This window comes from Rattus rattus, chromosome 5 (assembly GCF_011064425.1).
Source record: "Rattus rattus isolate New Zealand chromosome 5, Rrattus_CSIRO_v1, whole genome shotgun sequence".
Classification (NCBI taxonomy): Eukaryota; Metazoa; Chordata; class Mammalia; order Rodentia; family Muridae; genus Rattus; species Rattus rattus.
The window spans coordinates 126,635,458-126,779,636 of NC_046158.1; the positions used below are offsets into that span (position 1 = coordinate 126,635,458).

Below are 144,179 nucleotides of genomic sequence, written 5' to 3' on the forward strand. Positions count from 1 at the left end.
GTGTGGTCTCTGTTTCTTTGTTAAAGTTTGAGTGTTGCAAAAAAGTCCTTAATGGAGAATGATATGATGTTCTTGATCTGTTTTGATTTTTAAAAGTGTTCTTTGGTTTTATTCTTGTTCTTTGGATAAAGTATCTAAATCTTTTAGAAAATAGAAATACATTTCTTTGGGTAGCAATTTATGGGCTAGAGAGATAGATTAGAGGTTAAGAGCATGGGCTGCTCCTGCAGAGAACCTGGGTTTGAATCCCAGTACTTACATGGCAGCTTGCGACCAGTCTGTAACTCCAGTTCCAGGAGATCCAGTGCCTGTGGGCATGAGACATTCATGTGGTACTCAGTCATACATTCAGGTACACAAGAAAGTTTAAAATGTGATTGTGTATTTTCAATGTTAGCAATAAGTGACTGCTTATAGGTTATACCAGAACATAAGGGAGGAGATATGAGGAGAGACAATGCAGAAATAAATCTCTGTCTCCTAGTAAGACATCAGAACTCTTAGTTGAAAGAGAATAAGACAAACAAGGATAAAGAAAAAAGTTATGCACACAATCTTTGCCCACTCCCTAGACCACTTTATGCCTTATTAACATTTAAAATAACTACCACTTTAACTCATCATTTAATATATTAATAAGAACTTTGAAATACAAAATATATTCAATATTTAATCTTAGAATATAATTTTAGAATTATTGCACAATTAAAGCAAATATGGGAAGCAGTATTAAAATTGGCACAGACAAGTATCATGTATTTGCTCAATGAATGATTATCCTCTCTTTTTAAAATGTAATTTTATAATATACTTACCAGAATCAATATTTGGGTTTCTGATGTTTAATTATCTTTAAGTTGATAATGCTGAAAATGGTGTTAAATGAATCTGTTACCTTTTTGTTCAGCTCCTTCAATTTCCTTTAGATATTCAGTATAAATTGATTTAGTTTGGGATTCAGTAGACAGTCTATAGTCACAGATGCATTAATTAAACATAAAATTACTTTACGTGGTTTAGGTTATGGGAAGCTGGTTGGAAGCAGCGATACTACAAGAACAAATTTGATGTAGATGCAGCTGATGAGAAATTCCGACGTAAGGTTGTTCAGTCTTATGTTGAAGGATTATGCTGGGTTCTTCGATATTATTACCAGGTATCAAAAGAAGTTTTCCTCCTAAGTTCTTAGGTAACCATTTTAGAAAACCAGTAATTTCTGTAATAGTACCTGATATTATTGAATATCCTTTGATAAACCTACACTTATAATTTTAAACTTTCTACTAAAAATTATTACTATGAATAATATTCGTAAAGAATTGGAACTTCCTTAGGAATTAGTCTGTCAATAAAACTTGGTTCTGTTGTGTTAAAGGACTTTAAGGATCACAGTGTTTGAGTTAGTCTTTAAGATTATTAAAGTTTAACTGGGTTTTGGTTTATATGTTTGCTTGTTTAAAGAGTTTAAAAATAATTGGGCGTTAGACAGTTACTAAGTAACCATAGAAAGGATGTGGTATGTTGTGTACCAATAAAAATTTGAAAGGGATTTGATTGTAACAATTTGCTTATAATACTATGATTTTTACATAAGATGAATATTAATTAAACTGGTCTGTATCTGACTTGAACCTTTTGTTTATCGAGATGCCAGGTTAGTGACAGATTATTAGGTAGACACATGGAAGATTGTCACACTAATGCACAGCATCTGGCTTCATCTTAAAGAGAATAAACTTCAGTTTGGTGTCACCTGGGGATGGTGAATTAGGTCAGTGTGTCCAGTGTACCAAGTAGTGATGGAGAGATCTTGATTTAGAGCACACTAAAAAGGCTTCTCTTTTTCCATGAATTTTACTTGCTTTTGGTTAATATTTAGTGTATTTATAGTCAAGAGAAAGTTGCCACATGGAAGTATAATAGTAATTTTTGGTTGTTTAATTCTCAACTACGTTGACATTCCCAAATACTACCTGCTCAGTAAGTATCAGGTGAAAACTGTGTTTGGTTTTATTTGATGACAGAAGCTCTGATATTGGAAAGAAATGCCATCAAATGTATTTTAAGGATAAATATCTTAATGAATTTATATATGTAAATATAAAGTTTGATATTAACTACTTATTCAAGAAAGTTTACAATGTTTTTGTAAATAAAAGAACTACTGATATGAAGCAATCAGTTAAACTATTTCGAACCCAGAAAAATTAATGAGTGGAGTATATGCCAGAAATCATATTTTACAAATAAGATATTATCGACTGATAGTCATAGTCTAATTTTTTTGTTTTTGCTGTGTTCATCATTAAGAGTATTTTGCTTTTAATTTCCTTTATGATTTTAGGGCTGTGCTTCCTGGAAGTGGTATTACCCATTCCATTATGCACCGTTTGCCTCAGACTTTGAAGGTATTGCAGACATGCCTTCTGAATTTGAAAAGGGCACAAAACCGGTAAGCTTCAAGTTGATGAAAAAGTAGGAATTTGAATTTGATAATAATGGAAAGCCTTTAACGTTTCCCTCTCTTGCAGTTTAAACCACTGGAACAGCTAATGGGGGTTTTTCCAGCTGCAAGTGGTAACTTTTTACCTCCAACATGGCGGAAGCTCATGAGTGACCCTGTAAGTCTTAGTGTTTTCAAATGTGTTAGTAACATTAGTCAGAGTTGACTTTGCATGTCATAGTTTTAAAAAGCTGAAATACAGAAAATATATTCTATATATTTTTCACTACATAATGTGGTATTCTGTACTTTCTTTGCCTCTGCATATCCTACCCAGTCAATAAAACTGATTTGTTTTCAGTCTACATCTTACTAGTTTGAGATAGCCCTGAAACTACTCCCCCTGTTCAAGGTTGGCCTTGAACTCACAGATCCACCTCTGACTCCCCAGTACTAGAATTATAGTTGTTGTGCGTTATCACACCCTGAATAATGATTATTTGTTTTCAGCCCTATAACAACTTCAGACATTCTATCCGACATAACTAAAATTAATTCTAAGCTTATTCCTTTGTGCTGATTAAATAATTGAGACTCAGCCAGGAAGTAGGAATTGTCAAGTAATTAAACCCTTCACTGACTGCATATGGTCCATTAATTATCAGACCTAAAACTCCTTTTCTTATTTAAAGTTATTTCATGTTTCTGTGACAAGATGTGTAACTTTTGTTTTCTGATTCTCTTTACTTTCTCCCTGAAACAGGATTCTAGTATAATCGACTTCTATCCTGAAGACTTTGCTATTGATTTGAATGGGAAGAAGTATGCATGGCAAGGTAAGATTTAGATATTGTTCCTTATTTTGTTTTGTTTGGCTTGTTTTGGGCGGGGGGAGGTTGGAGGGTTTTTCTGTGTATCCCTGGATATTCTAGAACTTGTTCTTTGGACCAGGCTGGCTTCAAACTCAGAGATCTGCCTACTTCTGTCTTCTGAGTTCTGGAACTAAATGTGTGCACCACCATCACCTGGTTTGTTTACAGTTTTTAATAAAGCTGATTAATCATGACTTCCAGGATAAGAATTCTAGAAGTCATACTTTCATAATTATCTGTGAAATGTAGATCTAAATATTCAATCCATGATTGTCAGTGATCAGTATTAATTCTAATAGTAAAAGGTTAATAGTGACTTATTGAAATAGGTTAAAATTGGAGGTTTAGTGTGCTTTGTGACTTTTTTTCTTCAATCAGTAGCCCATTGCCACCTTTCAAAACTGGTAAGAAAAGAAACACAATCATGCCTATTTGGTTATGGAAACTTGTAAAAAAAATATAGTAGAAACTTACCTTTTCTATTGTGCCTATTTTTTATATTCCTTGTGTGAATAGACTATGTAGAAAAGGCAATTTTAAAATTTGAACTAAATTTAAGATATTAGGCATTACTCAACAAAAGTTGATCATTGAATATAAGACAATAAAAAATCTTGCTCACCAAATTCTCCTCTGACACTTTCTTAGGCTGTACCCTTTTTAGGATACTGAGCTCAGAATTGCGAGGCAGTGGGGCATATCATCAGTTTACAGATTGCAGGGCTAAGAAGTAGCTCAGTGATGGATCATTTACCTGGCATGTACAAGTGCCTTTGATTCCCCAGAAAGCAACATTCACCCACCCACCCCTACCCCAACCCCCACCCCCACATCCCCTCAAAAACAACAAAGACATACTGTAATTGGGGGTAAGCTTTTGGTTTAAATAATAGTGATAATTTCTTATTACTTTAATATAATGATATTGAAAATTGCATCCAACATATGGGCTATTTAAAATGTGCTTTGGTCACATGTAAATGGATTAGACTCTCTAAAGGTTTTTGAAGGAACTTTGTAGAGGATGGTTTAATTAAAGAGAAGCAGTGTAGGAAAATGGAGGGGTAATTAAAAGGGGATTAATAAGTAAATATATTTGTGCTTATTAAGTACATAATTCAATGCTTGCTTAGGTTTACTAAGTAAACAAATATTTAAATATATAAACGTACAGTTTGCTTGCCAACTTATAGTTATTTGTATCAATGACAATAACTTCTCAATATAGTAATTTTAGAGAGAAGATAAAATAATGTCCAATGGTTTGAGTTTCCCCATATCTTTGCCAATATTTTTCTCCTGTGGTTTTTGTTGTTGTTTTTGTTTTTTTTGAGCTACCCTAACCATTATGAAATGGTGACTCACAATAGCTTTAATTTACATTTCCCCAATGATAATGATAGTGAGCATGTTTTCATTTGTCTTTGGGGCATTTATATTTAATATCTATTCAAATACTTTGGGTCGTGTTGGGCTTTGTTGTTGCTTTAAAGTTTATAGCCTTTAAACATTTGATAATGATTTTTTATATATTTTCTCAATTCTGTGGGTTATCTTTTCCCTTGGTTATGGTGTCCATTAATGTCAGAGCAGTTAAATTTTGGTGGTCTGCTTTGTCTCTTTTGCTTGCCTTTGTGTATCCAGGAAATCATTTGCCAAGTCTAGTATTGTGAACTTTTGCCTATTTTCTAAACTTTTTATAGTTTTACTTTTTATATTTTAGTTTTCAGTCTTATTTTGACTTAATATTTGTATATGCTATAAGAATCTAGTCTCATTCATTTGTGGATATCTTATGTTTCTATGAACCAGCTGTTAAAAAGACTTTTTCCTCTTGAGAAGTCTTGGTACTCTTTGTTGAAAATCATGTGGTTATTTTTGAGGCTAGTCTTTCTGTATGGTTTTATCCCAGTACTGTACTGTCAGGATTTGTTATGGTAAATATTATTTTGGTGGTTTAGAACATATAGTTCCCAAATAAAAGACACAATGACCTTAGATTTATAAAAAGCTCTAGAGCTGGGCAGGTATCAATCCTTTGTGCCATTTTGTCTACTTCACTGTCAAAATCCTTGACATCCCCCTTCTTCTGCCCAGCCCAGGCTGTAGACATCTTCATTACCCAGTCAGGGATGACTTGAGGAACAAGAGCTGGTATATGTGAGGATCTTGTTCTTGAGGATCTCCTTGTTGGGGGGCAACCAGATCTTGGGGTACAGAATTTAGCATTTGAACACAAGCAGCATCAGACTAGTCCCCCACAGGAATTTTTCTAGGGTATTTTGAGTCTGTATTAATTACTTAGCACTGTGACAAAATCCTTAACAAAAGCAGCCTAAGAAAGGAAAGGAATATTGTGACTCATGCCTTCAGGGATTGAGCCCAGCCCAGGGGAGGGAGGTCGTGGGAAACCAGGGGAAACCAGCTATTTGATGACTGTCACTGAAGTTAGAAAGCAGAAGATGAATGCCAGCTCCTCTTCTTGTAATGGGGACTTCTGCCAGCAAAAGAGAGCTTCTCACATTCAGGGGGATTCTTCCCTTCTCAGTGGAAACACCTTTACACTTACACTCAAAGGGGTGTCTCCCAGGAGGCCCCAAAGCCAGTCAAGTTGATGGTGAAGATTAACTATCACAGGGTCTCTTGGAAAGTTTATGTTTTAGAATGGCTTGAATGCCAGTTTCTTACTGTTTTTCTATATTTTATATGTCAAATTACATTAACATTTTCAGTTACACTCTATCCATAGCACAAAAATGTTGTCAAATTTAGTACTATTAAGAAATACAGTTTAAAACACAACTTTAAAATCTTACTAGAAGCAATGTTAATATATTACTTGGTAAAGCTTTTACCTGGGTTGATTATACCTTAAAATAATAGGAAGAGAAATATGGTCACTTGTTTAAAAAAATTTTTTTTTTGAGTGTGGGTACTTTTATAACATTATATATAATTATATATAATAATTTAATAACAAAATAATAAAAAATCACAATAGTGATTTTATACAGTTTGTTATATATGTAATAGTTTTGATTTCTTTCTGTTTTATATATGAACAAACAACTTATGTAATTTGGTCAAAGTTTCATGATGGCAAAACGAAGATCAGAACCTAGGGAGTCTGATTCTAGAAGAGCTCTCTTGAAGTGGCTGTTTTTTGACAATAACCACTGTTTGAGCTGGTTTGGGATGAATGAGAGGATTAGATGAGGTAGTGCGTGGACCACAGTGGTCAAGGATGAATTATCTGCTCTTTCATGGTTACTACCAGCACACTACTGTTAATGGTTCCTTTCTGCTCCAGGCAACAAAGGTGATTTGTTCTTTACTGTCAGTGGCACTGCAAGCTGTTTCCTGATTAGATTCATCTTCTGAAATGAATATTGTAGCAAAGTTTTGTTAAAGGAAAGTCTTTCAGAACTCTCTTTAAATCCTAAGTCAAATGGGTATACAATAAAAGATAAAGATTTGGGTATTTGTTGGTATATTTTTCCCAAGTGTGTGACTGAATAAAATTTGAACAAACTCATTTATTTCCTTGTGTTTGCCAATAATTGAATTAGCCTTGCCTAGATAACAGATGATGATTATTTTGAGATCATTTCTTTTAGGCATTGCAAAATTTATACCAGAACTTAGATTCTTACATGGCAGTAAAATCAAATGCTTCCTTACTAAGAAAATAATAGTAACTAAGTTAGTAATGTCTGCTTTGGAAACCTTTTCATTACTTAAATTTTCAAATACAGTAGTTTGGAGTGGTGCTTGTTTTAGAATTGTTTAGTTCTATTTCACATTTGTTGTTGTTACTTATCTTTAAGTTTTATTTACCCAGAGTACTATTTTATTCTGCATTCCAGCAGAACAAAGATATGGTTCAGTACTTTTTTTTGTATTCTAATAGACACTGTATTACGATAAGCTTCCCTTAGCTTAGGTAGCTGTAGGTTCAAGTGAAATAATGCCTTTAATTCAGCACACTTAGGGAGGCCATTTCCAGCCCCCACATGAACAGTCTATTCTGTTCCTAACTAGTGGTAAGTTATTTAGGCAAAGCTCTAAACAATGTTTGCATTCAAATTAACCAGATTAATTATAAACAGAGCGTTATAGAAGCTTGGAAATTAAAGTGACTTTTCATGTAGTCCAGAATATAGAACTCCTGGGTATGTTAGGTAAATGAAATCATTTTTACAAAGAATCATGAAGGACCAAAGGACAAACTCAGGCTCAAGGAAGATGAGCTAATACTTGGCCTCAGGACATTAGTAAGGTTATCACCTTACTAATTGTAATTAGCATTGTAAGTATGAAAATATGGGGGCATTTTTGTCATTACCATCACAAATGTAAATATTTACATCTGAGTTTTGCTACATGACAGTTCAGTTCCAAATGTCTTTGTGTCAACAGAGATGCTTTACTAGAGTGTTTTATTTGAACCAACGAACTGAAATCAGGTGATTCTAATGGTCAGATGGTTCGTTGTTTTCTCCAGGTGTTGCTCTGTTGCCATTTGTGGATGAGCGAAGGCTGCGAGCGGCCCTAGAAGAGGTGTACCCAGACCTCACTCCAGAAGAGAGTAAGAGTCACACTGCCTACTTAGTCAATGTGAAGTCTATCCAACACAGACTTCATTTCTGTATAAAATTAGCCTTTTTTTCATTTGGAAAGTTTCTCATATAGAGGGCATAAATTATTGATTTGCTTTTTTGTAATAGACATTAACTTTGATTCTTAATTTGTTATCTGTAAATTAAGTACTAAATAATTGTCATTTTTTTATTCAAAAGTATTTACTAAATGTATTAAAGACTAAGTCCAATTGGGCTTTGCTGGCACAATCCTGTTATTTCAGCACTGAGGGCACTAAGGCAAGAGGATTGCTGAAAGTTCAAATTCAGCTTGGGCTACAGAATGAGACCCTAAAAAAATGTTACAGTTCAAGAATATCTCTTGAGGTATTCTAAGCAAGTGGACCTAGTAACAAGCCGATATCGTGTCTAACAATATACATTTTAAGCCAAAACTAGTGGAAACATGTGAAGGTGTAAATTTCTCTTTAATTTACCGATTAAAGAGAATATTAATATTCTGAACGCTCAACACAAGTGTATCCAGTTTGACCGAATGAGTACTGCTAGTCATAATGTCACAGATTAGCCCTAGCAACCCTGACAAAAAATATCTGAATTAAATGACATCCTAGGTCAAATGGATGAGCAGATAATTCCTAGGACATTATCCCATCCAGACTATAGGATATACTAATTTCTTAGAGACCAGAGAACTATCTCTAAAATAGATGATGTATTAGGAGTCTTAACAAATAAAGGGAGATAGAAATAATTCCTTGTATTTTGTTCAATCTTGCAGGAATAAGACTATAAATCAATAGTAAACCCTAGAGCATCCATAAACTTGTGGAGATTAAACTAGACACTAGAGAACAATGACTTGTCCTTGAAGAAACTTTAAGAAGGAAATAAACATTCCTAGGTTAATTAAAAAAAGAATCCCCTTTGACTTTTTGGTTCTTAATGACATACACACACAAATGACATACTACGGCCTCTTAAGAAGGCAGTCCTCATTCTCTCCATCTGCTCTCTTCCTATTAGCATTCAAAAGACTGACTCTTCTTGAAAGAGTTGCGTAAAACAAGCATTTACTCCTAGAGGGCTGACTTAAGTTGTTATTCTGCATAAAATAGCATTTTATAATTATGGCAGAGTATTTAGAGCATGGAAATTGTGAAGCTGAATTCAGTTTTGAAAACTTTATGTATCATTATAACAAGTTTAAGAAACTGTTGTTTCATCTTTGTGACTTTGTATTTCCTTAGAGAATGTTTATGTCTTAAGCAAGAAGCCAACTACTGTATAACTAAGAAAGTCTTGTCCTTTTTCATGTGATGCATCCAAGTATGTATCAGCAGTGACCTTTCTTAGGGTTTCTCATTGTCAAAACTCATTTCAAATAGGATTTCTTCCATAGAGCCACACATCATACATTTAAGTTTGTTACTTATAAAGTGTTTTTCATCAGTATTGTGCTGAATTAATTTTAGTATATAGATGCTTTCTTTTGTTATAGTTTTATAAAGATGGGTCTTATTAGATGTAATTGCTTGACTGTGGTCTTATACTTTTTATTTAGACAGGAGAAATAGTCTTGGAAGTGATGTTTTGTTTGTGGGAAAAGTTCATCCACTACACGACTTCATTTTAGAGCTGTATCAGACAGGTTCTACAGAGGTACAGTATTAAAGTTTGTTTAATAATAATTAGGGATATACAAGTTATAGTGTGTGTGTGTGTGTGTGTGTTATAATTTACTCTTAACTTTTTTAAATATAAAATTGTGCAACACTCAGTATATTTATGGTATTGTACAACTAGCAATACTGTCCATTTGTAGAACTTTTGCTTTTACCCACACAGAATTCTACCCATTAGTACTAAAACAGCATCTCCTCATTCTACGATCCCACAGAGCCAAGTATTTATCTTTCTCTATGAGTTTGCTTATTTTTGGTACCTCATGTACAGGACCCCATTGGTATGAATTCTCATTGTATGCTGCATTTCACTTGGCATGTTAAAGTTTATCCATGTTGTAGACATGACCAAAATGTCATTTCTTTATATGACTGATCTTCAATAAGAAGCAAATGCCACCCTTTTTTAAATCAGTTTACCTGCTGATGTATCTTCAGTTGTTCGCTCCTTCACCTGAGTTTGGCTCCTCTCAATATCAGTCCTCCTAACTTACGAGAAGGTTCACAAACCTCTTCTGTATCCTTGTGGTCCATTCGTTCAGTTATATTATAGGAATGCATTTTTTTCACAGCCAGTAGATGTGCCACCTGAGTTGTGTCACGGGATTCAAGGGAAGTTTTCTTTGGATGAAGAAGCCATACTTCCAGACCAGTAAGTACCCACTTGAGTATGAGTGAGACAACTAAAACAGTGCCAGGTTAGCTTTCTCTTTGGTCTGCTGTCTTATTTCTAGAAATAGTGTGAACGTTGTACGCACAACAAACTGCTGAACTTACAATAAGGAGATGGTTTCCAAGGCCAGCATCTAGCAGCTTTGAAGCCTTCTGTGCGTCTTTCTGAGTTTCTGAAACTAAGATACCTACACAGTCAGAGCTTAGTCATTGCTACTCCTATTCCAACGTCATTTGCTTTTTCCATTCTTTCTTGAATACACAGTGTTTTCAGAGGCAAGATGTGGGATAAGAAGCAGAAGAGACTACTGAAATACATAAGCTAGATTTTTAGATTTTAAAAATGTAACAGTGATACTTTTATTTCTTTTAGTTTGGTTCTGTAAAATAAAGTTGTTTTACATTGAAATATTATTTGTGCTAATTTAGTACTTTAAAATATTTTAATAGACAGTTATAGCTATCATAAAAGTACTTCAGAATCTTTCATAATTTTCTTCCTCTTTGTTGTATATGTGTGTGTTTGTACAAGTGTGTACATACAGTCATTTGAATAGAAACTAGACAGCTATATTGGATGCTTTCCTCATTTACTCTCTATCTTTTTATTTTCATTTTCTTTTTTGAAATATATTGTCTCTTTCTGATCCTGGAACTGTCATATTGGCAACACTTGCTGGCCAGCAAGTACCTGAGATCCTTCTGTTTCTACCTTCTCAGTCCTAGTATTACGAGGACAGATTATTGCCCTTTTCAGTTTTTACATGGTGCTAGGGATTAGAGCTCAGGTCTTCAAATTGTATAGCAGTTTACTGGCTGAATCATCTCCCCAGCTCTACTGCATAATTTTCAAGAATGTAAAAGGGTTCTGAGACATGAATTTTTAGACAGCTACTCAGGGCACATATATTTCAAAGTGGCTACAATGTATCATATATGATAGTATCATAGTGAGTGGTAGGTGATGAGAGATACTGATACTGAGATATCATCATAACTCTTTGTTAATCTCTTTATTGACTTCTTGTGGTTTACAGTTGTGTTTCTCTGTTTACTAATGAGATTCGCCTTTTCTAAATTCTTATTTTTTATTTTTTGTTCTTTTTACTCATGTGAATTCTTATCTGTGTGAGTGCACATAGTTGTGCAGGCCTGAAGAAGGTATCAGAATATTGTAACCTGGAATTATAGGAGGTTGTGAGCCTCTGAACATGGATGCTGACAGCTAAACTTGGGCCCTTCAGAAGATCAGTGTTTCCTCTTAACTGCTGAGCCCTTTCTCCAGCTTCCATTCAACTTTTTTTTATTATTATTGGCTAATCTCTTTCTGCCCCCCTTTGATTAATGAGGGGAAGTCTTTGGCTGTTCTGTTTTACGGATTCTAATATAAACCCTTTTCCCATAATTGCTTTCTCTTATATTAAACTGAATCATTTTATAAAGGCATATTGTTTTCATTAGTACATTTTAATGATTTAGTTTTTTCAAAAGCCCGAAAAACAGTATGCCTTACTTGCCCACAGAGTTTCAGTGTGCACACAGGTGATTTTTCTCTTGTTTCTCTTTAGAACAGTATGTTCCCCTGTGCCCATGTTACGGGACTTGACACAGAACACTGCAATCAGGTAAGTTTTCTAGAATTCAGAGCATTCATCCAGGGCACAGCTTAGAATTTACAAGTGAATTTTACAGATCTTTAATTTACAAGGAAATGGCAGTGTTAATTCACAGTTCTTTGAGATTGAGAGTCCTTGTGTTGCAGACCTCAGAACAGAGCCTCTTGACTTTAAATTATGTATATTGTTAAGGTTACTGATTTAACAAGCACGCTTATCTGTTTTCTGGTTTCCCCTGACAACCTCTGATTCTTTCAGGATTAGAAAAGTGGGAGGTAGAAGTGGGGTCTGTGAGTAGCATGTCATACAGAAGCAGACAAGCCTTTATGCCCCAGTGACTCACACTGCTTCACTCTTTATAATTATTACTATAATTGTGGTCCTGCAGAATTAAAAATTAAAAATATTATGTACTATATTTTACTTAAGAATAGCTGGGAAATTTATCCCTCACTTTAGCATCTTCCATTGAGTAAAAAAATAACATAATTTAACTACTATAAATAAAAGTCAGCCCTCTGCTTTTTGTTGTGGTATAGTTGTAAATCTTGTTGCCAGAATTTATGCTGTTATCATTTAGGCAAGACTAAAACAAATACATTTAAGGATTTGTTAAATACATGATAATTCTTAATCTTTTTCCCTGACCCATTGTTAAAATTGCTCATACTTTCAGGAAATGCTTTAGATTTTAATTAAAATTTCTCATTGCACAATGTAACCAATTTAATTGCTGGCCTAAATGGATTTAATTAGTAGCTAATGCCATTCTAAAAGGTCGTGTGTGTGTGTGTGTGTGTGTGTGTGTGTGTGTGTGTGTGTGTGCGCATACATTTTTTCTCTTCCTCTTTATTCACTTAGCTCTCACTCTCTGTCTTTATGTTCTTTTGTTAAGGGTGAAGTACAGACTTTAAAGCCATCTCATAAGCCCGTCACAAACAATCTGGCCCTGCCACATTAATTGTGGACACTTGCATTAACCTGGGGATCTCTGCCTGTCATTGGTGCTTTAGACCAGTTAATTACACTAGTTTTCTTTTTGAGTTGTCACATTTTTGTTTGTACTAGTTGGGTTTCCTGAATTTTTCAAAGACCTCACTACCTAGCCCTCTAGAAACAGTTAATTCTACTCAAGCTTCTAATTAGGAAAGAGAACTTTTCCCAGAGGAGAGTGACAGATGAGTGGATGAGTCCTGGAGTATTTTGGGGTGATAGATGCTGCTCTGCTGGCTCATTGTTTCTGAACCTGAAGGGCATTATACTGTTTGATGTGAATGAGCTCACAGTGTTGATTGAGTTTCCAAAACAAATCCAAGATCTAGGTGCATATTCTGCTATATGTTGAAAGTTTAACTTCAAACATGGAACTTTTGAGTTAATTTTCTAAAGATTTTTAGGAAACTTGAGCTAAAAATAGTACCTTCCAGTCAGTGTCTCTCCTTTCATGCTTGAGTAATTCAGATTGACTTTGGATTGGTTCCTGTCATATCTGGTCTTATCTTTAGTATTGAGAAAGTGTGTTATTACACCAATTACTAGGGTACTTCAAGTTCATCTCTACAGGAAGGGTTTGTTTTTTTAATTGGATCGTATGTAAATAGGACTTTAAATGTAACGACTACCACAGTTTTTATAAGGCTCACAGCTGGCAGATAGGTAACTAAGAATCAGAAGCCTGAAGGAAGTGGAATACACACACTCAACAGCAGATTTGGTGGTGGCAAACACTGGGGAGGGTTTAGCTGACACTGCCTACAGTCCTTTGTGGGACACTGAACTAGATAACCTCTTCTGAGAGAATGTCACAGTTCTGCAAACTCTTTAAGTGCTTTAAAATGTCAAGTATATGAATCATAAAACCTTCCCTGCAAGAACAGTTTGCAATGACAACATAATCAGAGCGTATAGGGAAAGGTAGAATAAAAATGAAGCTTGTTGTTTGGAGTTTTCTCTCTTTGAAAAGCATGCTACCATTCTTAAACAGTAATGTTGAAATAGCATTTGTCAGAAAAATTTCTTTTTGTTTTAAAATTTGTTATTAGACATGCAGGTACATGGTGAGTGGGGGGAGAGAGAGAGAGAGAGAGAGATTGCACAAGCACACGTGTCTTTCAGAAGACAGCTATGTGGAGTTGGGTCTTTTTATCCACCTTTATGTGGGTTACAGAGATTAAATTCAGTTTGCCAGGTTTATGCAGTAAGTGCCTTTTACCTTCTGTACCATTTTGACAGCTCCTCAGAATAATTCTTAAAATGAAGTAAGTCAGAAGAGATGTCATGCATCTACAGTATCTGGCATGCAAATAAAAGTGTTAGTTTCCTTATTTTCAAAGATATTTAGGATTTATACTTTATTCACATTTGTAACATATTTGTATCACATTTGTGAGGCAGTTAAAGTGAGAGAAATATAACTGGCAAGGAAGGGGTGTGTTATACTCTCAGCTGGTAGGAGGAGACCAATGTTGAATCAGCATGGTAACATCTATGTTAGGTAAAAGCAGATGAAAATATTCCCAGGTGCATAGAGTTGCATGGAATAGTGTAAATCTGAACGTGGTTTTCTGACTCAGCAGCCTATTGAGTCTGTAGGCTGGCCTGGTTTAGGCACTTTTGTTTAAGGCTTTGTGGCAAGGGCCCTGTCATAGATCTATACCTATACCTATACCCCTCCTTCCTCCCTCCCTCCCTCCCTCCTCTCCTGCCATAGGCCGTTTGTATACTGACTTTCCTTGTCTCTGGCCTTAGTGAGGGTCCGGGTGCTCCTCTACTTTTTTTAGTGTTGCTGCTTCCTCCCCCAGATAAACTGCACAGCTGGTTTCTGTTTCTGGTTGTGGAGATTGTAGATGGTCATCTGTATGTTTCCCTTCAGTGCTCTACCTGAACAATTAAAAAATAATAAACCTGAAAGAAGCGAAGGACCGTGAAATGTTTGGACCTGTATAAAGGATTACCTTAGCCAGAGATATCAGCAGGCAAAGGTGCTTGCCATCCGACCTGATAGACTGAGTTCAGTCTGTGAGGCCCACACAGAAGTAGAGAACAGATAACTCCTACAAGATGTCTCTGTCCTTCAGACGTGTGTTCATAGCATGTGTGTGCTGCTGCATAAATAAATTAATTAATTCAATAGATGAAATGTTTTTTAAAAGACTCTTGATCTGTAATAGATTTTTTTTCCTCTTAGGATCTTGCCTATTAGGTTTTTTACTTTAGGAAATAAGTTTGTGCTGTGGCTAATGTTACCACATTGGAAACTACATTTAAACATCAACAACAACAACAGCAGCAGCAGCAAAAAATATGAAAGACCTTAATACAGTTTTAGGAATTATTTAAAATTGTAAAAGTCTTTAACTTTAGGAGAAAGACTTTCTTTATCATGGTCTCAGATACTCAAAGAAAAGAATGATTTAGTTTTTAAGATTATATTTGCCTCCTGAATTTGGATGTTAAAATTTACTTTTAGGTACCTTTTCTTTCTCTAAGTGATTTGTACTATCTTAAGTATAAACATTATTGTGTGGGTGTGGTTCTCAGGGATGCTTGAGAAATTACTTTCTTTATTGGCTTGAAATTTTTTTCCCTTCAGAGCATGAGTATGAAATATAGACATTTTAAACATTTAAAGGAATGGTACCTAAAGTAAATTGCATGTTTTTGGTGAATAAGTGAATCTGTTCTCCCAAATGTTAGTTTGAGTTCTTAACTAAATCTCATTGTTACCTCAGTAAGGGCCTGCTGGTGCATACTTTTATCCCCAGCATTTAGGAGGCAGAGGCAGGCAGGTCTCTTGAGTTTGAGACTAGCCTTGTCTACAGAGCTAGAGGAAATGATTTTTTGCACCCCAGGACTATTTTCTCTTCCCAGGAGCTTGTTCTTTTGCTGGTGTTCTCCTTTTTTCTAGTTTCAGATCATTCCACATGTAACTTGCTCATTTGAATTTGAACATTATGCTGATTTCATCTCCATATTCCATGTGCTTCCTGACTATTTCCCTAGTATCTCAAATGCACAGTGAAGGCTCTGGCCTAAACTGTCTGGGCTTTTTCCACATGACAGTAAAGACTTGAGAGTTCAGACATTAGTTGTATGTAGCTGTAGAGCAGTGTTAGCCTGCTGTTCCTCGGGAGAACTCAGTAAGTACTCACATTATTTTTGTAGAGTTTAAAGTTCTCCATCTCTATTGAGGAGGACTACTTCAGTTAAATTAAGTTTTTCTTTGGTCTTAGGGTGAAGACTGTATTTTTGTTCCCTTTAAAAAATACCTTAATTGAAACATTTGACTTGTGTTTACTTGTGAGTCTACTGCAGGTGATAGTTCTTGTTTTTGGGCTGTGCACATCACAATTTAAAAAATTATCTGTAAATGCAGTATACCACCGTATGCACCACATTTCTTTGCCATTATTTGTACAAGGACATCTTAGTGACTGTATCTTTATTGAGAATATTTGCTACAGTACATGTAGAGATGCCGCAGTCTTTTTGTTTCCTTTAGTTATATACCTGACAGTGGGATTTCCTTATAGGCATTGTATCTTTTAGGGCGTTTTGTTTTGTTTTTATTTTAGAATTGTAAAACTTTTTTCCATAATGGAGCTATAACGTACATTTCCACAGAAAGTATGTGAGAGTTCCTTTTCCATCCTGAGTACTCAGGAGGCTCAGGCAGAAGAAGAACAAAAGTTTATGGCCAGTTGGGCTGTGTATGTAGTGACTAGCAATTAAAATACTAGAAAATGGAAAATACTTCAGGATTTGAGTAGGCAAAGATTATTATTTAAAAATGAGATTGTAAATTCACAGACCACAAAAGTAGTGCAGCAGCGGTAAAGCCAGCCTACAGGATGGATTTCCTGCTACAGTTTTCAAAAATTAACTAATTCCTAAAATCTCCTTTCTATACCCTCATCAACATTTGTTACTTTTATCTTCTTAATAGTTAAACTGTTAAACTGGAGAAGAATGACAACTTCTGGTTGATTTGACTTCCTTGCTGACTTATGACTCTTTTTTCCTTATATAATTGCTGGCCATTTGTGTTGTCTTTTGAGAAATGTCTGATAGCATTTCATCACTCATTACATATTCTGGGTATTACAGCTTCTATCTGGTCAATAGTCTGCAAGTACTTCCATTCTGTAAATAATCTCTGCCTACTCTAAATCCTGAAGTATTTTTCCTGTATTAGTACTTTCATAATCACCAGTCTTATATTTGTATCTTTTGAGTTAATTAAGGTGAAACATGGTGTTTAACTTTTATTTTTCTACACACACGCACGCACACGCACACGCACACGCACACGCACACTTCCCCAACATTATTTGTTGAACAGTGTATGTTCTTGATGCCTTTGTCAAACTCAGTTGGCTGTGAAGACACACATTAATTTCTAGAGTTTTTGTCATGGTCTGCTGGTTTCTGTCTATATTTTGAAGTCAAGATCTGTGGTATGTCAGCTTTGTTTTTGCCCAGGAAGCTTTATTTGCTGTGGGTCCTGTGTTGATTATATGATTATTCATAATACTATGAAGAATAGTATTTGTAGTTTCATGGTTATTGCTTTCTATCTTTAAACTGCCTTTGGTAAGATGAACATTGTAAAAATATTAATGGCTCAATTTCTTGAACTTGGGATATATTTCTAGCTTTTTGTATATGATGAATTTTTTGTCACTGTCATTTTGATAGCAGATATATTTTCCTTTCTTAGTTTAATTTATTCCTTGGGGTTTTTTTTCACCTTTAAAATGTTGAATATTGGGGATGATATTGCCCCTAAAAATGTGTGTGTGCTTGAATGTTTGTGCAAGTATCTGAGGATCTTAGAAGGGGGTGTTGGATCCTCTGGAACTAGAGTTACAAGGGGTTGTGAACTGCCTGGTACAGGTACAGGTGCAGGTCCTCTGCAAAAAGTAGCAAGTGCCTTTAACTTATGAGCCATTTTTTAGGCCTATGAGACTGCTTTTTTAAAATTTGTTTTTTAGCAAGAGTTTGTTACTAATGGGGAGAGGGGGAGGAATCCCCCTTCTCCCTCCCCCACCCTTGTGTGTGTATGTGTGCTCGCACATGTGCCATGGGGTGTGTGTGTTGATTTTTGTATCCTTATTATTACTAAATTTATCAATTTGATTGGGTTTTTGGTAGTCTTCAGGTGATTCTCTCTATAGAAGAGCATATAATCTGACAACAATAAATTTATGTTTTTTTTTCACTTTGGATGTCCTTCATCTCTTTGTCTTACTTTATTACCATGACAAAATTATGTTAGGTAGGAGTGGCAATCATTGTATTTTTCCATCTATCAGACCAAACACTCAACCTTTTCTCTTTAAAGCTTAAATTTGGTTGTGCCTTTTCATATGTAGCCTCTGTTATGTTGACGTATTTTCCTGCTATGCCTAACATACAGGGTTTTTTTTCTTTATCATGAAAGGATGTTGGGTTTTATTGGATGTTTTTATTAAGAGTATCAAACTGTTTTGCCTTTCATTTTGTTAATGTGATACTGCATTAGTTACTTTCTCATTGCTGTGATGGAGTCCCTGAAACAAGAGGACAGATTATTTGAGCTTACAGTTGTAAATAGTTTAGGCCGTAGCCGTTTGTTCACAAACATGGGCAAAGTGTTAGGATAGTGGAAGTGTGTGGCTGAGGAGAGTTGTTTTACCTCATGACCAAACAGGAAACAGAGTGTTGTAGGAAGTAGGCATAAATACTTACTCAAAGGACCTGCTCCCCAGTGCCCTGCTTCTTCCAGGTAGGCCACCTCCTGGTTTCTCCAACCTCCACAAATGGTGTTACCATCTAGTGATCAGCATCAGATCATGAGTATATGAAGGACGTTACATACTCAAATCATACCAAAGACACTGCCTTTATTGACTTGTGAGGATGCTCTTGCATCTCTGGGATAAACCCTACCAGATCACCATGTTTGATATTTTTGATGTGCTGTCAGATTTGGCTTGACAGTATTTTGTTGACAATTTTTACATATGTGTTTATCAGAAATATTAGTTTGTTTGTTAATTTTGTGTTGTTAGGCCTTTATGTAATTTACTGTCTAAGTAATGCTAGCCTCATAGAATAAATTTTGACACAGTCTCTTTTCCCAGTCTTTTGAAATGGTTTGAGTAAGATTTGTTTTAATTTCAGATGTTTTGTAGATTGCTGCGATTTTTCTGCCATTCCATAGTTAGTCTTATTTATTGTACCTTAAGTTGCAGCCCCTTGTGTGTTTTCCTTGGTCCCCTGATAAAAGAATTCCCTTGTTCCCCTTCCCCTTTCTGATTCATTTATATCTTTGTATATAGAAGAGAAGTGCACACACAGTTTTAACTTGTCATTTCTTCTATGTCTTTTATTGCATATCTACTCTCCTGATTTATAAAACAACTGTGAAACATTCTTTATTTCTCGCTTTAGAAGGGGAGATAGATAGGCTTGGTGCCTAAGCAGTCTGTTCAGACTGCCACCCTGATGTGTGTGTGATTGGCAACCTAGCAGATTCGAAACCTACTTGAGAGTATATATAGCAGATATATTATATACTATATACTATAGCAGATTCCCTACCTGGTGACAACAAATACATAATTTCTGTGCTCAGTACAATATTCTGAATTTTATTGCTATTCCTATTTTGCCCTCCTACCGCCTTGCCCAGTAAGACACACCAGGGATAAAGATTGTGGTTGTAAGTGAGAATGGCTAAGATAAAAAACTCAGGTGACAGCGAATGCTGGCGAGGATGTGGAGAAAGAGGAACACTCCTCCACTGTTGGTGGGATTGCAGACTGGTACAACCATTCTGGAAATCAGTCTGGAGGTTCCTCAGAAAATTGGACATTGAACTAAGATGCCCCAACATATAACAAAGACACATGCTCCACTATGTTCATAGCAGCCTTATTTATAATAGCCAGAAGCTGGAAAGAACCCAGATGCCCTTCAACAGAGGAATGGATACAGAAAATGTGGTACATCTACACAATGGAATATTACTCAGCTATCAAAAACAATGACTTTATGAAATTCATAGGCAAATGGTTGGAACTGGAAAATATCATCCTGACTGAGGTAACCCAATCACAGAAAAACACACATGGTATGCACTCATTGATAAGTGGCTATTAGCTCAAATGCTTGAATTACCCTAGATGCCTAGAACAAATGAAACTCAAGACGGATGATCAAAATGTGAATGCTTCACCTTCTTTAAAAGGGGAACAAGAATACCCTTGGCAGGGAATAGAGAGGCAAAGATTAAAACAGACACAGAAGGAACACCCATTCAGAGCCTGCCCCACATGTGGCCCATACATATACAGCCACCCAATTAGACAAGATGGATGAAGCAAAGAAGTGCAGGCCGACAGGAGCCGGATGTAGATCTCTCCTGAGAGACACAGCCAGAATACAGCAAATACAGAGGCGAATGCCAGCAGCAAACCACTGAACTGAGAACGGGACCCCCGTTGAAGGATTCAGAGAAAGAACTGGAAGAGCTTGAAGGGGCTTTAGACCCCATATGAACAACAATGCCAACCAACCAGAGCTTCCAGGGACCAAGCCACTACCCAAAGACTATACATGAACTGACCCTGGACTCTAATTGCATAGGTAGCAATGAACAGCCTAGTAAGAGCACCAGTGGAAGGGGAAGCCCTTGGTCCTGCTAAGACTGAACCCCCAGTGAATGTGATTGTTGGGGGCAGGGCGGTAATGGGGGGAGGATGGGGAGAGGAACACTCATAAAGAAGGGGAGGGGTTAGGGGGATGTTGGCCCGGAAACTGGGAAAGGGAATAACATTCGAAATGTAAATAAGAAATACTCAAGTTAATTTAAAAAAAAAAAAGATGGTGGTTGTAAGTAAACAGTGAGGCAGAAGATGAACCAGCTGACTAAATGAAGGATTGTTCAGTAGTTCCTTGTGCTTGCAGTAACTTTTATTTTAAGAGTAATTTGTGTATTTAAAGTACACAATTGAAATCTCACCGTGATAATTTTTTTTCTGTAACACATGGACCCTAGTTGTAAAAATGGTGATACTGAACAGGAAAGAAAGAAATTATCTGACTCAAAGTGAATTCAGTAGTTCAGTAAAATTCAGTAAAACTAAGTAATTCAGTAAAAAAATAAAATTATTGACTATAACAACTGTAATCACGAGAGTAATTTGGAAAAATATTAAAAAGATAGGATTGACAAGAAGATAGCAATTACACAGAAAATCACAAATAATAAATTGAAACATATATTTGGTCTGTTGTGTATATATTTTATCCATGTCATATTTTACTAATTTTTTTCACCTGTCTTTCAAGGATGAACCTCGTTTCTTTAACAAGTTGTAAATCACACATTTAGATTATAAATTAGAACATGCTGAATAAGGATGTCATAGGCATTCTTGAGTATAAACCTGACTTCTAACTAAACTTCTCGAGTGGCCATTGCTGAGTCAGAAGGCAGACTTGGACATATATACCTAACAGTTGGGGGCTAGGTATATACACCTGCCACCACCAGAAAGGGAATTTAATTGAACCATTCAGTATAGTTTTAAGTGTTAACCAAGACTTTATTAGATCAGGGTGTGGTTCCAACAGCGATGCTGAGTGGGCTCTTAATGTTTGTTTTCCCTCATAACTTCCTGTCTTAGTTAAGGTTTCTCTTGCTATGATGAAATACCATGATTAAAGCAACTTGGGGAGAAAGGGTTTATTTAGTTTAAACTTCCATGTCACTGTTCATCATCAAAGGAAGGCAGGACAGGGATTCAAAAAGAGCAGAAACCAGGGAGCAGGAGCTGATGGAGAGGCCAGCTCAGTGGTGGCACCACCCTTGGTAGGCTGCGTTTCCCCCCATTAATCACTAATTAAGAAAATGCCCCATAGGCTTGCCTACAGCCTGATCTTATGGAGGCGTTTTGTTAATTAAGGTTTTCTTCTCAGATGACTGTAGCTTGTGTCAAGTTGCCATAAAACTATCTAGCACAGTTGCTGAAATGTTTGTGTACACATTTTATATTCTGTTACAAATTTTCTCAGCTTTTCCAGTATTAGACTGGAAATTCTTAAGAATTGGGATAATGTCTTATTATTTTTCTGTGATCATTTACAGTTATCTAGAACCTGGCTCTTTCTATAGAGAAAGTTACCTGAAGACAATGCAATAGAGATCAGAGGTAGTTTGGTAAGGAAGATATTTAACCATTTGACAAAATCATTGTCTAAGATAACAATTTGGACAGTTTTCAATTTTAGTTATTCTGTCTAGACATCTTTGTTTAGTGTCTTTGTTTCCTTGAAAATTAAAACTGATGACACCATCAAATCATTAAATTTTTCATTGTTCTCTTTCAGTATTAATTTTAAAGATCCACAGTTTGCGGAAGATTATGTTTTTAAGGCTATAATGCTTCCAGGAGCAAGGTAACAACAGTAAACTACTTACCTAAGATGTGTGCTTTGTGGCAGTGTTCATCCCTGTATCCTAACTAGTGTTATTTTTAAATGGCCAGAAAGCCAGCAGCAGTTCTGAAACCTGGAGACTGGGAAAAATCCAGCAATGGGCGGCAATGGAAACCCCAGCTTGGCTTTAACCGGGACCGGCGGCCTGTTCACCTGGACCAGGCAGCCTTTAGAACTTTAGGGTGAGTTGTGTGGTTCCTGTTTGTATATTGTGGGAGCTTTGTTGTTGTTTTCCTGAGTTATTCCATAAACAAGTCAGTATTTCTGCTACAGATATTTATGAGACTACACAACACAACCACTTTGCATCTATATTAGTGGTTTTGATAATCATCTTTTCCTCCTTCTGCCTTATCTATTTGTCATTTGTCTGTCTGTGTCTATCTCTCTGTCTCTATTGAGACAGTACCTCTCTGTAGCCCTGGCTGGCCTGGAACTCATTACGTAGATCAAATTGACTTTAAACACCCAGAGACCCGCTTGCCTCTGCCTTCAGAGTGCTGATTAACTTTTCTTCATTTTAGATGTTCGCTTCTCTATTTATGTATTACATTGTATGTTGCATGAAGAGTATTCTCTCAACAGGTTTTTTTTTCTAGGTTTCTAACAGACAAAGAAATGAAATATTGTCTTTATTGTCAAGGTTTGGATTTGTCATGTACTGTTACAAGAGTGTCTTTATGAAGCGTTAACCAATACATTAATAAATAATAAATGATAATGAAATAAACAATAAAAACAAAGACACCAGCGTCTTAAATTTTTGATTGCCTGAGCACGAAAGGAGGTATATCATTGTTGTTTGCATTGGCATTTTTCTGCCAGCAAAGTTAATGTTTATTTGATCATCTGTATTTTCTATATAAATTTGTGGTTTTTATCTTTTACCCTTATTAGCTGTTGAATTGTCATTTTCCTAGCTATAGAAGCAACTGTGTTTAGAGGACTTTGAAACAATGGAAGTTCAGGCGGGGATAAAAAGAAGAATGGTCTGGGGTGGGTGTGGTAGCACATGCCTATAATACCTGGAAAGCTCAGGCAAGATCACCAGTTGGAAGTCAACTCTGGCTACAAAGTGAGACCTTGTTGAGCAACTTGATGGAGGAAATGTTAATAACTCATAATTCAGGAATTGAATTGATAACTCATAGGTATTTTGATGTGAATGAGACATCTAAAAAAGTGAAGAGGTAATTCAGGCAGAAAGTCTCTGGCAGCATGTCATTTATATATTAAATAATAAAAGGTTGTGGCTTAAATGTTAATAGTAAAATTCAGTCTCATTTTTCCTAAGTTTCTTCCTATATTTATAAAAGTTACTGTTACTGTACCACTTACATGTCAGTTTCCTAATATGTAAATTGGATAATAATTGCACCTACCTCAGGAAGAGGTGGTGGCTTCAATACTGTGTCAGCTGATACGTTACCATCTGGAAACTTCTCAATTCTTGATGATAAAAGAAACTCGTAACTTCTTTTACATAGTCTTAGTCTTTTAGAAAGCAACATTGAAGTCTTCTAAGTAGAGTTCCAAGTTTCAAAGATAATATTTGATCTAAATTCTTTTTACTTGGAACTTACTTGAGAAAATAGCTTAAAGTAGTATAGCTTTATACCAAATGTCTTGTTCATCAAAATATGTAACACTAGCTCTAAATGAGAAAAGAGGCTTAGTGAACTATGAGACATTAACAGTGAGATAGTCTAAGGATTCCATGCTATTGAGTAAAGAAAGCCACAGGGCAGTACTTGGGATGGTGAACTAAAGTAGCAGAATAGTGAATAGTGATTAGCAGTGACAGCAACTTAACAGATCCTTGAGAAAAAGAGCCAACCATATTTAAAAAGAAGATTTGTTGCCTTTTCATAGTAATTAGATGCTTAGAGGATTATGAACATCTTATGCAGTAGATGAACATTTGGTATCACCATTACTATTGTGTATAGTTTGGAACTTTAGTTTAATTACCAACCTTATTTTTATATTAATCAGGTCTAACAAAGAGGAAACTGCCAGTGTTTGATTTGTCAGCTTAACATATTATAATCTCTGGATATAGCTCTCTATTTTTTTCTTATGTAAGGCTCTCTTTTACAGCCATGTTATACCAAGAGGCTCGGGGACTGGTGTTTACAGCAACACTGCACCCCCACCTGCCAATTACCAGGGGAACGTATACAGGCCACTGCTGAGAGGTCAAACTCAGATCCCAAAACTAATGTCAAGTAAGTTTTTACTGATTGGTTATTGTATATTCTAAATTACCTGTGACAGCAAAGGCTGCTTTCTGACTCTCAGTGCCAAGAACGATCGTTGCTTTGAATGCAGCGATGGGGTTAGACATTGCTAGAAGACTCGTAAGAGAACACTAAAAGTTCTTTTCAGTACTTTGTCTTGTTTGTATTTAGCTAACTGACTAAGGGGAACTGAACTTTCTTCCTTTTCTTTATTTATAAACCTATTTCTGAGTTAACCTATACAGGCAGAGGTATATGTAGTTGATTTATGTTTATCCATTGATAATTAAAGTATTTAAATAGTTAAATAGGTCTATTAGATATGAAATAGTGGTCATTTAGATGCTGAAAGACAAAAGTATTCCTATCTTGGTCCAAATTGTATGATAGTTTTACCTAACATAAGGCCAGGCGTTAATTTAAGCAGTATTAATCTCTCATCTGAGACAACCTTGGCCTTTCTTTCACTCCTCAAAACTTGAGTTATAAATAGTTGATAATGTTAACCATAAAAAGTGTAATATATTTTGATTGCCATAGTAATGATAGAATATAGTTGAGTGTTAATACATACTAAGTTTACTATTGATTTTAATTTTATTCCTACTTAATGTTACTTTTGAGATCCATGGCTGTTCTGTTCATCAGAAAGATACAGATCATATGCCATGTTCTTTAAACTGTCTTCATAAAGCCTTACTTTTCCATTCCTGCTTTTCAGTTAGTACCCAACCAGACAAAGGCAGCATGGGGGAGAAAAACATTTGGCAAGAGATTAGCATTTGTTAAATATGAGGGGCATTGACACTTAAAAATATGTTTTTAATGTTTGTAATATTTTATAAATTAAATTTCAAAAGAAGGGTGGGAGCTGGGGATATGGCTCAACAGTAGATCCCTTATCTTGCTTGCCAGGGCTCTGTGTTTGATCTCTGCTACTACCTGGAATAGAGTGTTGCTTTAGTGCAGAAAACTCCCGGAAATCTTTATATCTCTCTCCCTTCTTCCTTTCACCTCTCCGCCCTCCCTCCTTTCCTACTCAATTGTTGTTACTATTGTTTGTTTATTTTTGAGGTAAGATTTTGTTAGCTCGTATGTAGCCCTGGTTGGCCTCAGAGTTACAGAAATTCTTGTGTTTTTGCTTTCTGATGCTGGGACAATGGGCTTAATCTAACACACCAGACTTAAGTTGCTCTTTCTTGATCCAAAAAAATATCTCAGTACGATATACCATAGAGCCAGGCATTACTTTTAGGGATGTTGAGTAGTTATTAAAGTGCTAGGTAAGGTGGGAAATTGTTAGGAAGTGTCTGCTCTGTGCCTATCATGGTTTTAATGTCAGTTGATTTGTAGATCATTTTCTAACTTGAAGCACAGATTTTTTTGGATATAGTACATGAGAAGAAATGGGTTCTGAAGGTCTCATTTTTCTCAGGGCTTACTTGTTACCAGGTATGCTGTCTTGATTGTATGACTTTGATGGTTTGCATGACTTTCTGATATTGATAACAATGTCATGACTCACTCAGAGGACCTGGTTCAATTCCCACCATCTCTGCGGTAGCTCACAGCCATTACTAACTCCAGTTTTGGGAATCTACCATTTTCTTCTGGACTTTGACAGCATAGCATACACATTGTAGGCAGACTTGTGAAAGTAAAACACCCATGACAGATAAATAAAAATAAATCTTTGTGGGGCTGGGGATTTAGCTCAGCGGTAGAGCGCTTACCTAGGAAGCGCAAGGCCCTGGGTTCGGTCCCCAGCTCCGAAAAAAAAAGAACCAAAAAAAAATAAAAATAAAAAATAAATCTTTGCAAACACACACACACACACACACACACACACACACACACCTGTGCGCGCGCACAAAAGCATAGTTGTGAAAATAGAAAAGACTGTTTAGTGACTAACAAAAACTGTTCTGGGTTTACTAACACACATCTTATTGTAGCAGCATTGGTGGGACAAAGGTAGGAGGAGGATTCCACAAATTTGAGGCCAGACTGGGCCACAGAGGGAGACCTTGTCTCAACAAAACCAAAAACCACAAAATAACAAACTGTAAAACACCCTTCTTTGGGAAAGTGCAAGCCCTAGGTTAGTGATACTTGGCTTAATAGGAACCCATCACTGGTAGAACATCACTCATTATAAATTTGAAATTTTGGTCAGAAACTTATTTTAGTAAAATTGAAAACTAAACCACTTAATTTTTCAAAAGCATTTTTCGTGTCATAATTATTTTCTTTAATATGGCATAAAATACACTGAAGATGAACCATTTGGTCAAACTGCCTCTATCAGCTGTTTGCCATTGATGTCTCCTTTGTTGCCCTTTAGTTTACCTTTAATATGACAGTTTGGGTCACATTATAATTCTTTATTTTTTGATAACTTTTTGGAGTCAAGTGTAGCCCTGAGTACTCAATATGAATAAAGCATCAGTTTTGGCATTCCAGAGAAGGTGGCACATGACTTCTCTTCATTTTGATCAGTAAACTTGTCACTTAGTTACATTTGAAAAGTGATTTGTGATTACTGCAATCAGTAAACATGAAATCTTTTCTGTGATTGCCACGCTGATTAAGTAAATTGTCACTTGAGAAGCTGTTGGCAAGGCTGGTTTATGTGGCCTTAGAGCTCCAGAAAAGGGATGCCTTTTTGAAGACCAAAGGAAAAAATTAGCTCCCCCCTTCTTGTTCTTGTACCTTCTGAAGTGCAATTCATTGTCTCATAGGTTTTTTTTTCTCCCACTCAAAAAGATCTTCTGTTAGAGTCATACAAATGAATGGTAATAAGTTTGTTTTACTGTCTACTTCATTACTTATAAGCCAAGAAATATTTCTACTTTATGAATACTTAAGGGCTATGTGTATTACTTATAGCTACATGAAAAATTTTGTCTAAAGGTAGCTTTGAAAAAAATTTGTGGCTTTTCTTGGATTAAAAGCAAAGTATGTTTAATAATATATGACAAAAATTTTTAAATTTTGTATTATTAGCCCAAGTTTTAGCAGAACACCATATATTTGCTAATGCTAAGATTATATGAAAATGGGTTGTTCTGAACGTGAGAATTAAATATGGAAGCACTTGATGTGCCTGGAAATGGTGACATGGAATGAATGTTTGTCTTCATTTTCTACCACTTAAAGGGAGTCTGTTAGGAAGTGTTCACCGTTGACGCTTCTGTATTACTGTATTACTTCCTGAAAGCAATCTTAATTTAATGTACAGCATCTTTGAATTATGTGTGAATAGATGGTGGTGATGGCATTACCCTCCAATTGTACACTTTCTAAGAGAAAATAAACATTTTCCCCTTCATTTTCAAAAAACATTAGGGTAAATGGCTCTAGAAAGTTTATTTTAATGTGCATGTGTCTTTTATTGTCTTTAGTTGATCTGGAATAAATCGGGGTTTTTGTGTGAAAGCTTTTCTGAGTACCATAGAAGATATGCATTCTGTGGTTATTAGGATCCACCATGGAACTAGACTTGGCATTAAGTCTTAATGATAAACGGGCGTGTTTCCGGGGTGAAGCGCAGAGGCATGCAGAGCAGAGCTGAAGAGTGTCTGGTCAGAGTCATTCTGTTAGTTTGGTTTTGTTTACTTTTGTCGGTATATTACCTAATTTTGTACATGTAGAGACATAAAAAAATACAAATTTTTAAACATTTTAGCTGATTGTTACTAATTTTTGTGTACCATCTGAATAGGTTATTGGTCTTCAAGTGTAACAAAGTAATCAAAAAATATAAATGCATATTTTTATTTTCAGAGGACTATTTTTTCATAGATTGCAGGTCATTGAAAATTTAAGTATGTTTAATAAATGTCTTAAGTTTTCTATCTAAGGAAGCCTCACAAAGGAAATAATGGTCATTCTTTTTTTTTTTTCTTTTTTTCGGAGCTGGGGACTGAACCCAGGGCCTTGCGCTTGCTAGGCAAGCGCTATACCACTGAGCTAAATCCCCAACCCTAGTAATTGTCATTCTTATACGAAATTCTAGGCTTTACCAGTTTAAGATTTCCTTTGGGGTTAAGGTTTAGTTGACTTGGTAAAGTGTTTGTCTAGCACAAAGCCCTGGGTTCCATCTCCTAGCACCATAATTACCAGGCATGGTACTGGTGCTCACCTCTAATACCCAACCCTTAAATAGCAGAGGCAAGAGGATCAGAAGTTCAAGGTCATCTTAGCTACTTAGAGTTTGAAACTAGCCTGAGATACATGAGACCCTATCTTGAAAAATAAGATAAATACTGATTTTTCTGACAATTTATATTCTGTAGTACTGGGTCATTCTAGTCCCAGAATAGGCAACTTTCTTCTCCCGTTTCTATGAACTTTGTAATCAGCTTCCAGAATTCCCACTAAGGTTTTGAACCCTATTTTCGGACCATTTGAAAGATTTTTCCACCTTGTAACTCAGCTTTACTGCTAATAATTATATTTTTAAGCAGTGAAACAGGATATTATTCAGCTAGAGAGACTACTTGGTTTTCTGAAGAAGAACTTCCTCTCCTTTTTGAAAGAGAAGTCCTTAGTTGGGTGCCTGAAACTGCAGGTTGGTACCAGTCTTTGGATAGTATGCCCACATCTAGAGAACAACCTCAAGCTGTCTTTTACAGTCCTGTGGAGATAGGCAGAAAGCTTAGAACAGAGGAGAGCAGCTATGTCATGCTGTAGTCGTCAGTTGTCACGTACTTTACTTGGCCCATTTGTGCTTTGTGGAAAATTTAAAAGCATTAATTCTTTTGGGTTTTTTGTAAAATCAGATTGTACATTTTTTGGTTCTTAACTAGGGCTAAGTTTTTGTTATTTCATTCTTTTAGAAAGCTATTCTGGAAATCATGGTTTTGGTTTGTGTTTCCATTTAAATGCATGCCTAAATACATTATGGTGAGCTGTGATGTCCTTCTTCTTGGCAGTCTGGAGATGGCCACTGTCCTCACATAGTGACTATACAACTTCTAGATCTGTTTTAATTAGGTCACAGCAGACCATGATAAAGGCAGATAATAACTGCAAGGCCGAAGCCAGGACCAGTGGTTAGTTGATACTGCCCCTTTGAGTGCTTTAAATGTGAATGCTATGCCTGACCAGGAGCTGATGGACCTTTCCTTCCTTGTAATGCTCAGCTTATGGAGAAGAGCAGCAGCCATTTGGTTTTATCTAAGTAGATAAAGTTGCCAGTTCTGCTTTGCTATAATGGGTGAGGGTGTCAATGGTGAGGAAACTACAGAAAAATAGGTGGTTCTTTCATTAGCTTTTCTTGGTGGTGTGTGTTGGAGAGATTGTGTGCTGCCTATTTGATGGTGTTGCATTAAATAGAACTCATAGTTCTATTCGAATTAATACTAATTCTAAGTAGTTCAGTGTACAGTCTTGAAAAAAAGCTAAGATCCTTTTTTAAAAAATAACATTTAAAGTACACGTGTAAAAAGTCTATGTATATGATACATAGCCACACACTACAAGTGAGAGAAGTGTAAGTATAGCTAAGGTTGTTACTGAAACTGTCTTGTTAGCAACAAAAATTTGATCAATGAAAGTCAGTGCTAGTTCTGTTGGTCTTTTTTCATTAGCTTGCTTACTTGGTTTACATGTTATCTCATTCTTATTTCAGGAACTTTGAATTATAACCCATGTGAGTTATAGAGATTACTTTTGCAAGCGTTTTATGAACTCCTCCCATTTATTTTCCAGATATGAGGCCCCAAGATAACTGGCGAGGTCCTCCTCCTCTTTTCCAGCAGCAGAGATTTGACAGGTAATGCTAACGCTCTCATGCTTTAAAGGCTTCCTGTATTGATGTCTGGGTTATGCTGACTGCTTATAAACCAAAACCTACCTGGTTTGAAATAATGCTTTTTCCCACCCCAAATATTTTTTCTTGTCCTTATTTTTAGGAAATATGTAATTAATACTTTGAATTAAATGTTCTCGTTTACATAGTTTACTGTGTTTCTTGGTTTTCTTGGACTTTATTTTATTTGCAAATTGAGGTACTCTTAAAAAAAAACGCAACACAGCTTAAAATTGTATTAGGTTTTTGTCAAGCTAAACAAATTTCTTTTTAGCAGGGTTGTGCAGTTTAATGAGGCATAACTAATGGTGTTCTACTTTTCTCATGTCTGCCAGCAGCACAGCATTAGTACAGGCCGGCTATTGATTCTTACTACAGACCTCTTCAAGTCCTAATCAGCTTCTTTGGTACAACTTTTTCAGGGCTGACAGGCCTATTGTAGGGCAGTGTCACTGTAGGTCAGTAGTTATTAGTTGCCACTGAAAACAGTTTCTTTAACTACTTAAGATTGAACTGAATTAAATGCAGAAGGGACTCAGAAGAGGATTATGGGATCTGCAGTCTAATAAGTACCATGGACTAGGAAGAATGTGACATGGTTTAATAACAAGGGATGTTTGACATGTGTTCTGTCATTCATAAGTTCTGTGTTCCTAAGTCACATGGACCTGCATGAGAAGTCAGATGGGCATGTTATGAATAATTATTATCATCTGTAGACTCATTTATTTAAAAGTGTAATGTATCATTCCAGGCTGGTTTTGATAGCATCAATACATGTAAAACCAAATGGAGCTTCATGAAAGTAAAACTCCCCTTTTCACCTTTCCAGTTACAATGTTTTTACTTTCCTCCACTCAATGAATGGAGTGCAGTAACAAATTGTACTAGAAACAGTGTTCTTTTTGCACAAACATTCAGTAGCCCGAGCCTTTCCAAAATTGCCTTCTGTTATTTTCTTCAATATTACTACAAAGATTTGTATAACTCAGCTGTTTATTGATGATGTCAGCTACCTCATGTAAATCATATTTTAAATTCAATACAACTGGTAAATGTATGTTGTACATTCTCAAAGCATACTGCACATACTATTTAATTATCAAAGTAGCCAGGCTGACCTTGAACGTCCAGTTCTCCTGCCTTAGTCTCTCAAGTCTGAGAGTAGGGATTACATGTATACAACACCACAACCAGCATAACCCTGTTTTAAAACAAATTAAGGAAGAAATTCTTGTGAATTATCATATTTGGTTTCTTTATATCATTGCTCCCTTCTTCAGTATGTTAATGACAATATCTAATGTGTTTCTTCAGCTTAAGAACTATCCACACTGTGTTGACATCTTCTCAGATGTGCTGTCCACACAGTTCAGTAGCTTATCCGAGGTCACTCTTTACCAAGAAATTTTTTAGTAGAACAGCACTCATCAGATTCTTTACTCTGAATTTAGTTAAAGCCACAGCACATCAAAGGAATGAAGGGTCAGCTCCACTTCTGAGGCTCTTTCTGCAATTGCAACAGCTTTCCTTCTCTGTGCACGGGTAAAGTTTGTCTACCGTCCATATCCTCTTCCTGGCCCTGCTGTCTGTCATGTTCTCGTTCTCATTCTACCCTCACCTCACCAAGAACTTTGTGAGCCCAGAAGTGAGGAAAGTTTTGTTTGGGTGTTATGGGGTGGGGGTGGTGTTTTAGGTACTCTTCATGCCTCAGTTTCCCAAGTATTAGTGAACTAAACCATTTTATTCTAAGCTTCTTTAGCTACTTAAGTGGTTACAATTTATTACTCATTTCCATAGCACTTGTCATTCTGTATATCCTGATCTTACAAGGCAGAGAGTAGGAACCATTTTTACTTTACCAAAAGATTATAGATAATAGATGGTGGTAGTCTTATGAGAGCCAGGTGTTTTTGTAATCCCTAGTTTAGAGCATTTCCAGTGTACTATTTTTGGGTGTTGATGAGAATCCTATTAGAACATGACTTTTGAGTGTATCTTGTCTCCTACTACTATAGTATGTTGTCTTGAGTTATTTCTTCCTTTGCGATAGTACTTTAAATTGTATGTGCCTTTGACCTAAATATACAGTGAATGGATTGGTAATGAAAGGCTCAGTGGATAAAAGTGTCCAGTCTGACAACCTGATTTGTGTCCCCAGGACTCAGTGCTGGAAGGAGAACACTAATTCCTGCAAGTTGTCTTCTCACCTCGTACACACAGGCAAACGTGAACACCCAAAACCAAATGAATGTGATGTTATATATCTCAGAAACAAACAAGCCACCTTTCCTCTCCCCCAAAACAAAATAATTATATTGCAGTTAATGGTGTTGACTCTGTGCAGGACTAGCTAGCGTTTGAGTACAAGGCAACCATTCACTTTAGTTTCCTTACTTGTGATTATTCAGCTCAGTTGTGGGGGGGGGGAATCTTTAAATGGCATGACTAACTACCATGCAAATTTAAACTACCCAAATTGGGTTTAAATTACCGACTACTCTTTAGAACAGTAATTTGGAAGCCTAAGAATATTGTCACTCAGTACCAAGTAGTGCCTCAGTTTGTAACCATTTATTTTATTTATTTATTTATTTATTTATTTATTTATTTATATTATCCATCCATCCATCCTTTTGTGTTTGTTTGTTTTTGAGACAGAGTTTCTTAGTGTATCCCTGGCTAGACTGGAACTCTGTAGAACAAGCTGGTCTTGGATTTATACAGATCTGCCTGCCTCTCCCTCCTAAGTGCGGAGATTAAGGGGCTACATCACCACCACCTGGATTTTTAGTTTGCTTTTTTGAGACAGTTCCTACTATGCAGTCGTGGCTAGCCTAGAACTTGCTAAGTAGACTTGATCGGCCTTAAATCCACAGAGATCCAATTACCTCTGCCTCCAAAGTCCTGGGGTCAAAGGTGTGTGCCATCACACGTAATCCTAACTATTAAAGTTAGGCTTGGCCAACTTTAGGGTTTCCATCTCACATTTTACAAATGTTTTTCTCAAAGTTTCAGTTTGTTTATATTTGCAAATAAAAATGATTACTTCATAGTAAATACAGGTATTCTTGCCAGCAAACAGGAAATGGTAGTACATACATCTGCTAAATTGTTTTTTCTCTTTAAATTTTATTTTCATTATAGAAATTATCTTTGAACAAAAATATTAGTGATTATTTTGAATAAAAAGAAAATTGTATGTTTTACACTGGCTTTGCCTTCTAACATTTTTAGAATATAAAAATGCTTTTAAGTTATATTTATAATTTATATTATGCCAAGATAATTACATGAAATTTACTAAGGCTAAAAAGAAAAATTAATCACAGTACAGTGCCTGAGTTGCAGTTTTGGTCTGTAGGCTTTGCATGTATATCCCACATTGATGATCCTTGATCATAACCCATGTACCAGCTCCCTTACCTATGCAGAGGTCAGGGGTTGGGGATTTGGCTCAGTGGTAGAGCGCTTACCTAGGAAGCGCAAGGTCCTGGGTTCGGTCCCCAGCCCTGGGGGCGGGGGGGGGAACCCTATGCAGAGGTCAGAAGAGACCATCCTTATGTGTGTATAGGGCTGTTCTTCTGAATCAGATAGGACATTCTTGCCAGAATTCATTTACTGATAATAACCTAAAGATAATTATAAGTCCTAACCATAGGCACCTCACTCTGACTTTGAATTGGTTTTGAATCACATTCAGTGTTATTTGAGCTCTGGTTTTACTCCCTTTCTATAAAGAGTAGCTTTGGTCTTCCTTGAATCTGCAGATAACTGTTGTCTTTGATTTGTTATACAAAAATAATTACTTTGCTTTTTTTTTTTTTTTTTTTTCTTTAAGAAGGCTTGGCTTGTTGTAAATGAAGGGAGAGTAGAGAGGATAGATTCAGATTTGAATAGCTAACTAAGAAGAATTAGTCCAACTTCAGGCTTTTATCCCTAAATTTTCTCTCCCACAAAGAAGTGAAATTCATATGCTGATACCATTATAGTGAAAGCTGGCTAGTCAGAACCTTGGCGAATATAAGAGATTTTACTGAGTTCTTCTTGGTATCATCTTTGGCCCCAAAATTTCTAATGTTAAAAGTATACAGGAACATTTTTTTTCTGTTTATTTTTTTGTGACTGTTAATAGAAGTTAAAAATTTCTGAGAAAGTTCCATTTTAAATGATGATTAATTATTGCCTTTAGAAATATCTTTGCTACATTGTTTATGTGACAGGTTTTAATTAAGTTATGATTTAATGCCTTCTACCTGTTGTTGTGTATCTAAAAGTTAAAATAGGCACTTGAAGACAATTAAAACATGTCTTTCAACTAGTAATCTGGGACAGCAAACTGGGTTATAATAGCTGTTCAATCTGTGTTCCCATGTAAACTGTACACCAAATGCCAGTCAGCCCATGCCAATTAGTGCTCATGTTGCTAGGTCACCATGGTCAATTGAAAACTGCATCAATAGAACTTGAAAAGGTTTCTTCACGATCAGACCTTCTGACATATTGAGCAGAATAATGGATGGGAAAAAACTGCCAAGTTTCCTACCCTGGATTCAAAATACTCAGCAGTAAGAATTCACTTGCAACCTGCAATTAACTAGAAAGAATAGAATCTAAGAACGAGTCCAGACATTTTTTAAAATAAAGCCTCTTTCTCCTACTTGTACATGTTTACTCTTTTGGGCAGCATCATAAATGTAATCAGCTTGCTGATTGTGGATCCAAATACAAAGAAACTTCACATTTAAAACCATACAAAATATTTTGTAAATGTTAATCAGCTGACTTTAAGCATCACCCTTTAAAAAATAATTCATTTATCGCATGCGTGCACACTAATGTGGTGGTGGTGGGGTATTACCTCATATATATGGAAGTTCCAATTGGGTCCTGGGGATTGAACTTGGTCATCAGACTTGTAAGGCAGGCACTTGGACCCTCTGAGCCATCCGCTAGCTGTAAACATCACTCTTAATAAATTATGGTGTTTTATGAACTGCAGTACACTTCACTGGATACCAGAGACACAAAGGCTACCATACTGCATATTCTGTATAACACATCTAATTTAGAGGAGATAACCTGTCCATTTTAGGCTTATGCTGTAAAGCAGGCTTTGCTTCTGATATAAATGTCTTTTTACAGAAGTGTTGGAGCTGAACCTCTACTGCCATGGAACCGAATGCTCCAAACCCAAAATGCAGCCTTTCAGCCAAATCAGTACCAGATGCTGGCTGGGCCCGGAGGATATCCACCCAGACGTGACGACCATCGAGGAGGGCGACAGGTAATAAACACAGTGTGGGCTACAGAGGAGAAGCAGCATACTGCTCAGTTATGTTTGCCTCTTGGTAATTAATATTTTGTTACCAATATTTCTGGAGGAATTGTTAATAGAGCAGCTTAGGTGAACTTTTGTCATCTTTAAAAATACACTCATGCCAAGTATCTCACGTAAACAGTTTGTATGTGGGCAACCGTTAAGAATCCCAGCCTAGAGGCCTCTTTTATCTTAGCTGGCAATGGTGAGTAATAGGAGTCACGGTCACCAACACACTTCGTTTTAGCTCGGAGGATATTGTATTCTAATATAAACTACGTCTGTCATTACCAAGTGAAGACTGCCTGGAAGCTGAAAGTAAAATAAATAAGTAAAATCAAATCAAATCAAACAAACACAAAAGTACCTGTTCACCGGCTGTCTTTATTCATCCTAGAATTCTCTTAACTGATCGTCATTGAGTCTCTCCCTGTGGAAGCAAAGTTCTCCTTGAAGATTTTCCACACATTTTTCTATTAAATGGAAAGTACCATGTGATGCAAATGAGTGTTATTAGAATTCAGAGATAAACTGAAATGATGCAGCTTTGTTTTCTCAGTTCCATCCAGTCTTAGCCATAGGTAAAGCTGAGACCTATTTAATATAATTTCCTCTCGCAGTTTGTCACCCTGAATAGAATTTGTACTTTAATCCAGTGCTTGGTAGAGAGCAGGATTTGAAGTACTGCAGCCCCGGGGTGTAGCGTTCTGGAGTTAGGTGCCTGCAGTGACATGAGGAGTTTTAAGTTGTTCACCTGGTGTTGCCTATAGCCTTTGTAGTACTTGGTGTATTGGTTTTCTAATTTGTTTATTACTTTGTGTCCCTCCCCCTATCTAAAATCTCTGACATCGAAGGAAAACGATTTTGATACCTCAAAAGTGTATTTTGTACGTCCATTTTAACAAAATTTTCTCAAAGGGTGTTAACTATAAGGTTATAACCTTATAGTTAACACCCTTTGAGAAAATTTTGTTATAATTCATTAAAATCATTTCATAGAATTTAATTTTTTTTCTACCCAACATCTCTGAAAAGTCATATTAGGAAATTACTGCTGTCTGTGCTTTAGATGGCACTAGGCAATTGAGACAACAGCATTTTAAAAATGAAGACATGAGAAACCGTGGAGGATGCTGTGTGTAGTCACTTACATCATTTTGCAGTCAGGACCTGACTATGGGACCTCATAGTTTGGAGGCAGAGCTGGGAACACTGAATCCCAGTTCATCTTGCCTCTGGAAGTAGCCAAGGAGATTTTCCTTTTGGGGGGACTCTGCTGTTGAAGGAGCTAAAATTCTTTGCTGAGAAGATACATAAACAGGTTGGAAGATTCTTTTGTTTTTGGAAATACACTCATTCCTTTTAGTCTTGTTTCCACTTAGTTTTTGTTAAATTGCAACTATTGAAGTTAGAGTTTATTGTTAAAGAGAATCATGCCTTCATTTTTTTTGTACTTGTCTAAACAAGTCCTTAGCGCACATCCCAGCGTCCAGTATCTGTCATGCCATATAGTGTGAGTTGTATAGTGATAAAATGGAAGCTGGTGTTCTAAATAGGAATTTCCTCTTCCCTTTAGAACCAAAACCTGTACCACACTCATCCAGCAAATGCTTTTACCACTAAGCTATATTCCCAAACCTTTAGAAGAGTACCTGTGAATTATTTTTGTATGGAAATGTTTTTGCAAACATTTTATTAATGTTTTATTACTGTTCTGTTTTTCATTGAACAAAAAAATATATTCCTAAAAATAATTGGCCATTAGGCCTTAATAAGTCTCTTTCTTTGGTTAAATAAAGAGACTTTGCCACCAAGGGCTCAGAATGGTGAAAAAGGTTAAAGCACTGTCTTTACAGCATGAATAATACCTGTGCAGGCTCAGACCAGACAGAATGCAGCATGGAGAGGGGAGATAGGCACAAAGTCCCTCCCTTAGTTAAGGAACTATTGGCAACTCGTAATCACAGGGAAAGAGAGGGAAAGTTTTGATGGCTTTTCTCATTTGTTAATTTAAGGGTGTAGTTCCTGGTAGGATGTAGATCCTGGTAGGTTGACTACTCACCAAAAAAAGGTCACATAGCCAAAAGCATTTGGGCAACACGAATGCTTGTACTTAATGGATTTAAAAAAAAAAAAAGACAAAGTTGGGTGGTTTGAGAAGAGTAGGAGAAGGGAGTGAATATAACCAAAATACATTGTTTGAAAATCTCAAAGAACTAATAAAAATACAGGGGCCAGAGAGATGGCTCAGTGATTAAGAGCACTGACTGCTTTTCCAGAGGTCCTGAGTTCAATTCCCATCAACTACGTGGTGGCTCACAACCATCTGTAATGGAATTGATTCCTCTTCTGGTGTGTCTGAAGACATTACAGTGTACTTATATAAATAAAAGAAATAAACTCTTTAAAACAATATATAAAATAAGCCCCACTGTCCATACTTACAAGACGCATTTCATTGTTGGGGTTGGTGTTCAGTAATTCAACCTTTGTGTGCGTCTTTATCTTTAGCTTTGTAGCAAGCTATGTTATAGCTGTAGACTTAGAACACATACTTTTGAAGACTTGTCATGTGATGTACCTTAAGAAAAAATCTGCTTCTTCCTGATGTGCTCTTCCACAGAGATGTAAATTCCTTTATTAGGTATATTAATCCAGAAGATAAACTCTTTCTTTTTTTATTTTCAGGGATATCCCAGAGAAGGAAGGAAATACCCTTTGCCACCGCCCTCGGGAAGATACAGTTGGAATTAGGCTTTTGTAAAGCTTCCCACATTCCTTTCACCATTTTACACTTTCATGCTATTTGTGGAAAGGTTTCTTTCTCAAGTAGTAGTTTTTAATAAAACTACAGTACTTTGTGTATTTCTTTTAACTGTGTGTATATTTTTACTGATCTGATCTCACTGTTTTATGTTGCTTTCTAGAGATGTGTATTGCATAATACAGTGGGTCTGAATTTATTATTGCTTGTAAACACATTTGATGAAATTAGGAGTCCTGGGTTTTCATTATGGTTAAAACTCAAAACAGCTCTATGCTGATTTTAATGCACATTAATAATTAGGTATGGACATTTGAACTGCACATTCTGCAGACTAGAGCATATATTGTTCAACATTTCTTTGAAAACATTTCATTAAAGTACTTGTCTTACAGAAATTTGTGGACTTTAGTAAAAAAAATAAAAATAAAGCTAAACTTTAAAAATGTTGTGGTCTGGTGTCTGATTATCTCAGCTGAAGTGTTGACTTATGGTGCCTATACAGATTTATTTACAGTGCCAACTTAGACAGAAAGCAATTCCTACAATTAGAGGTCAAGAGCCAGTCAGTGTCAAGGCATGTTTTAAGAGGATATGGTTAGCACTTTAAGAGAAGCATTTATTACATTAGCATATTACTAATACATCTGTGAATATTTACATTATTACAAATTTCATGCTTGTGTTTTAGTTTTAAGGACTTCTAAATCTCTTATTTAGGGATCATTTTTTAAAAAATTCAAGTTGAAGCTTTTTTAGCTGAAGAATCTATACTCAGCATATTTTAAGTGATAAATTACAGCAGAATTCAGTCTAGATCTTGTTCCCTTTCATTTGAGTACACTAAGTCCTAAATGCATGTTTAGAATTCACACACAGCTATTTTTGTTTAATTACCAAAACAAACTTAGACCAGACACCTTTCTGAGAAGACTGAGGCTTTGTCTCAGTTTTTCTAGACTAATATTGTAAGATTTCTTTTTGACTTTCCCACTTAGGACATTTGTTCTTTGGAACACAGCTAAAGCACACTTGTTAATTTTTTATTATGTGGGAAAGAAATTCACCTTTGAAAACAGGCATTTGGAAGTTGTGGAATTCATTGCTGATGCTGGCGAAAGCAGCAGGATCATTTTATTGTTGGAACAGAGTTTCCATTAGGACTGTCAACCTTTGTATGATATCTTCACTCCACGTTATAGTAATGAATCCTACTATTAACGTCTGGCTTTCCAAACATTAATGCTGCCTTCTAAATAAAGTCCTGTATCTTCCAAGGGAGCATGTGTCTTACTTTATATAGTTTTCATGGATTCTCCAAACCCACACTAATGCTTTTTATTTCCCCAATTCCCTGGTTTTGATTTTTTAATTTTGGTTTTGGCTGAAGAAGTCTAAGTAAAAGGCATAATGGAACTAGCTGACAATAGGTTCCCTCTTGTGAAACAGGTGGGTGTGTCCAGGGAACATTTGCCCAGTTTCTGAACCCATAGATCCTCTGCCCATCTCTTACTGTTAGAAGAGAAAAATGCTGTTACTTCAGTAAAGTGCTGTTTAAAGCTTTGGACGATATTTACAGATGTAAATGTTCCCTCAGGTTTTAGTCTTGCAGACAACAGGCTAGTTTTGCTACTTGTATTCCATTATGTTACCTTTGGGGCATCTTTTTTTGGGGGTTGTCACTAAATTGTTTTAAGTCAGTACCTGGGGGCATGCTAAGAGGACCTAGTAAGGAAAAAGCAACCTCCTTAGCTCTGGAGCCCCAAAGGGGTGATGTGAAAGTCAAAACCTTGTGCAAATGGGTATTAGACTGCCATTAAGCTTTTCAAGGGCAAATAGGATATAATAACATGTAGGTTAATTTTCTTGCAAAACCTGGGATATTCATAACACAGCTGGGTGTTGGGTAGGAATCCTCCCACTTTTAGAGGGAGGTCAGATGCTCAGGGATTTGGCTAAGATGAAGGTTTGGGATGCACAAGGATTTTGCAGCTCACGCTGAGCTGCCTGGGAACAGAGGGCTGGCAGGGTTATTGAGGGTGTGAGCTGCTCCTCATAGTCAAGATTGTGCTGTATCCTGATTTCACCTCCCTGTCGAATATGGAAGCTGAGGCAATTGGCCCAACATCTCCCCTAAGCCAAGGATTCCAGCCTACCCAGGAACAAATGTGGAGTAAGGTGTGTGGAATCTCAGACCTTCAGTCTTGGGGACATTGTACCATCATTTCACCACTCACTGGATACAGTACCACAGTCTGCATATTTACAGTTCTCCAGGCAAGTGCACATGCTGAACCTGTAGAATATCAGAAACATGTCCTGCCTCACCCTCACTCCAGATTTCTGTTTAAAATTCGAAGTCTTGACTAACCAAATTCATCTGTGCCTAGAAATCTAATCTGTAATTAAAGGCCACAGAGTGGCTTTGTAACTGTACCTTGATTCTCAGACTTCTGCCCATTCTGAATGGATCAGAAAACCAAGGTGCTGTATTCCTGGTGACTGACTGCATCCTCTATTTCTAACACAAAGTAACAAGTGGCCCATTGAAATATGCTTCCTCCATTCACCATTAATTCCAACAGATGTTTTGTGGCTGTTTTTCTATACCCTACTTTCCGAATTGGAGTAAAAAGATAACATGCCTTAATTTGTATGTATGAAATGGCACTACAATAATGTGCAAAATTGTGCACATTAAGCTTATGCAGCTTAACTGTTAATTTTTTTATTAGAAGTTGCCTAACAATTACTGAGGTTATAAAGATTTAAAAAAAATGTTTCACTCCATTTCAGATAAATTCTTTAAAGCAAAACTGAACAAAACTAAAACCTGTATGTCAGAAACTTTCATTAAATCACCATTAAATTTAGAAAACGTAACCTGGAGATCACAAAGAACTCTCCATACTCAACTGGATAGAGGAGCGCGAGGTGACTTGTGCAAATGGTTCCCCGGTCTGGGTGTCTCTGAAATTTCCCCAGACTGATACTCACCAGTTCTCACTAGCAGTAAAATGACTTCTTATGTTTTACAATTGTATCAGTTCTCTGTCTTACCAGGACTGAGGATGGTAATCACAGTGTTTCAAAAAAAAAAAGAAAGAAACAAACTAAATTTAATTTACATACAGAGGTCCAATGATACGGTGGCATTAAATGGCAGGACAATATTATCTGTGCTTTGTATGTGAACTGGAATTTATATCACTGCCACATAATGTATTACTTTCTCATATGCACAAATTCATATCTAAAAATTAAATCTATATGCTTTTTAATATAATTATGGTCCAAAATTTACTTTTAGAGCCATTACTGTTCAGTGCAGTTAACAAAGCAAGCCTATGGAAGAAGTTTGTACTTAGCTGAATTGAGTCTCTGATTTGCTTTAAATTGAAAGTAAACAGCTACTAGCAGAATGGAGTTTGAACACAGCTGTGTTAACTACTTGTTCTGACCTTTAGATTGTAGTTCTAAGCAAAGCCTTAAATAGGACAACTGGGTTACACTCTTACCCTTGCGTATATAAACCATCCTTGTGGTGTCCTTCAAATTTGCACACTCTCATACTTTAATTTACATCCTAATGAAGATTACACGCAGTACCTGCAATCCCTGCCGTTACTCCCTGCAACTTTCAGTCTGCATTTTGGTTTCTACGCCTCCACTAGAAAAGATGTTAGACCCCAAAATGTACTGCAAAATGTCACATCTGCAGAGTTAGCATTTCTGAAACCCGGTTTTGCTATGGCCTCTGTTAAACTTTGAGAGGGCTTTGTTCCACCCAGCCCCAGCTCCAGTTCTCCCTCTTGGTTGTGGAGACACTTATCCTCCTCTTCAGTTAATGAGTTTCACCTAGTCTAGCCGTTTGTATTTTTATAAAGGATCTGTGAAGGACCAACTGCAAACGAAGGAAAAGGCTTTTGCTTTGCATTAATCAGAAAGTGGAATTCTATAGTAAAAAACATTTCTTTTAATGTTTCAGGAATCGAACCTTTTCCTAACGTCAGGATGTGCTCAGTAAGTCTCTGGGTGTAGAATGTTAAGCCCTCTGCAGCAATTACCTCAAGCTTGGGGTTTTTTACTACTTAAATACTGAATGGAAAAAGATATGGCTACAGTAAATATACTTTCAGAAAATGGTAAATGGCAAAAGATTGTTTGCTTCTGGTGACATTATTTCCAGTAGAATTCATTTAATTTAAAGGATTCTTTGTCTGGAAATAAGCTGTGGCGTTTGTGTGTGTGTGTGTGTGTGTGTGTGTGTGTGTAGAACTGTTAAAGGTTTATTTTCCTTAAGGTCTGGATGCTCACAGACCTAAAGAAAGCTATTGTTGTTTTTGTTAGTGTTGGTCTGTTAAAAAAATTATTAAAAATGGTGTGAATTTTTAAATCATTTGCTAGAGGGAGTATAATCAAACAGATGAAAACAAAGCGCTTTAAACTACAGCACATCAGTAATAGTTTTCCCAGCAAAATTAACACTGATTTCTGGAGTCAATCTAGTAGTAATGCAAAAACTCAAACTGAGAGATTTTTCTGTATGTTTATCGCACCACTTTAAGTCTAATTTGTCTACTGAGATTATATTAAATAACTTTAAAATTAAATCTCATTCTCCAAAAATGCACAATGATGGTTTGATGAAAGATAATCTCTTTGCTCCATGCCCCCTCCCTTTTCTTGCCTTGAAAGGAACTGGAGTTATTTTTTTTTTCAAGAGAATTTACATAAAATAAATTTTGGAGAAAGGGCAAGTTTGACTTCTATGTACCTTCCTATGCAGTCACTTTGAACTTTCCAGAAAAATGTTTAAACCATGAGAAGAAATTGAGTGTTTCACACTCAAACTTGTTCTTCTAAAAACTCAAATGTAGAAGAGGTTTGGTATCTCTGGTGACCACCTGTTTTGATTATTTGAAAGCATGTTTTGCCCATATTATTTCCTTAACTTTCATTGATTCTCTAAGTTCACACTATTCGGTCGGCTTTATTTCCTCCAATATGATTACCTTAATAATGAGTAAAGGAGCTGTGTTGCCACACTGCCAAGAGGGAAAAGAAAAAAAAAAAAATCCCTACAACACTTAAAAAGAAGTGACCTCTTGACTTTTAGAAAAAGTACTTAAGGCCCTTTTAAAGTTATATTTAAATATCCATTTGAAATACTGAAAATATAAATTGGCATATTAAAGAGTAAATACATTTATTTATGTGATAAAACACCGATAAAATTGCTGCAACTTCCACTGAGCAATATGGTGCAAACGTGCAATTATCTTACTTTTCCTGTGTATTTTGATTACAAGTCAGTAAATCGCCTTATTCTTTTTGACATGCTTTGAAACAGATTGGTGGTAATATTGTTAATTTTGTTTGTTTGTTCTAATACTTTTGTCAAGGAGTTCAAATTCAGGTAAAAATACTTTAAAGAGAATAAATGCCATGGTTTTAGAAGGAAAGGGTATGTTTATCAGCTGATTTGGAAAGGCTAGATTCTATATAAAATGTATTTTATAACCCTTTTTAAAAATGATGCGCTGCATCTTGGGGTGGATGGGGGTTGTGATCTTCTGGGACAATATACAATTACTTGGTTGCCTAATAATTAACAAAAATATTTTAAAATCAGCATTTAAATGTAAAAACGGTAACGATCCATATAATTAGTATTTCAATTCTTTTTATTCCATTTCTCTATTTCACCCAAATGGCAGTTATTCCTCAGCAATCATGTTGCTGTGTATATGATCCACTTTGGGCTACAATTCAATTTACTTTCAATCAAGCATTAACGAAATTGCACTTAGGGGAGGGGCTTTGCAAATTAATCTCCCAAAATAAATTCCACTTCAAGGATTCATCGTGAAAGCTGGTTGATTTATAGAGATACAAACACCAACAAAGTTTCCAACTTCTAAAACTCTGAGAGCTTTGGTTCGGAACGTGGTGAATGTGGATTCCCGTCAGTTCTTCGCATAACTTAGGAACTTCTGAAAGAAGGGAAATCACCACCTCAAAGTGTGGTGTCACATTATTCGGTCTGGAGCTGTCGCCTCTCCCACCGCCTCTCCCACCCCCAGTAAAGAGGTTCAGAGCAGACTGACCCTCTTCGCGACTCATTCGTTCTTATCTCCATGCACTAAAGGGCCAGCTTCTGTACATTTCCCCATCCGTTCTTGCAGTTTCTTGGCGGATCCTGCGAGTCGCAGGCAGACCCCCGGGGGCTCATCACCACGTTCTGCCATAGAGCAGGTTGGCGCCGAGCACGCCTCCGCCATAGTCCCCGGTGGCCGTGTCCAGGGCCGCTAAGCCGCCCCCCGGACCGTGCAGAGCGGGCGGGCTGGGCGAAAGCTCCTCGAGCTCTGACGCGGGCGTCGGGGCCTGCGGCTGCTGGCCGCCCTGGCCAGGCGTCGGGGTGCCCGCGCCGTTCTGGCACGGCTTGCCGTCCTTCACCAGCACCGGAACGGCCACGCGGCGCGGCGACGGCGGCGGCGGAGGCGGTGGAGGACCCAGGCCGCCCTCCTGTTGCAGCTGCTGTGCCGCCTTGTCCTTGGCCTGTCTCTTCATCTTGTAGCGATGGTTCTGGAACCAGATCTTGACCTGCGTGGGCGTCAGATGGATCATGCTGGCCAGGTGCTCGCGCTCGGGCGCCGACAGGTACTTCTGCTGCTTGAAGCGCCGCTCCAGCTCGTAGACCTGAGCTTGCGAGAAGAGCACTCGGCGCTTCCTTCGCGGCGCGGCCGCGTGCAGCGGTGCCAGAGACTTGGCGGCGTCCGCGATGCCGGTCAGCGAACCCATGCCGGCCACGTTCACACCCGCCGACGGCCCCATGAACCTGGAGACTGGGGAGGGGGCCCAAAAAGGACGGCCGGTGAGCCCCGAGCCTGCGAGAACCGCTCCCGCCGTCGCCCCGCTCGCTTTAAGTGACGGCACGGGGGCCCCGACTGCATCGCGGGACCCCTCGAGCGCCGCGGCCCGCGCCCCACTCTCTCCGCGTGCCCAGGGGCCCGGCAACCCCCGCGCGCCCCAGGGGGCTCCCAAGAAACCCCGCGCGTCCCAGGCCGCCCTGCGCGTCCCAAACCTTGACCCAGAACCCCTCACGAGCCCTAGGCCGCGTCCCAGGACACCCCGCGCGTCGGCCCTCGGGCGCCGCTGACTAGAACGCCAGCATCCTCGCGCCCCGGCTGTGGCGGGAAAAGCCCGCGCCGCCAGCCTGCCCTCAGTCCCGCGCTTCTGGCCCCGCTCACTTGACGAGTAGCGCGGGTCCGTGTTGGCGCCGTACCAGCCGGTGGCCGCGGCCGCCGCGCCGCCCCGCATGCCGTCCGTGTAGGCGGGCAGCTCACCCATGTTGCCCAGGCCGCCGTTGCAGTAGCTGCCCATGGCGCTGTGCGGGAACTGCGAGACGCCGGGAGGCATGTGGTAGGTGGCGGCCGCCGCCGCTGCCGCCGCCGCTGCCGCTGCCGCCGCCGCGGTAGGCGGCGGCCCCCAGGGGCGCCCCCAGGCCAGGCGGCGCACCGTCCATGACGCCGCCGAACTTCTTGTAGGTCTCCTCGATGGGGCTCAGGATGTCGGACACAGAGAAGGGCGTCGTGTGCTTGGGGCTCAACGACATGGCTCGGCGGACAGCCAGGTAGGGGGGCCCGGGGCGGGCGCGGGCGGGACGCGGCGGCCGCTGGTCGCCGCCACTTCGGCCCGGCGGCAGCGCCAGTGGAGAGCTGTCCGCGGCGCGGCGAGCCCCCGAGCTGCGGGATCTTGGGTTTATTTTAGTCCAGCGCCAGGTTTACGACAGACTCGGGGGGCGGAGCAACATCCCCAACGAGCAAACAATGGTCATTGACATCTTTTTCTCTCACCCCCCTTCCCCATAACGGAGGCAAAAAAGGTAAAGGGCCAGTTGGGTGTTTCTTGAAAATATCACCTCCCCTTTCTATCTCCATCCTTCGCTCTCCTATCCAGGTTACCTTAGCTCTGGAAAAATAAAAACTCTGAGGCCACTGAAAGACCCACGCTTGTTTCATGCATACTGGGAGTTTTCCTAAAGTGACTTTGTAGCAAAGTTCAGTACAACGTGGAGGGTGGGGGTGGGGGAGAACAAACAGCTGTTAAGTTTGGGAGGGGGCTGATTTGCAGGGCTCACCTCCTTTCTAGCTACCAGCCCCTCACTGGCTCCATCAGCTAAAGTGTTAAAAAAAAAAAAAAAAAGGCTCTTGGGTCCCACCATAAGAGCAGATAAAGAGGAGAGGTACAATGACAGTCCTCTGCCATTGTAGGGCTCTCTAATTTATGCATCGTTAGATCCTTTAAAGCATCATTTTGTAGGCAACCTAACGGACACTTCCAAATTAGCTCAAAGTATCCAAATCTAAAGAAGAGGGACAACACACACAGATACTGGCTTACAGAGATGCTGGCTTGTAAGTATGCTGTTTCTACTCTCAGGCTAGAAACTGAACAAGACAAAGTGTATTTGCTAAAAACGTTTCATATTTAATTTGCACCTTCATTACCGCTATCTTTTCTTTGTCCCAATTCCCAGAATCTGACTTACAGTTTATTCTTCTGTCACTACTCTACTATGAGAGAGGGAGGGAAAGAGAAAGAGACAGAAGGAGGGTAGGGGAAGGGAGAGAGGGGGAGGGAGGAAGGGAGGGAGGAGGAGGGAGAGGGAGAGAGGGAGAGAGGAGAGAGAGAGAGAGAGAGAGAGAGAGAGAGAGAGAGAGAGAGAGAGAAAGTTCAAGTATGTTTACTTGTAATGGATCTTTTTGGTGGTGTTGGGAAAATAACCTGTTTAAGGGGTATCAACATTGATGTGGATGCAGAAAGCAGGTTAAAACAACAGCTCATCTTGAAAAAAAAAATGCAAAACCCATAAGCTAATTTTTTTAAAAAGTGTTGTCTCTTGGTATACAAATGTTCCTGCATAACAAAGAACTTAAACTTTATGAACTTACAGAAAGTGCCGAGCAAGACAAAAGACAAAGAAGTGTGCAGGCACCAGTAAAACTGGAAAACATGGGGTTGAGAGGGAAACAAGGACACGTTTTAAAAGTTTTCCTGGAAACTGGAAATGTTTCTTCTGCAAAATTTTATTGTGTCTAGAAACCAAAGAGTAACTACCAAAGTTTAACCTGGCAGCACGTGCCTTGAAGATCTGAGCAGTTCAGCATTATCTTTTTCTAGGTTTCCTGTGGTTTGAATGTTCTTGGTGGTTTTGTCTTATTATTTTAATCAACAACTGTGTTCATTTCAGTGTACTTTTGCAAAGAATCTGCCTTTTGTAGGGAGAAAAAGACCTATGATCACTCGTGGAAAGAAAAGGACAACCAGAGTAGTGGTTAATATTTTAAAACACTGTGAGACAAAATGCCAGCTTCTAGCAGTTGTTTACAGACATCAGTTACTGCCTTAACAAGGTTAGTATTGCTACAGTCTGACATAATGCTACTTTTACAGGTCTTTCCTGAACTTGAGACACTTGAGCTAGGTCACTTATGCTGGAACTGCCTACTTATATTTCTTGAACTAATGATATACAAAGAAGCCTTTACGGGGGAGGGCACTCAAATGCTGGGATCCTTTTACAGTGTGGGTTTTAAACTTTGTTTTGCTTTAAATTGTATTCTTTACTACTTACTAGCTTAAAAACAACAGAAAGTAATCTTAAACTTTAAACAAAGATAAGTATAGTTTTCATAATATCTGTGAATATGAAAGTCTCTTGCAAGCCATTTTATGTTTCAAGTTTGGACACATTTAAAAATGAAACAATTATCATAAACTTCATGTTGATGAGCTATCTGAGCCAGAAAAAATAGTTATAGTTCTTTCAGATGATTTTGTTTTCAAGTTACACATTTTATCTTGTGACATTTTATTTGTAAAACTTCAGTGTGACAATTTTATAAGTGTTTATACTATATTTTATTCAGTTTATCAGTGCACTCAGATCTGGAGGTTTCCTACTATAAAGTGAAAATATAAAACAAAACAGAATTTCTGCCAAAATTCACTTTCTGACTGCTTAGGAACATCATAGGCCAAGGAGAATTCCTTTCCTGGACATGAAATGTTCTGAAAGGAAAAAAAAAATCTTAAAATCTTCCACATTTTCTTTTATCAGTTATTTGCATCTTACCCTAGAAATTTGACACCTTTAAAATGTAGTTGTTATTTGGATGTGTGTAGATGAATTTGATAATAGACTCTGGAGAATGTATACATGTACATCTAATGATAAAATAGTATGATACTCTGTTGAAGATTTCCATCAAACTCATTTCATCCAATTATTCTCTGCCCAAATTGTGAATGGAAGTTTCTAGTTAGTGATTGTTAAACACCGTTGACTATGTGTTGTGAAAATGTATTTCTCAGGAATGCTTTCTTGTTATTCCCTTCCCTCCTCTTAGCACTTAGCAGAAAGAAAGGAAAGAAAGAAACTCTTAAAGAGAATACAGTAGTGAAAAGAGATGGTTCTCCCTCTCCTACTCTAGTTTCCTTTCCCATTTCCTCTCCTCACAACACTTGACATTGTATTCTGCTAGGATTGGCTCCTGGTCTTGAAGTACAATGCTACTTTACATACAGGGGACAGCATGGATTTGGTTTTTTCGTGCCTTGACTGTTTTCCATAGTTCATATTTTTGTAGTTTCACACATCACACAACACTGGAAACTTACTAAAACAGCTTATAGCAGAAAAAGAAAATTTTCCTAGACAAAAAGATTCAGTAGGCTCATCCCCCTCCTTTTTTTTAAAACAAAAATTGACATTTATTGAAAATCTCTGATATATTAGTTAACTTTAGAAACAAAAATCCTGGCAAGAAGCTAAACTAAACTAAAATACTAAAATCAGAAGAAAGAGCCTTCCTTGTAATTGGGATTTACTGTTGTCATGCAGCTCAGCCAGAGGGGCCTGGGAAAAAGGGAGAAACCTTGTGACAGACCCCCCTTTGAATTAGAGTTCTAGCTAGAACCAAGAGGGAGACTTTGTCTTTCTATAGTGGCACATAGATTGCCACTAGCTCCTGAATTTCTGCATCAGGGTGACTGTTCTTGAAAATATTACTCTTCTGAATAATTAAGAATATAAGTGCTGTTTAGAAATGAGACCTTTGCTGTACTTAGAAATTGTTTGAAATAGTTGTAAACTTATTGATTGGTAAAATTCTCATGTTGGAGAAGTAGCTGTAATATAACAATTGTGACCTTTTTTTAATTGGAAAGAAAGAATCATGTCAATAGCACTAGTTTTGTGCAGCAAAATTTGAATGTATAAACAAAATGCTAAGGAGACAAAATGAAGTTTATTCTTAAATTTTTGATAATTTTATCAATTTCTGGAATTTAGTTCCCATTTTTGTTTATAGTTTTCCTAGATGCTTTTAGTTTTAATTGGTTGTTTAAATTATTTCACATTTCTTTGGCTAATTTTACTCATATATTTATGACTCTCTCTGTTACACAGTGCTACTTTCATATTTTCTTTATAAAAATACAGTCTTTGTGATTTAACTACCTACAAAAAGACTCTTGACTGAATCTGAAAAATATTCAGATATTTTTAGATGAAAATTTTTATGCTTTCTCTTCAGTGGTAAGTCTAATCAATGGTTTTATTTTAAGTTAGTACAATTATTAATAGTACATTTTTTGAACATCATGAGAACAAATGGGAAATATCAGCAATGTTATCATTGGCTAAATCATAATGATTTTTTAATATGATTACCCCAGAGCAAAAACAAAGAAACAAAGCAAAACAAGTAATATAAAACAACCCACACCAAACAATGTACTTCTGATATTATAGGAAAGCTGTAATCTTAGTTTTTAAATTGTAGCAGAAAATAACAGTGTATGTATGTATGTATGTATGTATGTTTATATAAAACAAGAAGAATACATCTACTACATTATAATTCCCTTACCTTAGGTATATACTCTTAAATTATCTAATTTATACTTTTCTTTAGTTTTAAAAATAGTGTTTTAGTGTATGCTATAGGAAAACTAACAATATAGGAATATAATTTTTGTTTCTAAACAACAAGTTATGTGTATATCTTGCTGCCACAGAACGTTCAAAACTTTATTTCTATTTGTTTTTCACATATTTTAGAATGTCATTAAATTCCTGTTATAAAAGGAATACTTTGAATTTTAAGAAAAAATAATTTCTATTATTTTATGCAGGGAGAAAGTTCTAATTTCTGTCTCTATACATTCTTAATAGGTACTACTACACATAGTCTTTAAAATATATACCTTTATAACTTCATACACAATCAATTTCCCCAGTCCAAGTTAGTCCATAATTTTCATGTAAGTTATATTAATGTTGCATCACCTTAGCTTTACAAGTTAGCTTTTAATATCTGAGCTGGGTAGTTGGTTTATTTGTTGCCAGCACTTACTTGAAGGTGAACTCCAATTTATGACATTTGGTGAGTTGATTATTAGATTGTTGCATTGTTATTAAAGCTGTACTATGTTCATTTTAGAAGAAATAACTAAAGCAATCTTATAACCAGAGAATAATTTCTTCACTTTTTTCTTTTTTGTCTATATTGTTAATATCAAGGTGTTATTTAATAACTGTTTATGCATATCAGTCTGAATATTTGATTGATAATTGTACTTACAAGGAAGTGTCTACCTCATAAAACATTTGGGTAAATTTCAAGCAATTTAATTATTAGCTTAATAATATGCATTAAAAAGCCTGATACAAAAGAGTTAATTACTCTATTCATTGTGAGTACCATCAGGAAAATTTTATTGATAAAGCTGCCTTATAAGATCTCAAAAATAGAATCAAGTTGGATGTAGTAACACATTGGTAATCATAAATCTCTTGAGGCATAAGAATTGTGGGTTCAAGGCTAGCCTGTGTGTCATAGTCAATGTGAAGCCAACTTGGGCTACAGGAGGAGATCTGCCAATAAATAAGCAAACAGATAGCTGTGGAGTTTTTAATGCTGTTTCGGTTCTGGAGTGCTGAGGATCAATCCCAAAGCTAAATGCTTCGAACAACCCTCAGTTAATAAAACCACAAACTGTTTGTCAGATGTACTTGAAAATTATTTCCCTAAAGTACCTAGCTGTGAAGTAAAGTAAGAATGGGATCTGACCCTTTGACAAAAGTTTTAAAAAATGAAATACTAATTATGAAATTTGAATATAGGGAGTAATATAACAACTATATGGGAAGGGTTTGTTTGTTTTCGTTTTAGAAAAATAGAAGAATTTTACAAGACACAAAAGTGTCACAAAGCACAGGGCATTGTAATTCAGTCTAAATTACAACTCCAGAGAAATAAGATTCGCTTGAGAAATTTTGAACTAGTTTAAGTGAAAAGCAATTTGTTGTTGGTATGTTGATAAGAATGTATAATATCTGATGAAGACAAAAGTGGCAAATTATTATTTCCATAATAAAAAGCCTAAAACTGCAGTATCAGTTTAAGAGCAACACTAATTCATTAATAAAAAATGGTGAGCCTCAATAAGTGAAGTCAAATTATGTAGTAAAGATGAAACTTTTAAAAATCTAATTGATACTTTTATATAGTTAACTTTTAGACAATATAAACAATGTTGAATACAAGGGATATATAGATCTGAAGTTGTGTCCTTATATAAACAATCCGTTTATGTATTAGCTATAATAATATTTATATGTTATATATTATAAATACATTTCTTTAGGATAATCAGTGATAATGCATATGTGATTGAGCTGCCGTTGGCAGACTGCCTTGACATAGCTTTTACTAATGATTTTCAGAGATTAAAAGGGTAGTGGAAATGGTGGTTTAGAAATTGCTTTCTAAAGACATTGAAGGATGGAAGAGAAACCTGGGGCTTCCCATACCCTCTGAAATCATCTTTGCATAAAACCAGGTTTAGCGGAGACAAGTGTCATTTTAAGTGCCTGTCATGAAAAAAGTGGCATAAAGAGATTATTTGAGCATGGTTCTTTAATGACAAATCATGGTATATGCTTTATACTCCTACCAAAAAGAAATAATGTTGTGCATATTCAATGTAGTCTCTGTGACTGAATTTATTCTCATAGATAATAAATGAACACGAGTAAGCATTCATGAAAAGTCAAACTTTTCATGACTAAGGAAGTCTGTTTATGAAGGTAGGGATGGTGGTGCACACCTTTAATGTCAGCAGTAAAGGGACTGAAAAAGGAAGCTGATGGGTTTGAAGTCAGCCTATGCTTCACAGTGAAAACTAATCTTAAAAAAAAAAAAGGAAAGGAAAGTTAACAACAAACTACTTATCTTTACTTATTTAGGTTACATCATTTGTATGTGTTCAAGCCAGCTGTGTTTGTCACATAGATATTTTGACACCCAGGAGGAAATGTATCAGAAAAAAATGCAGTTTATTTGTTCTCTGATTCTGAAAAATATATGGCAGGTTATCAAGATCCCACAAATAAGAACTTTATTGAAAGAATAGGAAGAAAAAAATTTAACTATACAGACACAAAGTCTTCTAAATTTATCAGCTTCTCAGAACTTGGAATGTGGCAGTAGGTCACCTAGAGTTATTAATGTCTTATAACATACTCAATGCTGTCATGAGTTTTATGTGTTTGTCTAAGTTAACTGATACACAGAACTTAAACGTGTAATTGACATTGGTATACAATTAAGTAAATATTCTGAATAGGAGAGGAAAGAAGTACTCAGAAAATTGTACATCAGTTTCTTCTGAGTCTGCAATGGTGATGGGTCAAGATGCTGTCTTTGAGTATCAATTGTAGAGACTATTTTTATATTGCCTGATGACTTTGATGGTACTTACACAAAATTTACAAAGTTAATACTCATGTGGATATTTGTATCCAGATTGATACAAATGGATATCCAGATGGATGTGTGTGCTGCCTCATGTCCACCTCTCCTTTGGGATAGCCAGACCACTTGCACACAGAGCTGGCCTGGAGGGAGGGAAGTTAACTGGGCACAAGTGGATGCAGTGCAGGATCTTGGTCAGCAATGAATGCATGGGTAATGAACACATCCAGGAACAGCTTCAGAAAACTGGTTGGATTACTAGGAGTAGGAGAGAAGGGGGGGCATTTATGCCCCTGGGGAGGTGGCCAGAGTATCTGGGGCAAGGTTTGTGTGGCTATGTACCATTGGCTGGGGCAGGGGGGTTGGAAGATCCTTATCTACATACTCAGGTACTGTAGGATCTGAGGATGGAGTTGAGAGTCTGGGGACCTTATAAGGTCAAATGAATGAAGCCTGATAACTGTTATTAGAACTTACAATAAATTCTTACCAGGGTTGATGGTGGGGGAGCTGGCCTTATGGCTTCAGGTTTGAAGTCAGGGGCAGGTTAGCCAACTCTTGCTGTCCTCAAGATTAGGGTACCCAGGGCCAAAGCTCCTTCAACCATTCCTCTGTAACCCTGGGTCATTACAGTCCCACAGATAAGTATATGTGTATATACATATGTTTATATTATGAGCATAATATAAAGTTTCAACTGCTTGTAAGTGGTTACTGGATGAAAGATGTTTTTTTCTACAGATTCTTCAGGATTAAAATAATTTCTTTAGAAAATTTGAAAGTATAATTTCCCATGTTATAGTGAATTACAAATTTATAGACCATTGTTATTGACCATTGACGTCAATTTGGTATTATTAAGATTATAAGTAATGAAGAGAGGCTTGTTGTAAAGTAATATAAAAGTATATATAATTCTCAAGTAGGTGGGTTGTACTTAACCCAATGTATCTGAAGTATTATTTCCATCTATTAACTTAATTTTTAAAGTTTTATTTTTTTTTTAAAGATTTATTCATTTATTATATATAAGTACATTGTAGCTGTCTTCAGATACACCAGAAGAGGGCATCAGATCTCTTTACAGATGGTTGTGAGCCACCATGTGGTTGCTGGGAATTGAACTCAGGACCTCTGGAAGAGTAATCAGGTGCTCTTAACTGCTGAGCCATCTCTCCAGCCCAAAGATTTATTTGTTTTATGTAAGTTCATGGTCGTTGTCTTCAGACACACCAGAAAAGGGTGTCAGATCCCATTACAGATGGTTGTGAGCCACCATGTGGTTGCTGGGAATTGAACTCAGGACCTCTGGAAGAGCAGTCACTGCTCTTAACCACTGAGCCATCTCTCCAGCCCCCGTTTTGTTTATTTTTATGTTTGTGTTTTACAAGCATGTAAGTGCAATATGTGTGTGTAGTGCCTGGGGAGGCTAGAAGAGGGTGTTGGGTCTCCTGGAACTAGAGTTACAGGCAATTGTGGGCAGCCATGTGAGTGGTTGGAACTGAACCCTGATCCTCTGGAAGAGCAGCCGTTGTTCCTAACTAAGTCATCTCTAAAGTTGGTGTATATGAAAAGGTTAAGGTTTTCTTTTCTATGTGCTAGACCTTTGCAATTTTATGATTACTCCTGGCTTGGAGTAGCCATACTTCAAGGGCTCAGTGGCCATGTATCATTCATGATTATTGTATTGAAAGGCAGTGCTCCTATAGTGTTCTATTCAAATTTCCTATACATCTAAATGTATGTATGTTCATTGTCATTACAAATATGTGTTTTCACAGAAATTCACATTGATCTGAAATTTGTGCACCAGATTTGGCTTAGCTTTTCTTTATACCCCAGGAATTAAATGGGTTTCTCTCCCTCTCCCTCCCCTTCCCCCACCCCCTCCCTTCCCCCTCCCTCTCTCTCCCTTCTCTCCCCCCTTCCTCTCTCTCTCTCTCTCTCTCTCTCTCTCTCTCTCTCTCTCTCTCTCTCTCTCTCTCGATTGCTAAGTAGTCTTGGCTGGTCTGGTGTTCACTAGCTCAGACTAGCTTCAAACACATGGCAACCCTCCTGCTCAGCTTCCTCAGTGCTGGGATTACCATGTTCAGCTATTAAGTCAAATAAATAATATTAGTTCATCTGATGTGAAAACCCCATAAAAACTCAGATTTAAGTACCCATAAATAAAGGTTTATTGAACACATTTATACTCATTTGTCTGTGGCTGTGTTCATAACATAACAACAAAGCAGCTATGACAATGAGTATTGTTCCATAGCCCTAAATTTTTTTACAGATACTATTGACTAACCCTTGCTAGTGAAGTGGAAAATCACCTTTGCTATACACAATCCCGAATGTGTCTTAAGAACTAATCATTATTAAGGTTTTATGTGCAATTTTATGATTTTTAGATATTTTTATATTTATGTATAGAGATGTGGTATATAGTATGCTCCATATGTGTGTGTATAAATATATAAATATGTATGTGCAAACATGTTCATATTCTGTAGTTTTATGTATCTAGAACACATTTACATTTTTATGTAATGGTATTATTACATGTGCTCTGATTTCCTTTACTCAACTATATTTTTTATCAATTGGCATGTCAGTAGTTATATGTATGCTCCATACACACACACACACACACACACACACACACACACACACACACGTTTGTTACAGTGTAGGTATTCATCTTCTTTTTTATTTTTTTTTAATTTTTTGAGATAGAATGTCTTTGTGTGTAGCCCTGGCTGTCCTAGAACTTGCTCTGTAGAACAGAGTGGTCTTACAGAAATCCCCCTGCCTCTTGTCTCCCAAGTGCTGGGATTAAAGGCATGCCCCACCATGCCCAGCTTCCATCTTCTTTCTAATGATCACATTCTGTTCTACAATATGAGTTTACATAAGTTGTTTAACCAGTTTCCAGTGAGTGTATATTCATTCTTTTTCTTGTTTGTTCGTTTATTTATTCTATCATTCCTTCCTTCCTCCCTTCCTTCCTGAGTTATCTTTCTTTCCCTTTTTTTTTCTTTTTTTCTTTTTTTTTGGAGCTGGGGACCGAACCCAGGGCCTTGCGCTTGCTAGGCAAGTGCTCTACCACTGAGCTAAATCCCCAACCCCTTTCTTTCCCTTTTTATTTTCTGTTATAAACAGTGCTATAGGTAACATACATATAGGTTCTTGTGGCTCATAAGTTTTTGCAAGGTCAATTTCTAGAAGTAAAATTTAATCAAAGTATGAGGTTTTACATTTGGTAGAGGTTGCTAAATTACCTTTAAAAAACTACCAGTCTACATGGAAGTATGCATAAACTTTCTCCCCATGTCCTTGCCAACACTAGCTAATTCCTAAATTTAAAAATTACATTTATTTTGTGTTAATGTTTGTATGTATGTGCATATATGTGCCATAATGTGTGCTCATATGCATGTACATGTGCATGTATGTGAGAGCATTTTGGACATTTGTGTGTGTGTTAGATAGATGGGGGGGAGGGAGGGAGGGAGGAGGGGAGGGGAGGGGACAATTTGTAGCAAATAGTTCTATTTTCTATCATGTAGGTCTTTGGAATTGATTATGCTTGGGGGACAAGTGACTGAGCCACTGAGTCATCTCTCAAGCCTTAACCCGTTTAATCCTAATTCAGTATTAGATAATTATTTTAGTATCGCCAGTACTTTTCTGTTGTTTTAAAATACTGTCCCTTATTTGAAAAGAACAAAAAAATTAACCAAAGAATATACAAAGTATAAAGATAGCGTTCCCTGAAATAATGTCCAGAAGTATCACTATATAAAAGCTTAGACTGTTGTTTTCATTTTTTTTATTATTCTAAGAACAATATTATACAGTAAAATGTAATTATATTTTAGAATTACATGGACTTTGGTTAAATCCTATTCCACCAAACTGTAAATTTTGGTGACAAATGTTACTTAAGCCTTCTGCATTTCACCATTCTTAACTGTAAAAATGTGCCAGGTAAAATGGGTTAAATTGTCTGTCATAAAAGTCCCCCCAAGATGTCCACTTTATTCTTTCTTTTACTTGTTTATAAGAACAACAAAAAGATTATTTCCAAGAATACTGTTTAATTGCAGATGTTTGGGGACCTATATGTAAATGGAGATGGCTTAGTAACGATGTCCAATATGTTTACAAATCTATATATATAGAAAGATTAATTTCCTCAAGGGCTGCTGTCATTTTATTATGATCTCATGACATTTCTCCTTCAGTTATATCATCCTCTTGTGACATACTACTCTATAGCCAAGATGTGGAATAATATCCTACTTGTTGGGAAAATATATCTTCAGGCATAAAAGAAATACCTTCCTCTTTAGTCTCCTTACTCTATTTGTCTGTCTGTCTATGGTTTTTAGAAGAAAGAGAACTATATAATCCTGGAATTAATCAAATTTTATTAAGTAGATGGTTTTCAATGGAAAATTATATGCCAAGGAAGAATATAACATTGAGAATTATATCCTAGGAAACCATAGATGAGGACTTTATGAACTGTATAGGTTGAGGAAATAGAAGATGGAAATCATAGTCCCAACAGAAGAATATTTTAGGAGCATTTATAGAAGTTATTTATGTATGTATATATGATATGTATATACATATTTGAATATTTTTTTTTCAAAAAGGTTGAATTTATTATGTAACCAAAGGTCACTTTGAATTTACAATCCTGTCTCAGCCTTTTGAGAGCTGGGAGTATAGGCATATCACTGTATCTGGTAGTTTAAAATCAGTGTTTACTTAGTGCCTACTGCTATGATTTATATGTAAGTTTGTGTTCCAAAGCTTCGTATGCTGAAAACTTAGTTCCTCTTAAGAGAGTGACTGGGGATGCATTTCAGTGGAGGAGTGCTTCTCTAGCATCCATAAGGCCCTAATTTCAATTTCCAGAACCCCCCCAAAAAAAAAAAAAAAAAAAAGGGAAGGGAAGGAGGGAGGCCTAGTACTAAACAGGACATTTATGGACTATTTAGGGTATTGCCTTTGAATGGGGTTAATACAGTTTTCGTGGGACCTCACTTATCACTTCTTGTAAGACTGCATTGTATTAAAGCAAGGATACTCTTACTATTGACTTTTCTACATGTGTCAATTTTCCTTCTACGTTGTGACACTTCATCAGAGGTCAAACAGATGGGAACACTTGATCTTAGACTTTCATCCTCTACAATTATTAGTTAAATAAACCTACTTTCTTAATAAATACACAGCTTTGGATACCTTAGTATAGCAGCAAATACTAGACATGTGCCGAGCCCTACAATATGTACAGTGTTTAGAGAAAGACATTGTTTCATTCAAATGGAGTATAAGCTACAAATTAAGAATCAATGGAAGATAGAATTGGAAAGTTAGATAGGGTCCAGATGATAAAGAACTTTGCTAAATACTAAGTATTGGGACTTTATCCACAAAGAACAAGACTAGATTTATGTTTTGGGAAATCATACTGCCATCAGTATAGATGAAGAATTCAGGAATATTAATGCTTGAAGCAGAGCATTCAGTTGAAAGTTGTTATAAAAACTTACATAAAGAAATGTTAAGTTCAGAAATTTAGGCTGAACAAGCCCAAGTGCTATGAGCAGAGCTTAATGGGTGATTCTTGTGGGAGTTCAGAAAGTCAGAATGCAGATAAGAATGTGAACAGTAAAGATTATGAGATAACAAATAGCAACAGACTGGAATGGTTTTCCTAGGTTTAACTACACATACACTTAAACTTAAAGGTCACTGCAACCATGGTCCAAGGGGGACCATCTACTGCATCATTCATGTGATGCTGCTTTTGCAGGCAGGTAGAAATCAAATTACAGAATCACGGATACATATGCATTTTAAGGAAGCCTTAAAAAGCAGATGGTATGTCAGATTCTCTTGCAAGGAGCCCATGAGAGATCAATGTGTGAAGCTCTTAGGTTAAAGTCTAAGCTGTAATGGAGATGCTAGGATGTTGGACAGAGTAGGAATGTAGAATGTCTGCCAAGAAAAACTATAGGCTACAAGTGAACGCAGCTTAAGAGAAGCCATATAGGCCCACAGATAGTAAAGCCATAGGGATGGGACTGCCCATGCTTGGTAGTGCTCGCATCAGGTCACCACATATTCTAGTTGTGTGACACGGTTATGGGTTTTAATCTTTTTCTTATTGTATTTGGTCTTGCTCTGGTCCCATTCCTCCTTTCTGTGTCCCCATTCCTTTCCATCCCACACTTGTCTTTTCAAACTTGGTTTTTCCAGCCCTGACTGTCCTGGAATTTTCTTTGTAGACCAGGCTGGCTTCAAACTCAGAGATTCACCTGCTTCAGCCTTCTGAGTGCTGGGATTGTGCACTGCCATCACCACAGACAATCTCATTCTTCTCTTAAGAATAGGAATATTAGGTCTGGAGGGATTACTCAGCAGTTAAGAGCATTGATTGCCTTTTCAGAGAACCCGAGTTTGGTTCCCAGTACCCATATGGTGGTTCACAATAGTCTGTAACTCCAGTCCCAGGGATTCTGATACCCTCTTCTGGCATCAGTCTAGGATAGTGCATGCATGTGTACAGACAGACATGCAACCAAAACACCCATACACATAAAATGAGTAATTTAAAAATTTTCTACTAAGAAAAGGGAATATTTGTATCACTTTATACTAGAAATATGGAGCACTTTTATTTTACAAGGATTCACAGGCAAGAGAATGCCTTGAACTTTAGTATAGACTTTGTACTTGGGCTTTTAAATAACTTCGAATGGAACTACAGAGACTTTTCACACTGGGCTAGTGAAATTTGTGTAGAAATATAACTTAGCCTTTTGAAGAGACAGTGCTGGGAAATTATGGTTTAAAGTAATGTATTTGTGTGTGAAGTTGGCAAGGGACAGACTTGTGGTAGTTAATGTTCATGGTCAGTTTGACCACATTTAGAATTAGGAGATTGGTGAGGTGTGTCTTTATTTCTAGGGAGGATTCATTTAAAGAGGATGATAGAACTTGAATGTGGCCACAGCCCTATGTACGATAGGAATTTTGACAGAATGAATGAAGAAGAAAGAGAAAGCCAACTAAGCATTGACATTCCTCTTTCTCTGCTTCCTCTTCATGACTGAACTTCTCTGGTATGGCTTCTCCACTATAAGCAAATGAATGCTATGAAACCATGAGCAGAATAAATCCTGCTTCTCTTTAGTTTTTCTACATCAGGCATTTTTTTTGTCACAACAATGAGAAAAGTAAAGGTGTCATCTTACTTGCTTCTTTGGGGGATTTTTGCTTCAAACTTATACTGGCTCCTACCTGCTCAGACTAACTCCAAATGACATAAGGGAGGCAAAGCTGGTGTCTCTTCTACAACAAACTAAGAGTGTCTTCTTATATCTTGAAATAAATAAAATGGAAGTATTCCTATCACAGAACATTGAAAACCTACAAGTTAGGACATTTTTGTTTGTTTGCTTGTTGTTTGGAGAGCCAGTTAACCAGTATACCAGCAGCTTAATTCCTGACTGGCTTGACTACCAGGAATTCATTTTCTAGCCAATCAGATCCATGGGGGAATGGTCCCCTATAGCTGGTTATTCTCTACTCTCAGCTTTTCACAGTGTTCAGCTCATATCATGGTAAAAGTGCTTGAGTAGCATTAGCATAATATCCCCTACTTCCGTGCTGTTCACCACATAGATGCTAAAAGTCTACATATTCCTTTGAACCCTGAAGACCTGAGTGCTTTCCAAAATAATGTTACATTCTGTCAGTCTAGGGTTTTAGTATACCCTGAGGTATAATTTTATCTGTCATTGTCTTTGTTCAAATAGCATGAACCTGGTTTAGTTTTCTAAAGGAAACATTCCACTCAGTTAAACTTAGAGTAAGCATTGTTCTTCAAAGATGTGCAGTTGAGGTAAAGCGAAGGAAATTTGTACAAAGGGAATTTATGAAATATCTTGCCAGGATGAGTTTGATGAGGAGATGGAATAATCAAATGATCAAATGTTAATGTGAAAATTGGATTTTTTTTTGGTACAACTCCATCTGACTTATTGATACACTGAGTATAAGTATGCTTTAGGGACAAAGTTACCAGATAAAATACTGCTTCAGTAACATTTAGTTTGTGTTTGTTTGTTTGTTTCTATACCTACATTAAAAAGCAGCCATGGAAGTAGAGAAGGTTGTGAAAGATACACAAGAGATGGAATATATGAATCTTAAAATCCATGAATCATCATATGAACATCTTTATTCTTTAAATTTTAGATAGAAACAAATTCAAACTCATGTAGAAATTCATGCCACTATTTTGTGTTTAAACCTCTGTAGTATTCACAACCTGGTTTTGTTTTAGGAACTTACGTGAAAAGAGGAATTAATTTGGATGCTACTCTGGCAATAGTCTCATAGACAAGAAAAGGTTAAACATACAACTGAGTGTCAGGGACAAATGGAATTAGAAATTCACATCCCACTAGGACATCATTACTTATTTTCTCTCCACGTATTGGTGTCATTTCTTCCTTAACTGATCACTATCCTCTGTGTTGCAAGAAACAAGGCTAGCAACTCTGTATAGGATGCTGTAGTCTAATCCTATAAAAGACTGTTTGATTGAACTTGGTACAAGTGCTAACCTGCTGTGGCAGGTTAAAGACTTGTTTAATATTAGGTTAAAGATATTTATGTGTTTGAGATGGGAGGAGTAGAGAACAGCTAACAAAAGTAAGGTGGTGAAAAGCTAGAAAAATTGAACATGATTGCCACACCTCTGTTTTACAATAGATTTCATCCAGAACCCTTTTCTTAGACTTTTCTGTTATCATTGTTGCTACTGTCTTTGCAATATCCTTGGGTTTTCTTACTGTTTCCCCTCTACTTTATGCTTATTCTATGATCCCAATATTGACTCCCTTTACTTTTCTTGTCTTTCACAAATAATAAAATATGGTGTTCTGATCAATAATAAATCTCAAACTTGTTTTTTTCATGCTAGTAAAAAAATAAATAAATACAGCAACAAGAACAGAAAACTACCACTCTGCTACACCATCAGCTCCTAGATCTCATAGTTTTGTTTTTTTGTTTTGTTTTGTTTTGTTTTTTTTGATATATCTCAGGCTGCCTGCTTCCACCAGGCTTTTTTCTCTCCATTTTCTCCAAATATCCATTAAGAAGAGTGTATTTATTTATATTACTTTTCAGAATTTCCTACACATTAGAACCAACTTGTATCTAGCCATCTCATACATGAAGGGCGGTGAAGAGACAACCTTTTACTTGATTTCTACTCAGAAAATCCATTGCTTTTAGGACCCCGACTAAAACTGTAGGTAACTTTCCCAATGATTCTATTTCTAGAAGTTCTGAGAACAGTCTGTGGTCTTCTCTTTATCCTAAGAACTCTCTGCTACCTACCTTTGTGCTATCCTCCTCCCAGCAGGCATCAAGACCCAGCTCAGATTCTCTCCTCTGGTGACGCTCCTCCCTTTGATCTTTTCTGATGTCATACTTCATTTTAGATTTTGGGTTTTTTTTTTGAGTGATGTGAAAATGACTGCAATGATATTAAATTTATCATTTGCATTCATCATTTTTATTATCTACTTGTTAAAGTGCATTATGTGGAAACAGCTGTATTCTGATAGAATACTAGGTAGAAATATAAAACAGGGCAAATAACTTGGCTTCATTTGGTCTGTACATGTATAGAATGAAGAGTGGATTTGCTTTTGGAAAACATTACAGGTTAAATTCATAAGAGTACAAAATGCCAATAAGGCAAAAATAAATCACAAGCAAGGCTAAAGGACATATAGCAGCAGAGGTGAACTAAGTTCTCAATTCATGTTTAAGGTAAGCCGGGTAAGTCAGGCCCTTGGGAAACACAAGGTGTGTTCTGGACTATTATACAGGCAGGGCAGGCCAGTCCAGGTGTTGGTCCCCATTAGGTCCTACCTTGGATCATAAAGGTTGATAGAGATATCGAACAATTTTGTAAATAGTTCATGAAAAGACAAGAGACATCAAAGAAAGCATTCCTCTACCTACAAACATCTTTGTGAAGCCTGATAGGACAATTGAACTCAGGATTAAACCCACTGTTCCCTACTTTTTAAAGACAGCTGCTGGAATTTAGAGGGGTGCTTGGCAAACAAAGAAAGAGGTAGTAGGTCTGGTGCCATTGAAATACTTATATATGATTGCTTATGTCAAAGCTACGTAAGGATGATGCTTTTGCCATGCAGTATGTTATCTATTCTTTTTTTTTTGTGGAAGAAAAACTTTAATTGCTGTTGTATAAAACACATGTATGAAATAAAAATTGGTTTTGAATAACATTAGTAGAGAATATACTCTAGGGAGGTAACGGATGTAAAAACTCTGGCAGCAATTTAATAGAACAGTCACAGCTGGTCAGCTGAGGCCACATCTAATGGGGACGAAAGCCTTGTCTGTGAGGGTTTTGGACAATGCCTGCAGAAATATTACACTGTGCATAAACCAAATTTAATTGTTTTTGCAAGTGTCATAAGGATTCATACAGTCAGAGTTCTTTTCTACATGTACTTCAGTTCCACAGCAAGAGTGGCATAGAACACCTAAACACAGACGAGAGCATTCGTGCAAGATATCTAATTCCTTGACATAATAATGCATACACTTCAAAATGATTACACTATCATTACACCTGAGGCTTTCTGTAACTACAAGGTGGTGGTTATGGTTAGCATGGCCCCCAGGATCAACATCTAGAAAGCAGCCACTACCTCCTGTGTGTCTTCTCTTTTTTGTGGCTTTTTTTTTCCTTCTTCATTTTTTTCTAATCAACTATGCTGTTGTTGCTGTTTCTTAGCAAAACTGGTAAAAACAAAATTGTAATCGTTGGATATAGCACTCTGGCAATCAAGATGTTTAAAACTGCTAATCTTCTGGGGTGAAGAAAACATTGTGCGACATTTAGAACTCTGATTAACAAACAAGGTGATCACAAAATTTCCTGGCTTGAAGATTTCCATAACTTTCCTGATCAGGTCATGATAGGAGGTCTGACTTAGGTTTGTTTCAAAGCTAACGTAAGAAAATTCCGGTTCTGGAGTGATGTGAATAGTCCAATATGTTCTATCCGATTTCATTCCATTCATTGAGTAGCCACAGGGATTGAACAGTGTGGCATCAACAACAGAACCTGGTATCAGGTCATGAATTCTACTCTCATGAGTGACATCCTTTGCAGTAACACCATCTTTCATGTAGAACTGGTCCATAACTGCTGGGTCAAACTCACTCTTCAGAATTTCTAGGGTTTGATCTGGTTGATTGATTACTCGACTCTCTGGGAGATCCAAAGCATACAAGTACCAACAGTCAGAATTTATATGTTTCATGCAATATGCTGCTCCATTTGGGGAAATTGCATTAAGAAACTCACTCTGTTTCTTCCTGGAAATTCCGGTGTGGGTACCCTTGGTGAGAAGGCTTCATGAAATTCTTACAAGAATAAAAGAAGCTTTAAATTGAGTCAAACCCACTGTAGTCCCTAACAAGCTTCAACAGGGAAACCAGTGCTTTCAGTAAGATGGTGGTACCACATGTCTTCAAAATAAAACATCTCTTGGAGACAAACACGCTACTCTCACTAAGTACATAAGCTTTCTGCTTGTCAGTCTTTGTCACAGTTATGGTTGTCATATTATTATTCAAAAGGGCATCCCACTCAGATCTTGGGGTGGTATGAAGATCCCTAGATCCCTGGTTTGTGTCGAACTGCTGTCTGGAAAACCTGACCTTCAAATGTTTCTCGGTCCCTTCAAAAAAAAAATGTGCAACTTCCATCACTGTGAGACTAATGAACAGCCAACAACCACAGAAAATCAACTAAATTAAATCTCTTCTACTGCCGCTCCTGCTGCAACTGCAGATTGTTCCAGATGTGTTACTAAAGTTGTTGTTGTTGTTGTTGTTGTTGTTGTTGTTGTTGTTGTTGTTGTTCTTCTTCTTCTTCTTCTTCTTCTTCTTCTTCTTCTTCTTCTTCTTCTCCTCTTCTCCTCCTTCTCCTCCTCTCTCCTCCTCCTTCCTTCTTTTTCTTCTTCTTTGCTATAATTTTATATTAACTTTTTTTAAAAAAAGGGCTAATACAATTTTCCCAGCTATTTTTGTGAATGAAAGTTGAACCTGAGTTTGTTGGAAATAGAGGCAGAAACAGTTAAGTCTCTTGTAGTCTGCTGCTTTCCTGTTAGAGGGAGTCGAGCAAGTGCTAGCTAATGTTGCTGGCCATACTGTGTAAACCATGTTATCTAGTCTATCATTGGCTTTGTTCATTCCCATTTGTGGGTGAAGGACCTCAATGTAGAAGAGTTGACAGCTTACCAGAAGGAACAAGAAAGTGTTTCTGGCTCCTCAGAAAGACAGATTTGATAGCTCAGACAAAAGCTGCTAAGATGTGACTATAGCCTTCCATACTCTGGATTTTGAAGAAAATGCCAAAAAGAGGGCTGATTGGCCAAGCTGTGCCACACTCAAAAAATATTTATGATGGAGGGAAATGTATACTACAAAAATAATATTGCTATTTGTAGTGGCAATGCCTTCAAGCAAACCACAAAGAATAATTTACAAAAGATATAGGAAAACTCACCACCTGAATAAAAGAGTTTATTCCTCCATAGTATGAAAGACTTGCAAAAAAAATATCCATGAGAAGACATTCTTTGCTCCCAAGAAAATCTACATTATACATAGAGCTAAAGAATATAAAACAACACAGGCAGGTTGTTGACAAGACTGTGAAATAATATAGCATTTTTGTCTGGAAGTTTTATATGCACATCTCCCATCTTCTTTTACCTATCAAATTCATTTCTGGGAAAGTATCTTGCTCTGTATTTTTATCAATAGAACAATGCTATGAAATCACTGAAAAGAACAAGAGAAGGCTACATTCATCTACTTCCATACCTAGTAAACACCACGGTGATAATATTGAGTAACAAACAAAAAAGTTTAGGCGATGGTGAGATTGTTTAGCTGTCAAGAGCATTGGTTGTCTTCCAGAGACATTTAATTTAATTCCCAGGATACATGTGGTGACTTATGTACATATAAAATGCCTGAGCTTTATTTTTTCATTTAATTGATATGTCTATAAATCTTACAAATTTTATGTTGGTGTGGTTAAGACCTAACACTGTTATCAGTACTTCTCTATTTAATCAGTGACATGCAAAAAAGATGCAAATAAGGGCTGATGAAATGGCTCAGCAGGTAAAGCACTTGCTCCCAAGCCTAACGGATGACCTGAGTTCAGGTGCCAGGACCCATAGGGTAGAAGGAGAGAAGAGAGCTCTGCAAGTAGTTTCCTAATTCCCACACATGCTCTGTGGTTTGTGATAATGCCACCCCACGAATAACAGATAATAAATGTAAAAAAGTTAAAGTGAAAAGCAACTCTATATATTCTCTCTATATCTTTTACAAGTGCCTTAAGCAACTATATTCATTGACATTTATATATCAGAGGCAAAAATAAGAGGTTACAATTGAATTAACACCTTCAATACTTATATCCTAAAACTAATTATGTTGCCAGAATAATGAAATGAAAATGTTAACATGCTTAAACTGTCATCTGAAAGTTTTTCTGATATCACAATGAAATGTATGCTATCCTTGCCACAGTTTGTCACAGTTCCCTAATTACATTCCAGTTTCTAGAAATATCTGTTTCAATATTAGAAATATTTAAGGATAAAACATTACTCAGAGAGTAGAGATGCATCTCTGACTTTCTGATAAATGACTCTTTGTTTTTGTCTGCATATTATCTAAATGAATTTGAGTTGCAAGAATGTGCCTCAAACTAGGGGGCTCCAACTTCTTCCTTGCCCACACCTGAGGTAATTTTTCTTTGCAGTGTTTGACAAGACCTGTATCATGACAGCTGTTTGGCTTCCAAACTAAACCCTCCTCCATGCTATACTTAGATATAGATTTTTGTCTCTGTTGTTGTTGGTACTGCAGAGAGTTAGAGATAGAGGACCCATTACTAAACACTGGGGTTTCCTTTATACTACCAAAGGTTCTCAATCACTCTGGATACCACCATGACTGAGGAATGAAAATAAATGGGAGGTGACTTGATACACGTTTTCTGTCCCCAGTAATTCTTATTTTTAAACTACTATGGGTTGCAATAGAAGCTACCATTTCTGTGGCCTTTGAAACTTTTATCTGGCTTGACCAAAAGAACAGTCACTTGCCAACTTTACCTGCCTCTTACTCTGTTCTATGTATGTGATTGAGCATCTGTTTCCAAAAAAGTTTGATCTAGTCTTACAGATAGAAACATTCACTATATGTGCTGAAGGTTGTATCAGGCTGCCTTTACTAATATACGGTGTAATTTCTACTTGCCAGATGCTTGGATCCCTTTCTTCTGATTGATAGCTTTAAGATTTGTTTTTCTCAGCAACTCATTTTCTTGATGTCATTTCCCTCAACCTCTGACAAAGTCAATTGCCTTCTTTACTATACACTGTACCAGAGCAGAGCACAAGCTATTACTCCAGGCTTGAGGGCTGGTTAACAAGTATTCCATGGAACTGTGTAATACTCCTGTACTCTGCCCCCATCCCAAGATCACAACTTACCCTTTCATTTCTCTTGAAGACATTGCAACAAGGAATAATAAGCAGGGTGGTACCAAATAAAATGTGTCTAATTATTTTGATTCAGACACTCACTTTCATTGTGTTGATAATTTATAGGGAAGTCCTGTGCTTGGAAACCCCTTTATCCTTAATATCCCAATTCTTGGGGGGGGAAAGCCATCTAAAGAGGCTGACCTCACCTGCAAGCTCTATCTCTTGCTTTCTGTGTCTCAGTTGCACATGCGGAACCTGTTTAAATGATTCCACAACATTTAAGTATGCCTTTTCTTAGCCTCTTCCCTAAAAGTACAGTTTTTAGTCTTCTACATCATCTTATATTCTCTCTCTCCCTTTCCCTCTCCTCATATAGCCCAGGATAGCCTTGAATTCTTGATCCTCCTGCATCAGCATCCCAGGTACTGAGATTATAGGTATTCACTAACACCCCCCACTTCTCTCCTTCCCTTCCCTTCCCTTTTCTTCCCTTCCCTTTCCCTTTCCTCACTCCCTTCCCTCCTCTTCTTTTCTCCTTTGCCCCCAGATAATACACAGACTGTAGGCTCCTCTGTCTATGTACTTGATGGTATTTTCCATGTTCTCTGTTACATGAAGTTCCTGTATAGTTATAGCATTGTTCAGTTTATTATACCCTTATCGAATGATGTTAATCAAATTTTCAAATATTGTGAACAACAATTACATTGATGTCACTGTATTACATCTTTGTACACCTGAACAATGATTTCCCTAATATGGGGAGCACCTATATTAGGTGTCTCACAACTTCCTGTAACTCCAGTTTCAAGGGGGATCTGGCCTTTGGCTCTGTAAGCACATGCACATTCCCTCTTCACACACATATGCATAATTAAAAATAATAAAAATAAATTCTTTTTAAAAAGTTCTTTATAAAACACACATTAACACTTTGTCCTATGTATATATTGCAGTTTCTTCAATTTGTCATTAAATTTTGATTGTATTGTCTCTTATGAAATGGAACTTAAAGTTTTTATATAGTTATTTTGTAGCTTCTGTCTTCTCATACTTTTCTCAGATATAAAGATATTGAAATGTATTTATTCTTGATGCTTTAAAAAATCTAAGCACAGAGGATCTGTCTTGTTATGAAAATGCTGAATAGTGGAATGGAGAAAGGTAGTATAATATAAAGTCACTCTAAACAGAGCTAATGATACCAAATAGTGATTTTCAACCTGTGGGTTATGACCGCCTTGGGGTTGAGCAGTCCTTTCACAGGAGTCAACCTATCAGATATTTACATTATGATTCATAACAGTAGCAAAATTGCAATTATGAAGTAGCAACAAAAATAACGTTATGGTTAAAGGTGACCACAACATGAGGAACTGTATTAAAGGGTCACAACATCAAGAATATTGAGAATCTTTGACATACAATCTTATGAACACCACATAAATAAGGTAGGACCAGGAGTCCAGTTTGATTGTGTTGTTCCTTACAGTCATTTCCACAGTTATTCCAAATGTGCCATAAGCAAATTAGACATAGATTCTCTTGTCATTAAATTGATTATTTTGGGTGGCAGGTGTGTGTGTCTATAGCTGTCACCAAATCTATACCAGCATTGTAATTTGTAAGGACACTAACCAACAGTCTGTATTTTCCTGAATAAAAAAAATATCCAGAGGAAAGAATCCCTATTCAGCAATATATTATGAACTACTCTGTTACTGCAGGGAAACAGAATGGACACCTTCTCAAAATTGGTTTCAGATGTTGATACTAGGCACTTGACACACACCAAGAAGGCATGAGAAACTTTATCACATACATAAGTAGTTCTGGAGAAAGCAGAGCAGGCATTCCAAACAAATCTGAAATGGATCAAGAAAAGCAAGAAAGTAGTACCTAGGCTTTCCCCCTCGCTTTGCCAGATGTGAAGACAACTCATAGAACAGGGAAAACTCAAATGCAGATACAAGTAAAAAACTATCAGTCTCCATTTTTTGAGCAGTCTCATTTACATTTCCATAGGTTCCTCTAAATGATGACAGATGGTAAAGGATTCACTCATTCATAGGAGAATTAATACTCAAATATACTTACATAGTTTCTAGTAGCCAGAAATAACCAACTAACTGCCTTAGGAAAACTTGTGTGAGTAGCTCCCAAGATCATGATGTGGATATTCCTTACACTCAGCCTGAGATAGCTGGATAACTCAGACATTTATGTTGAGACGGATCATAAATGATTCTCCCCATATGGGTATACAGTGACCTTATACTCTACAAATGGTAATGCCTCAGTCTTCTGAGTTTCTCCATTATGTGGTGATTTAGTTACTAATGTTCTATAAAGCAGATGTCAGCAGTACATTTATTTCTATAATAGTGAGTATAAACTGGAGCTATTTTCCTTTGTGAAAATTCTATTTGCTGGTATATGATTTTCTCATTTCCTCCTGAAATCACTCCATCATTGTCAGTAATTTCATTCTATTTCTTTAGGCAGCAGTCATTGCCCTTAACTGCTTGCTTTTCAGATCTTCAGTCTTTCTTGGTAACCACTTTCAACAGTACAAACTGACATAATAGAGAATTATTTTTATAGGTATATCTGCTTTTGTGGAGTGTAAATGGCCATTTGATTTCAGTGGGTTTTTTGGCTTGGATACAAATTGTGTGTGTGTGTGTGTGTGTGTGTGTCTGCACACATGTGTATGTGCACACAAATGCATGAGAGAGGGAGAAAGAGGGGGAGAGAGAATGAATGAATGAATGAATGAATGAATATATTCAGTTTTGAGATATTTGGTCACTTAATGCTATGCAATTAATTTTTGCATTCTGTAAGAGGTTGTCATAACCAGGCTCTTGAGTCATAATTTTTGTAGTTATTTATTTTTAAAGGTTAGTTGTCTGTCTTTTTATTTTACACTGTATCTTTTAAACAGAAGTTTGCTTTCTTTTTCAAAGCATTAATCAAGCACATTTCATAATAAAACTTTGTCCTTGGTCCTGCCAAGACTGGACCCTCAGTGTAGGGGAATGTCAGGTTGGGGAGGTGGGAAGGAGTGGGTGGATGGGTGGAAGAACACCCTCCTAGAAGAAGGGAGAGGGGGTATGAGATAGGGGTTTATGGATGGGAAACGTGGAAAGGGGATAATAATAATAATAATAATAATAATAATAATAATAATAATAATTTTAAATGTAAATTTAAAATATAAAAAAGCCCCTAGAACTCAAAGTAAAATTCAAAGAGATTATAGATTTTCTTATTGTGTCATATAGAATCAAATCAGCAAACTCTAATTTCAGCAAGTTCTACATATGGAAAAACATGTACCATGACATATCCAGTGTCATGATTGTAGCATATCAAAATTGCTGTCAATACATCAACACAGTGACCATTCAAAGAGAAATGTGTCTTACCGCTTGTGAAAATAAGCATAATTCAGTGATGAGACCATGCTACAAAAGTGTAAAGCTGATCTTAACAGTCATAGTTCCCAAGAAATGATCTCTAAAATCTTAAATTTTAATCACTTTTTTGAGTAGTAGACAGTATATCAGTTTTATAAAATAGTAAACTTTAATACATTATGATCCTCCAACGTTGCTAGTTAATGTTCTAAGTTCTTAATACATAAAATACTTTTTATCTTGTTTACCACTAGAATGTGTCTGTCTTCCTTTAATAGATTTGAATAAATTATGAAGACTTGTTCTAGGTTGCTCTTTACTAGTTATTTTCAAGTGACTGGGAGTTTAGCATGGGATTATATGGTACTCTAATGAATTTGGAAAGACTGGATTATATTTTATTTGATTACCCTTATTTTAGACTCTAATTTTTGCTGATAATTGTCTCTTATAATTATTATGTTTAGAACAATACTGGAAATAATACGCTTTTAATGTACTAACACATTTTCTATACTCTAGTATTTGGTAAAAAATACTGTAAAGGTTGCCTAGATGCTGGCTAGGAAAGTAAGTTCAATTTTAAATTTAAAAGCATTTAAACATTTTTTATTTATTTACTTTATGTGTATAGATGCTTTGTATGCATGTCTGTGCACGATGTGCTTGCCTGCTGTTCATGAAGGCCAGAATCAGGCATTGGATTTGTTGGGACTAGATTACAGAAGATTGTGAGCTTCCGTGTGAGTGCTGTAACTTGACTTAGTCTTCTGGAAGAGCAGCCAGTGTTCTTAACCATTGAGCCACCCCTCCAGCCCAAAAGGCACAATATATTTTTAAACCAACTTTTAACTTTGTAGTATTTAGATTCTAGTGCTTCTGACTTGAATTGGAAGAAGCTTATCAGAGTAATCTAGGGGATAGATGCCAAGTACACCTCTCTTCCATATATTCCCATTCTGATACAGTGGTCCTCATGAAATTCTAGATTCTCCTATTTTTGCAAAGAACAGTACTGTCCTTGCCCTGGACATGGTAATGACTGTTACCCACTTTTAACTTAGAGCTGAGTCAATCTCTAGAAATTGTTTTCGGTAGAGATTAAGCTTTTCTGGGGTGCATTATGCACCTCAGAGACTGATAAAGAAATACAAAGGCTTTCTAGCCTTCCTTCAGTGGGGATTTTGTTTTGAAGGATCCTTTCCAGCTTCAGAGCTCCCTGCAGTATGTGTGGTGTTTAATGTAACTGCAAGCATAGTTTAGGTTCCTTTTGTACCAATCCAGTTCTCACCATCCCTCACAATCCTAAGAGTACGTCCAGTAAATCCAGTTCTCACCATCCCTCACAGTCCTAAGAGTACGTCCAGTAAATCCAGTTCTCACCATCCCTCACAGTCCTAAGAGTACGTCCAGTAAATCCAGTTCTCACCATCCCTCACAGTCCTAAGAGTACGTCCAGTAAATCTCTGGCAGGCAGTTGCTTTTCAGAGTCTCTTTCCAAGGAACCTGACCCATAAGTTACCTTTTGTTTATTTGATCTACCAGTGGCAATCATTGAAAGATTCCTTTCCTTATGTCTGCTCTGCTTCCTACAAGTACTGCTCATATACAAATTTGGTAGTTTTTGTTCTTTTTGTTGTTGTTATTTAGGTTTTACTCATAACCATAAACAACTCTGCAATCCAGTTAGACTTAGAAGGGAATGAGTATACTGTTCTTAGTTACAAAATAAATGGTCTGGTTGTTGTGATGAACACAAGTCAAAAATATTAAGAACTGCCTGGTGATCTGGCCAGCTTTGTCTATTCCTGGAATTAAAATGTTTCATGTCTTCTATAAGAATGCTGCCATCTTTTCCCTTCCCAATTATCCTATTATGCATTCGCATTGCGCAGATGACAAACATCAATTGTGGTTGAACCAATTTAAAGTTATCCCTGTCTAGCTTATGAATGATTGAATGAGACTCAGACTAGGGTTAATTTATTTGGATTTGACAATTATCGGGGGATAACTCCTAGTCTACTTTTTAACTGTTTGTCTGGATATATCCCCAGTGGTGTACCCCAAATTCTTGCTGTTTCTCCTGGCTATATATTCATGGCTCACTTCCTCTTATCATGGCTTCCAACTCTCTCCTCTGCAACCTCCAACCAGGTCACTTAAAAAAAACCTACCTCTAATCCATCCAGTAATTGGCTGTAGCCATTTTTATATAGTCAATAGTTTTAAACTTAGGAGCAAGGTTACATAGCATAATATGGTGTATTGGTTGAATAAAGATGCCTGCAGCCTGTAGCTGGGCAGAAGAGAGGTAGGTGAGGCTTCGGTTCTCAGGCTTAGGGTCTGAGGCAGAGACCTCGAGGAAGATAGGGGAGAAGAAGACACTATAGAGTAGATGGATTGTGAGAACATGGCTACGAGGTCTGTCCACTTGGAGCAGGAGTGGCCCAGGTAGAACACGACAAGTTGTATCTCAGGGTTAGTGAAAAGGAAGTCGAGAAAATAGCATAGAAGGTTGATATCTGCCCAGCTCTAGTGCTTTTAAGACTTATTTATAAATGTAAAGGTTGTGTGTCTTTTTGGGAACTAGATGATCTAAGGTGGGGTAGAAACCCCCAAATAGTATTTACCACAACATTCAACATTTGCGTTTGTTTCACCATTTGCTGTGAACAAAATGTTGGTATACTCTGATTGAAGTTTTCATCATAAATGGACTTGCTGTTACAGTATGTAAAGTCACAACCCTAGCACATGAATCCTAGAATTCTATGAAAGGAAAAATCCTTCTAACCAACTCTCCTTTCTTTGATGTTTAGAGAACAAAACTTTTCTATTGTCTTTGTAAATTGATCTGCAAACAGCTCAAAGAAGATACAGAAACTCAAATGCAAGTTATGGATATATAATTTTTTGTATATTTTAATGTAATGCTACTTAGAAAGTACAACTTAATGAAACTAATTCATTTTGAAACTTTCATTCTTTTATCTGCTTTAATGTCTTTGCCCAATTAATGTTTGCCCTAAATTCTTAGCTGTTTGATATTAATTTTGTAACCTGATTTTGTGTTCTTTGGATTGCCTGATTAATACTCACCTGACCTTTTGGTCTTTTTGATGAGACATTGTTCTTACTGAGTCAAGGGACTTGTCTGTTAAAATATTTTAATTATTATTATAATTGGTATGACTTACATTGCTTTTGTCATCTTGTTTTGGTTTTCTTTTCTCCCCTATTTTTTCTTTTCATAAATGATCCTTGGCATTTTTCTGCACTTTCAGTGATTAAAAAGATATATTCCTGTCTTAAAATCTACCAGTGATTACTTTTGTACTTTTCAGACATAATATTTAGCCATATTTCCATAATCTTTAGAAACAAGAGAAAAGCAATATGTTGAAATATCTTCTATTAGTCAAGAGATTTGGTGCAATTGTATTTTTCTCTCATCTCATCACTGTTATAATTGTAATCAAGTTTTATATACAAATAATAACACACTTTTATAGTTCATTTTATAACATTTATAAAGTTAGTATAATCTTACTTGCACTTACAATTTCTTTTATTTAAGTGAAATATTTTGCTGGGTATGATGTTACACAACCATAATACCCACCCTTAGGAGGTTGAGACATGAAAATTAAGAGTTCAAGGCAAGTTTCAGCTATATAATAAGAGACTAGTCTAGGCTACAGGACATCCTGCCTCCAAAAACCAATTAATATTTTTCCAAAATATTTTTATTGTTAAGAACTGTAGAATAGGGACTTGGAGAGATGGCTCAGTGGTTAAGATCACTGACCCCAGAGGTCCTAATTTCAATTCCCAGCAGCCACGTGGTGCCTCACAACCATCTGTAATGGAATCTAAATCTAATTTTGGTTTTTATAACCAAACACTTTCAATTCTGTCTCCTTTTTTAAAATGCAAACTACCAGTTTACCTCTCTATCTTCTGTCTCTTCCCTTCCTTAGTAAAAGATTAATTTACTTTCCTTTTGATGCGAAAACAACATTCAACTGTGAGGTCATGTGTCTAAGCAAAAATGTCAATGATAAACCATGTGAGGGAAAAAGGAAAAGTATACCAAATAATTATGTAAAACTCTGATTTGAAGTGCCTGGTTGATAGATTAAATTTCATTTTCTTGAGCGTGGTTACTGTTGTTTTACCTCTGTGCTACAAAGCTGGCTTCAAACAGATTCAAAGTGGGCTGGGCATAGACTTGGTAATCCTGGCACTTTGGAGGAGAGGTAAGGAAAAGGAGGGGAGAGATGGAAGGAGAAAGAGAAGGCAGAGTGCACTGCCAGTTCCAACAGCATCACTGCCACCAGCAGAGCCCTTCCTAATCTGGAATGATTGTATACAATTGAAAGGAGTTCAGAGCCACTCAGCATACACATTTAATTTCAGCAAACATTATATTGATATTTTAATTGGAATTGTATTAGAATCTATAGATCAATTTACAGAAAACTGTCATCCTAACAATATTGAACTGTACAGCCTATGAACATTTTTTTGAGACAGATTTGGTCTTGAACTCAAACTCACTATGGTGCTGAGGATGACCTAGAACTTCGGATTTTCTTCCTGTTCACTTCTTAGAGTACTGAATTAGTTATGTTTTACGAACATTATTTTGTTAATTTTTAAAATTTTTCTGTCAGTAATGTTTTAGGGTACATATTTATCTCTAAATATTTATAAGGTTTTTGTCATTGTAAATAATATACTTTAATTTCAATTGTTGTTAGTATATAAAATATATCTGACTTGTATATATTTGTCTTATATAGGTTTCATAAATTTTTAGGAATTTTTGCAGCTATGTTCTACTTCTTTGTTTTTGTTTTCTTGAGACAGTTTCACATTGCAGCCCTGTAGATCAGACTGGCCTTTACCTTATAGAGATTTGCCTAACCCTGCCTCCTGAGTGCTGTGATTAAATTTGTATGCCATCATGCCTGGATTCCATTTACATGTTTTTGAGTTCTGGAGTTTGCCCTTCCTATTTCTGGGACTTCTGGAGTATATATTTTCATATCTTTTTCCTAAAAATGTAAATTTTGGTGCTATTATTAGACATATATGTAATTAATAACTCATAATATGTAATAATCCAATTGGTGTACCTATAATGAAGATGTGTGTCAGGGGTTTTACTATATATCCTTATTTTTAACTTTTCTTAAACCTGTTTTTCACATACCAGTATATCCTGGAGATTACTGTGTGGAGATAATATACATTTCCTATTTTTTTGAATAGGTAAATGATGCTTTATTTTGTGAATGTTGTAACATATTCACCCAGTCCCCTTCTGATTGAAGTTTGGGTCTTTCAAGTCTTTTACTATTACAAAGCATATTGAAGTGAGTAATATGTATAATTTCATGTGTTTTCCCAGGATGTGTTTGAGTATTAGGATGGAATTATTGGGTAAAGAACTGCCTTTGTACTTTTACAACATATCTCTGTTCTTTTTTAGGTAAGGTTGTGTCATTTTGTATTTTTGCCACTACTGTTTTTGTTAATTTCTGCTAATCTAATAAATAGTATTTCAGTATTCTCTTAATTTATATTTCCCTTATTGCGACTAAGGTTCAACATCCTTTTATGTGGCAACAACCTTTTCACATGGCTAAGACTTTCCTATTCCCTGTTCTTCTCTTTCCTTACTGCCACACAAGAGAATGAACCCAGGGACAGCATCTTGCTAAGCACATTCTCTGAGTCGTATCTCCAGCTGTGCTGGATAGCTTTGTCAACTTGACACAAACTAAAGTTACTTGGGAAAAAGAAATCTCAGTCAAGAAAATGCCCCCATCTGATTGCCTGTAGGCAATTATAGGAGGGTGCAACCTACTGTAGGTGCTATAAGAAAGTAGGCTGAGCAAGCCAAGTGAAGCAAGCCAGTAAGCAGGTTTTCTCTGTGACCGCTGCTTCACTTCCTGTCTACAGGTTCCTGTATCTGGGTTCCTGCCTTGAGTTCCTGCCTTGGCTTACCCTGATGATGGCTTACCCTGATGATGGACTGTGACTTGTAAGGAAAACCCTTTCCTCTTCAAGTTGCTTTTAGCTATGGTGTTTTATCACAGTAATAGAAAACAAAGTAGGATGCAGTTTGAATTTCCTGTTCAAAGTTTGGTCCATTTTTTTTTTCAGTTAGGATATTGATTGTTTCCTTCTGTTTCGACTCTATTCCTATATAAGAATGCCAACCCTGTATGCCTTGCTATAAATAACAAAAGTATTTTCCTAGTTTATCATTTTAAGTGAGTACAGCAAAACTGCCGAACTAGACCATTATGTACATAGGAAGAAAAGTTTATTGGCAAATAAATTGTCCAAACTCCACCAGAGTAAAAAGCAGCAACTTGGCAGGAAAAGCTTTGTTAACTATGTCCTGGGAGGTATCCTGGAGGCCAAAGCAACCTGAGAGTTAGTTAGGGGACTTTGCAGGAAGAGATGAGGCTGAGGGTTAAGGTTTTCTGAGAAACATTGGAGGTTTGGTTTCTATTAGCAAAAACAGCTATGGTGGGATCTGAGCATCCATCTTTAAACATACCACCAGACTGCCATTTTGGAGTCTGTTTTCTGAGCTATTTTTCCTTAATCCTTTCTATATTTGTGTTTGTGTCTTTTTGTGTGTATGGTGTACATGTGTGTTCTAATGATTTGCATATGTGTTTATGTGTAGGCCAGAGACAACATAGGCTATCACTTCTCAGGAGCTATCTGCTAGGTCTTTTTAAGACAGATTCTCTCACTGGGGTCTGGGACTTGCCAATTAGGCTAGACTTGATGGAGAGTGAGCCTAGGTCCTTCTGTCTTTGCTTCTCTGTCTGCACTGGAATTGCAAGAAGCACCGTCATGGCCCAATTGTTATGTAACTACTGGGGATTGAATTCAGATTGGATTTATTATACTCGTGCAACAAGCACGTTATCAGCAGAACTATACCATAAGTCTCTTTCTAGGTTTTAAAGTCATAGTCTTATTTCTTTAGATTATAAAGACATTCACTTTGGTTTCCCACCACTGCTCCCTCCTGGTATTCCTTCATTTTTTTTATGCTGAAAAAATTTTTTGAGGTGGAGTGTAGTCTATAGTTCTAGCTGGCATTGAACTCACTGTGTATCCCAGAGTGGTCTTGAATTCATAGCAATCTTCCTTCCTCAGTCTCCCAAGTGCTGAGATTACAGTCATGTACCACTGCTGCCACCTTATAGTGAAATCATTGATCCATTTAAAATTCTTATGGTGTAAGGAATAGATAAAATCTAGCCTTTTCTATATAATCACCCAGTTGTCCTAATACCTACCACCTCTTTTCTTCTTAGATAGCAAAGATGCTTAGCTCCAGTTACTTTTATTTAGTGTGTGCTGATGTGAAGGTTGTATGGTGTATATATGTATGGTTTGTGTGTGTGTGTCTGTGTGTGTGTGTGTGTGTGTGTGTGTATGGATGGGAAGCCAGAGGACATCTTTCTCTATTATTCTGCCTACTGCCTTGAGACAAGGTCTCTCTCTCACTGAGCCAGAAGCTCACTGTTTTGACTAGGCTGGCTGGCCAGTGAATTCTCCAGACTAAGCTGTCTTAGTTCATCAATGCTGGAGTTACAGGCACCCACATGCATGCCTGACTTTTTATATGGGTTCTGGGAATTCAAACTCAGGTTAGTTCTCATGATTGCACAGCAAGCTCTTTTACACACTGAGACATCTCCTCAGCTTAAATGCGTACATTTGTCACTACCAGATTTCAATTTTCAGGTGGTTTTGTATTTTATGCTTTTCTTTATGTATTTTTAAAGATGAGTATGTAGATAGTAGATATTTCTGGAATATCATTTGTTCTTTCAGTTCATGCTTACAGTGTGTCATGTTCAAATCAGAATAAATAAGTAAATAATCTCAAAGTGTTACATTTGTGGTAAAACCAAAAATTACTCTTCTATGTTTAAAAATATATGCAAATGCATTACTGTTACAGTCACTCTACTATGTGAAAGAAAAAAGAACTTATTTTTCTTAAATATAGGTTAATGTTCTTTGGCTAGTCCTAAGAAGAAGTTTTGATGAGTAGCAGTCATTTGTGTGTCCTTAAGTATCTTCTTAAAGATGACTTATTATTAGGAGAAATTAGATATACCTTGATTAGGTGATCATAATTGACAATACTAAATAGAGACAGATGCCAATGAGAAAACATTGTGTGCTTTCAAATAAAATACTGAGGGAGAGATAACATTACATGTACATTATTCTACCTGAGAATTAGCTTGAATCCAAGAAAACAACAGATATTTGGAAGATGAAAAGTCTATCTAAAAGCAGGATTTACTTTTTGAAAGACCTAAACCAAAATGTTCCTGCTTAAAGGCCTTATTTTAGAGTAAGAAACATACCTCCACATTAATGCTTATACGAGTAAGCTTGAACTAGCCATCAGTGGGCCTTTGTTTGTAATTGGATATCGTTCTTTTAAGCATTGAAGAAGACATTTTACTTTGGAAATGACCTGTACCATTATTTGGAAGATTCACCATTAAAACAAATAAAAGCAAAGCACAGATGCATGCCGAACATAAAAAGTAGGATGCTTATATGAGCTCCAGGAAGTGAAAATTAAGTAAAGATGAATTCAAAAGGATATAGTTTCTGTTTTTCTGAATTTGAATTCTAAAAACAGAACAAATACTGACACATACTATGAAGTTTGAATACAACATGGTTTGAGTTTCTTCCTAATCACTGTTTTCTGTTTGCTGTGCTTTTATATTCAGAAAACTGAAAATGGTAGTTGCTTATACACACAATCAGACGCATAATAATACCCAGGAAAATTATCCTTATCTTTGTTTTATAATGAATTCCAGGAACAATCAGGTCAATGGAGAATCTTAGGTGCTGCTGAGAACTACCAATTTTGTGACAATCATTGAAATTGTGCTGCATTACAGCCTCTTTGAGGACGTACAAACAAACCAGGATGTAAATAACCCTCTTCCATTTTCTCGTTTCAGCTCTTTTCCCCCATGTTAATCAAACCCAATGCTATTGAAGACAATAGAGTATAGAAAACTATATCTGATTTTTCCGGGGGTTTATTATTTTGCAATTATCTGGCAAAATAAAGACTGATGTTTAGTTAGTTCCCATATGTAAGACATTGTCTTTCTGCATTATTTACAATATATGAAAACCTACTTAGCAAACATAGAAAAATATAATACATTCAGCAATCAAAATTGTAACAATGAATGGCTCTAGATAAGATGAGCTAGTGTTGTGAAATGGGTTTTCATGGGAGACTGTTTCAGCATTGTGAGTGATGATGTATAAAGCTCCCTTCATAGGGATGATGAAATGTGAAAATACAGTGGACTCAAAAGGCTGCTGCCAACTGCCTAGATGACCTTGAACAAGTTTGATAACCTCTCTTGAGTGTCATTGTTTTGGTCTGTAAGTTAGAATTTCCAGAGATGCTCTGTGATGTGTCACTAGTAGGGTCATACTGGTGCAGAATAATTTACCTGATAGGAGCTGAAGAATGATGACAATATTGTTAGTAAAGAAAATGAGGTTCCATTTGGGGGGATGTAATCTCTTAAACAAAAAGGATTTTTAAAAGACTAAGAAGGAAGTTTGAGGACAATTTTTATTATATTTTGAAAGAAAAGCAACAATATAGACAAACTAAAAATCCCAGCAGTCCCTAGAAAGGGTCATTGAGGAAAAAGTCATGTCTTTTAAGTTAGCCATGGAGATCAGTGAAGCAGTGAGGAAGCCTACAGTGATAGGAAAATGTGCTTAGAAGCTGCAAATGTAAGGTCAGAGGATATTTGATCTCAGGCTTTTATGTCCCAGGAAGTCATTAGATCTAGAAATAGAGAACATTCCAGATCTAGAACAGAAGTGGGCTGTTTCAGTGTATGGCCTTGTATATTTCCCTGCCTTTCCCGTTGAGTTTTCCTCAACCTCTCTCTGCTTTGTTCATTGGATTTCCATATATTAATCTTGATGTAATTTTTTCCAGTCTCCACTATCCTGTCACAGGAGAAAAATGTAAGTCTTTGAAGAGAATTGGATTGCTACATCTACCTATCCTTGTAAGTCATAAGTGTAATCCCACCTCTTTCAAAAGAGCACATTTCAGGGAATAGGTAAGCCTGGGTTGGCACATGCTTATACTCCTAGCTCTTAGAAGGATGGAACTGGAGGATTAGACCTGGACTAAGTTTCAGATCAGCCTGGCCTATATAACAAGACCCTGTTTCATAACAACAGAAGCAGTGGGGAAAATGAGAGATGGCAAGAGGGAGAAAGAATAAAACAGAAAGGAGAAAAACTATGGATGAGGGCAAGAAAAAGGACAATAAATACCAGTGTAGTACAATAATGCCTGATAGAACAGAGCAGATGTAAAAAGTGAAGCTAGAGAAAGGAGTGAGCTATGATTGGTTTATCAACAGAAGCACTTCAAAATGAAATTGGCTAGAATATTTAAGAGCAATTGGCATAGTTGTAATAGGAAGAAATAAAAGTCATCTGAAAAATTTGTTGACTGCTTACCATGTGTTTGGGAGTTGCTAGAAATGGAAAGAATTGGATCATAGGTAACCCTACCTCCTAGGAGTAAAAATATGGAAGGTGAGACAGGTCCATATTCCATGCCAATCTTAGTCTGCTGAGAGCATGAAAATAAAGGTTCAAATTGAGTCATGGTGGTGGCCCACAGAATTAAATCTAGTTCAATCAAATATAGCATGAAAGAAGTAGAAAGAAAGATTTATGATGGAACTGTTATTTAAAGTGGGCCTGGAGACAAGTAGGATTGTTAGATGGAGGGCTAAGGGAAGAGCAGAGAGAAAAGCAAGCATGTGAAGAGAGAAGCAAGAAAATGAGGCCATGTGATGTACTCAGTGAGAAACCAAGTAAAACAGATATGAAGAAAGATGGGGAAGTGTGTTGGGGGGCAGAAATTGCATTACCCCTGGATCAGCAAGGGATTTGAGGCACTCTGATATATATGCTAAGGACTTCGAATACAGTCTAGAAAGAAGCTGAATGATTGGCATTAATACCAGCTACTCTGGCAGGCCTCCAGTGAACTAGAATGAGCCCTGTTAGAGAGATCATGAATGAGTGAAGAGTACCAACTCTTCCAGTGAAGAGGTTTTGGATCAACACTGTGACATTAGCCTCTGTCTCAAGAGTTCGGCCCGAATCCCTGACATATGGAGTGCTGACTCTAGTTCTTCCAGCTATAGGACACAGTTCATTCACATGAGTCTCTCCAGTGTCTGACTCCATTTATTTATTTGGGTTAACTATATTTTATAATGTACTTTGTTGAATTCTTAATAATTGAAATAATTCTTCCTTAAATATTTATTTCAATAGTCTTAAAATTCATATATATTTGTTTGGTCAATTTATTTCCATATGTTCAACCTATAATAGGTATATAAAATCTTTTAATTAATTTTATATCTATTCAAATACAAATTATATCTTCTGGCATGAATGAAAAAAGATTTTACAATAAAGGAAGAGATTTTTAAAATCTTAAAGGTGGTCAGTATGTTTAAAAAGTGGAAATAGGATGGGCTGTTGGGCTAGGATGTGGCATATATACATGTAAAACTGTCTAGGGTTGGGCTTTGTGAGATTTCCCCCACCCATATTAACCAAAAACGGTTGGTGTTGTCTTTTCTCACATCTTTTTTTAAGTACATATGTTTATGAGCCTTTACTGAGATTTCTAGGAGACACAATTTCATAGCAGACTTTCTGTTCCTCTAGCTCTTAGAATCTTTCTTCCCCCTCTTTGATGCTCTCTAGAGGCTTAGGTGTAGGACTTGTGTTGTAGATGTATCAGTTGTGGCTGGGCATTGCAGGATCACTTGTTATTGCATACTGATTGGTTGTGGTTTTCTGTAATGGTCTCTGTTACAAAGAAAAATATCTTTGATGAGGGATAAGAGCTACACTTACTTATCCTTAAAGATTTTGATTTAGGAGCCACGGGGTGGGGGGGGGAGAGAGAGAGAGAGGGAGAGAGAGAGAGAGAGAGAGAGAGAGAGGGAGAGAGAGAGAGACTCAGAGAGAGAGACTTACTTATCCTTAAAGATTTTGATTTAGGAGCCACAGGGGAGAGAGAGAGGCGGGGGAGGGAGAGGGATGAGAATATATGAGAATATGGCATTTGTCTTTCTTGGTCTGGGAGTCTGGATTACCTTACTCAGTATAATTTTTTCTAGTTCTATCCATTCACCTGCATATTTCATTATCTCATTTTGCTTTACAGCTGAATAATATTTCATAGTATGTATGGACCATATTTCCATTATCCATTCATCAGCTGAAGGACATTTAGCCTGTTTCCATTACCTGGCTGCTGTGGATAGAGTGCCAATGAACGAGACTGAGCAAGTATCTGTGGGGTAGGACACTAGTCCTTTCTGAATACATGATATTCTATTTCATCTAAAAAGTGTTGCAGGGTAAAATGGAAGACTGCGAGTATTCTTCAAGTTATGATAAAATGAAAGACTGAGACTATTCTTCTAAGTATGATAGCAGAACAATGTCATTTCCTGGTCTTAATATAACATATTTTATTATTTAAAACATCTGCTTAAGAAAAGCAGCCAACTATCCAAAGAAGTGCTGTTAACTGGGGTGGGGTAGAGGAGGTTACTACAAGCTGGGTTATTTAAGGTTCAGGGAAGGAAAAAGAGCTGCTCATAGATAGAATTTTGCCCAGGTGAAATTCTGAAAAGTAATCATAGATATTAAAAATGGTATCGATTGATATGGCAAATGTTGAAAGAAGAGTTGGAATTTTAATCTGATGGAGAGCTGCCTATCGAGTTTTCACAAAAATCCTTATGTGGCCTAGGCTCTTTAAGAGTGTTCAAAGGAATTACTTAGTCTGCTGAATGAAAAATATATAATTGAGTTCCTACCTGCCAAGCCATGTAATACCCAGCTCTCCAGAGTTTAGGTTAGATGACTTGATTCTCAGCTCTTTCCAAAGGCAGAGATATGATCAAGTCCTTATGAGCATCCTTCAGAACGTATTTGTTGTGGGGATGTAGGAGAATTGATACAGAGGTTGATCACAGAGTGTCTGAAGTGAAACTTAAGCAAGCATTGAAAAACTTCGGCTAAGGTACAATCCACAGACCACATGAAGCTCAAAAAGAAGGACGACCAAAGTGTGGATGCTTCAGTCCTTCTTAGAAGGGGGAACAAAAATATTCATTGGAGTAGATACAGAGACAAAGTTTGGAGCACTGATGGAAAGGCCATTCAGAGACTGTTCCACCTGGGGATCCAGCCCATATACATACAACCACCAAACCAAGACAATATTGTTTATGCCAAGAAGTGCATGCTGACAGGAGGCTGATATAGCTGTCTCCTGAGAGTCTCTGCCAAATACAGACAAATACAAATATGACAAATACAGAGGTGGACTCTCACAGCCAACCATTGAACCGAGAACAGGGTCCCCATTGGAGAAGTTAGAGAAAGGATTGAAGGAGCTTAAGGGGTTTGCAACCCCCATAAGAACAGCAGTACCAACCAACCAGAGCTCCCAGGGACTAAACCACCACCCAAAGGCTGCTCATGGACAGAGCCATGACTCCATCTGCATATATAGCAGAGGATGGCCTTATTGGGCACACCAATGGGTAGAGAAGCCCTTGATCCTGCCAAGGCTCCACCCCCACACCCCCAGTGTAGAGGATTGTCAGGGTGGGGAGGCAGGAAGGGCTGGATGGATTGGTGGGGGAACACCTTCATAGAAGTGGTGGCTTTGTATTACAGAGACTTTATTGCAATTTTTATAAACACATGAATAAAGAACAAAAATAGGTGATTGTGTAAAATAAAAATAGATTTACCTATGAAGGAAAATTTCAATTAAATAGAATAAAGAACTAGATGGAGTAGAGCACTTGTCTCACATATCTGAGACTTTGGGTTCAACCTCTAGTACTTTAGAAATAAGATACATTCTATTTATGAAATTAGCAAGCACTGAAAATTAATAATATACTGGTCATGATGGCTCACTTCTGTAATCCCAGCTAGGCTATGTAAGACCTTATCTCAAAAAAAAAGTAAGAATGGAAGGAGAGGAGGGAGAATGAGAATTTGCTGCTGCTGCTGAGACTAGAGCTTTATCTTGACTAGTGGTATTATAAATTGATCTAGCCAACCTTAAAAGGATATAGCAGTGTGTACCAGGAGCAGGAAACGAGAGCCTTTGACTTGGTGATTTGCCTTCTAGTAGTATACACTGAGAAAAATAAGAAAAGTATGCAGATTGGGTCCAATCAGTATTACAATAGTTGTATCAGCACTATCATTATTTAGCTAATGGAAAGGTAATTTTTGTGTTTCACCAAATACCAGATATGAAAAACTGAAACCAATAGCTAACAAAGTTTACAACTTTTCACATAGTATCAGTTGATGTCTTTCTCTGTGTTCCATTTTATACCTTTTAAAAATTCTATTAAGTCAATTAAGAGCATGCTTTAAATCTAAATCTATGCTAAAATAATTCTTCTACTTAAGAAAAAAGCTTGTAATAAATAGATTAGCTTTATTAAACCACAGGTTTAAAATATATTTAATGCAATATTGTGAGAGTAATTCAGTAAAGTACTTGCTTTGCAAGCATGAAGATCTACCTGACTTCAATCACCAGAACCCATGTAAAAAGTCAAAGTGGAGGCAGGTGGATTCCTGGGACTTTTTGGGCCTAGTGTAGTAGGTGAATTCTAGGCCAGTGAGATATCCTGTCCAAAAAAAGTGGACAGCATTTAAGAAACAACCCCAAGGTAGTGCTCTGACATCCATGTGTGTACACACACACACACACACACACACACACACACACACACCACATGAATAGCTAATGAAATAACTAATGAAATTTAAGAGTATATGGGATCTTACTGTGATCCATTTCTACAAAATGTTACATTTTGGGATTGGGTTCTGTTTAAAGATGAAGACAAGAATGAAAGAAGAGTAAATATCTCAGTTCCTTTCTCCTATTGCTCTGTCATCTCTGGCTGGAAACTAGAGGGTACAGGAGCCTAGGTCATACAGCCTAGAGGGACAAACCTCCTAAGGTGTAAAGCCAAACAGGGTGGAGAAGAGTGGAAGATAGACCTAGGGGAGGAGCATTGTGATGGTTTGTATATGCTTGGTCCAGGAAGCAGCACTATTAGTAGATGTGGCCTTGTTGGAATAGGTGTGTCACTGTGGGCATGGGCCTAAGACCTTTGTCTGAGCTGCCTGGAAGCCAGTCTTCTCCTAGTGGCCTTGAAATGAAGATGTAGAACTCTTAGCTCTTCCTGCACCATGCCTATCTAGATGCTGCCATCCTTCCTGCCTTGATGATAATGGACTGAATCTCTGAACCTGTAAGCCAGCCTCAATTAAATTTGTCCTTTATAAGAGTTGCCTTGGTCATGGTGTCTGTTCACAGCAGTAAAACCCTAACTAAGACAAGCACACAGAAACTGTTAGGAAGTTGAAGGACAATGATACTTATTTCTTGTGGGCAAGGATGGTTACTGTTTCTTTCTGCTCTACTGCACAGGCTCAAACTATGCTTCTGCTCATTCATGGTAGAAAAACAACTTGTAAGGGGCCTCTAAACTCTAGGTTTTTCTCTTTTTAATCTAGAAGGGTAATAAAACACCAAACAGAACTTAGGTGATTATGGTTAAGAATGAAAAAGAAATACAAATATTTGCCACCAAAGATCTTTCCCCCAATCTATGAGAAGAAATAATTGATCTGGAGTATTTCAGGCTCTGAAGTCTAGCCAAGAATCTTACCTAATATTAGTTCACATCAGGCTCTTTCTCTGCACCCTTGAATCTCCAGTTCTGCCTCTTTTCATAATGCTGAAACCATTCCACTTCTCTTTCTTTCCCATTTCTCCACCACATACTTGTTTACATTGTAGTGGCTCCCACTGCAGGTGGGCCATGTGGTGAGCTGGCCTCTGGGTGTTCTCTGCCCACCTGTTTTACTCACAGTATTTTAAGGTTTACTTTATGTGTATGAATGTTATGCTATGCATGTATGTACTCTGTGAGCAAGCCTGGCACTCATGGACATCAGAAAAAGGGATTGGATCCCTTGGAACTGTAGTTACAGATGGTTGTGAGGCACTACATTGTAGGTGGGAAGCAAACCTGGGCCCTCTGGAATAGTATTGAGTGCTCTTAACTTCTAAGGAATCTTTCCAGCCCCCAATTTTTTAAAATTTTGTTTAAAATTATCTTCATCTAGGTATGTAGTTCATTTTTTTAAAGATTTATTTATTTATTTATTTTATATATGACTACACTATAGCTGTCTTGAACTCAGGTTAAGAGCATTTGGTGCTCTTGACCACTGAGCCATCTCTCCAACCCGGTATGTAGTTCATTTTAATAGCTCAATAGGATTCTAGACTATATATGTACCACGTCTTATTATGAATTCATCCAAGTAATAGTATATAGATTTAGATGGCTATATTTGTGTATTTAGAAATGTGTGTGTGTGTGTGTGTGTGTGTGTGTGTGTGTGTGTGTGTGTGCGCGCGCGCACGTGTGTATGTAACAACAATCAACTAAAGGACAGCCCATAAATATGGAAAAGAGCAAGGCAGGGTATACAGCAGGCTTTGGAAGGAGGAAAGGAAGGGAGAAATGATGTAATTATAATCTGAAAATATAAAATAATTTGTGAATAAAAGAAAATACAAGCTCCTAAAGTATGAAAAATGTATAAAGTCAGAAACTTTTGGTCCCAAATATTTCAGGTAAGGAATATTTATCCTGTAATTATTATTGTTTTAAATATTCATTGGGCTGGAGAGATGGCTCAGCCGTTAAAGGCTAGGCTCACAACCAAAAATATAAATATTCATATTTTGTTTATGTGTTTGTGTATGTCTGTCAGTACACGTGGATGCCCAAAGACACAAGAGGTTGTCAGATCCCCTGGAACCTGAGTTATAGGCAGTTGTGAGTCACCTGACATGGGTCAGCACAAAACTTGGGAACAAAACTTGGGTCCTCTTCAAGAGCTTCCAGCATTTCTAACTGCTAGGCCATCTCTCCAGTCCATAAAACATCATGTTTGAAGTTTGTAAAAATGATTAATCCCAAAAGAATGAAAAGCAAATGGAATTGATTGAAAGAAGTTTTGGGGGAAAACTTCCAAAGAATGGTCATATCTGTGGCCAGGCTGTATCTCCAGTCTAGGCAGAACTACCTGGGTTCAGAGCCGATGGCACTCAAGCAGATCTCCCATGACTTTTTAAAAAATTTTTTATTATATATTTCTTTACTTACATTTCAAATGTTATTCTCCTTCCCAGTTTCCTGTCCATAAGCCCACATTCCTTCCCCTCCCCCTCCCCCATACAGGTATTCCCCATATACATCCCCTCTTATTGCCCTCCCCCATATTCTCCTGAACTGGGGGATCCAACCTTTGCAGGACCAAGGGCTTCCCCTTCCATTGGTGCCCCAACAAGGTTATTCTCTGCTACATATGCAGTTGGAGCCCTGGGTCAGTCCATGTATGAGCTTTAGGTAGTGGTTTAGTTCCTGGAAGCTCTGGTTGGTTGGCATTGTTGTTTTTCTGGGGTTGCAAGCTCCTTCAACTCTTTCAATACTTCCTCTAATTAACCCCAAGAGGATCCTATTCTCAGTTCGGTGGTTTGCTGCTAGCATTGACCTCTGTATTGGACATGCTCTGGATGTGTCTCTCAGGAGAGATCTCTTTCCAGTCCCTTTCCACATGCATTTTTTAGCTTCATCAATCTTATCTAGTTTTGGTGTCTGTATATATATGGGCCACATGTGTGTCAGGCTCTGAATGGCCATTCTTTCAGTCGCTGCTCTAAACTTTGCTTCCATATCCCCTCCTATGAATATTTTCCCCCTTTTAAGAATGCATCCGCATTTTGGTCATCCTTCTTCTTGAGCTTCCTGTGGTCTGTAGATTGCATCTTGGGTAATTTGAGCTTTTTAACTAATATCCACTTATCAATGAGTACATACCAAGTGTGTTTTTCTGTGATTGGGTTACCTCACTCAGGATGATATTTTCTAGTTCATTCCATTTGCCTATGAATTTCATGGTCATTGTTTTTGATAGCTGAGTAGTACTCCATTGTGTAGATGTACCACATTTTTTGAATCCATTCCTCTGTCAAAGAACATCTGGGTTCTTTCCAGCTTCTGGTTATTATAAATAAGGCTGCTATGAATGTAGTGGAGCATGTGTCATTTCCTTAATTTCTTTCTCAGCCTGTTTATCCTTTGAGTAGAGGAAGGCTACTGATTTCTTTGAGTTAATTTTATACCCTGACATTTTGCTGAAGTTGTTTATCAGGTTAAATAGTTCTCTGGTGGAACTTTTGGGGTCGCTTAAATACACTATCATATCATCTGCAAATAGTGATATTTCTTCCCTTCCAATTTGTATCCCTTTGACCTCCTTTCGCATTCTGATTGCTCTGGCTAGAACTTTGAGAACTATATTGAATAAGTAGGGAGAGAGTGGGCAGTCTTGTCTAGTCCCTGATTTTAGTGGGATTGCTTCAAGTTCCTCTCCATTTAGTTTGATGTTAGCTACTGGTTTTCTGTATATTGCTTTTACTATGTTTAGGTATGGGCCTTGAATTCCTATTCTTTCCAGGACTTTTATCATGAAGGGGTGTTGAATTTTGTCAAATGCTTTCTCAGCATCTAATGAAATGACCACATGGTTCTTATCTTTGAGTTTGTTTATATAGTGGATTACATGGATGGATTTTCGTATATTAAATCATGCCTGCATCCCTGGGATGAAGCCTACTTGATCATGATGGATAATCGTTTTGATGTGTTCTTGGATTTGGTTTGCAAGAATTTTATTGAGTATTTTTGCGTCAATATTCATAAGGGAAATTGGTCTGAAGTTCTCTCTCTTTGTTGGGTTTTGTGTGGTTTTGGTATAAGAGTAATTGTGGCTTCATAGAAGGAATTCGGTAGTGCTCCATCTGTTTCAATTTTGTGGAATAGTTTGGACAGTATTGGTATGAGGTCTTCTATGAATGTCTGATAGAATTCTGCACTGAACCCATCTGGACCTGGGCTCTTTTTGGTTGGGAGACTTTGAATAACTGCTTCAATTTCTTTAGGAGTTATGGGGTTGTTTAGATGATTTATTTGTTCCTGATTTAACTTTGGTACCTGGTATCTGTCTAGAAAATTGTCCATTTCCTGCAGATTTTCAAGTTTTGTTGAATACAGGCTTTTGTAGTAGGATCTGATGATTTTTTTTTAATTTCTTCAGATTCTGTAGTTATGTCTCCCTTTTCATTTCTGATTTTCTTAATTTGGATACTCTCTCCATGACCTCTGGTTAGTCTGGTTAAGGGTTTGTCTATCTTGTTGATTTTCTCAAAGAACCAGCTCCTGCTTTTGTTGATTCTTTGTATAGTCTTTTTCATTTCTACTTGGTTGATTTCAACTCTTGAGTTTGATTATTTCCTGCCTTCTACTCCTCTTGGGTTTATTTATTTCTTTTTGTTCTGGAGCTTTAAGGTGTGCTGTCAAGCTGCTGACATATGCTCTCTCCTGTTTCTTTTTGCAGGCACTCAGAGCTATGAGTTTTCCTCTTAGTACCGCTTTCATTGTGGCCCATAAGTTTGGGAACATTGTATCTTCATTTTCATTAAATTCTAAGAAGTCTTTAATTTCTTTTTTTATTTCTTCCTTGACCAAGTTGTCATTGAGTAGAGCATTGTTCAACTTCTATGTATATGTGGGGTTTCTGTCATTATTGTTATTGAAGTCCAGTCTTAGTGCCTGGTGATCTGATAGGATGCATGGGATTATTTCTATCTTCCTGTTTCTGTTGAGGCCTGTTTTGTGACTGATTATATGGTCAGTTTTGGAGAAGGTTCCTTGAGGTGCTGAGAAGAAGGTATATCCTTTTGTTTTAGGATGGGAATGTTCTATAAATATCTGTTAAGTCCATTTGGTTCATAACTTCTGTTAGTCTGTGTATGTCTCTGTTTAATTTCTGTTTCCATGATCTGTCCAGTGATGAGAGTGGAGTGCTGAAATATCCTACTATTATCGTGTGAGGTGCAATGTGTGCTTTGAGCTTTAGTAAGGTTTCTTTTATGAATGTAGGTGCCCTTGCATTTGGAGCACAGATATTTAGGGTTGAGAATTCATCTTGGTGGATTTTTCCTTTGATGAATATGAAGTGTTTTTCCTTATCTTTTTTTAATGATTCTTGGTTGATATTAGAATGGCAACTCCAGCTTGTTTCTTCAGGCTATTTGCTTGGAAAATTGTTTTCCAGCCATTTACTCTGAGGTAGTGTCTGTCTTTGTAGTGCTGGATTTGTAAGGTATTGCATAAATTTGGTTTTATCATGGAATATCTTGGCTTCTCCATCAATGTTAGTTGAAAGTTTTGCTGGATACAGTAACTTGGGCTGGCATTTGTGTTCTCTTAGGGTCTGTATGACATCTGTCCAGGATCTTCTGGCTTTCATTGTCTCTGGTGAGAAGTCTGGTATAATTCTGATAGGTCTGCCTTTATATGTCACTTGACCTTTTTCCCTTACTGCTTTTAATATTCTTTCTTTGTTTTGTGCATTTGCTGTTTTAACTATTATGTGACAGGAGGAATTTCTCTTCTGGTCCAATATATTTGGAGTTCTGTAGGCTTCTTGTATGTTTATGGACATCTCTTTCTTTAGGTTAGGGAAGTTTTCTTCTATGATTTTGTTAAATATATTTACTGGCCCCTTAAGTTGGGAGTCTTCACTTTCTTCTATACCTATTATCCTTAGGTTTGATCTTCTCATTGTGTCCTCGATTTCCTGTCCGTTTTGGGCTAGGAGCTTTTTGCATTTTACATTATCTTTGACAGTTGTGTCGATGTTTTCTATGGTATCTTCTGCCCCTGAGATTCTCTCTTCTATCTCTTGTATTCTGTTGGTGATGCTTGTGTCTATGGCTCCATGTCTCTTCCTTTCATTTTCTATATCCAGGGTTGTCTCCCTTTATGCTTTCTTTATTGTTTCTATTTCCATTTTCTATTCATTCACCTGTTTGGTTGTGTTTTCCTGTAATTCTTTCAGGGATTTTTATGTTTCCTCTCTAAGGGCTTCTACTTGTTTACTTGTACTTTCCTGCATTTCTCTAAGGGAGTTCTTTATGTCTTTCTTAAAGTCCTCCATCATTATCAAAAAATGTGATTTCAAATCTAAATCTTGCTTTTCTGGTGTGTTTGGATATCCAGTATTTTCTTTGGTGGGAGAACTGGGCTCTGATGATGCCAAGTAGTCTTGGTTTCTGTTGCTTAGGTTCCTGTGCTTGCCTCTAGCCATTGGGTTGTCTCTGATGTTTGCTTGAGTGCTGTAGAACTGTTTTCCTGTTTTCTTTCAGCCTTTCCTGAGAACAGGTGTTCTGATTTCAGGTGTGTCGGCGCTCCTGGAGACTGTCTTCTAGCTCTAGGCGCTGGCAGGAATCAAAGGGTCCTGCTCCTGATTGCATGTGTAGGTTCTTGCACCCAGCGGGCACAGTTGGCACTATGCAATTCCCTCTTGGGTCTGGACTGTGGGCAGAGGGTATTCTCCTCTGACTTCTCAGGAATTCCACACTTCTGAGGTTCCAGCTCTCTCCCCCACGGGATTTTGCGTGCAGGGTGCTGTTTGGTGGGTTCAGTTTGGTGGGTACTGGCAGCTGTCTGTTCCTATATCCCTCTGTCCAGAGGTACTGTGCAGTTTCCCCTTGGACCAGGGATGTAGTCCGAAGTGTGCAGAGGTGGCAGTCTGTCCTGCTGCCTCGGGATGTCTGCACTCCTGGGTGGTCTGCTCTCCAAAGGTGCTGAGTTTTAGTCAGTCACTTCTTTTCCCTGGTTCAGGTGGTCTGGAAATATCTCCAGTGGTTGTTTGTCACCAATCCAGACTGAAGGGGCAAACCAGCAGAGCAGCTATGAGGCCACAGAAAGGAGCTCTCCAAATCAAGTCTGTGGTCTCCGAGGGCCTCTGTGCTTATGGAAGTGGAGTCACAGCCGCTGTCCCCGCCTTGCTCCTACTCGGCCACCCGCTCCGCTGCTGTGGATCCCATGATTCTTTAGAGTGCCAGAATCATGGTGAAGAAGGAAATAATGAAAACAATTTAAAAAGAGAATTTCAGTAAAATTCAAAGGTAGTCTGTTGAAATGATAAAATAGAGTTGTAGTCAGGAAACAAAAGAACTGTTACAGACCACAAAGGTGTAAACAGTTGCATGTGCAGAGAACATGAGTTCTAAGATAATTCTGTGGGAAGACAGAGACTTGCCAAGCACCATGCCATACAGCTTGGGTAGGGAAAGACACCCACAGACCTATCCTCTAATCCCTGTACTGCACTGGCAGGTGGTGAATACCCAGAGCCCTGCCTGCCACCATGCAAAGAGGTGCAAGAGAGGGAAGATGTCCACAGACCTGCCTGCTGCCATGCCAGGTGGGCTGTAAGTAAGGAGGTCAGCTAGCAGTCCACCAGCTGCAGAGCCCCCTGCAATGGGAGTCACTACAGTGTGCAAGGATGTGGTAGACAGGTGGGAGAGAAAGAGAAGTGGAACAGTTTAGGCAGGATCTCCATGACAGAGTAACAACAGAACAATTGGAGGAGTCCCAGTGAGGATCCAATATTGATGGTGTGACAGAAGCCAGAGACCTTGAACCAAACCAATGACTCATTGCAATGAACATTTGTAAGTAAGATGTGTGGACAAAGGGGTATACTGTGAGAAACATTGTGACATACTTCAGCTTCAGTGATAAGATATTTTCTATGCTTTTGGTTTTAGTTTTTGGTCTGTGTGTTTCTATTTGATGGGGAAAGGCTACAAGGGTGGATATATGGAGATGAATGGGACTGGAGTGCATGATGTAAAACTCATAAATAATCAAAAAGTTTTAAAAATTCTATGGGTAAGATTATATCAGTTATTTAAAAATAGATGAGTGAGAAATGCAGGGATGGAAATGGAGAAGAGCCTGAGGAAAAGAAGGTCCAGTGAGAGGCCCAAAGTGGGATCCAGCTTAAGGGGAGGCCCCAAGACCTGACACCATTACTGAAGTTATAGGGTGTTCACAAAAAGGGACCTACCATGATTACTCTCCAAAAGACCCAACAAGCAGCTGAAAGAGTCAGATGCAGATATGTGCACCCAACCAATGAACAGAAGCTGCTGACCCTTCTGGCTGAATTAGGGAGAAGCTGGAGGAAACTAAGGAGAAGGGCAACCCTGTAGGAGGACCAGCAGTCTCAATTAGCCTGCACCCCTGAGATCTCTCAGACACTGGATCACCAACCAGGCAGCATACACCAGCTGAGATGAGGCCTCTAACACACATAAAGCAGAGGACTCACGGGCCTGGGTTCAGTCAGAGAAGATGCACCTAACCCTCAAGAAACCAGAGACCCCAGGAAATTTAGAGTTCTGGTGGGGTGGGTAGGGTGGGGTGGGGACATCCTTGTGGAGAGGGGGGTGGAATGGGAGGGTGAGCTGGGAGGGAAATAAAATCTGGAGTGTAGAAATAAATTAATTAAAAAAGGAACTAGAAGCTGAAAAAATAGATGAAGTAAATATTTTTTTTTTCTGGAGCTGGGTCCGAACCCAGGGCCTTGCGCTTGCTAGGCAAGCGCTCTACCACTGAGCTAAATCCCCAACCCCTTGAAGTAAACATTTTTATCAGTGGAAAATTGAATTGCTTGTATCACCACATACATAAGTTACAGAAAATCCAGGAAACATAGAAACAAGCTTTACAAATGTCAGAAACAAATGCAGAATGTGAACTAGTATGTACAACAAATCAATAGCCTGAAGCAAAAAGGTGTAAATTGTGCTTTGAGCAAAGTCAGATATACAGCATCTGAAAGCAAGTGGTGGCTTTTCAAATTTTATTTTTGACAGTTATGAACATGTATGCAGTGCACTGAACTGTACTCATCCCTCATTATCCTCTTTTTTCTCTTTTGCTCTTACTGACTCCTTTCTTTGCTACAAGTTCTCTCTTAACCCCATGTCATGTGTGCATGTATGTATGTATGCATGCGTGTGCATGTGTGCACATGCACATATGTGTAGTCACAGTGTTGTGTGTTTGAATTGTGATAGCCATGCCATATTCAAACAGTGCTTCATGTAACTCTTCTCCATCCTCTGTCTGACAGCCTTTCTATCCTCTTATCCATGGTGTTCCTGAGCCTTCGAGACAGAGATAGAGAGAACTCATTTAGCATTCAACAATTTCTTATTCTCAGTACTTTAAAAATGGTGGGTTTTAAACTTCAGATTTGAACAAACTGAGTTTTGTTTTGTTTTGTCTCAAGACAGGGTTTCTCTGTGCAGCTCTGTCTGTCCTGGAACTCACTCTGTAGACAAGGTTGTCCTTGAATTTAGAGATCTACCCTCTGCCTCTCAAGGCTGGAATTAAAGGCATGTACAACCACCAACTGGCACAAACAAATTTTTAAAAGAAAAATTGGACGCAATAGAGGCAGCATGACAATAGACTGAGTATTGCAAAGCAAACTTGTCTGGGGTTGAGGCCAGTGAAGTGTCTTAGAAAGCAGACCTTAAAACGTTTCTCTCCTGTGAACTCTCCACAACATGGCCCCAGAGAGCAATGTTTCCTTCGATATGGCCAAGCCTTATATTTGTAAATACAACCTATTTGTAAATATATTTTAAGTCTGAGTCTTATTTCTGGGAGCATAGGGTTGGGAGGAAGAACCAGGCCAAACTTTACATGTACCTATGAGGGTTTGTTTGCTGTTCTTTTGGATTCCTGATAATCTTCGTATTAAAGTTTGTTTTAAAATGGGCAGCTGCATGGCAGCATTAAGAACCATTTTACTCAAATGTATGTATTTGCTGATCTCTCAGATCTTGTTCACTCACGTGGACAAGATCTTAGTCTTGGTTGCCACTTTCCTTTTCTAGACCTCAAGGTGGACTATGTGCTCTCAGTCCCTAACTAATGTCCACTCCTACACAATTTCAGAGTATCTCTGCTGCAAGAATTCTGTGCAGTCTGAGCAAGGACAGGAGTTACTGTGGGTATAGACTCTACATGGAACTTTAAAATGTAAAGAAAGAGAATCAGCTAGCTCAGTAGATAAGAGGCTTGCTAAGCAAGTGTAAGGACTGGATTTTGGATCCCCAGCAACCAACAAAAACCAAGTGTGCTGACCCACCTGCAATCCCAATGCTTGGGAGGTGAGAATGGGATCCCTAGGGCAAACAGGCTACCTAGACTGTCTGAATTGTTGAGCTACAAGCTTGGCAAAGAGACCCTGACTTAGAAAATAAAGTGGAGATGGATTGTGGAAGACATGTCAAACTCTGGCCTACGCACAAACTAATTGAAAGTAAATTTAGGATCCTTAAAAAAAGTCTGGGAGTTGGAAAGAACTTCGAAGACACAGGGTCAGATCTGGATTCAAATTCTAAATCTGCCCTTAGCAAATTATTTGTTTTTGTTTGTTTGTTCTTGTTCTTGTTGGCCTTTTTGTTTTGTTTTTTAAAGATTTATTTATTTATTTCATGTGAGTACACTGTAGCTGCCTTCAGACACACCAGAAGAGGGCATCAGATCCCATTACAGATGGTTGTGAGCCACCATGTGGTTGCTGGGATTTGAACTCAGGGCCTCTGGAAGAGCAGTCAGTGCTCTTAACCACTGAGCCATCTTGCCAGTGATGATCTTGGGATTTAGTGGTAGAGAGTTTGCCTACCATACTGCAAGGGGGAAAAGGAAGAAAGGATTGCTGTGAGAATGAAGTGAGGTAGTGTTTCTCTAGCACTCTTACCTAAAATCTGGTGCTTGCTTTTTCTCTCCTTGAAAGTCTAAAGCATCTTTAGACTGTGCTTACACATGATCTAGATAAGATTCAATTTCTTTGGAACATAAACACGGTACCTTTGATTTGTGGGGCAAGTGGATTCTCCCACCAGACAGAAGAACTAGAAAACTTGAACAAGCCTAAACCCTGGAAAATCTCAGAATTGAGGACTGTAGGCACGAGGCCAGCTCCCTGCCAAACTACCTGATCTGGAACATGTAACCATGACACCCCACTGAGAGGATCTTAACAATTGGTCACATAGCATAAAATCCTTTTAAATAGGCCTCCAGTGCTCAGCCAATAAGCTTCCCTTCCTGAGCATTTCTTTCTGCAAAAGGTTTTTAATCCCGGGTTCCCTGAGTAAGGTGTATGCATTCACGTCAACCATAAAAAAGAACAATTTGGACAAGCAAGGACTGTCTCTTTTATCAAGGCTTGACATTGCCAGAGGAGGCCTTTATTGTAAAGAACCACACCTAAATCTCCCAAAGAAGGCCTAGGGGAAGCATGGACCCATGAACCAGTGGACCACTGTTCCCAACTCCTCAAGGTTCCCAGCAGAGTCTGAGACACAGGAAGCCAGCAACCACAGCATCTGCCCCAGATCCTGGTTACACATCATTATACTTACATACAATTTTGCATTCTTTTCATTTAATATGAAATATAATCATGTTATGTAGTCTTCATATCCATAGTTTTGATGGCTAAAGAGTCTTTTATTAGGTAATAATTTATTTCAATGTGACATAAGAATGTACATTTTCTTTTTTTATGCTGTTAAAAAGTATATTTTTGTGATCTAGTTTTTTACCATTATTTTTACTATTATTTTATTTTTTTTACTATTAAGAATAAATTTCAAGTTTGGGGACATGTTTTTAAAATATTTTTAAGCTTTTGATAAATTTTTCATATGTTTCCTAAATGGGAATTATGTTTCCATAATTTCTTCATATGCAACTTTATTCTTTGCAGGCTCTCACTGTGTAAATCAGTCTGCCTTAGAGTTCTTGATCCTCTTGCTTCAGCATCTTGAGTTTTATGGTTACACATATACCAACACACTGGCCTACAACCCTCTTATGGTTTTATGAAGGCCACCTTTTATTTAGTAAGGGAAATATGGAACTGATTAATTTGTTGATACATATGACAATTTCTTTAGCTTTTCCAACAATAAAAGTGGATTTTATGTACATTTTTATTTAAAAAGCAAAAAGAAAACTATGGTATATGGTATGATTACTATAGGAGAGGGGTTTTCAGAAAATTGGCACTTACTGTAATTAACAAATTACTGGTCCTTTGTCTAAAACAATAAGACAGACATAATCAGATGAGGGAAGGGATGAAGTTTTTTCCCTAACATATAGGCAAAATTTCTAACTCCGTGTCACCTATTCTGTTATCCTAAGCAGTAAGGTAATGGAGACACCTGCGTGTGGAATTGCACAGGAGGCAGAGCCCATCTCATCGCTGGCTCAGCACCTATTGATTTTGTTTTTAATACATGTATTTTCCTACAATGTTTCCCCCTTTTTCTTCTTTGTAATCATGATGAACACAAATGTTAAGAACAGCATTTCTTCATTTGAGTCTCTCCTTTGTTCTTTGAATTGTAAACTGCTACTCTTCTGAAGGACTGTGTTACAAAAGAATGGAAAATTTCAGACAGTGTATAGTACATTATAGTTTCAAGAGGCTTCATGTTTACAAGAGACAAATTAAGCAGCCTGCCTAATATGTAACAACATCTGTTACACAAAGTCACCATTAATGATAACACAAGGATTTCCTTTGTGGCTGATTTCCATCTAGCTGCACTTACCCATAAAGGGAACCAACAAAGACACTGCATATTTAGCTGTCCGTTCAGAATGACGGGAAAACTGCACATTAAATCAAATCGAATCTTTGTTAACCTTTGGAATGAGAGCCTCATTAATCATGGTGAAAGACAGCTGATAATCTCACAGCCAACTTATCATCTCCATTCAGTGTTTTATAAGATGCTCCCAATCTTAGATTGGTAATGCAGAAGAAAGCCACACACCGAGAAACAGCTTTATGGTGCCTACCTGCAAAGGAATCAACTCAACTAATAGATCCAGTAATTACAAGTTCTTCAAAGCTTACTTTCAGACAGCATTTCCACCCACACTAGCAAATCTGATACTCAGTAAAAACAAAATTTTCAAGTATGGGTATAGTTTCATTTGATCAACCGTCATTATTTCCTTGGCTGTAACATTACATTTGTTAAGCAAAAGCCATCTAGAAAACTACTAGACAAGTTCCCCTTTGCCTGTTAGAATAAGGTCTTCAAGGTCTCTCACAATTGGGTTGTGAAGTCCATTCTGCTATATGTTCAAGGCTTTTGTTGTTGTTGTGCATGAACCCAGGGCTTTGTACATACAGGCAAGTATTCTACTATTGAGCAAACATCCTTAAACCAACACTGTAATAACACATTTTCTTCTCTGGGTTCCTTTGTGGTTATGTATTTTATAGTATAAAATACTCACTTGATATCCACTCCAGTACCTTTTGTATTTCAGTCTTGATGCCAGGCATTAAGGGTATGCTGAGGAGAAACCAAAGTTCCTGCTCTCGGATAGTTTTACTGACCATATGTCAGATAACAAATGACTACATTTATGAAAACAAGAAGACTGATTTGGAATGGCATAGTAAAGTCCATGTTTAAAGAAGACCCCTATTTGTCTAAAGTCAAAAATTAAGCAAGTGTGAGAGCAGTGTGAATGTTTGGGGAAAGAACACCTTGGCCCAGTGAATAGCAACTGTGTGGGCTCCAAATCTGCCAAGGGAACAACAGTACCAAAGCACCAAAGTCAAGCTAGATGCTGATGCAAGAGGAAAGGGGCATGACAGCAAAGTTGTGGAGGTCAGCAGAGACTGGCCCTCAACCACCTTGAACATTATAGTAAGGAGAAGAGATTTTGCCCTGGGTGAAGGAGTACTGTTGGGGTTCTTAGAGAGCATACTATTCTAGTATGTTTAATTCATCATTATTATTTCTGTTTGTAAGTCAGGGTCCTATGTAGCCTTGGCTGGCCTCAAATTTGCTTTGTAGTCAAAGTCTGTCTTGGACTCCTGGTCTTTCTGTCTCATCGTCCCACCTCCTGGGATTATAGGCATGCATGGTAGGCTTGTACTCTGGTTTACATTAATCTTTTTAATTTTGTTAAAATTTGTTTTATTTTTAAGTGTGTGTGTGTGTGTGTGTGTGTGCGTGCGCGTGCACGCACGCACGCGCAGGTACGCACTGAGACCAGAAATAGGTATTGGACTCCACAGAGCTCAACAGTTGTGAGATGCTTGACAAGGGCTCTGGGAACCAAAGTTGGCAATGCTCTTAACCATGAAGTCATCTCTCCAGCCCTGGCTTATATTTAATCTTAACTCAGTACTAAATATCTAAATACATAATTTCCATACCAGCTGAAAGATCTCTTAAATTATAAAGAGATCATAATGTAAAACTCTGATTTCCCATCTATGACAAGATTTACCTAGTCAAGGTGCAGGGTCCACTCTCCAGAATCTGCAGCAGGTGGGGAACAGGGCCATTTCACTGGCTCCCCTGACCTTAGGACCAGCTCTCCTGAATGCCACAGGTGGTAAGGTGCTAGAGGGGCAAGACATCATTTCCACACAAGTGGCGGGCCAACTCTCCCAAGCTGTCACCCTCGGGATTGGCTCACCTGCATTCTCAGTCACCAGCAATTTCTGCGCTGTTCAGGTGAGGTACAGGGCCCTCTCTCCTGAGTGCTGCAGCTGGTGAGGGGCAAGGACAGCAATCTGCTCTCATGGTCCTGGGGCCCAATCTACCTATGACTGCATGTGGTGAAGGGCAAGAGGGAAAAGGCATCATTCCTGCACACACGCCACCTCATGGCAGATGAGTGATAGGGTCACCTCTCTCTTACTCTGTCCTCAGGGCTGGCTTACCTGCTCCCCCTTGACCAGGCCAGCAGCACTACTGTGCTGCCCAGATGAGGTGCTGGGCCTGCTTTCCCAAGTGCTGCATTCAATGAGGGGCAGGAACAGCTCTCCTACTTTCATGATCTTGGGGCTAGATCTCCAGACTACCACAGTGGGTGAGGGGCAAGTGGGGGAAGGCATCCTTCCTGCATCCAGGCCACCTCACAGCAGACAAGTGATGGGGTCAGCTCCCCCACACTCAAATCCTCAGGGCTAGCTCACCCGTAACCCTGCTACCAGGGCCACCTCCACTGTTCTGCCTAGGTGAGGTGCAGAGCCTATTTTCCCAAGTGCTGCAGCTGGTGAGAGATGGGGCAGCTCTCCAAAGTGCCAGATCCAGTGAGGGGTGGAGTCAATTATGCACAGCCTCTCAATGTTCCCATGATCCCAATGGCTTATGCATCTCATAATTCCTCAACCAGAAATATTTCCATGCTCTCTAGTGGTAGTATGAGCCATGGACATCAACACTGACCCCTTCTGCTGCTTAGCCACATACTCAGACATGGCCCTCAGTGGCAGCTCAGGCTGGGACCTCACCATGTCCCTAGGTGGCATGGCTGATCACTAACAACCAGTTATTTCTCTCTACCCTTGGAACTCCAATCCCATCTCTTTTCATAGTGCTCAATCAAGCTGCTTCACTTCTCTTTCCCTCCCATCTGACCACTATATACTCACACATTGTGGTGCACAGGGCTCCTGTTGCAGGCTGGCCACACAGCTAGTGGGCCCCTGTGCTATATGGCATGATGACAAGTGGGTGTCTTTAGCCTGGACACTAGAGGGTAGGCCTATGAGTGGCATGGTGGTCCACAGGTTTCTATCTTTCTCCTCCTGTGCTGTGTCTGGATATGATTTTTATGAGATCTGGGTATAAGACAGTTTTGGCCACCAAGCCAGGCATTAAGCTAGGATGAACAAAGAACTGCATTCCTCTCTGCCCCTCAGTGATATAAGAACATCACCACCACCAAGGTGTCTCTGCCTATTGCCAGGGGGCTAATTGGCAGATCTTTAAATGAGCAAACCTACTGCCTGAGGATCCAGCTATACCTCTCTTGGGCATATACCCAAAAGATGCCCCAACATATAAAAAAGACATGTGCTCCACTATGTTCATAGCAGCCTTATTTATAATAGCCAGAAGCTGGAAAGAACCCAGATGCCCTTCAACAGAGGAATGGAGAGAAAATGTGGTACACCTACACAATGGAATATTACTCAGCTATCAAAAACAACGAGTTTATGAAATTTGTAGGCAAATGGTTGGAACTGGAAAATATCATCCTGAGTGAGCTAACCCAATCACAGAAAGACATACATGGTATGCACTCATTGATAAGTGGCTATTAGCCCAAATGCCTGAATTACCCTAGATGCCTAGAACAAATGAAACTCAAGACGGATGATCAAAATGTGAATGCTTCACTCCTTCTTTAAAAGGGGAACAAGAATACCCTTGGCAGGGAAGAGAGAGGCAAAGATTAAAACAGAGACTGAAGGAACACCCATTCAGAGCCTGCCCCACATGTGGCCCATATATATACAGCCACCCAATTAGACAAGATGGATGAAGCAAAAAATTGCAGAAGTGTAGATCTTCTGAGAGACACAGCCAGAATACAGCAAATACAGAGGCGAATGTCAGCAGCAAACCACTGAACTGAGAATAGGACCCCCGTTGAAGGAATCAGAGAAAGAACTGGAAGAGCTTGAAGGGGCTCGAGACCCCATATGTACAACAATGCCAAGCAACCAGAGCTTCCAGGGACTAAGCCACTACCTAAAGACTATACATGGACTGACCCTGGACTCTGACCTCATAGGTAGCAATGAATATCCTAGTAAGAGCACCAGTGGAAGGGGAAGCCCTGGGTCCTGCTAATACTGAACCCCAGTGAACTAGACTGTTGGGGGGGGCAGCAATGGGGGAGGGTGGGGAGGAACACCCATAAGGAAGGGGAGGGGGAGGGGATGTTTGCCCGGAAACCAGGAAAGGGAATAACACTCGAAATGTATATAAGAAATACTCAAGTTAATAAAAAAAAAAAAATGAAAAACCCTAGTTACTTACTGACTCATTCCCCTTTTTCATCATTACCAAAAACATTCTTAAGACTCTGTCCCACCTGATAAATTGTATGACATCCTTCACACTGTTTTGTGTCCTTTGTCCTTGACAATGGATGATACACAAGCTACATTCCTTTCTATTATCTGTTTCCATCGTTCAGTTTTGATATTGCATACGATATGCTAACAATTATTTTTTTGTTGGTACTCATCTGTTTATTTTTTTCTTTAAATTTTTTTACCTTTTTTTTTACAGTCTAATCGTTATCCCTCCTCCTGGTCTACCCTCCCACAGTTCCTCATCCCATTTCTGCTCTCCCCTGTCTCCAGTAGGATGTGTTGCCCACTCCCACCAGTCCTTCCCACTCCCTGGGGCCTCAAGTTTCTGGAGGGTTAGGCCCATCTCCCACTGAGGCCAGACCAGGCAATCCTTTGCTGTATATATGTTGGAGGCCTCGAACCAGCTCACGTATGTTGCCTGGTTGGTGGATCAGTGTCTGAGACATCTCAGGGGTCCTGGTTAGTTGAGATTGGTCCAAATAATTCTGTGACCTTGTTTGGATGGCCCTTTGAATGTTGAAACTCATTATATCACAACAGTAATGACTTCTTAATCCAAACAGTAATAAGTACATTTCAAAAGGAACATGGCATTACATTACCTTGACAGAATTCTCACTTCAGACTGTTGGAAAAGTTAACCAAGATGGCTTCAAAGTAGATTAACTTGACACTGCACACCGCACATCTAAAAATGAAGGCGTTTGGTGACCTGATGATGAGTTCCCAGGAAGGCAACATGATTTGGTCCAGGTCTCATAAGTCAATATTTTATAGCATTTGAGTAACATAAACTTCCAGGTTTTCACTGTAACATTTAAGCTGCTTATACAGAATATATGTGAAACACTATGGCTTGTTGTACAGTCTATCATATTGTTTAGAAAAATATATTACCTAATGTCAAACTATCCATTCTCGAGAATTGGTGATTGTATCAGAACTATCTCATGGAAAACTAAGATAATTAGCTCAGAGTACATTTCTGTAGCCTGACCTTTTGTGTATGACTTTCTTAGCAAAAGTCTGCTTAACATCTTGCAAAGGAAAATACATTTTACACACACACACACACACACACACACACACACACACACACACACTCATGTGTAGTGATTTTTCTTCAAAAATAATTTATAGAAGTGTCTTCTCAGGACTAGCCTGCCTTGGTGACCAAAAGAAAGATACTCAAATAGTGCTGGAGAGCTGGCCCTGGTGGTATGGTGGTATGGAGCAGGAGGGCTGGTGAGCTGACCAACTCGGCTACCACACAGGCCATATTCATGGGTTTGAGTTGAACCATCCCAACATGTAAAACATCTATGAACTGCTGGAGCACATGAAGGGTCCTACAGATCTAGAGCTGCAGGATCGCCATGGTAACAGAATGATATCCGAGAGGAATCCTGGTGAGGATCCAGCACTCATACTGTAGTAGAAGACAGAGGCCTTGAAACAGACCAATGACTCATTGCAACGAACTTTTGCAAGTAAAGATGTATGGACAAAAGGGTATACTGTGTGACACCCTGTGACACACTACAGACATTTCTAGGACAAGATGGGGTTTTTGTTGGTGGTGGTTTTTTTTATTCTATCTTATTTTATTTTATTGGCAGGGAGGTTGCAAGGGCAAAGAACATATACAAAGGGACGTGGAGATGAATGCGATTGGGGTGCATGATGTGAAATTCACAACAAATTAGTGAAAAATTTTAAAAAAGTTTATATACTTCATTCCAGTTTTTTTAACCTTTTCCTAGTTTGGAAATATATTCTCAGGAAAAACTGTGTAGACTGTAACAGAAACTGAAATCGCCAGTTATTCAATTAGTCACTGTCGCGCCCAACCTCGACCAGCAAGGAAGACAAGACTAACAGAGATCTTCATGCAGTTTATTTAGGACCTTTGATATAAGCTTATTCTCTCTCTCCCCGGGGAACGCCCTGCATCAACTTAAATACCTAATGCTAACCAACTTCAGCGTGCCACATGGGTCATGCAGACAGGCTGTCACTATGCGGAAGCTAGCAGGCAAGGCAGGCATAGCCAAGTAAGGACTTGTTTATTACAAGGAACGCCATCTTTAGGGCACTGCATGTCACAGCTCCCTACAAGTATTATTCTGAAGGGTTTTTGCCCATATGCATAAGAACTGCCTTAAACATATCCTCTTTATGGAATCTAGGCCTCACCACCACTATGCTTCGATGAATTCACAAATATGTTGTAACCTGTAGTTTCCTTGTTGCTTTCTGGCTCTTCTCATGATAGGCTCTGCATTCCTGACAAGAATTAGAACATTACAGCTACTGCTGCTGGAACTACCATACCCACCTTGGTTTTGTGACTTAACAAATATTGGCCGTCACCAAAATAAGGGCTAGAACTTTTGCCTTCACAGTTTCTTCCCTTCATTGCTCCAAAATTTGAAAACTGTTAGTTGTAATTTCACAAATCACTAGCTTCTAACATCTCCAAAATCGCTTCCATTATTACCATTCATAATACCATCCTCATTGTCACAATATACTCTATCACCACAGCTGCAACCAAAGACACCATGGCCACTCAAGACCACTATGATCAAAATTGTCACTGCCACCAAAACCACTTGCAAGGCAACTACCAAAGTTTCTGGACCCACTTTGACCTCTTTGGCTGGATGAAGCGCTAGCTATCTCTTGCTTCAAAAGGCCATTTCTTACTTCATGGCTATAGCCATTTACAATATTGTAAATTCTGAATGACAGTCTCATTCACTGAGCCATGGCCATGAAAAGTGCAACAATGTCAGAAGTCATGTTCTTTGGTGTCTTCTCCAGTACCAACAATGATCTTTTTCACAGTTAGGTTGACACCTGGTCTTTGAGAGTCTTTTCTTGTTACAGGCTCTCTCTCGTTCCACAACTCTTCATCCCATTTTGTGTGGTCTTGCATTCATATCTGCATCCACCCTCATTGTCACTGTGTAGGTGACAAATCCGAAGCCTCTGGAGTGCTTGGTATTTGAATCTCTCATTACTGCAGAGTTGGTGAGTTTCCCATTGCTTAAATGACTCCTCAGAGACTCACCAGTTGTTTTGAAGCTTGGCTCTCTGATGAAGAGCTTCAGCAGCTGTTCTGGTTCCTTAGGAGACTCTGACTTAGATGTGACAGCAGGAATGAGAGCCTTTAGTGATGCTTCTTCCCTCACCGTATCACATGCAGAAAGCTGAATTGGTGATTTTCAAGTTATATTTATGTATACCCATTTTGGTCCTCATTCAAAATAGAATCTCTAATTTCAAATTGTATAACCATTCTAACCCAGCCTGGTTTATGCTCCTTACAGGGAACTCACTCCAGCTTTCCTGTCACAAACTGGCACAGCTGCTTGAAAAGGCCTATTCCTAGAGGGCTCCACTAGCGGCAGAAGGGTGAAATTTGCAACCATAATCTCATAATACTGTGATTCAACCTGATAGTGGGATATGCCCCAGCATCTTCACTGGCACCAGAATGCTAATGAAGGACACAAATCCCCATCCAGAGCAGGGCATAAGCAGCAGAACCTTGCTAAATGGCTGTAATGAATGTAAACTGTAGCATAGCAGCTAAACCTTGGGATATGCTTAATTGCATATTGGGTGGCTTAGTCTTCAGCCCTGCCAGTTGCAGGAGGATTACTTGTCTTTGGTGAACTCAGTGGAGAGTTGAAAGTAAATTTGCTCAAACGATAGTAGACTTTAGAATAAGCATAACAGAAGAATCATAAATAACCACCAAGGAGAGTAAACCACAACCTAGCCTAAGCCTGCTCTTTGCTAACCACGGACTGGGCTCTTAGTGAGGGAACCACTGTCTCTTGATTTATGCTTTTATTAAAGTTTAAATCATGAAGAGAACAATTGAGCTCTATTTAAGATAAGAGGTATGTTCAGTGTTCAGTGCCGTAGAATATAAGCATAGCAGGATGCTAAAACTGTACCTTCAGTGCCTCAATAGGTGCCCACCCCACACATCTTCAAAAGGTCAGGAATGAATGGGACAGACTACAGATTTTAAGCTTTTACTGAGCCAAGTTTTCCGATCCTGCTTCTTTCCCAGTGAATAGAAATGATGTAGCCTTAGTTCTTAATCAGATGACAGTTTTTTTTCTCTATAATATTGGCAAGATGGCTTAGTTAGGGCACTTGCCACCAAGCTTCAATGAGTTCAACCCCAGGAGCCACATGAAAGAAGGTAAATAACTCCCACAAGTTGTGCTCTGATCTCCACATGTGCACTGTAGTGTGCCCTCCCAATAATTGTTTAAAAAATGTAAGAGGTTGGGGATGTAACCAGTTGGTAGACAGCTTGCCTGGCATGTGCAAAGCCCCGGGTTCTATTGTCAGGTGTGGTAGTATATGCCTGCAATCTTAGTACTAAGGATGTGGAGGCAGGAGGACCATAAGTTCAAAGTCATCCTCTATTGTATGTAAGTTTAATGTGGGCTGTTAGGACCCAATCTCAAAAAAGAGTTGACACAAAGAGATAGTAAACTTCATTGAAAATAATAGAATTTTCAAAAATAGGCCTACTCTTGGGACTCCTCCTTGGATTTTCTTGCCCAGCCTCAATATGAGGGGTTTTGCCTTATCTTTTTTTTTTTTATCAGAAAAACCTTTATTTCCCAAAATTGTGCTCTGCTTAAATGGGGCTCAGTTTAACAAACTGGAGTCAGCCCCTCAAAGTTGTAGCTGGGCACTGGTTACCTAAGGTTTTGCCTTATCTTGTTTTGTCTTGTTTGGTTGCTGTCTTTTGAAGGCCTGCTCTTTTCTGAAGGGAAGCAGAGGGGAAGTGGGTTGCGGGAAAGAAGGATGTGGGGAAAGCTGGGAGGCGTGGAGGGGGGGGACCGTTGCTGGAATGTACTATATGAGAGAAGAATCTATTTTCTTTTTTTAGAATGTATTTATTTATTGTATATAAAGTTCACTGTAGCTGTCTTCAGACACAGCAGAAGAGGGTATCAGATCTCATTACAGATGGTTGTGAGCCACCACATGGTTGCTTGGAATTGAACTCAGGACCTCTGGAAGAGCAGTCAGTGCTCTTAACAGCTGAGCCATCTCTCCAGCTCGAGAAGAATCTATTTTCAATATAAATAAAATGATAGGAAAACAATGGAAATGAAGCTTTCCTTCCTCATGTGTGGTTTACCCTTAATTCCTCAACTCACCTAAGGTAACCAGGATGCTCTGCTTTTGTGATAAAAATTATCCAAAATTTTTTGAGAAATGGATAATTTTCTGCACTGTTTGATCTTTTTTCTTTTTAAATTATCTTTAATCTCTTTTTATGGTCCAGTTATTACCCCTCCCGTTCTGCCCTCCAACAGTTCCTCATCCTACTCTTTCTCCTCAGTTTCCAAGAGGATGTCCCCACACCCACATCCCCACACATACCCCAGCAGGCCTCTCCATTCCTTAGAGCCTCAAGTTTCTCAAGGGTTAGGTGCGTCTTGTCTCATTTAGGCCAGACCAGGCAGGCCTTTGCTGTATATTTGTCGGGAGCCTTGGACCAGCTCGTGTATGCTGCCTGGTTGGTGGCTTAGTGTCTGAGAAATCTTGGGGGTCCAGGTTTCTTGAGACTCCTGGTCTTCCTATAGGGTTACCTTACTCTTTAATTTCTTCCAGCCTTTCCCTAATTCCACCACAGGGGTCCCCAACTTCAGAACATTGGTTGGGTGCAAGTATCTGCTTTTGTCTCAGTCAGCTGCTTGTTGGGCTTCTCAGACGGTAGCCATTCTAGGCTTCAGTCTGTAAGTATATCATAGAATCAGTAATAGTGTCAGACCTTGGAGCATCCCCTTGAGATGTGTCCCAAGATGGACAGGTCACTGGACCTCCTTTCCCTGAGTCTCTTCTCCATTTTTGTCCTTGCAGTTCTTTTAGACAGGAACAATTCTGGATCAGAGTTTTTGACCGTGGGATGGCAAGCCCTCCCCCCTTTCTACTGGAGGTAGATTCTACAAGTTCCCTCTCCCCACTGTTGGGAATTTCATCTAAGGTTCCTCCCTTTGAGTCTTGAGATTCTCTCACCTCCCAGGTCTCTGGCACATTCTAGAGGGTTCTCTCACTTCCCACCTCTTGAGATTATATATTTCCATTCATTCTGCTGGCCTTTGGGGCTTTACTCCTGGTCCTCACCCCCAATATCTGATCATGTTCCCTCTTTCCCATGCCCCTTCTTTTTCCCTCTCCCACCCAGTTTCCTCCCTCCCTCTGCCTTCTGGTTTCTTCTCCCTCCCAAGTGGGACTGAAGAATTCTCACTTGGGTCCTTTGGCTTGTTAACCTTTCTGAGTTCTGTGGATTGTATCCTGGATATTATGTACTTTTTGGCTAATATCCACTTACTAGTGAGAACATACATGCATGTTCTTTTGGATTTGAGATACCTCATTCAGGGTATTTTCTAGTTCCATCCATTTGCCTGCAAAACTCATGATGTCCTCGTTCTCAATGCCTGAATAGTATTCCACCATGTAAATGAACCACATTTTCTGTATCTATTCTTTCATTGTAGGACATCTGGGTTGTTTGCAGCTTCTGGCTATCACAAATAATAGTGGAGCATATGCCCTTGTGGCATGATGGGGCATCTTTTGGGTATAGTTGGTTCTTCAGGTGGATCTATTTACTATTTTCTGAGGAACCTCCAGATTGAGTTTCAGGGTGGTTGTATGAGCTTGCAGTTCCACCAGCAATGGGGGAGTGACCCTCTTTCTCTGCATTCTCAACAACCTGTACAGTCACCTGAGTTTTTTAACTTAGCCATTCTGATTGGTATAAGGTAGAATCTCAGGGTTGTTTTGATTTGCATTTCCCTGATCACTACAAATTTTGAACATTTCTTTATGTGCTTCTTGGCCATTGGAGAATCCTCTCCAATGTTGTGAATTCTCTGTTTAGTTCTTAACCCATTTTTTATTGGGTTGTTTGGCTTTGGGAGGTTAGCTTCTTGAGTTCTTTATATAGTTTTGGATATTAGCCCTCTATCAGATGTAGGGTTAGTGAAATTTTTTTCCCAATCTGTAGATTGCTGATTTGTCCTATTGACTATGCCCTTCGTCTTACAGAAGCTTTTCAGTTTCACGAGGTCCCATTTATCAATTCTTGATCTTAGAGCCTGGGCCATTGGCATTCCAGCATAAAGAGCCAATCACTTTCTTGATAATAAAGATCGTTGTCTTTATTATCTGCCTAGCTTCAATTCTACAGAGTGGAAAAAATACCTTTTCCAAATGTAAATGACCACAAAGACCTTTATAAGTTATATGCAACTTTCCATTAATAATAAATCTGTCATGTAGAGGAAATGGATAAAGGTTTGTCTAGTGGTGGCAGAACAGATGGCTTCAGAGATCCAGATTCCTGGTGAGCCTATAGAACTTTTTTGCTGTTTCTAGACTGTCTACCTTCAAATATATGTTGTAAGAATGAAAATAAGTTTCAAGTTTCTCTAATGTATTAGCAATCTGAGAGAAGGAAGTAGTCCTACAATCTGTCACATGTAATCTGGAGTCATAGCTATAAGTCCTGGTCAAAGGCTATTCCTGAAAACCAGGAAAGCCAATATTCTAGGGCAGGAGAAAGTCAGCATCCTAAGTCAGACAGAAGCAAATTTCTCCCCCTTGTTCTGTGCTGTCCCTCTACAAATTGGATGATACTCAAAAGTTCAAGTGCTGCCAGTTGACAGGCAGGACTGAGAAGTGAAGTGTTTAAAGAGGTGGTCAGACCTTGAGGCTTCATTCCTTTCTGATGGAATTAAATCTCTTAAAATAGCTTTGTGTTGCTATTTTGTTCTCTTGCCTATTTATTTTCTGCCATGTCTGGGGATGCAGCAAGGTGTATAGCAAGTCAAACACCACACCCTGGTACCTGGATCTTGGATTGTCTCCAAAATGGTAAGAAAGTGAGCTCCTCTTCTTTCTAAGATACTGTATGCTGCCTTGAGTATTCTGTAATGGCATGAAATGGACACACCCTTCATTCCATCACTGTGTCCTTCCAGGCAACCAGCACCTCACATCTCTGAGAATTAGAGTTTACACTTGTAGTTGTTCTCATAGACAAAACTCTTTTCTTACTCACCTTCAGAATTTTGATTTAAGACTTACTTATTCAGCCTAAGAATAAGTATGCTACCATATCCACACAGCAGGGCGGAGAGTACTGGAAGCCAACCCTTTAATTTTCTAAGTTGTGTGGGGATAGTAAGAATGTTTGTGCAGTGTATAATGCAGGTATGTGCATAACTTTCTCTTTAAACATGCCTTGGCTGTGGAGTGACATCACATCACATTATTGCAAGTTTGATATGGCAAATACACAGACATTGTACAGACACTGCACAAATAGCAGTGTTTATTTATGTGATCTGTAACTTTGTTTTTTAAAAGTAGTTATGTGTTTTAATAGAAAATAGTGTATCATAAATAGGAATAGAAAACCTGTCTCGCAAACCATATGAAATCTTGGATGTTTTGCAAATTGATTCTAAAGGACTCTCTTATTTTATTTTAAAACAGCATTCTAATACCTGGCACTATTCATCTGATTAGTCTCTACAGTGGACACTCTGGTTGCTCTTACCCACACTCCTATTCAGAACATCCTCACACATGTTATATGTAGGATGACCAAGCTAAGTATGGGAGCACACACCACCAGCTGTTGGGGAGTCTGCGGCAAGATTAGATTTTGAGACTGGCGTAGGCTATATAGTATGACCTCTGATTCAAACACTGACAGCCCTCAGCCCCAGTAAGGTGCACGATATCTGTCAAATGAATATCTAGAACTCAGGAAACTCCTGAGTCAAGAGGCAAAGACTTTGGTAATGAGGTAGATTATCTGTGCAAAATGCCAGGTTCTTGGTCTTTAATGGACCAAAAAGTTTGTCATATAAAAGTTTAAATAATATTTGAACTGAATTTTAAATTTTGGTTGGGCAGAGAGCTCTTTCCAACTCAGCTATGTCCCTGTATCAAGTAATTATAAAACAAACTGAAAGTCAAAACCAAGGTTTGAAGGGACAGATAGAGCATTAAAGTAAAGCTTGAGTCTATTGAGATGTCAGAATTACCAGATCAGGAATCCAAGCAGCTATGATTAATAAATTAAAGGCTCTAGTGAGGTAGGTAAAATATAAGAGTAGACAATATAAAATAGAGAAGGAAAATCTCAAAAGAGGGCAGAAAGGGATGTTTGTGCTAGAAAGTTTTTTAAAAAATAACAGAATAAACTTTTTGGTGGTTCAATGCATAAACTGCATATGACTAAGTAAAGAATGTTTGAATTTGAAGATATTTAAATAGAAATATCCAAAACTAAAGAAAACAATGTTAGATGATGCCTAAAGAAATGTAAAAACTTGGGGTTGGGGATTTAGCTTAGTGGTAGAGCGCTTGCCTAGCAAGCACAAGGCCCTGGGTTCGTTCCCCAGCTCCAAAAAAAAAAAAAGAAGAAAAAAAGAAAAGAAATGTAAAGACATACAACAGTATACCTAAGAACTAGAAAACAGCTACAAATGGTGTCACACACATGGGATGCATGAAACGGAAAGACAGAGAGAATAGACAGTCTTGAGAATATTACATCTGGGATTTTCTGCAAATTAACACCAGACACCAAACCATAGATTCTGGAAGTTCAGATGATGCCAAGTTTGACATACTAGAGCACCAACAGACATAATTTATTACTTTTAAATTATAGAAAAATCAGGCTGGAGAGATGAATCAGTGGTTAAGAGCACTGGCTGCTCTTCCAGAGGTCCTGAGTTCAATTCCCAGCAGTCACGTGGTGCTCACAACCGTCTAAACCTGTATAACTGTAGTACCCCTGTAGGACCCAATGTCGTCTTCTGGTGTGCAGACACACGTGCAAACAAAACACCCATATACATAAAACAAATCTTTTGTTAAAAAAATTAAAAGAAAAATCAAAGATAAATGAGTCCTGATACAAGCGTAACGGGGGTGAAGAACACAGTACTTATAAAGGAGTAATGATTAAATCACACATGATGTTTCAGGGACCATATCCGCTGTCAGAAAGAGGAATGAAATATTTAAAGTTTTGATTCTCAAATTTCCACCAGTATACAATTCCGTACCTCATGAAACTATATTTAAAAGTTAAAAGAGCAATACTCTGTCAGAAAAACAAAAATTGAGAGAATTTGTTACAACTAGACATGCCTTGTAAGGAATATTAAAAGATGTCCTTTAAAGAGAAGGAGCAGTGGTATGGAAACTCAGACCTGCATAGAGAGCATCAAGGAGGAGCGAGCAGGGGATGGAGACTTTGTTTTATCTTCAGCATCAACATACGCCCGATTAGAATAACAGTAGTAATAATGTAGTCAATTATGTATGTCCCCCTATTTCTACCCACACTTACACATGTTTATATACAAAATGAAAGGGAACAATAGTAGTAAAGTGTGTGTGTTTGGGGGGGGTTAGGATCCCTCGCTCCTGTAGATAGACTAACTAGGAAGCCATGGAGTGTTTTATGAAAATGGACTTGGATCATTATTGATGTATATATATTATAAACTTATATACATTATAAACTTAGTATAGAGCAGCCCCTGACAAAAGCAAAGAAGAACTAAAACTGATTATTAATTAGAGAAAATAGAATTATCTGGATGTTCAATAAAGAGCAAAAGAGGCAGAAAAAGAGCAGAAAACAAAAATGACAGAGAACAAGAACAGTGTTTTAGTCAGTATTCTGTGAAGAAATAGCCAGTAGGCTGTCAGGCGGACAGACAGGCAGGCATAAGTATGGCAATTGGTCCATGTGATTATAAACTGGGAATTTCCAGCATGTGCCATCTTTAAGCTAGAGAACCAGAGAAACTGGTAATTGAACCTGAGACCCAAGTCCTCAGGAACTAGGGTTTAGTGGCATAGTCCTGGTATCCAAAGACCTAGAGTTTTCATGTCTGAGGGGAGGGGAAAATAGGTATTCTCATTCCAGAAGGAAGTAAATCTACCTTTCTTCTGCTGTTTGCTTTTTTGTTAAAAAAAAAAAACATTTGGGCTGTCAGTATATTAGTAAGGTCACATCTGGCTTTATCTATAGACTAGTGCCAATTTCTTTAGAAATACCCAAACAGAAATTCCTAGAACTGATGCTTTACCAGAGAGTTATTCCTTAAAGAAGTTAACACTTAAATTAACCATCACAGACAATACAAGAGTGAAAGTATGTAGATATTAATTCAATTATATCAGTCAACTATGGATATTAATGGGCCACATGCAGCAGTTGGAAGATAGAATCGGAGTGGATCAGAAGAATACGCCACATGTAAGAAACCAACCTTGAATGTAAAGACACATGTAGATTAAAACTGAAGAGCTGAAAGAGAAACACCATGCTAACTCTGACAGAAAGAAACCGACAATAGTTACACAGATTTCAGACAGAGAAATTTCAGAATAAGAAATGTTATGTAATTTGCACCAATTTGTAATCCCACCAGCAATGGAGGGGTGTTCCTCTCTTTCCACACCCTTGCCAACATGTGCTGTCACCTGAGGTTTTGATCTTAGCCATTTTGACTGGTGTAAGGTGGAATTTCAAGGTCATTTTGATTTGCATTTCCCTGATCACTAACGACTTTGAACATTTCTTTGGGTGCTTATCAGCCACTGGAGATTCCTCTGTTGTGAATTCTCGGTTTAGTTCTTCATCCCATTTTTCGATTGGGTTGTTTAGTTTTTTTGGTGGTAAGCTTCTTGAGTTCTTTATATATTTTGGATATTAGCCCTCTAGGAGATATAGAGTTAGTGAAGATGTTTTTCCCAATCTGTAGGATGCTGATTTGTCTTATTGACTATGTCTTTCACCTTACAGAGACTTTCCAGTTTCATGAGGTCCCATTTATAAATTCTTGATCTTAGAGCGTGAGCCATTGGAGTTCTGTTTAGGAAATTTCCCCGTGCCAATGAGTTCAAAGCTCTTTCCCACTTTCTCTTCTATTAGATTCAGTGTATCTGACTTTATGTTGAGGTCCTTGATCCACTTGGACTTGAGTTTTGTGCATGGTGAAAAATATGGGTCTATTTTCATTTTTCTACATACAGACAACCAGTTAGACCAGCACCATTTATTGAAGATGCTTTCTTTTTTCCATTGTATATTTTGGCTCCTTTGTCAAAGATCAAGTGTGCATAAGTGTGTGGTTCTATTTCTGGGTCTTCAATTCTATTCCACTGGTCTACCTGCCTGTCTCTGTACCATGCAGTGTTTATGACTATTGCTCTGTAGTAAAGCTTGAGGTCAGGGATAGTGATTCCCCCAGAAGTTCTTTTCTTGCTAAGAATTGTTTTCATTATTCTGGGTTTTAGCCACCCTGGAAATCAATTTGGAGGTTCGACCGGAAATTGGAAATAGACCTACCTAAAGGTCCAGAAATACCTCTCTTGGGAATAAACCCCAAAGATGCCCCACCATGCCACAGGGGCACATGTTCCACTATGTTCATAGAGGCCTTATTTATGATAGCCAGAAGCTGGAAACAACACAGATGTCCCACTACAGAAGAATGGATTCAGAAAATGTGGTTCATTTACATAATTACTCAGCTGTTAATCATGAGGACATTCTGAGTTTTGCAGGCCAAATGGATGGAACTAGAAAGTGTCATCCTGAGTGAGGTAACTTGGACCCAAAAGGACATGCACGGTATGGTCTCACTAACAAGTGGATATTAGCCACAGATCTCAAAAAGGTCAACAAGCTGAAGGGCCCAAGTGAGGACGCCTCAGTTCCACTAGGGAGAGAGAAGAAAGCTACCACAAGCGGGGGAGGGAGGGAAGGACAGGGGAGGGAATGGGAATAGGTTGGGGGGAAGAGGAGAACATGATCTGGTATTAGGTGGGGGTAAAGGACTGAAGCCCTGAGGGCCAGCAGAAAGAATGGAAACAGGTGACCTCGGGAGGAAGGAGGTTGGGAAGACCCTCTAGAATGTACCAGAGACCTGGGTAGTGAGAGACTCTCAGGACTCAAAGGGGGGAAATCCTAGATGAAAGGCCCTACAGTGGGGAGAGAGAACTTATTGAATCCACCTGCAGCAGAAAGACAGGGCATCATGTGAGGGATGGGGGTTGCTCTCCCACAGCTAAAGCTCTGACCCATAATTCTTCCTGTCTGAAAGAAATGCAGGGATGGAAATGGAGAAGAGCCTGAGGAAAAGAAGGTCCAGTGAGAGACCCAAAGTGGGATCCAGCTCAAGAGGAGGCCTCAAGACTTGACATCATTACTGAAGTTACGGGGTGTTCACAAAAAGGGAAATACCATGACTGCTCTCCAAAAGACTCAACAAGCAGCTGAAAGAGTCAGATGCATATATGTGCACCCAACCAATGAACAGAAGCTGCTGACCCCTCTGGTTGAATTAGAGAAAAGCTGGAGGAAGCTAAGGAGGAGGGCAACTCTGTAGAAGGACCAGCAGTCTCAATTAGCCTGGACCCCTGAGATCTCTTAGACACTGGATCACCAATCAGGCAGCAGACCCTCTGAACTGGTCTGGGTTCACAGAAGATGTACCTAACTTTCAAGAGACTGGAGGCCCCAGGAAGTTTAGAGGTCTGGTGGGGTGGGTACTTCCTTGTGGAGACAGGGGTAGGGGGTAGAGTGCAGGGGAGTGGGGAGGAGGTATGAGATGTGGAACCCTTGGCGGGTGGGTGGACCAGGAGGGGAATAAAATCTGGAGTGTAAAAATAAATGAATGAATGAATGAATGAATGAATGAATGAATATTATCTAGGATTTGGACTGGGGAGGTGGCTCAGTGAGTAAGAGCACTGGCTGACCCCTCTCAAGGATGGGTTTGGTTCCCAGTATCTACATGGTATCTCACAACTGCCTGAAACTCCAGTTTCCAGTACCTTACACCTTTCTGGTCTCCATGGGCACCAGGCATGCCATGTGGTACAGTTCTACATGAAAACAAACACATAAAATAAGAATAAACCTTTGAAGAAGAAGAGCATTATGAAATTACACAGAGGTTAATTCCGTAAGCAGACATAGGAATCCTTAGCATACATATGCCTCACAAAGTTGTCAAATGCCGTGGAACAACAGCTAGTAAGTTTGCAGAAACAGAGGAGCACACCAGCATAGCTGGGTACTTCAGGAGTTATCTCAGAGCTGGACGGCTTTAATGGCCAGAAAACCAATAGGATATAGCTGAACTAAACATGTCAACCAGCTGGGTCTAATGGACATAACTGGTCACTCCAACCTCAGCCGAATATGCACATTCCTCTCAAGCTCACATGCAATGCTCACTAAGACAGGTCACATTCTTGTCCATAAAACATAGACTGCTCCCAAACTCCCAAAGTTAGTGAAAGTAAAATTTGCACATAAAGTAGACAGGCAACCCAGAAGAAACTTCAGGCTTTAATTTAAAAATCTGTTTGCTTTTTTTGAGAAAAATGATATGAATGTCATAAACCATATTTGGCACAATGGATAATGTTTTAGGAACTTTATATTTTTAAAGCAACCTTTTTTTCTGAGATAGGATCTCACGCTGTAGGTCACAGTAGCCTGGAATACACAGCAATTCCCCCTGCTCAAGCTAAAATTTAAAATATATTCTATTGCATATGTGACATTTTAATCACTCACAAATTCCTCTGGAATTTTAGAAATGTAGCAGCTCCACTCACATATATACCACCTGAATTATGCACTGTCTAACAAAGCACATAAGCTAGACTATTCACAAAGTGATGATATTCATAGTAGATTTGAGATATAACAAATAAGTATTTTGTACTTGTACGTAGTTCCTGGCATAGAGTTTAGTTTAAAACTTTGGAATTTGCAGAGTGGTAGGGGTGAGAGGTGCATCTTTTGTTATCCACAATGAACCTCTTTCCGCCATACCCAAGTTGGTGTGAATCTTAAGGAACCCAGAGAGCTTCAGAATGAGAGTCAGTTGTTTGCTCTGTGTCTTCCGGTCCCTTCAGGAGTCATTCTCTTCAGAAATATTGACAAATGTGTCCAAGACCCTTATAAAACATTCTTTCCTCTCATTGTTTTCCTTCACACTCCTTGGAGATGTGTATGTTATACAAAACTCTCTCTGGTGATCATTTGACGTTGCTTGCATGGAGTTTCATTAATCCTCTCTACCTCATTTTTGTTTCTCCATATATGGCAAGTCTGCCAGGGATGCTTTTTTCTAAAGACAGGGCCCAGAACAATTAATTTCTTCTCCAAAGCAACACAACTAACTTAAATCCTTACCCAGTATTTGGGATGAAACTCAAGCAAACTTCTGCATACTAGGTAACCTCTCTACCACTGAGCTCCTGCCCAGGTGCACTGAGAGAAAAACCTTTGTGAAGGAGAGAAGTTGAAGATACGAATGAGGTTAAGTGCCTTCCAGGACACCAGACCATTAACCTTCCACATGTAGTTATCTGGCATTAATTCTAACGATCCTTACATCTCACTCTCTACCAATGATGGATCCTCATTTCTATGTTTTCAAAGTCCCAAGTTCCAGGACGTGAAAGACTAACGTCAGCCTTAATAATCTTAGAGGCAGCATCTCTAGTGCTGGGTTACTTTTGTGTTGTTGTGATGAAGACGCAACAAGAACCATTTAAGGAGAGAAGAGTATATTCTGGCTCATGGTTTGGGTACAGTTGATTATTGTGCAGAAGTCATGCCAGTAGTGAGGTGGCTAGCAGCACTGTGCCTCCAGCTAGGAAGGGAGATGAGTACTGGTACCCCACTTGTTTTCTCATCAAACCTCTCTAGAGATGTCCCCAGAGACACGTTCAAATCCTTGTCTCCTAGGTGATTCTACGTTCTCTCTAGTTAACAATTAAGAATAACCATTAGAAGCCTACCCCTTGTCAACTTGGCACCAATTATATCATTTTATATGATAACATTACACTCCTGGTCCCAAAGCCTTATTTTCATTTCATAATGAAAAATACACTTAGTCCATCTCTGAAAGTACTCAGAATGTTAACAGCTCCAAATTGTTCAGAAATGTAAGTACTGGTTCAAAAATGTAAAACGATCTGGAGTTAAGAGTTAAGAGCACTTTTTGTTCTTGTGTAGGACCCAGGTTCAATTCCTAACAGCCACATAGTGCCTCACAATCATCTGTAACTCCAGGATCCAACACCGTCTTCTGACCTCCACAGGCACCAGGCACATGCACGATACATATGCATGCATACAGGCAAACACTCATACACACAAAATAATGCAAAGCTTTAAAATTTTAAGTGTTTTAAGTTATAGAGTATCTTCTGAGACCCAAAACTCTCAACTGTGAATCTAACCCATTTTAAACAAAAAAACAAGTTATATGCTTCCAGTATGAAATGGTCCAGATGGAGCACTCCCTTTCCAATAGTGAAGCCAAGGACATTGCAAGGAAAGACCAGATTTGAGCAAGACTGAACCCATAAAGGGCAACTACAAAGTTCCATAGAATGTCTCTATCTAGGCGACTTGATGGAATCCTGTAGGCGCCAATGGCCATGGGAAGTCCATCTTTCCACTGGTGCTACCTGTAGTGGACATTACTTTCTCTTCGTCTAGCTCCACTCTGTGACTGGAGCTTTCTTCTGCAGAAATCCCATGGTTCCATCATCTCCAACATCCTGGTCTCTTGTTGTAACTCAAACGCCACTTTTGGTGGCTGGAGAGATAGATCAGAGGTTAAGAATACTGACTGCTCTTCCGGAAGTCCTGAGTTCAATTCTCAGCAACCACATGGTGATTCACAACCATCCATGAGATCTGGTGCCCTCTTCTGACCCACTGGCACACATGCAGGCAGAACACTGTATATATAATAAATAAGTAAATAAATCTTTTTTTTTTTTTAAAGACTTCACTTTCACAGTTCTATGAAAGACCTCTTGGGACCTCTATGCAAGGAATCTGACTCTGAGAGACATTGCCTGGTGTGGTGGCTAGATTTTTGTAAACTTGACACAAGCTAGAGTCATCTAGGAAAAACGAACCTCAACTGAGAAAATGCTTCCATCGGACTGATCTGTAGAAATTTCTGTGAGAATTTTTCTTTTTAAAAATACTTTTATGTATATGAGTGTTTTGCGTGTGTGTGTGTGTGTGTGTGTGTGTGTGTGTGTGTGTGTGTGTATGTGTGTGTGTGTACCACTGAAGGGCTAGAGTTTGGATTCCCGGCACCCACAAGAATGCTGGTGAGTATGGCAGCCTGCTTACAAGGCTTAGAAGACAGAGGCAGTGGATCACCAGAACAAGCTTGTGAGCTAGTCTAGCTGTATTGGCGAGGTTTGGGTTCAACTGGGAGGCCCTGCCTCAATAAGGTTGGAGAGATGTTCAAGACTACCTCTGTCAACCTCAGCCCTCCATACATGACAGAAGCATGCATACACATATTTATTATGTACATACATTTACAAGTATATGCACACACATTTATTGTGCACACACACACACACGTGTGCACACACACACAGTAAAGAAAACTCTAATAACAAACAGACTGAGCTGGGGGTAGAGGACTGGCAGTCACTAGGTCAGGAGAGAGATGTGTGGGCAGAGGGGTGGGGTGGTGTGTGTGTGTGTGTGTGTGTGTGTGTGTGTGTGTGTGTGTGTGTTACAAGCTCTCCAGTGGGTCCTAAGTACCCTGGGTTTAAGAACAATTTGAATATATCCAGAGCATCATCTACATGGCTATCTGGAAAATCGTCATGGGAAATAAACATGTGGCAGAAGTAGGCTTCAGTTTCTGGAAAGCAACCCATTATGGCTGCTTTATAAGTGACCAGAAATCACTTATATATCCTTCAGTTTGGATTCTGTAACCAAGCCCATGACTGAGTCATTTTTACGAAGAATCAATTAGTTTCTCTCAGTTCTATCTGGGAAGTCCAAAGTGAAGACATTCTAAAGTTAGTATCTGCACTTGTCTATGCTTCCAAGATGGAGTTTTGTTGCTGTGTCCTCCAGACGTAACAGTAACCATGTCCCCATGACGTGGAAGAGTATAAAACTTTATAAAGCCCTCTTGTGAGGACCAATCACAGAGGCCTCATGGCTTAGTCAACTCCTAAAATGCCACACCTTAATACTTTCATGTGGCATGTTTTATTCCAAGATACAAAATTTGGGGGACATATTCAGACTGTGAAATGTGGGCCTGTCATGTACCCTTGAGTCAGGACAAACTCTGACTTCTTTGATAGAGTGTGACAGAAGCAGTGCATTGTGGCCTGCAAGGCAGAATACCCACTCACAAAGCACCATCTTCCCACACTGTCTATTCACAAAGCATCATCTTCTCTTGCGAATACTTGATCTTGTACCCCTAAACTTACCATTAGAAGTCTAATTATTCTGAAGTTACCATGAGGACAAAGCCACACTTGGGCAGGCATTTAGTTGATGTTTTGTTGATAGGCTGAGTGTTTTACAGATAATATATGACCCAAATCAACATGGTGAGTGGTGTAATAAAGCCCCTAAAACAGTAGTGTCCAGAGACACAGAGCTTGCTCTGTTGTGTGATTTTATGGTCTAACACATTACAACCTTGAATAGAATCCATCAAAATTAAACTCTTCGTTTTCTCTCTGAAATGCCAAGACCTCGGAGGGTTGATATCACAGATTCTTACATTTAAATTAACTAAATGACACCATTCTTCCTGACATCTCAGAGATTTCTTGGGGAAATGAAAAATATGAAAGAAACAGGAGTAGAAATCTAGATGAGAATTTTATGTGCTTTAAAGGACATGAAAAGTCATTCGGTCCCCCATATTGGCTCTCTAGTCCTCTCCTTTTTTAGTTTTTGTTTTGTTTTGTTTTGTTTGTGTAACTCTGTGTTCTGAAATCTGCTCTGCAGACCAGACTGCCTCAAACTCAGAGATCTGCCTGCTTCTGTGTCCCAAATGTTGGAATTAAAGGTGTATGTCACCACACCAAGCTCCCTCTCTCAAAAACATTTGCCTTCTCTCAAAGAAGAGTCCAGTCCCAATTCTTCCTTTCTTGTAAACTCTAGTGGCTCTTCATGAAATGTTGGTGGGCCTTTCTTTTTTTAAAAAGTCATTTCTTTAGCACATGGGGGCAGCACAGTGTTGGTGGGGCATGTGGTGAGCACCACCTTCCCCTTTCAACTGCAACAGTGATGCCATGGCTTGAAGCATCTACCTAGGCTGCAGTCAGAGGCTTTTGCTTTGATTGCAAAAAGAAAAACAAGAAGGTAAGATTGTACTGTAAGACCTTGTAGGGGGGTTTACTCTCGGCTCTGACAGTAGGGTTGTGTTTGACAACATTGCAAAGCCCTCAGGAGCTGCAATTAGCTACTTGTTTGGAGCTGGATAAATCACAGAAGGCTCATGTCAGATGAAGAAGGTTAGAGAGGAAAGGGGGTATAGACCTCTGCCAGCCAACAAAGTAGACTACTTCCTGCTGATTAGGGGCACTGAGCTCCTTGGGGCAAGTCCAGTCTTCTCATCAGGATATCTCCAACTTCTGGTCTGTTTGCTCACCAGCACTTGACAAACTGCAGAAACAGGAACTGGGAGCAGCTGCCACAGGCCCTCTCGAAGCTCTCCCCTTTATACCCTCTCCAGAGCTTCCAGAATTAAACTATCTGCAGCTGGCAAAAACCATGCTCCTGCTAGTGAGACAAGCCATAGTCGCCTGCTGTGAATCAGCCACTTACCCCACACCTGGGATTAAAACAGAAACAGTCACATAACATACCTGGATTTTTAAAGAAACCAAAATTCTCACTACATCTCCTCATGAAGAGCAGTGACACCTTTGCTTTTCCCAAGACATTTGCGTACTCAAAGGCTCTGGGACGTCTCTGATCCTCTCAGCCTTTTAGGGTAGGAGATCACTCTATTCTTCACCTCCTGGACAAGCAACTCCTACACATTCTTTGACCTCCGTCAGTCTGAGAACCAACAGACGGTTTTGATAACAGGAGCAGGGGCTGTGGCACATTCTTAGAGAGCAGTTCTGTGGTCCAACTGTTATGCTGTCTTGAATAGGGCTCCAGTTGATGGATATTAAATAGGCACAAATAGACATAGGGCATGGTTTAAGTCTCTGCTTTTTTCATCTCCTTCCAGTAAACAGAAGAGAGGTGGGGATTTCGGGGCTGGAGGCTTAGTGTCCAGCTTGCTTTTTCTCCCTTCCTTTCCTCCCACAAAAGAATCAAAATGTAACCCCCATCCCCAGGCAGTGGTGGCGCTCACCTTTAATCCCAGCGCTTGGGAGGCAGAGGCTGGTGATCTCTGAGTTCAACACCAGCCTGGTCTGTAGAGTGAATTTCAGAACAGTTATGAATACACAGAGATACTCTATCTTGAGAAAAAAAAACAACCCCCTTCTATCTGGAGGGAGAGATAGGACTTTTCTATATATCCTACATTGGACTTGAACTTCTTATGTAGTTCAGGCTAGACCCAAATTCTGAAAATTTTGCTTTAATCTTTCAAGAAAGGTGCTATTATTGATAATAACATTCATGACTTATTCACTCATTCATTAGTAACATGTCAATAAGAAATCCAGATCACCCAGAAAAACTACTTAAAATAGATTCTTACACTTTCAAGTGTAAGCAAGATATGCCGTTCCTTCTTTCCTCCTTTCACTGTTCATGATAGTATTCCTGTAATATTTTATCTCTGAAGTTATCTTTCATGTTTGATTTAAACTTTAACTATGAAAATTTGATGGGCAAGAAGAGAGAAGTTGATATTTGCATATGACCCTATGATAATTTTAAAATACTGTTTTTAAAAAAGGGTCTGCTGGTATACCCATGCAATCCCAACACTTGATGAGGCAGAAGCAGGAAGATGGAGAGGTTGAGGCTAGCCTGGACTACACAACAAGATCCTGTCAAGAAGAGAGAGGAAGGGGGAGAGGAGAAGAAAAGAAAGAAAATCTTTGGGCATTACTATTAAGAAAAAGTCATTGAGTAATGAGCCTTATTTTGAGGTGCCATTTTATCTGTTCAAAAGTGTTCAGGGGAAGTACAAAGCCTCCGGCAGTAATAGCTGTGGCAAAGAAGATCACAGACAGACAGATGCTAAAGTCAGGAAGCAGATGTCTGAGGATGTATGCGTGACAAAGCAGGACAACAGTGACCTCAGGGCACGTCCCACCTTACCTAGAAGACCAAGGTCAGTGCTACTGTGACAGTGATGCTGAGACCCTGGGATCGCTTCTGGAGCATCGTTGCCCAAAAGACATGATTCACTCTGACACAGGACGCAAATTTAAACTAAAAAACATGTTCAAGGCAACCAACCACCGTTCTTTAAATTGTTAACTGTCAGGAAAGACACAACACCAAGACGAGACCCTAGATTTGAACGGATAGACTAAGGGGAGTGGCTGTGGGGCAAGTGGGGTTCTAGACCCAGAAAGGACGGGAGAGGGGAACTAGTGAAATCCACATCTGTACAGGTGTGCTGTACCAGTGTTAACTCCCTGGTTTTCATAGCTGTACTATAGTCACAAAACACGAATGTTAGCTGGATCGGATGCAAGGGTGGATGAAAAAACTCTTCAAACTGTTTTGGCAACTTTTTATAAATTTAAAGTAATTTCAAAATACAAAAACTAGGGCAAAATACACAACTCATTTTCTTTTTAAAAGTATATTTAGTTGAAATAGAATTACATTGCTTTCTCCTCCTCTCTTCCCTTTAGCCCCTCACAGCTATCCTCTCTTGAGACCCTCTCATGCTCCCTGACTCTCAAATTAATAACCTCTTTTTATTACTATTACACATGTGTATGCATATATATGTATAATATGTTGAGTTTTATTATTGTTTATGTGTATATGGTTTTGGGGCTGAGCACTGTGCACTGGACAACCAATAGCAGACTTACCTCTCTGAAAGGCCAGCAGTCCTTAGTCCTTTGCTTGTAGTTCTTTGTCTAGGGGTAGAATCTTTCCATTGGCATTGGTATTGTTTTTGTCTTGTTTATGCAGTTATTTCTAGGACAGAATTTCACAGCAGACTCCCAGTCTCATAGTTGCCCACCCCCACCTCTCTCTCTTTCAGTTTTTCAAGACAGGGTTTCTCTGTGTAGCCCTTACCGTCCAGGAACTGGCCCTGCAGACCAGGCTTGCCTCAGAGATCGCCTGCCTCTGCCTCTTGAGGTCTGGGATGAAAGGCATTCACCACCACTGTATACTTGGTTTTCTGACTGGGTGAGGTGGAATTTCAAAGTATTTTTAGTTTGCATTTCCCTGATAAATAAGGATGCTAAACACTTCAAATTTCATTTATTAGTTAGTGCTATTAATTTGCATTTGTGTGTGAATACAGCATGCACATGGAAATCAGAGGACAGCTCTGTGGAGTCAGCTCTCTCCTCCCATCTATACATGGAGTCCAGGGATGAAACTCAGGTTGCTGGGTTTGCGTGAGGAGCAGTTTAACCAGTGAGTCATCTCATTACTCTCACTGGCTGGCTATTTGTGCTTCTTTTGAGAGCTGTCTGTTCATTTATTGACAGGCAGCTTTCTGGGTGTTTGATGTTGGTAGTTCTTTCTATACACTGTACATTAATTCCCTGCCTGAAGTCCAGTTGGCAGAGACTTTCTTCTGTTTTGAAGGTTGTCGCTTCACTCTATCAGTAGTTTTCGTTCTGTTTTTGCTTTGCAGAGGCTTTTGAAATTACAATCAGGTCAGTTTGTCAGTTCTTGGGGGCTATTTCCTTTGCTACTTAATCCTATTCAGAAAGTTCTGGCCTGAACTTTCATTGTGAGGTGTACTCTCTCTTTTCCCTTGGAATGTTCAACATTTTGCATTAAGCTATCTGATCCATTTTGAATATATTTTTATGGAGGATGGAGATATGGGTCTAATTTCACTATGCAGGTAGATATCCAGGTTGGTCAGCACTGTTGGTTAAGTTGTCTAGTGTGTGGTTTTGATACCTTTGTCAAAAGTTAGGTGGCCATCGCTGTATAGTGTTACTTCTGGGCCTTATGTTCTGTTGGTCCCAATGTCTTGTTTTGTGCTCATACATGCGGTAGGCCACTGTGGTTCTGCAGAAGTTCAAGGTCAGTGCTCTCCTGCTTAGGACTGCCTTGCCAGAATATCCATGGTCTTTTGGGCTTTCATAAGTAAGTTAGGGGTGCTTTCCTCTAGTTCTGTGGAGAACGTCACAGGAACTTAATGGAGATGGAGTTGACCTGTAGATTCTTTTGGTAGTATAGCCACTTTCACAAGATCAGTTCTGACCAGGGACATGAGAGATCTTTCCTCTCCTGTGTCTTCTTAAATTTCTGTTTTCATTGTCTTCAAACTCATTGCGGAATCTTTCACTTCCCTGGTTAGGGTTCCTTTAAGTAAGTTTTTGAAGCTGACACAAACAGATGCTTTCTTTCTGTTAACAAATGGCTCTAGGTCAACTATTTAGATGGCTGCTGGGGATTAGAACTCAGGTCCTCACAGTCGCACAGCAAGTGCTCTTTCCCATGGAAGCAGCACTACAGCCCCTGCTCCAATCACCAGGAAACCATTGGGCAGCTCTGCCTTCACTGCTTTCCCTCCTCATAGGTCAGAGCAGAAGCCTCCAACTTTGCCATCATTAAAAGAGAGGTGCAGAGGGGTGCAAATCACCTTCCGCAGTTCGCATCCCCTGCATTTGAACTTGCTGGGCTTTTGCTGCAAGATAGGTTTTTTTTTTTTTTTATCATGTTTGCCCGTTTTATTAATTAACCCAGCGGTGGTAATTGTTTCAACATCCATTCCCCAACACCCCCACACAGGCTGCCTCTCCAGCCTGAGGGACCAAGTCTCCATTAGAGCTTTTCATTGTATCAGCAGGGCTAGGAAGGGCGCTTGATGATGGCGTTCATAATTGCTTTGTCTAATTGCATGAGATCAGGGTGGGAAACTTTAAAAGCATGTCTGCATCGAGTGGCGTTTCAATTTGCCTTGTTAAATTATTTTCTCCTGTTGCTGATATCATGCCTGATTTTATGAAATGTCATTCTGCCCACAGAAAGGAATGAATGGGGAGTAGGGAAGGGTTAATCTAAGAGCAAATGCTGTAGTCCATCTCTTTGCCCCTAATCCTGGCCCGTATGCCCATTAAACTAATGCACTACCTCAGGCAAACACTGTTCTACTGTTTCACCATGCTGCATGCAGCCTACAGGGACTTCTGATATTATAGCTCCTCGAACGTAGAAGGCATCCTTGCCTTCCAAAATCATGCCTTCTAAGGAGGTCCTAGGACATACCCAGTGAAGTTTCTTTTCTAAATCATTCCTGAGTTGGCAGAAGGGGTAGGAAGCAGGAGAGAGTCTGGTCTGGGCCTATTTCTCTGGCTGTCTCTTGCCTTCTGCTCTAACTTATGTCTAAGCGTTAGACCTAGCGCACATTCACCTCATCCAATTAATGGCCACAAAGGGTGGATCTCTCCTTCTCTGTTTGAGTCGGGTGGGGGTGTCTCACTACCCAGCTTAGCCTTTGTGTGGTTTGAATGTGCTTGGCTCATGGAAAGTGTGCCTTATTGGAGAAGTATGTCACTGTAGGGGTGGGTTTTGAGGTCTCCTCCTACACTCAGGCTCTGCCCAGTGTGGAGAAGAGCCTCCTTCCGGCTGCCTGAGGAAGACAGAGGCTCCTGGCTGCCTTTGGATGTAGAACTCTTAGTTCCTATTCCAGCACCATGTCTCCCTGCATACCGCCATGCTTCCTGCCATGATGATAGTGGACTGAACCTCAGAACTATAAGACAGCCCCCAATTAAATGTCTTCCCTTATGTTAATGTTGCCTTGGTCAGGATGTCTCTTCACAGCAATAACCCTAAGTTAGACAGCCTTGCACTCACAATTCTCCTGCCTTGGTCTCCCGAGTGCTGGGATAACAGGTACATGCCACCATTTCCCAGAGCCTTAGGGTTTTGTTTGTGAACCAGAGGGGCACTAGTTCAGAGTGTAACTAACTAACTTGTCCAAAGTTACACATGGATGGTGGCATCTTCTGATGTCAGAATGGGCTTCTGGTGCTTTGTGCTCTCTTAAGTATTCATGACAGTGACCTGTTCTTAGTGTTGGGGACGCCAGGGTAACTCATGCAGTGTGTCTGGCAGATATCCCTGTGAGAACGTCATTGAGAGGAGAGCAGAGAAGCCCAGCTATCAGACTCCCCTCTCCTGGGCACAGATGGTTTCCCTCTCAAGGCTTCAGTCTCTCATCTGAAAAATCAAAGAGAGTCATTATAAACGATGCTACAACCCCTAGATTTACTTCAAGTCGGCAGGTTTGAGATTACGTTTTACTCATATGGTTCTCAGCTTGCTTCCCAACTGGAGGGAGACCATTTTAAAGGTAGGGTTGTAGTTAAGCATCTGAACAGACGTCCTACTGATAGCTTCACAGGAGGCCGCCCTGACAAGAACCCCAGAGTTGAGTCTAGGCCCTTGACCTAGAGTCCAGCTCTACCTACGCGCCAGCAGCACCAGCACTCTGCAGGATCAGAGATAAACGCAGGATTTGAGAGCTATAAACGTGGAATCTTCCCTGTAAGAATGCCAAGTGATTATTGATACCCTCAAGTTTGAGAAACTGTGATTTGGGGCCCGGAGAGGCAAGAATGGATACAGACTCACCTATGTGTAAACTAGTAGCCCGAAGGAGGGTCTTCTCCAACTGGGCAGAGCCTGAGTGTAGGAGGAGACCTCAAAGCCCGCCCCACAGTGACATACTTCTCCAACAAGGCACACTTCCCATGAGCCAAACACATCCAAACCAACACAAAGGCTAAGCTGGGTAGTGAGACCCTGACTCAAACAGAGAAGGAAGACCCACCCTTGTGACCACTAATTGGATGAGATAAGGTGTGGGTAGGTCTAACACTTAGACATAAGTTAGAACAGAAGGCAAAAGAGAGAGCCAGAGAAATAGGAGGAGTATGTCACAGATGGGGTGATAGCACAGCCTACCCCCGCCCCCAGCCATCAGGGACACACCTGTGCCTCCAGGCTTTTCCAGTTGGAATTTAATCTCCTTCCATGGGCACAGTTTCGTTCTTGCCTGTCTCAAAAGCATGAGGTTTTGAGGAGAACACCTGACTCTGGAGTACACCAGATACCTGATGATAGACTTAGGGACTCATGGAAGCCTCTTCCTCCACCTCATCACTTCTCCAGTTGCAACCCTTGGCTCAAGCAGCTGCTTCATGGAATACCCAAGGCACATACTGTTAGGAGCTAGCACTGGGATTCTGAGAATACCTGGGCTAGATGGGCTTTGGGCAGGGTAGCTGAGTGACTCAAAGCGATGCTAGCTTGCCCTCTCCAGAGTCCATCGGTGTGGAGAAACACTGAAGTGAGAAGGAAGAAGAGGACATCAGAGAACTTGGGAAGCGATCGTTTCCCAAGAAGTCAGGGAGGGAACAGGGGATCCTGGTGTGAAAGCCTAAGGCACCTGTTCCCAAGGCACAAAATCAAGCTACCCAGGTGGACTGGGATGTTTGACAGGTTTCTGTGTGCTCCCATCTGCTTCCAAAGTCCACTGATGCGTCCCAGCCCTGGGGAAAGAAAAGGTGTGGGGAGCTCTTACAATAGGATGGAAGCTGATGACTGGGCCTGGACTTTGCCAGTCTCCCATAATCTCACAGGCAAACTCACCAGAGTAGACTGACTGGTGCCACACTGCTCAGAAACGCTCTTCACAGTGACGGCAAAGGTTCCATACTTAGCAGAGCCCAAAACAGGGTTTCTGCAGGCGAAGCCCTGGTGCACTGCAGAGCCACCTGGGCAGCTGAAGTGGTCCACCTCCATCTTGGCAAGCTTCTCAAGGTTGCTGGCAAGAGCTCTCTCAATGGACTTCCTCCGTGTGATATTTTGGAGCTGTACATTTGAGCAGAACTGCTTGAATGAGCCCCCAAATCGGTAGGCTTTCCTGGTGCTTTGGGAGTTCTGGAGAGAAGAGATAACCTGCTTCTTCTGGATGCCCAGAAGCAGCAGGCTAGCCCTGCAGTGGTAAGAGCATGTGTTCCTTGGGTACAAAGGAGGGAGGATATGGAGGGGGAGAGAGGTCATGGAGGAGGCAAGTCAATAGGGCAGAGGTGAGAGAATATGGAGGAAGTGTCAAAGATTATGTGGGAAATAAGATATGGATGAGGCCAGGGGCTAAGTAGGACAGCAGGTATGGAGGAGTGAGGATTCGGAGGCAATCAGAAGATTCAGACAGACAATCTTGCTCTGTGGGTCTCAGTCCATGTTTCCTCCACCAGGCTACTGCCTCTCCCTTTCCAACAAACAGTGCGCAGGTAAAGAAAAAACATCGAGGGTACTAAGTTGCCCATGACCCAGTAAATAATCCCACATCCACGATCATGCAAGCCACTCTAATGAAACTCGGTGGTTATTCAATCCTTTTTTTTTTAAACTGTGAAAATAAATGAGAGATGTGTTGAGGAGGTTTCTGAAGGCAGGGAAAGGGGGTGGGAGGAAAAGAGGTGTGTGTAAATAAGACCATATGTATCATATAGGTTATAAAATCATCGAAGATAAGTGCAAAATTATTTTAAAAACAAAAACAACACAAGGAAGTCTGAGGTAGATAAGGCAGATCCATGGCCAGGGCAGATCTGAAGGAGCTCCCGTGTAGGGTTGATGAGGGCTGGAGCATGAAGACCAGGTGCTTTTGTGAAGAGAATGATTTCTCGCTCTGTGAAGGCTGCAAGCCTGGGATCAAAGTCCCAGGGACTTCGGTGTCTCCGGAGGCCTTTCCCAAGCTGGTAGATAGTGTCTCCTTTCCTGGGCTCCCTCCTGCCCATGCGACCTCATGCCCAGCAGATGACCAGTCTTAGCCAACTTACCTCATCAAGGTCTCTCTTTCCAGGGCCTGGAGATATTTGCAGTGGTTAGGAGCGCTTGTCGCTCTTGCAGAGGATCCAGATTCAGTTCCCAGGGCCCACATGGTGGGTCACAAGCATCCTCAGCTCCAGTTCCAGGGATACCTGAAGAACTCTTCTGACTTCTGTGAGCACTGGGCATGCACACAGAGCACAAACACACACAGGCAAAACACTAACACAGGTGAGATAAAATAAATACTTAAAAGATTATACACACCCTTTCTATGTCTTTTTATAGTCCCCCCTCTCTCTTTTTTTTATAGTCACTCACATTGTTAAGATTCCGTAGGTTAATTCTTCACCCTCCTAATGTGGAGTGCACAGCTCTTCTGAGGAGCGAAGTTGCCTTTCTGGTTGCTATCAAAAGTGACCACCCAGGGCAGTCTTCAGAGATGTCACCTGCACATCAGGTGTTCTGATGACCAGTGTGGGTGCCCTGCAGACCCACTCACAGCCTCCCTCTTGGGAGAAAGGTATAGGAGCTGAGGGCATTGGAGAAGCCGGGAGCTGATGACTGAACAAACAGGTCACTGGTCTGGAGGGAACAAGACCCTGATTTTACATCTGCACAAGACTGGCTGAGTGCAGGACACTAGAGAGACCAGCCAGCAGCTTGTCTCTATCCCTCATCAGGTTTGCCTGGGATTACCATTCCCTCACTTCCCAGCCCTAACACATGTGGTGGATGCCCACTCCGCAGGAGAATATGGCAATAGGATACTATGAGTTACAGCTAGCTAATGGCCCCCGAGAGGCCAGCATCAAGCCCACAGTGAAGGTAAAGGAGACAAGGAAGCGGACCATGGAAGGAAGAGTATAAGTTTATACACACAGTCTCACAGACCGACTGCCTCTGAGGGCTGCTGGGGTCCATGCCACTCGGGACTTCTGTGGTACAGGGCTCACAGGCATTCACAGGGGACAAGAATGCTGGGCTTTGGAATCAACACTAGTACCTGCAGTTGGCTGGAATTGGTGCACTTTTTGGCACTGGCCCGTGCCCTGGAGATAGCCCCCTTTGCTCTTTTGTAAGGCACAGACTTAGAGGTGCTGGTAGTGGGAAGCTAATCCCCCCCCCCGGGATGTGGCAGACACTTGTTCTCATCCAGAACATTCTCCCTGTGCCTCTCAGAGTTTTAGGTACCTGGGGTACCTCTACAAAACTCTTCCTTACAAACCTCGCTCCCCTGTGATGTCCACTCTACAGAAATGATCCAGCTTCTGGCATATACAGATGGTGCCATTCCTCTGATGTATGGTCAGCACAATTATACCCCAAAGAACATGTTACCTTTTCTCTTTACCTCACTAAATAATAGATAAGCATTTAACGAGAGAGAGAGAGAGAGAGAGAGAGAGGAGGAGGAGGAGGAGGAGGAGACCTTGCTGGTGTTGAAAAGTCTGTGTTTATGATACTTCTGTTACTCTGGGAATGAAGATGAGGAGGTTGTTAGTGTCAAAGACAGCAAGATGGAAGCTCATGGGACCAAGACAGCTCAGGGTGTGACCCTTGGAGAGAGCCTTTAGCTCCTCCTTCGTTAAAGTTTGGTGTCCGTGTTTTGGGGACTGACGTCCATCCGCCTCAACTTCCATAGGACACTTACTGGTCCAGATTGTGCTCCCCACACCCCATTAATGGGGCTTGAGAAATTGTTCCAGATGATATCCAAAGGACTCTGGGACCCGTGTGTGTCTGCTAGCAAGAGTCTGGCTGATGACTCCAAGACAATTCTGCAGAACAGAAGGGAGCTTTTCTCCCCAGTCTTGCCCAAGCTTCACTGGAAATGGGGTGGAAAGCTTCCGAAGTTGTGTCCTCCGCCCCCAGGGCTTTTTTTCTTGGTTCATGTGTGTTGGAAGCATAACCTCTCTGAAACCCAGTGCTCACATCAGATGAGGTGATGTCGGAGAGGTACCTGGGGGGGTTGGCTTCGCAAGTGTTAGACGGTGGTGACACCAGAGATCTGCCGTTTGCTCTTAGCACTTTATGAAGGCTCCAAATCACCACAGATAAAGAAAAACGGAGAGGAAGAGATCCCTTCTATTGGCGTCCAGTTGATTACCAACAAGTGTCAGGTTATTTTTTATTAGAATAAATTACATTTTCCCGGCACAGGAAACATTTTGGAGAGGTGGGAATATATGTTTTGATTGTGGTGGTGAGAGTAACAAGAGACGTTTGACATCCACAAAGCGGATGAAAGAAAAAGGCTGGATGCCATCAGCCTCTTCATCACACTCCAGGGGACAAGCATAAAGCCAAAGAATTGCAATTCTTTCTTTGGCACTGCAGTCCTACTGCAAAGGGACTCTACCCAGACATCCCTCAAATCCACAGATGCCCAAATTGTGCTCCCAGGACTGAGGCAGTCGGCCGACCCGAAAGTCTTTTCTTATCCAATTGCGCCACCCTGCGGACACCACGGGTACCGCAGCCTCCATAAGAGATCAGTGTCTGGAGCTACAAGGTGGGTTGATTTCATGTTTGTTTGTTTGTTCGCTTGTTTTGTTTTGTTTTGTTTGTTTGAGGGGGCAGTGGTTTTCAATGATTGAGGAGAAGCTGAGGAATATAACCTTCTTGGCTCCCAGTCTACTGCTGTATTTCCAACTTCTTGGAAAGGCACCCGGGTGTGGGCGAAGATGGAAGGCATCCAGACTCCTTCCTGTACCTCTTTAATTTTGGATTCCCCACCCCCCTCCCCCCACCGCTGCCTCTGTGAAATTTAGGTCCTGGCACGGAGTTGCGGTACTTTTAGAGGATGGGGTGTTCCTGCTTCCCGTTTAAAACCCCCCTAAGCGTCCATGAGGCGTGTCCCCCTGGTGGTAAAACCCCGGTCCTGTAGAGCATGCAAGGCAAGGCTTTGACCAAGGAGCGTCTCTAAAAGCCTTTCTGGACTGTAAGATGCGCCACAACTTAACTGGATTTGAAAGATGAACAGGAGCACCTGGAGGGCAAATTATACGCTGGCCAAAAGATGGTTTCTTCGTTCTAATACCTCCCGCGAAAGGGGTAAGGTTGGACCGAAGTCAGAATTTCTCTGGACTCTCCAAAAACTTGGACACCATCCATTACACTCTTAATGAGCCGCCTTCCCCGCAGTCATCTAAAATGGTCCGAGACAGTTCAGGATCGTGGGGATGGCGCCTGGGTGGTATAAATGGCAATTCCTAAGGGTCAGCACACTCCTGGCTCAAGGGACCACTTTGCTGAGGTCTGTGAGGGTGGGGACTGCAAAGAGCGCGGAAATGGAGGACGGGAGAACAACAACCTAGGAAAAGCAGGATGCTCAATGGTGTTGTTCCCTCAATGGTGAGGACGCCAGACCACCCGGATATGCCGTAGATAGAACGGCTGCTCCCATGGTCAGACACTAACCCTAGTTTCGAGCCTGACTTCCCGTAGTAGCTGGCAGACGGAGGCCTATGGGGGTATCACTGCATCCGGGTGCGTTCCAGGGACAGAGGGACTCTGTGGGTCGCTTAAAGAGAAAAGCGCTCGGGCGCCTCCTAGCGGCCTCACACGAAAAATTCTAGTTTTCCCCACCCCACGTGGTTCGCTGAGCAGAGGAAACGTTCACTTGCAAGACCGCTTTTCCGCACTTGCTCTGATGGCGGCGCTGAGACCTATTCGCCTCTTTTAATAACGATGTCCTGGGAGGGAAAAAATAGAGGCTTTTAAAATCCAGAGTCCGTGCTCCGTGTGTGTGTGTGTGTGTGTGTGTGTGTGTGTGTGTGTGTGTGTGTGTGTGTGTGTGTGTGTGTGTGTGTGTGTTGGGGTGATGGTGAAAGCAATAAAACTCAGATCGCTTCCTCAGCGAGATAGCAGCTATAATGCTCCGAGGAGATCAGGGTTTATTTGCAGATCCTGGATAAAAGATGATATATCGACGAGGTTTAGAGTGTCACTGTGCCTGGCCTCTCGGGAAGCCACAAGTACATATTTCCTGAAATACCACCCAACACAATGTCTAATCCAATGCCACTTAAGACTGGGAAAGGGACGCCAGCAGCCCTCAAGTTTGCACCCAGCTCTAAGTTCAAAGTGGAGAGGAACTAGCCCTCCCTGGAGGGGGTCTAGGACACCTTAAGGTTCCTTCCGGGAACGCCCTTGTCTTCCGTCCAAGTGATCACTCAACGATGAGCCCTAATAAATACGTTTGAGAAATGTCCTTACTCTTGGCAAATATTGGATTAGCTTTTCAATGACCAGGCTCTTGAAAGGGCTGGAGAAATCCATGCCAGGTCTCAACTAAGCCCAACAGTCAATAGGTAAGGAAAATAAGTTATTTCCCTGGCCGGCATGGGGACTATTGGAAGGGAGTGTTCACTCTATGGAGTCATCTACATGATGGCATTTCAAAACACCAAAGGGACAGAATTGGAGGTAACTGGACATTTTCACCAGCTTGGCGGCGCTCGCTCACAGTGGTCCCGCTTTCTGTAGAGAACCAGATCTAGCTTCTATTTCATTTCCACAAGGCAGTCTGAACACTTTTTGGTTAGAAAACGTGTTGCTTGCATGGGTGGTGTTTGGAGAGGTTGCACTCAGACTGCTTAGGGAGGGCCACACCGGGTGCATTCTAAGCATTACTCCCTGAAGGAAACATTGAGAATTATGGAAGAAGTCTCTTCAGGTGAAGGGTGAGGGCTGTGGGGTAAGTTTCTGAACTGGTTTTCCCTAAGATGCCAGCTGTAGTTCAAGTAAGGATTGCCACACACACACACACACACACACACACACACACACACACACACACCCAGCTAGCTTTGGTAATCAAGTGATTCTCTGCCTGGTGCAAGGTGCCTGAGACTGGCTGTGGCTGCAGTCTAGCTAGGCTGAGCAGCCCACTGGTCCTTTATCCTCTTGGGCCTTTCCAGAAGTATGTAGACGGTCCCTTTGACCTTCGGTCCATGGATACATGAGCATATATGGTTTACATATATCCCGAAGCCCATAAGCCCTAGAAGAACCAGGGTACCAACCAGCTCCTGAGCACCCCGGGCCTGTCCAGTGGCTTCAGCACGGGGCACCCTGCCAGCAGAACCTAGCCGTCATTTCAGATATAGTGAACACCAGGAACCTAAACCGTGTGTGTGTGTGTGTGTGTGTGTGTGTGAGAGAGAGAGAGAGAGAGAGAGAGAGAGAGAGAGAGAGAGAGAGAGAGAGAGAGACTGACTCTGTGTCATGGGGCCTAGGCGGGGCAAGCGCCCTCTGAAACCATCAAAGACAGGGTGGCTTTTTTCCCCCTCCTCCATCCTCCTCCCCAATAGATATAGCACGAATTTTTAATGCGTCTTCCTTTCACAGACAACAATACAGGGTTTGAAAGCCGGACACAATTTGGGTTTTGTGCGGGTCCCTCCTCGCGCTCCCTCGGCCCAGCTGGCCATATGGAATCCAGCATGGAGTCCGCGGATCACAAAGGGACCCAGTGACAGGCTCAACAAAACCCCAAGGAGACTTCTGCCTGACTCCGGGATTCACTGCCCGTGATAAGCGCGCTGAATGGTGCGGGTGGGGGGCTGGGGGGGCTTCTCTCTCTTCCCCTCTCTGTCCCCTGCGATCTTTTCTCTGTCCCTTTTTAATATGCACGCCTCTAACATCTCCAGCTCCCAGCTTTCCCATTGTGCGGTTTTGTGCGGCCCTCTGTAGATTGGGCGAAGATAGACTGCCTAAGCGGACCCTGCGCGGGGTGCGCTCCCAGGGCGCTAGGGTTAGGGCCACACAGGGCTCCACGGGCGCTTTTATTGACTCCTTGGGGACCCGAGGACAGAGAAGGGCAGGCGCACAGCCCACCTCCAAGGACTCCTGAGCAGACATACTGAGAGTGCGGTCCTGTGCACAGGCCTCAACCTGCCAGGCAGTGGAAACCTGCAAGAGTTTGGGCCTTAACACTCCCGTAAAGGTCTGAGATCTCTTGTGATTGTTTGTGGCAGAAAGCCTGAACCCTGAACACCGGACACTCACCCTTCCTGGGCTGCCCAACAGACCTCCCGACAACCACAGAGGCCTGGGGCTTAGGAGAAGTTGCACATAGGATAGTGAGTGGTTGGTTCCAGGGCAGGTTGGGCATCTGCCTTTTGTATTGCACAGCAAACATAGGCAGTGAATTCTCTGGCTTTTACAAACAGCAAAACAAAAACCCACAGTTTCCAAGCTTGTGGGCAGAACAAAGGAAGACTTTTCAGTATTTAGGGAAAACTGTCCCCTTCCCAGAGTTGATGGGAAGGGACCTGTAGGGGGGCACTAGAAAGACTCAGTGCCCTCAGTGATGGGGTGTGTGTGCACAAGGTTAATCACGGTCCTGGGTGTGTTGTCCCAATTTGGTCACAAGGATAATCATGTTTGCTTTAGATATTGAATTAAATCTGATCACTAACTGGATGGGAGAGAAAATCAACTGGAATGGCTCCTTTTGCCCGGCCAGCTGCCTCCTTACCTTCTATCCTCAATGCTGGAGCTCTGGAGGACCACAGACATTAGATCCAAATAGACTGACTTCCAACCTCCTGGCATCTTAGAGATTGCTGGGCTCTGACTCACTAAGCAACGGTGAGACGGAATAGAAAGGCCTGTGCCCCCTGAGATGCTAGCCCGCAGGACCGACCGTGTGTGCTCCAGCTTCAAGCCACAAGTCAGATCTCAGTGGAGGAGGGAAAGATTGCAATCTCTGTGGACTGTGTGCCTTTGCCTGTCCTCCTACCTGAGCCCTGGTGGCAGGAGTTACACTGGACTCCCAGCTTCTACTTTCTAAACTTTCACCCAGAGCCATGACCAAGAAACCAAGAACTGCACAGCTCCACAGGACCCACTGCCAGGCCAGAGGGGTGGAAAAGATGGGGCATCAGTAATGGGAAGGCTGGCTCGCCTAGGATAACCAGCACCTCTACTTCCTGGCCCCTGAGACTAAAGAGTTTGGAGGAAGGACCAGCAAAATCTGCTTCTGCGCCCAGGACCCAGCCAGTTTCTATCGACAGGCAAACCCCCAGAAACCCTAATGTTAGCTCTCCCCACCCTTCATCCTGGCGCTCAGGCCTTGAAAGAGATCAACTAGGCCTCAACTTGGTACGCAGATATTGAGAAAGTGGTGCAAAGAGAAAGCCATCAGACTCAACCTCAGACGACGCCCCCCCGCCAATCCCCTTAGCCAGAGGTAAATTAAGTGATAGCTATCAAGTGTAGTGGTTTCAACAGCTTTTCAGACTGAAGGAGCCACTCGTAGATTTGGGCGAGTGAGGGGGGCTTGCTCTCCTTGTTTGGAGTTACCCAAAGTCACTTTCCCTCCCCCTGTTGAGGATTCAGAGAGCTCACAGAAGCCCGAGAACTCCAGGGCCAACAAGGACCACTGGCTGGCAGGCTGAAGGCCAAGCTGCCCCTGCTCCTGCACTGACTCTGACGTGTCTGCCCGCCTGAGGCCTATCCCGTGCGCTCCTCCACGGACCCGGTAACCCGTGGTCACTGGGCTGAGAGAGGAAACGCCAGCACTAGCCCCGAGTACAGGCCGCCCAGGCTCCAAACTTAAAGCTGACCGACCCCGGCAGGGAGATAAAGTAACAAACGGAAGAACTGGGCTTGTTTTTGTGTCTGTTTGTTTGTTTTTTTAAACACAGGATTTTTATTAAAATTCTTATTTAAAAAAATCGAAAGCTTTCAGCGCCCGGCGCTCTTGGGGAAACCACGTGGAACTGCTGAGTTCCAAGCTCCGGGGCCCAGAATACGGAAAAGGGGGTCCGGGGGTCTTTTCCCTACACATATTTTCCTTTTTCATAGTGGAAAAAATGTTTGCACTGAACAAATTAAAAATAAAATAAAAATTAAAAAACCGATGCAACTCAAACATAACCCACCCAACACAAACGACAAAGAGAGTCAGGCCGGACGGCGACACGGGCCCATCCAGAACGTCATTTGGCAACGATGATCACTAGCGATATTTACAACGAAGAGCGAGATTTGCCACCAGTTGTCAGAACGTGTACATGGCCATAAATATTTAGCATTTTCTTATAAAAAAAGAAATCCTCTATATTTTAAAGTGTTCTCCACTTGCTTTAGAAGGCTGACAATATCGCTACTCACACAAACATAGTTTACAAAATTCACGAAAGCAGTGCGGGGTGGGTGAGGGTGGGGGCTGGCTGGTCCTTTCTCTTTTCAAGTGACAACGTTAACGTTGGGATGGTTTGGTCCCCTCAGGGAGAGGCAAAGAAGCGAAGCTGCACAAACATTCTGTAAACACGGCTTAGAGTTCTACCCTCTCCAAAAGTTCAAAGGAGAGAGCGGTGGGGCAGCGTCGATGGAATCTGCCACTCGAGGAGGCACAGGTAACCTCCCGGTGCCTCCTCCACCGAGCCGAGAGTCCGACTCTATAATAATAATTATAATAATAATAATAATAACAACCGTGGTAAGGATCGAGTCCTCCTCGCCACCGCCGCCGCTGGGGTGGGGCCAGGGCCTAAGGCCTCCAGTCTTGGAGGGGCGGCGCTCACCAAGTCCACTGCTGGGCCTGGACCAGGGGGTGTGCTGTCGGGTACTGGGGGGTGCTGGCCGAGCTGTACTGGGCGTTGTATTGCATGTGCTGCAGCGACTGCGCGCTGTAGGCGGAAAAGGGGATGCCTGCCTGGAAGGTGGCGGCTGCCAGGTCCTGGGCTTTGAGCGCGTGGCACGGTTTGCCGTCCCTGACCAAGACCGGCACTGCCACACGGCGCGGCGAGGGTAGAGGCGTCACCTCCATACCTTTCTCAGCCCGGGCCCGTTTCATCTTGTAGCGATGGTTCTGGAACCAGATCTTGACCTGCGTGGGCGTGAGACGGATGAGGCTGGCCAGGTGCTCGCGCTCGGGCGCCGACAGGTACCGCTGCTGCCGGAAGCGCCGCTCCAGCTCGTAGGTCTGCGCCTTGGAGAAGAGCACTCGGCGCTTCCGCTTCTTGCCTGCGTCCCCCCCGCCGCCCTGGGTCTCCTTGTCATTGTCCGGTGACTCGTCAGCCGAGGGCTCTGGGGACTTGGAGCTCGAGTCTTGGGGGGGAGCGCTCGCCGCCAGCCCGTGCACTGAGTAGAGGGGGTGAGGGGAGAGAAGCGCATCAGGCGCCTGGAGGCCAAGTGCCACCTGGGCCACCGGGAGTCCCAGGGATCTTCCGTGGGCCCTTGGCCCGCTGGACCAGCCCAGACCCTCTGCCTTTGCAGTAATCCCCGCCCGAGTTCGCCGCCGGGGTCCGCTAGGGTTCAGAGCAGAGTCTGCACAGCGGGGGCTCCGAGGCACAAGTTTCTAGGGGTTTCCACTATTCGGGAGAATTTAGTGAGAAGTAGAGTGTGGACGGTCATTGAGGGTTAAGGGCGCTGGCCCCCTTAAACCGTTTCCTCTCTGGAGAGACGTGGGCAGATTTTTAAAAGGAAAACCTCACAATCCCAGCATTGATGGGCTTGGCGGGGTAAAGCAGGTTTGGGGGGCTTTCGCTTTTGCTTTCGGGCTTTCTGGCCGGACACACACACACACACACACACACACACACACACACACACACACACACACACACACACTCACAGGCGCCGCGAACAGCACACACAGTTATGTTGTTGTTGTTGTTGTTGTTGTTTTTTACAATCACGCAGGGGCAGGGATGAACTATTATTACACCCAAAGCCTCCTCCACCCTCTACTGCTAGCCGAACCCTGACCGGGGGATCCCTGCTTCAGGGAGCAAAGCTAATTCCACTGGGCCATCCAAGTCCAGGGTACTCTGCCCGGAGCCGTAAGTCCGGTTGACATCTCTAACCAGCTTTTGGAAAGCGTCTCTCTTGTTCTTTCCTTTAATTTCTCCCGTGGAAAACACATGACATCAAGTATTTTTCAGGGACTGGGGAGGGAGATCTATCGAGGAGGGAAAAGGACATGCTAAGCAAATGTTTCAAAATCTAGGGATCCGGAATGGGATTTGGACATTAAATGGCTTCTTCCCCTTAACTCCCAGCGTCCACCCGGGTTACGGCCTCAGCAATGAAGGCAGCCACAACCGTTGCGGCCAAGTTTCGCTACTTACGGGAGTATTGGAGGCCCTCGGTGCTGGCCAGCCAGCGAGTGTAGGGGTTGTCGCTGCTGTCGTAGAAAGGACTCTTAAGGGGCAGGCTCTGCACAGCATCCAAGGCGCTCTGCCCCAGCGGCCCGGCCCTCTTGGCCGGCTCCGGCCCCTCGCTCTCCTCCTCCGGCCCTTCGGCCACCGAGCCTTCTTCATCGTTGGTGTCCGGAAGGTCCAAGATGTCCTTGACCGAAAACCCCGTCTTTGTGTTGGTCAGCGACATGGTTCCGGACCCCGCAATTTATGCCACAAAGTTGTAGCCTCACTTGGTCAATTCGTGGCTCTCCCCAGCCCCGGCGGGCGGGGGAGGGGGGTTAAGGAAAGGAATGGGGGGAGGGAGGGGGATGGGTTTTAATTATTGGGATAATTATTATTTAAAATGAGAGGACACTGTGGGAAAAGGGAAGAGGGAAAAATAATAAAGCCCACCCGGCGCCTCTCTCTTCTCGGAAAGCACGCAGAACTGTAGGCTGTGACTGGCGGCCTGCGGGCCCAGCGCCGCGCGGCCTCAGTTTGTAACTCCAGGAGAGGTGCCAAGGTGCCGTCAGCTCCGGCTCCGGCGGCCGCTCCGCGCGCGGTGGCGGCTGGTGGCGAGGAAAAAATGGGCCATTGCCCGAGCGATCAGTCCATATAAGGCTGGGCTCCACTCACGAACCTGGGGAGGGGGAGGGGAGAAAGAGGAGGGAGGAAAGAGGGAGGGATCGAGGGGGCGAGAGGGGGGTGAAAAAAAAAAGGGGAAGAGACATTAAAACCGCAAAGGTTGGCCACGTGTGGGCGGGTCTTGGGAGTCAAGTGGATGAAGACAGTATTTGCAGATGTGAAATTGTGGGTTTTGGGGAGCTCTGCGCTCCCAGCCAACGGCCCTCTAGAGCAAGATGAGAGGTGTAACGTGTCAATTAATTGCAAAGATGGGGAGAGCTTTTTTTCCTCCCTCAGTATTTACATACAAAGGACCACCGCGTCGCTCGCGAGTCCACACACTTGAAAGAGCATCTTGGGGGGGGGGTTGAGAAAGAAAACAAAACAGAAAGGAGGGGGCAAAGACTCCTTTTTAGCATTCATTCACAGTTTCCTACCTCTCTACGCCCCGTGCACAAGTGCCCCCCCAGCCCCCAGCTAGTCAGAAATTAGCGATTTGTGGTGCCTTTGGAAAGGGGGGAGGGGGTGAAGGCTGAGCCGCTGAAATCTCTCCTTCCCATCGCTGGTGGTTCCCTAAACAAGATCCGGTTCAAATGGCAAGAGCCCAACTTCTGTAAGCCTCCTAGGTCAATATTTTGGTTGAAGCTTAAGGATGAGTACTAGAAATGACAAGTCAAGTAATTGATTCTAGTTAACGGCGAAAGAGCTGGAAACCCAGGAGAGGAATAGGCTTGGACTCGCCAGAGCTACCACTGAGGACCACCCCCCTCCGGCCGCCTTTTATTTGCTAAAGACTCATTTACACCCCCCAGCCCCCAATTTCCTAGCGGAGGAAGGAGACGGGGCCCTCCACTTTCTGCTCTGCGGGCGGTCTAGGGAAGGGCGGGGCGGGAGCCTGCGGCTCTAGCAGTGGCAGGGTTCGGACCTGCGCCTGAGCGCCTCTGGCCTTAGCTTAGTTCCAGCAGGCGAAGGGAAGAGCCTGGGTCCCTTGCTACCTTTTTATTTATCCTAATCTCCCAAGCCTTCTACCCTTCCAACCTTCAGCTAAAGGTGGACCGGCGGGAGGAGAGAGAGGCGGTATTGTGTGTGTGTGTGTGTGTGTGTGTGTGTGTGTGTGTGTGTGTGTGTGTGTGTGTGTGTGTGTGTGAGCGCGCCTGCTCCGATCCCGGTGAAGACCCAGAAAGCCAGGGAGAAGAGGTTGAAGGGCTAGCGGATGTTGTTGCGTTGCCTTTGAGTTTGTCTCTTTCGTGCAAATGTTTTAGTTTCTCCAGTTTTTGTTCTTCTCCGGGAGTGCGCTGGAAGGGCGAGCTCCAGGCTTCCAGTTGGCATTAGGTTAGTGTGAACTTTCCAACAACCTCTTTCAAACCTGGCAACTGAACTTCTCGCTGAGACGGGAAGGAAAACGCTGCATCTTACACACCCGTCATCCTATTTAACTTAAGAGGTACGAGGCTGCAAGTTTGCTAGCCTCACTTGGTAGCCCCGACTTAGCGTCAGGAGTGGACTTTGCCTGGGGTGGGGCGTGGGGGCGGCAGAGAAGGCCAGGCTGGTTCTTTTCACTTTTCTCTCTAACTGTCCTTGTTTGGGTTGCCTCAGTCCAGGCGAAGCAGAGCGCTCAGGCGCCGAGTCCTCCAAGCGCACAGCTGCTTGGGCCGCGGCGGCGCCCCCACCACCCCCGGGTTTCTAGAGCCTTGTGACAGCGCCTCACTCCGAGCTGCTCAGCGGCTTTCTGCAACTCTCTGCTGCCTCGCCCCCAGTATGTGACGTGGGTGACAATGGCCCAGGTTGGAGCGAGCCCCACGTCGGCGCGTCCTGGGTGGTCGGACCCGGGCAAACACAAATACAAACCGATTGCTAAGCTGCGGACAATGAGGGAAATGTAGACAAATGTCCCGCTCCCGTTGGAAGCCTTTGTCCAGGCCCGGTTTTTGCATTTATTTCAGTGGCGAAATAATACATGATTGACGCTCTCTTTCAATGTGTCCTAACTGTTTGGAATAAATC

At 40.0% G+C, this 144,179-nt stretch overlaps 4 protein-coding genes across 4 annotated transcripts in view; 1 reads left to right on the forward strand and 3 right to left on the reverse strand.

Moving 5' to 3' along the window:
* Window positions 1-1,018: 1,018 nt before the first annotated feature.
* On the forward strand, window positions 1,019-38,962 carry Xrn2 (5'-3' exoribonuclease 2; the record flags this gene model as incomplete). Its single annotated transcript, XM_032904356.1, has 14 exons — window positions 1,019-1,156; window positions 2,345-2,452; window positions 2,532-2,621; window positions 3,207-3,279; window positions 7,820-7,903; window positions 9,481-9,578; window positions 10,174-10,253; window positions 11,842-11,898; window positions 22,267-22,335; window positions 22,425-22,556; window positions 24,475-24,602; window positions 30,330-30,393; window positions 35,575-35,716; window positions 38,438-38,962. Coding segments are annotated over 14 exons (1,329 nt in total), but the record flags the coding sequence as incomplete, so codon positions are not given.
* Window positions 38,963-44,587: 5,625 nt separating this feature from the next.
* Window positions 44,588-46,131, reverse strand: Nkx2-4 (NK2 homeobox 4). The gene is given in 3 exon segments (XM_032902367.1): window positions 44,588-45,361; window positions 45,767-45,993; window positions 45,995-46,131. Coding segments are annotated over 3 exon segments (978 nt in total). The 3' UTR covers window positions 44,588-44,747.
* Window positions 46,132-64,173: 18,042 nt separating this feature from the next.
* LOC116900665 (S-adenosylmethionine decarboxylase proenzyme-like) lies at window positions 64,174-65,182 on the reverse strand. The gene is made up of 2 exons (XM_032902368.1): window positions 65,071-65,182; window positions 64,174-64,709 (listed from the first exon to the last, which is right to left on the reverse strand). Exons 1-2 carry the CDS (start codon window positions 65,180-65,182, stop codon window positions 64,174-64,176), a joined length of 648 nt encoding a protein of 215 aa, XP_032758259.1.
* Window positions 65,183-139,032: 73,850 nt separating this feature from the next.
* Window positions 139,033-144,179, reverse strand: part of Nkx2-2 (NK2 homeobox 2) — a 10,871-nt gene continuing 5,724 nt past the window's right edge. Inside the window, exons 2-3 of the mRNA XM_032904357.1 lie at window positions 141,501-142,191; window positions 139,033-140,511 (exon numbers count right to left, since the gene is read on the reverse strand). Coding sequence (XP_032760248.1) covers window positions 139,949-140,511; window positions 141,501-141,759 — 822 coding nt within the window. The 5' untranslated portion in view covers window positions 141,760-142,191 and the 3' untranslated portion in view covers window positions 139,033-139,948. The remainder of the gene's footprint in view (window positions 140,512-141,500; window positions 142,192-144,179) is intronic.

What these genes read in the sequence shown, in the direction of transcription:
- LOC116900665 (XM_032902368.1), bottom strand. Translation starts at nt 65,182, where the DNA reads ATGGAAGTTGCACATTTTTTTTTTGAAGGGACCGAGAAACATTTGAAG. An exon ending in GGATCTTCATACCACCCCAA is followed by an intron (nt 64,710 to 65,070) that starts GATCTGAGTGGG and finishes ATTCTGACTGTT; the next exon opens with GGTACTTGTATGCTTTGGAT.